Source organism: Oryx dammah, unplaced genomic scaffold, assembly GCF_014754425.2.
Source record: "Oryx dammah isolate SB20612 unplaced genomic scaffold, SCBI_Odam_1.1 HiC_scaffold_29, whole genome shotgun sequence".
NCBI classification, from domain to species: Eukaryota; Metazoa; Chordata; class Mammalia; order Artiodactyla; family Bovidae; genus Oryx; species Oryx dammah.
Genome location: NW_024070213.1, coordinates 68,956,771 through 69,089,553, shown reverse-complemented (window position 1 = coordinate 69,089,553; position 132,783 = coordinate 68,956,771). Strand labels below are relative to the sequence as shown.

Below are 132,783 nucleotides of genomic sequence, written 5' to 3'. Positions count from 1 at the left end.
TTCCTAAGTGTAGAGAAAAGCTTGTTTCAAAGGATTGTAATAATTTTGTCTATATTTACAATATTTTAGTTGACCTTAAGCACAAAATTACATAAAATTACAAAGAATGCAGTATAACACTGCCTGTTACTATAAGTGGAAGTGAAGTGAAGTGGCTCAGTCGTGACCGACTCTTTGCGACCCCATGGACTGTAGCCTACCAGGCTCCTCTGTCCATGGGATTTTCCAGGCAATAGTCCTGGAATGGATTGCCATTTCGTTCTCCAGGGGATCTTCCCGACCCAGGGATCGAACCGGGGTCTCCCGCATTGTAGACAGATGCTTTACCGTCTGAGCCACCAGGGAAGTGGAGGGTTGATTAATTCTGTCAACTGCTGACTTGACAGTGATATTAGCAGCTGTTCTAAAAGCTTGAATAAATACATTGAAGAGGAAAGGAAAGAACAGAAGTTCCTGAGTACATAGTAAGTGCCTGTCACTGTGCTAGTTGTTTTACACACAGCATTTTGTTTAAATCTTCCAAATATCTTTGAGCTTTTAATTTTTTGTCCCTATTTTACAGATAAGGAGAGGCATAGATAAGTAAATTATGCTATCAGGAAGGGATAAAGTAGTATTGGAATTCAAATCTTATTCCAAAGGCTACATACACTCTTTTTACTCTTTTGATCTGCCCCATTTTCTCTACATTAGGAAAAAAATGAAAAATGGGGTTTTCAAAAACTGTATCCATTGAGTTCTTGAGGTTTTAAGTAACTGGTGTGCACTCAGATTACCTCAAGTGACAGCGGTAAAGAAATCATGTGGAAATAAGGCCAGAGACTTAACCGGCTTGTCAGGTCATCCTTTGTGAGCCTGGGGGTGGGGGCCTGTGCCTTTGATGGGTACCAGAAACAGGAAAGTTACCACCCTCTGACCCCATTCCAATGAGTTTTGCAGTTTAAATCATATATTTCCCAACATTTTCTCTGTTGTTATAATCTTAATGACAATCACATTAATATATTACCTTAAATTATGTTTGCTTTTGATATGTGCAGGGCCCTGTGGGGGGCTCCTGGGCACAAGGCCTTTGTGTCCAACATTTCTCTGATTATAGGAAACAGCTTTCATTCACCCTCCGTGACCTTCCCTGAGTTCCAATGGGCAGATCCAAGCAGTTTTTAACTAGGGAAGGGAGAGGATAGGAGACCAAGGAGAAACAAACTGTCAAGAGCAGCCTTGGGGCAGGGTCCTAGGTCCCCATCAATACACACAACAATATCTCTGAGCTGTTTTGCAGATACTGAAACCCCCTCCAGGTGGGAAAAGTTAAGGATCAACAGTGGTATACTGCCCACAAGCATGTAGACCCCAGACCAGTTGGACCTGAAGGTTGACAATGTGGACTCTACTTAACTCACCACCAACCCATCAGAAGAATGTCCCCGAGCTGATAACACCCTCTTGCACAATTACTATAAAAACTTACCACAGTCTTCCTCAAATTGGGACACTTGGTTTGAGGGCATGAGCCTGCTGTGTCCCCCTTCACCTGGCAAAGCAATCTGCTTAGTCACTCAGTTGTATCTGACTCTTTTGTGACCCCATGGACCATAACCCGCCAGGCTTCTCTGTCCATTGGACTTTCCAGACAAGTGTACTGGGGTGGGTTGCTCTTTCCTTCTCCAGATTTTCCCCACCCAAGGCTCAAACCTGCATCTCCTGCATGTGTCTCCTACACCGCAGGCAGATTCTTTACCACTGTGCACTCTAGACATTCTTTGCTACCCTCTCCCCAAACTCTGTTTTCGAGATTTGATTCCACACTGTGTACAGAGAAGCTGAGTTTTCGGCATCAATTTTAAGACAAAACTCTCAGAGGAGGTAACTACTTCTTCTGTTTATTATGTATATATTACAGGGATGCCTCACACACCCCAATGGTGTGCTAGTAAATATTTAACAACCAGATCTTGAGGAAGGAAGCCTAAATTGTGACAAAAGCCAATTTATGTGGATGTCAATACTCCCAGCAACCTGAGTCTCTGGAGTCAAAGCTGAGAAGAGATGTGCTCAACCAGCTCTTCGCCCGCATGAGCCAGCCCATCTCACCACTCCCCAATTCCTTGTTAATGTCTTCCAAACACAGCATAATTCAAGTTGTACAACCACAGATCCTTCTGCTCCTGCTCCCACTGTTAGTCTCTCAGTCGTGTCAACTCTCCACCACCCCATGGACTGTAGCTGGCCAGGCTCCTCTGTCCGTGGCATTCTCCAGACAAGAATATTGGAGTGGGTTGCCATTCCCTTCTCCAGAGGATCTTCCCAACCCAGCGACTGAACCCAGGTCTCCCGAGTTGCTGGCAGATTCTTTACCATCTGAGCCACCAGGGAAACCCACTACCAGGTGCCAGTTCTCTAGAGCTCATAATCAAATGCTCTGGAGGGGAGAGTTTGATTCTATCACTACTGTTCCTCTTGGGGAAACTTCTTGTATGAGGTTATCTCATAAGCCACTGAGTGCCTCTGAGCCAGGTGTCCTCTCCTACTTCTTCAGCTATCGCTAAGATGGAAGGCTCAGAGGGGACATGGCATGGTCACCTGTACTAAAGAAACAGACTGGTGACTTCCCTGGTGATCCAGTGGCTAAGAACCCACCTTCCAACACAGGGAGTGCAGGTTTAGTCCTTGGTCAGAGAACTAAGATCCCAAATGCTGAGGGGCAACTAAGCCTGTGGGCTCTTGAGCCCACATGATATAACTAGAGAAAAGCCCAAGCCCCACAGCTGAGACCCAACCTGGCAAAAAGGAAGAAAGAAGCAGACTGTGTTGCTGCCTTTTTAGGGGGTTGAATCGGGGGCAGCCGCTTGAAAAGGAGTCTGCAAGCGTGACAGGCATTCAAACTACAGTCTCTCTGACGTACTATTCTCACCTCTTTAATGAAATTCCCTCAGCCATTATGTAAAGCTTTGAGACAGCCCCCATGTCATATACCCAAAAAAACATCTTGCTGCTGCTGCTGCTAAGTCGCTTCAGTCGTGTCCGACTCTGTGTGACCCCATAGACGGCAGCCCACCAGGCTCCCCCGTCCCTGGGATTCTCCAGGCAAGAACACTAGAGTGGGTTGCCATTTCCTTCTGCTGCTAAATCGCCTGGGTAGATGCAAACAGAAAATGGACACATCCAACCTAATATTATTAAAAAGTCCCAGGCAGGGTGAGAAACTAAGTTAGCTCAATTCAATGAGCATTTATCAAGTATATTATCCATATAGTCAAAGCTATGGTTTTTCCAGTAGTCACATACAGATGTCAGAGTTGGACCATAAAGAAAGGCTGAATGCTGAAGAATTGAAGCTTTCAAACTGTAGTGCTGGAGAAGACTCTTGAGAGTCCCTAGGAGTGCAAAGAGATCCAACCAGTCCATCCTAAAGGAAATCAACCCTGAATATTTATTGAAAGGACTGATGCTGAAGCTGAAGCTCCAGTACTTTGGCCACCTGATGGGAAGAACTGACTCTTTAGAAAAGACCTTGATGCTGGGAAAAATTGAGGGCAGGAGGAGAAGGGGCTGACAGAGGATGAGATGGTTGGCTGACATCACTGACTTGATTGACATGAATTTGAGCAAACTCTGGAAGATAGTGATGGACAGGGAAGCCTGGCGTGCTGCAGTCCATGGGGTCGCAGAGTCGGATACAACTTAGACTGAACAGCAACAGTTGTTCTAAACCACTAACGATCAATTGGAAAGTAAGGAAATTACTTCATAGGAGGGTGTAACAGACTCTCCAGAAGAAAGTTTTTCTAACTTCACTCAATCCAAACTTGCAAAAATTCTGCTATCTATGGCTCAGAGGTTAAAGCATCTGCCTCCATTGCGGGAAACCCGGGTTCGATCCCTGGGTCGGGAAGATCCCCTGGAGAAGGAAATAGCAACCCACTCCAGTATTCTTGCCTGGAGAATCCCATGGACAGAGGAGATGGTAGGCTACAGTCCACGGGGTCAGAAAGAGTCGGACACGACTGAGTGATTTCACTTTCACTTTATCTTGCTATCACTCTCACCCCTGCTGAGAACACTGCTTTACACTGATGGAAGTATACCCCCATGCCTCAAGGTGTTGGAGTGGGAAAAGAGTTGAGAACTCTTCTCAGCAACATGAAGGACACAGACTCAATGCTGACTGGCTAAGGGTGACACCAAACATTTTCTTAGATTCTGAGGAAGGATTCCCACTTCCGTGACACCCTCCCAGCCCCCAGTCATCAAAGGCACTAAAACGACAAGAACTCTTAAAGACAGAAGGCTGAGTTAAAGTGGGTATTTTCCTTCTTCTCTTGGTAAAATGGTTTGCCTGCATCTGAAATAGTATTTGTAAATTGTTCCCGTTGAGGCCATCCCTTTCGCTGATTAATTCTGAAGAGATCTGAAGAATGCATTCCCATGATTAATGTGCTGCCCAATTCTATCACCTTTGGCTGTGGATATGCTACAACAAGTAATAAATATTTAACAACAAGACTTTCAATATTGTAGAGAAATAAGCAATCCTCTCTAGACCAGCAAAGCTGCTTGGCTTTTGGCAAGATTGTATCACATAAAGCAGCATATGCAAAGTCAACTACACACACGGAATAAGGAGGCCGGAAGAGAGGGACAAACTTTTTATTTGGTACAGGAAACTTCTGACAGGAGCCTTGCCCCTGCTCTTTCATGTGGTCTATTCCTGAGTGCTTCTGATATCCAGAGCACCTCACCCCATGGTGTGTGTGTGTCCAGTGTTTAAAGGTGCGGTGTTTTCCACACAACTTACCCCTAACCAGCACTTTGATGTGTTGTTCATCCAAAGTGGCTTCAACAGAAAGTAGAGGAAACCCTGGCTGTGTTGGGCTTCCTGGGAAACCGTATTTTGCCCTCCAAAATGGTGCTATATTCCAGGGTTTTCTGCGGTAGTTTTACCTTTGCCCTTAAAGCTTCTGGGACAGTGGGTAAGTTACTTAATTACTCTAAGCCTTGATATTCTTTTTCCTCTGTGTAATGGAAAAATAAAGATATCTTCCACATGATGTTTAGCCCTTAGCCTCATGCTAGCAAATGGTAAACCCTTAATAAATATCAATGCAGTACTAATGTTATTAACGTGTATAGTTGCTCACTAACTTTCAGTTACCACAAAGCCACTCTTTGCCTTTAAGCCTTATCTAATATGATTTCCTCTGAAATGACTCATAGTTTCTCTTCACAGCTGAGAGTCCTACGTCTGTATCTATAATCACTTCTTAAGGAAGTCTGTTCAGTTTAGTAATCCCATCAACACATATTTTCTTCAAATTTACATTTTATATTTATACCCAAGGTTACTAATAGTAACTATGTTTTCAAATATATTTTTAACTTTCTCAATAAGATTAGAAGGCTACACATGATTCCTCAAACTGTTTTGTTAAAGCCAGTTTTAGAATTGCCGTCAAAAAATATAATACATGTTTAAAAATAGCTTCAACATGGGAAAATCATCTTTGCATTCATTCATTCATTCAACAAACATTTATTGAATGCTTTTTATATGCTGGATAGACAATAAACAAGATAAACCAGTAAAATATTTAGTGTGTTAGTGATAAACTGTTAATAAGAGAAATAAGGCAGAAAATGCTGCTGAGAGTGTTGGCATCATCATATTAAAGACATGGAAGGAAAAGGAAGCCGTGTGTGTGGTGTCTGGGAGAGGGGAAATGACATGTGAGAAGGCCATGCCCACAGCAGAGTCAGGCCTGCCTCATAGGAGGATCATCCAGGAGAAAAGGCTGCAAAGGAGCATGGGGGAAAGTTAGAAAACGTGGCCTGAGAGGGAACTAGGTAGGATCTTCTGAGTCTTTGCAAGGACTTAGGCTTTTATTTTGAGTGAGAAGGGAAGCTACTGTAGGGTTTTGAGTTTTGAAATGATCTGATGTCCTTTGGCTGTTCTGCTAAGGAGTGCAGATACAGAAAAGGGGAGCAGTTAGGAGGGTCCTGAGCAGTTAGGAGGGTCCTGATCATAATCCAGGCGAGAGGTGATGGTGATTTGGGAGTAGGGAGGAAGCAGTGGAGGTGGTGAAGAGTGATCTAGTCTTGGAGAAATCTGGATACAGGGGGCCAGAAGATTTGCTGACAGGTCGAGTACAGATTGTGAAAGAAAGAGAAGTTGAGAATGCCTCTATACTTTGAGCATTGCAGAATTACCATTTCCTAAACTATGGATGACTTAGAAGGAGGTGGTGGGGTGGTATATTAGCTCAGTTTTGGGCATGTTAAGTTGGAAATGGCTGTTAGACACAGAAGACTATGTTCATCTAGAGCAATAAATATGAAAATTGCATTTATAGGAGAATGTCTGGGCTGCAGGTAGCATAGAGACCAACCATGAGAGATCATGAAAAGTCCCCAGATTGATTTTTTTTTTTTAAGTCAGCAGAACCACTAAGAAGGTGAGGCTTGGGACGTCCCTGGAGGTCCAGCAGTTAAGACTCCAACCTCCCTATTTAGGGGGACATGTGTTCGATCCTGGTCAGGGAACTATGATCCCACAAGCTGCACTCCTGACCAAAAGAGAGAAAAGAATAAAGAAAGTGAGGCTGCTAAAGAGGTAGCAGAAAAATAAATACCATAAGGAGACCTAGGAAGCAACAGAAGCTTTTATTTTTTTCACTTTCTTCAATTTATATGCTTAGAATATATTATTTGTGGAAAAGGAAAAAAATTTAGAACCAAAGTAGATGAATCACCATATAAAGTTATATCCTTTTTATGCTTGAGTAAACATAAAACATTAAAAATGATTTTATTTTGTGACTTATAAATCAACTCTGAAACCTACCCTAAAAATAGTCTCTAGATTTCTGAGGAATTGAAGCACTGGAATACAAGTACTGTTGTGACCACACTGAAAAGTTAATGCTATAGGCCAAATGGCCAAACCCCCCATCTTTGTGATGTGTGAAGGACAGCTAAATGATAAGCCTACCACACAGCTCGGGGAACAACATCTCTTTAGAGACGGAGAGGAAGTTTTATGAGGCTCAAATATATACAAAGTGGCTTTAAAACTGTTGTTTAAAATATTGTACAAGTGTTTTTATAGTTTTTAAAGCTGTACTACTATACTTAGTCGCTCAGTCGTGTACCATTCTGCGACCCTTTGGACTGTAGCCCATCAGAGTCCTCTGTCCACGGGCTTTTCCAGCCAAGAATACTGGAGTGGGTTGCCATTTTCCTCCTCCAGGGGATCTTCCTGTCCCAGGGATTCGAACCCTGTGTCGCCTGCACTGCAGGTGGATTCCTTACCCATTGAACCATCTTGGAGGCCATTTTAAAAGCTGGTGATTATAAAAGTGGAAAGAGAAACAAACTTGCAGTTTGCAGATTTCTCTTCAAACTCTGGCTGTGCCATGTGACAGCTGTGCATGACTTTACAGTTCACATCTCTGGGATTTCGTTACTTTATCTTTAAAATGAAATAATCCCTGCTCTGCCTATTCTGCAAAATGCTGGTGGAAGTCCAATGATTTAATAAGGGACCTTTCAAAATGCTGATGTCTAAAGCAAAAGTCATGACTGAGGCAAGGTGCATTTTTCTAAATTCATCTACTTTTGTTTCTTTGTATAAGCCACAGTTCTCTACATAGCTTGAAGATACCACATTGAGATCCCAATTGAAAAAATAAAAGATCCTCTAAGGAAAATTCATATACCCACAAATCCACATAGTTTGGTATGTGATTAATTGTACACTGATTGAAAATCAGGTGTTTTTTTAAAAATCTTTTTACTTTTTATTGGAGTTTAGCCAATGGCACCCCACTCCAGTACTCTTGCCTGGAAAATCCCATGGACAGAGGAGCCTGGTAGGCTGCAGTCCATGGGGTCGCTAAGAGTCAGACACGACTGAGCGACTTCCCTTTCACTTTTCACTTTCATGCATTGGAGAAGGAAATGGTAACCCACTCCAGTGTTCTTGCCTGGAGAATCTCAGAAACGGGAAGCCTGGTGGGCTGCCATCTATGGGGTCGCACAGAGTCGGACATGACTGAAGCGACTTAGCAGTAGCAGTAGCAGCCAATTAACAATTGTTGTGATAGTTTCAGGTGAACAGCAAAGGGATTCAGCCATACATATACACGTTTCCGTTCTCCCCCAACCCCAACTCCCCTTCATCCAGGCTGCCACATAACACTGGGCAGAGTTCTATGTGCTCAACAGTAGGTCCTTGTTGGTTATCCATTTTAAATATAGCAGTGTATACAAGTCCATCCCAAACTCCCTAACTATCCCTTCTGCTCATCCTTCTCCCTGGCAAACATAAATTCATTCTCTGTGAGTCTACTTTGTAAATAAATTCATTTGAATCATATCTTTTTAGAAAATCACTTTGGAAAGGAACAGGAGTCATTGTGATTTCTTATGTGGAAGAGAAACCTAATGAAAGTAGCATCTAAAAAACTTTTAGTGTGTAGCAGGCTATGGGATAGATCAGTAGAGGAGAGCAGTATTGGGAAGGCAACCCAGGCAGATGCAGAACCCAAGCCTGAGGTAATGAGAGCCCCTAGTCTAAGACGGTAGCTGTGAGACTAGAGATGAACAAGGAGATATGATAAGAAAAGAACTGCCAGATAAAAAAACCCAAGATGCCCAGATAAATTCGAATTCTAGATAAACACCAAATAATTGTTTAGTATATCCTAAATATTGCATAGCACATACTTACACCAAAACATTATTCATGGTTTATCTGAAAGTCCAGTTTAACTAGGCATCCTGTATTTTTATTTGCTATATCTAGCAATCCTGGAGAGAAACTGGTGAACTTGTTGCTACCCTCATCCCCGTGTTTCTGAGGCATATTCTGAAACAACAAAAACGTGGGCAACGTGACCACTATGAAATGAAGAGTCATATAGAGCTAGTTCCAGCTCCTCTATAGATCTTAAAGAGATCAAGAAATATATCAAACCATTCGTTACAGACCTATTTGTTTTCCAGACAGGAAAGTTACTACTATTGAGGCTATACTCTATTCTCAATATATGAGTTTTGTACTATGCAGTACAATCTATGTGAATGTGTATGCACATGTGTGTGTGTTTAAGGTATGGGCTAATTAGCAAAAGAGCCACAGGCTTACAGTTGCCCTGGAGAGAACATTGAATAAGAAATGTGAATTGGAGAACCCACAGTCCATCCATCATTTCCTACACACACACACACACACACACACACACCCCCTAAACACACACACACACACCCTACACACACACACACACACCCTACACACACACACACACACACACACCCATGTGCACATGAAACTATTTGAAGTGGTGTTACAAACCCAAAGCCAGGAGGACTTTCTCCATCTAAAAGCTTAAGACCTTTAAGGTTTTCTCTCCTGGGTAGTGCAGGTGAAAATCCAAAATAGAGCTCCAAACTTTAACCTTTGGCTCTCCTACTTTGTAATTTTGTCCTGAAATTATCTTTACTAGGCCCTAGTGTCTCACTCTGTGGAGGCTGAAAAGTCATGACAGCAAGGAGAAAGAGATCTGGTTTCAATCCACTTTTGCAGATATGGGGCAGACTAGGATTCACAACTGAACAACAGCACCCAAGAATAGCCCCCTGTGAAACTGGAGACCACAAAAAGCCCACAGCCCATACCTCTGCAGAGTGTTTTGGAGGAGACAGGTGGAGGAGAATAAGGCCAAACCTCATGATTGGTCCATGACTGCCCCTGAGCAAAAGTGAGTCTTGCAAATTTTGGAGTAATAGAGGTAGGACTTGGATACTGACTGAACTCTTATCAGTGATAGAGAACTTAGAAAAGGAGCCTAGATTCTTCTTTTGTGATTCCCCATGGTGTGATGAATGCTCAGTAAATGCTGTTGACTGATTCTTTTTAAACTGGGCCTGGGAGGAGGGGTTTGAGGTTTGAAGTGGAAGATTGGAAACAGTTAAGGAAGAATTCATGTATATTCAACTCCTATAGAAAAAACAAAAAGCAGCCTTCCCAGGTTGCTCAGTGGTAAAGAATCTGCCTGCCAATGCAGGAGATGTGGGTTCAATCTCTGGGTCAGGAATCCCCTGGAGTAGGAAATGGCAACCCAATCCAGTATTCTTGCCTGGATATCCCATGGACAGAGGAGCCTGGTGGGTCTATAGTGTTGCAAAGAGTGGGACACGACTGAACACAGCGCAGCAGCAATGGGAGGTGGGGGGTTGCGGGGAGGAAACGCAAGGTTTGAAGGGGAAGTTGGGAGATGATTAAGGAAGAATTATGTGTGTTCAACTCTCACAAAGAAAACAAATTGACCAAATGAAAACTATTAGCCACTTAACTTTACACAGTTGTGTAAAAAGAAAAATAAAAAAATTTAGTTCCTTCTGTATATGTATTTATGTATATATTGCTGCCTCATCTTAGTTGCGTTTGCAGTGTCTTTCATTGCAGTGGGCACAGGGACTCTCTAGTTGAGCCTTGAAGCTCTGGAGCCCGGGCTCAGGAGTTGTGGTGTGTGGGCTTAGTTGCTTTGTAGCATGTGGGATCTTAGTTCCCCAATCAGAGATTGTACCTATGTTCCTTGCATTGCAAGGCAGATACTTAACCACTGGATCACCAGGGAAGTCCCATAAAACCCATTTTATTCAGTTTCCACTGGTAACAATTATGACTGGGATTACAAGTAAAAATGGCTAGCATTAATGAAAACATGTATCACAACCACAGCTCTGAAAACTCAAGATATTTAGTGGAAAGAACTCCTAAAGATACATCTGAGTGTTTAAAGTAAAAGCAAAACACGAAAACAACAAAAACATTTTCCAAAGGAATCAAATGATGCTCAGCTAATTTCATGTCACTTAACATCAATAAGGAAAAATACATTGTAAAATCTATACATTTTGTAAGCAATGATGTTATTAGTATAACCAAAAATGAAATAGCTCTTAACTATTTCCAACTTTGCCTCTAAAATTCCTTTCGTCTGATGGCAGAACATATTATTTCCTGTTCTTATACTCTGTGGGAAGTAGCACACCCATTTTAATGTCACGTTTCCCCTGTATCAACATTTATGGGAGGAATTATTTTTGTGCTCTCAAGGTTGATATCTCAGATCCAGAAGTCATGTGGCAATGGATCTCAAACTTAAATATGAGAATACTTGGAGAACTTGTTTCTATCCTGGGAGCTCTCCTACATACAGTGATTCAGGTCTGGTGAGGGATTCAGAAATCTGCATTTCTAACAAGCGTCCCAAATGATTCTAAGACAGGTCTTCCACAGATCTTGCCCTGATTTAAGTAACCAGAGTAATTTTCATGTCTACTTTCCGACTGGAGAGGATAAGTTTTAAACTCTTATTTTCTATAATGCCCATAAGAGGTGGGAAAGATTACAGGAAAATACATGAGTATTAATAACACAGCTTTCATGACCTTTACAGGGAATTCAAATAACTGCAATTTTTGATTTACAATAAGTTTTGAAATGAGGCACTTCAAGATTCTGAGTTGCTTCATGAGTCATCAGTGACTAATCTTTCCATAGTTTTAACCCTGTGAATATTTTTTTTTTGAAAACTGGTTATTTTTCAGTCAGGTTCTAGCTCCTAGGTGAGTGGAATATTAAAATTTTCAAGGCATATCTTCAAAAATTACTTCAGGTAAATAGTAATTTTCTTACCAATTTCTCTAATATTAGAATATGATATACTTTATGATGTACAGTTCACCCGTGAATAACACAGGTTGTAGGTGGTGATCCTCTGTGCTGTCAAAAAATAGTATCAGCCCTACCTATATTTGATTCCTCAGTATCTGTGGTTCTGCACCCGCCAAGTTAACCTTTCATGAATCGTGTAGTACTGTAGTTTTTACTATTGAAAAAAATCTGAGCATAAGTGGACCCATGCAGTTCAAATCCATATTAAAGTTCAACTGAACTTTATTTTTTTCTAAATCTAATGAAAATAGCATACTTCTACAAACACTTAAATTTCATAGGGTAATATTTATTCCACCTATCTTCATATATAAGGCCCTGTTTTATAACCAAGTCATGTATTTTTAAATTACTTATTTCTGGGCATGCTGGGTCTGTGTTGCTGCTCGCAGAATGTCTCTAGTTGCAGTGCACAGGCTCCTCACTGTGGTGGTGTGTCTTGGTTCAGGGCACAGGCGCTGGGTGCGTGAACTTCAGTAGCTGCAGCATGTGGTCTCAGTTGTTGTGGCCCACGGACTTTGTTGCTCCACAGCATGTGGAATTCCCCTGGACCAGGGATAAAACCTGTGTTCCCTGCATTGGCAGGTAGATTCCCATCCACTGTGTCACCAGGGAAGTCCCTAAATAGTGTTTTAAGTATATTCAGCTGCCTTTGGGGAAAACCAAGGAAAGTGATTTTGATTTTTCCATGTTATTAAAGCATGGTGGGAGGCTTCCTAGGTGGCTCAGTGGTAAAGAATTCGCCTGTCAATGCAGGAGACACAGGTTCAATCCCTGGGTCAGGAAGATCCCTTGAAGGGGGAAATGGCATCCACTCCAGTATTCTTGCCTGGAGAATCCGACGGACAGAGGAACCTGGCAGACTACAGTCCATGGGGTTACAAGAGTCAGACATGACTTAGCAACTGAACAACAACCAGTGGTTAGAACTCCATGTATACACCGCTAAGGGCACAGGTTCAACCCCTGGTTGAGGAAATAAGGTCCTGCAAGCCGGACAGTGTAGCCAAAAAAAAGAGAAATCAACCCTTCCTCAAATATTTCCTGCTTCCTAGTACCTCCTGTGTTAATGTCTGTGTTTGCCACTGTCTCACGGATTGTCATTCAAAAATACAATGCAAGTGCAATGAAAATTGACTATGAAGTGAACTTATGGAAAACTATTCAAGCCATGAGCAGAGCCATAGACTGTGTTAATCAGTCCAACTAGCTATTAAAGTTGACAAGAACAAAAAGTCAAACATGCAAGATTTGACTAGAAGATACTCTTACAAAAATGGATGAGGTCTGGGATGTTTTGTAAAATGATTCAATTATGGAACAGCCAACATGAAGTGAAGATTATCATTCCATGTTTCAAATGATTTTGTCAAAAAACATTTCTAAGAGTTAAAATATACTATAAGTTAACTATAAGAAAGTAAGGTTTTTTTTGTAGTCTTAGCAAAAAATTTCAAAAGTTCTAGTGAAACTACTTATGAAAATTTGGTCCCCCTTAAATAGGATTTAAGGGACCTTCTGGTATCAGTTACTCACTGATAAGTATCTGTTTCAAAGCATTAGTTGTCTGACTATATATCTGTGTAACAATGTTAACACAGATTTAACATCTGATGCCAATCTCTCATTAATCATATTTTAATTTAATAATTTAATATCTTTATAATTCCTTCCAGCTGATTTTCTATAAATTCATTTAAAATCCCAAAACATTAATTTACTAGTAAAGCAATTGTGGTTTTGGACCATGAATTTTAAATCATTATAACTAGGCTGAAACACATCTTTATTAATCAAAATGGGAAGCATTACAATCAACACATTTTTGCCAATGAGAAATGTTTATTTCTGTAGTATAAAAATCTGCGCTTCAGGATTCAAGGAACTCTTGGAAAGCATTTTCTGCCTCCTGCTGGTTGTGGACGGAGAAGGCAATGGCATCCCTCTCCAGTACTCTTGCCTGGAAAATCCCATGGACAGAGGAGCCTCATAGGCTGCAGTCCATGGGGTTGCTAAGGGTCGTACATGAATGAGGGACTTCACTTTCACTTTTCACTTTCATGCATTGGAGAAGGAAATGGCAACCCACTCCAGTGTTCTTGCCTGGAGAATCCCAGGGACAGGGGAGCCTGGTGGGCTGCCGTCTATGGGGTTGCACAGAGTTGGACACGACTGAAGCAACTTAGCAACAGCAGCAGCACCAGCTGGTTGTGGAAACATTTTCCCTCCAAAAAGTTGTTGAGATGCTGGAAGAAGTGGTAGTCAGTGGGTGAGAGGTCAGGTCTACGGTGAATGAGGCAGAACTTCGTAGCCCAATTAGTTCAACTTTTGAAGCACTGGTTGTGTGATGTGTGGTAGGGTGCTGTTGCTGTTGTGGAGAAGAATTGGGTCCTTTTTGTTAACCAATGCTGGCTGCAGGTGTTGCAGTTTTGGTGTACCTCAGTGATTTGCTCAGCATATTTCTCAGAGGTGATGGTTTCGCCAGGATTCAGAAAGCTGTAGTGGATCAGACAGTCTGCAGACCACTAAACAGTGACCATAACCTTTTTATGGTGCAAGTTTGGCTTTGGGAAGTGCTTTGGAGCTTCTTCTTGGTCCAATCACTGAGTGGTTTGGCATTGGTTGTTGTATAACATCCACTTTCTGTCACATGTCACAATCAGATCAAGAAATGGTTCATTGTTGTTGCATAGAATGAGTAGATAACACTTCAAAACAACAATTTTTTTGATTTTTGGTCAGCTCACACAGCACCCATTTACTGAGCTTTTCCAACTTTCCAGTTTGCATCAAACACTGAATGACTGTCGAATAGTCGATGTTGAGTTCTTTGTTAACTTCTCTCTCTTAATTGGTCATTGTCAACTTCCGAAGGCCAGCCACTGTACTCCTCATCTTCAAGGCTCTGTCTCCTTTGCTAAACTTGAACCACACTACATTGTATGTTCGTTAGTAGTTCCTGGGCCAAATGCGAGTTGTTTCCAGTGCTTTATGACACATTTTGAACTCGAATAAGAAAACTGCTCAAATTTGCTTTTTTGTCTTTTGCTTTTAGACATCATTTCCCTAGTCTAAAATAAATATAAAATAAATAGCAATAAGTCATTAGCAAAAAAAAATGAAGCAAGAAATGTGCAATAAAATGATGTATAAAATAACCACATTTATTTAAGAATGTATCCTAATACATTCTTAAATGGCACTGTTGAACAGCAAAGTTCAACAATGCAAAACCACAATTACTTTTGCACCAACCCAATACATCTATGGAAACCTTTAGTGGAATTGCATTAAACCTCTTCACTACTTTAGGGAGAATTAGGGAGCCTATTTGCTACATTCATATTCAGTCTATCAAGGAAAGATGACTGTCTCCATTTATTTTCTTTGATCTGTTTTAGAAAAGTTTTCCTCATGTCTTATACATTATTTGTTAAATTAAACTGGAAAATTCTTAGAGATGGGAATACCAGAACACCGGACCTGCCTCCTGAGAAATCTGTATGCAGGTCAAGAAGCAACAGTTAGAACTGGACATAGAACAACAGACTGTGGGAAAGGAGTACGTCAAGGGCTGTATATTGTCACCCTGATTACTTAACTTCTATGCAGAGTACATCATGAGAAATGCTGAACTGGATGAAGCACAAACTGGAATCAAGATTGCCGGGAGAAATAACAATAACCTCAGATATGCAGATGACACCACACTTATACGAGAAAATGAAGAAGAACTAAAGAGCCTCTTGATAAAAGTGAGAGTGAAAAAGTTGGCTTAAAACTCCACACTCAGAAAATGAAGATCATGGCATCTGGTCCCATCACTTCATGGCAAATAGATGGGGAAACAATGCAAACAGTGACAGACTTTACTTTTTTGGGCTCCAAAATCACTGCAGATGATGATTGCAGCCATGAAATTAAGACGCTTGCTCCTTGGAAGAAAAGTTATGATCAACCTAGACAGCATATTAAAAAGTAGATATTACTTTGACAACAAAGGTCTGTCTAGTCAAAGCTATTGTTTTTCCAGTAGTCATGTGAGAGTGGGACTATAAAGAAAGCTGAGTGCTGAAGAATTGATGCTTTTCAACTGTGATGTTGGAGAAGACTCCTGAGATTCCCTTCAACAGCAAGGAGATCCAACCAGTCCATCCTAAGGGAAATCAGTCCTGAATATTCATTGGAAGGACTGATGCTGAAGCTGAAGCTCCAATACTTTGGCCACCTGATGCAAAGAACTGACTCACTGGAAAAGACCCTGATGCTGGGAAAGACTGAAGGCAGGAGAAGAGAATGACAGAGGATGAGATGGTTGGATGGCATCAGCGACTCAATGGACATGAGTTTGAGTAAACTCCAGGAGTTGGTGATGGACAGGAGGTGAAAGCTGGACATTACTGAGAGACTGAACTAAGTCACCTGAAGTGGTATCTGTTGCACTTAAATGCTCATTAACGTAAATGGCTGAACAAATCCATTTTAATGGATATTCAATCCACTAAAAAACTCAATATCCCACATAGGTAGTCACTTCAACACAGCCTCATGTCAACTCCCACACCAAAAGAGCACTTTATTTTGTGAATTTTGACCCATTGTCACTTCCATGTTATGGCCTTTTCAGCTGTCAACTGTGCAAGGTGAAGAAAAAATTTAATTATATGAGGGTTGTACCTGGAAAATAAATTTCTTAAACTCCATATATACATTTCAAAACTGCTGGGTTCCAAGCCCATCTATGAACTCCCAGGCTGCCAGTATCAGGTGCAGCATAGTAAAGCTACACTATCTCAATAGCTTATTGATTCTGTATAAATCAAGTCAATCAATACATCAACTTGTAACAGACTCCACACTTTTAACTGAACATGGCAAAATATTCACTGTCTTGAACTTTACATCATTTGACGTCAAACAATGAGGCAAATCCCAAAAGTACATACAAAAAACGGCTTTGCACTTACAAAAGATTGTTTCCCGTACTGATTAATTCAGGCAGCTAATTCATTGGTTTATGCAACTTTATTGAAGAAAAATAAATCAGTTACTAGCAGAGCTAGTAGTTGGTCACTCCTCCATTGACAACTTGCATCATTTATTCTCTGCTATATTAAACTGTATATTGGAAGATAGATTAACTAGTAAGTCCAAGCCTCCTAACAATTTAAACAAAAATTACAAAATGTTTTGAGACCCTATTTTGGAATACAAAGGGTGTTTGACTTCCAATTTCCATTCTCTGTAGAACCAGAATTTTCCTTTATTGACATGCACAAAATAATCACATTTTCTGTTCTGCTGATACTATAAATTCAATACCAATTATCCAGCCACATCAGTTATGAGCATAAAGTATATCATGTAACCTCAAATCTCCAACAGTGGAAGGCTTAAACAAGAATGGATGCTGCTAGAATAATGCTGCTTCCTTTGATGTGACATCTTCCTCCCTCTTAGATGATTCTTCAGCACATAAGAGCAATGAGGGATGGTTTTAGTCTCATAACCAAGTTAGAGTGAAGACATTGGCCACATAATACACATGCTCCATTTTTTTAAAAATTCTGAATCTTGGGCAATTGTTCTCTCGTAACTACTTTACAGTTTCTAAAAGCAGTTATTGTTCAAAGCTGGAAAAACTTAAGTCTTCTCAGATGAGCATGTGAATGAATGGAGGGAGGTAAATAAAAAATAAAATAAAAAAAGATGAGGTCTGATAGGGTAGCAGCCAGATAAGAAAATCAAAAAAGGAACAGTAAAGTTTACTCCAGTTATAATGCAGGTTATTCTGACTTTAAGGTAGCATCACACAGCATACTTCTGAGTCCATTCCTGAGATATTCTGTTGTACTTATCTCTGTCTGTTTTATAGATCCGTGCAATCGCTGGCACTAGGGAGTCATATGGGTTTGGATCCCATAGCAGTGAACAAATAGATAAAAGAACTTTAGAAATAGTTAAAGCAGGAGACCACTGTGATCTTAGAATATCAAGACAAATGTTGTCATTACTATTAATATTTGGATGATAAATTCTTGTTGTAAATGCAACCTTAGGTGGTTTGAAGGGGTAGTCTGAAGGAAAATGAATACACCACCTTGATATAGGCTGTCATTAGGTCCTGTAATTATGGCTTGCCTATGAACATATCATCCCCAACTGGACCTGCAGAACATTGTGCTGGAGGGTCACAGGCCAAATTACTAAGTTCCTTATTAATCTGTTTCAGCACCATAGTCTGTGCTTTTCGTCTAGCTCCTATCTCGGTGTGCGCTTGAAGGTCTGACCAAAACTCTTGATGATCCCAGTGGCTGGGAAGGATTGTCCCTTCATCTCACACTGGCTCTGCAAGACACAGGTGCAGAGGGGCTGGGGACTCCCTCACACTGCGGACTCAGCCTCCTCCCCATGGGGCAGCTGGTGCCTCCCTGGCCCTATGGGACTCAAAACACTCACTTTTACTGTCACCTAATTTTCAGCGAGTGACAAGATAATTCAAGAGGAGCAAAGAATAGTCTTTTCAACAAATGGTGCCAGGACATCCAAAACAGATATTCACATATATAACAATGAAGCTGGACCCCTACCTTCTCACTGTATATAAAACATAGCTCAAAATGGATCTATGACCTAAACATGACAGGAAAAATAATAAAACTCTTAGAAGAAAAAAACCATCATGATCTAGGATTATACAAAGGCTTAGGCAGCAAAACACAAGCAACAACAATGACAAAATAGTAAATTGGACTTCATCAAACATAAAGATCTAGGCCCAGGGGAACAGAATTCCAGACAGAACAAGTATGAAGGCCCGAAGGTAAGTTGTGTATCAGAGGAGTAGAAAGTAAGTTGCGGTATGATAGGAGAAATAGTTGAAGAGATGGGCATAGTCCAGTATATAGAGGGCCTTGAAGGCCATGATAAAATATATGGATTTTACTTGAAATGCAGTGGGAATCACTGCAAGATTTTGTTTTAGGGAATATCATGTTCTGATACGTTTCTGAAGACAACTTTGATTCCTGCATGTCACATTAATTGTTGCTGGGCAGGGAACAAGGAAACTAGCTTAGGAAGCTTTTATAGCCATCCAGGCAAGACATAAATGATGGCATCAAGAGAATGGATAGACTGGAGATTAGATAGATATGGAAGAGCTGAAAGGACTAACTGAATGTGGTAACTGAGGAAAAAAAGAGGAAATAAAGGATAACTCTTAGGTTTTCAGTTTAAGATATATGTAATTGATGGAGAAAGAAAAGACTAGAAGAGTAAGTTTGGAGGCAGTTAAGCATGGAAATCAGCGTTTTGTTTTGGTATGTAAAAGGTGAAAAACCTTTAGTCATCCAAATGGAGATATCAAGTATTGAGCTGAAAAAAACAAGTCTAGACCTAGGGGAGGAGTCAAGGCTGGAGATAAAAATTTGAGTCATTTATTAGGCTCAGGTAGGACTATCTTGGAGAAGGAAATGGCAACCCACTCCAATATTCTTGCCAGGAGAATCCCATGGACAGAGGAGCCTGGCAGGCTACAGTCAATGGGGTTGTAAGAGTTGGACACGTATTAGCAACTAAACCATAAAACAGGACTATTTAGAGCAAATATCCTGATAGAGAATAGCAGAGGAGCTTAGACTATGGCCCAGGGCACTGCAATATTAAAAGACTGAGTAAAGAGGATGAAGCTGGCAGAGGGGGACTGAAAAAGAGTAACCAGTTAAGTAGGAGGGAAAAAAAAACAGTAACAGAATTGTGGTGTGTGAAAGGATACTCAAAAATATTTAATTAGTTACTTGTATGCAGATTTAGTCACATGACATAGACAATCAAAAACTTATCAAAGCAAAAAAGACAAAAATAAAAAAGGGAGGGAACAAATTACAGTTTAGAAACAGTAAGTCTTGCTTATAGTTTTTTAATACACTAATTGGCAGCTAGACTGTCTTTGAGCAGGCTGACTTTATCATAAAAGAAAACTATTTCAGTTTATGGTTTTGCCAGAGCCTTGAGAGCGTTACTGTAGAATATACCTGACAGGCTTTCTTTGTGATTTTTCAGTCTAGTTCCTTAGTTGTAAATCATTTCCTCATCAGTTGTAAATCATTTCCTCGTCAGGAGTACTCAAGTGTCACGGAAAAAAAGAGGGGAAAAATATTAAACAGTACTTCAAAAAGAATATGGAAGCCAAAAAATCTTAATCAGAAGGTGCAAATTAATCTCACCTTTAGATCAATGGTTCTCAAAATTGAGTACGCCACCAGCATCATCTGGAGGATTTATTAAAACAGAGTGAATGAAAGTTGCTCAGTCGTGTTCAACTCTTTGTGACCCAAATTCTCCAGGCCAGAATACTGAAGTGGGTAGCCTTTCCCTTCTCCAGAGGATCTTCCTAAATCAGGGATTAAACCCAGATCTCCTTCATTGCAGGCAGATATCTTTAACACCTGAGCCACAAGGGAGCCCTTAGAGTACCAGGCCCCAGCTCAAAATTTCTGATTCAGTAGGTCTAGAGTGGGGCCCCAAATCTGCTTGGACTAATATGTTCCCAAGTAATGTTTATACTGCTAATTGAAGAACCATATTTCTTGAGTCTCAATGACCTAGGAAACTTGAATGCGTGCAGCTGGAAACATGTCCAAGAAGAAATGTTCGTAACTACCTTGCTTATAATAATAAAAAAAGCTAATCTAAATGTCCATAGTTGAATGGATAAATCATGGTATGAATTTTGTAATGGAATACTATATAGCCGTGACAATGAGTGATAGCTACATGCACCTATACAGATGAATCTCAAAAATGAAGTTGAGCAAAAACAGTCACTGAAGTATACATATAATTTGGTTCTATTCACAGAAAAGCCAAAAGCAGGAAATACTGTACTTATAGAGACATATAAACATGTGGTAAAATTATAATGAAAAATAAAGATTTATTGATACAAAATTCAGATAGTTGTCATCTGGAAGTTAGGAAAGAAAGAGAAGCATTAAAGACACTGCTGCTGCTCCTGCTGCTACTAAGTCGCTTCAGTCATGTCCGACTCTTCGTGACCCCATGCACTGCAGCCTACCAGGCTCCTCCGTCTATGGGATTTTCCAGGCAAGAGTATTGGAGTGGGTTGCCACTGCCTTCTCCTAAAGACACTGAGGCACTTCAAAGTTAATGTTCTATTTTTTAAATGATGTTGTACTTCAAAATGTAAGTAAAATATACACTTCCTAAGTGAAAGTCAAAGTGTTAAGTCGCTTGGAGCCTGTAGCTTGCCACGCTCCTCTGTCCATGAGGATTTCCCAGGCAAGAATACTAGAGTGGGTAGCCATTTCCTTCTCCAGGGGACCTTCCCAACCCAGGGATCGAATCCACATCTCCTGCATTGCAGGCAGATTCTTTACTATCTGAGCCACCAGGGAAGCCTTCATATATATTCTAGTATGTGTGAATTACTTCATAATAAAAATTTTTAAGTAAAATGGGAGGTAATGATCAGCTGTATTAGTTGGTGATGAGTTCAAGAAAGGTGAGGACATAGAAATTACTCTAGAATTTGGCAAAAGGAAGTTTGTGGTGATCCCTAAAGAGTGATTTCAGAGGGGGAATAAGGACAGAATCCAAACTAGTACAGATTAATGACTATTAGAATACAAGACAGAAACTGCCAAAATCATAAGACAGGTGAAATCAAATACTTCAGGAATGCACAGGATAGAAATTAGTTCCAGCCCAAGGGCAAAGAGTAACACTTCCTAGAAGAGGAGCAACATTTGGGTATATAAAAGAAGGAAATGAAGCATGTTTCAGGCAAAAAGAATAGCAACAATGCCAGAAAAGTCAGAATCAAGCAAAAGTTAAGTATGAAGAGGAAGCGCAACCAGTGCAGTTTAGTTGTAGCACAGTGGCTGGGTGAGTACTAGGATTTAGCTAGAAATGTAAAGGTTGTCTAAACTGGCACTGTCAACGTGGTAGTCACTGGCTACATGTAGCTACTGAGCACTTAGAATGTGGCTGGGACCACTGAAGAACTGAAGGGAGGAGCCTGGTAGGCTACAGTCCATGGGGTCGCAAAGGGTCGGACACGACTGAGCGACTTCACTACGCAACTATGCAACTAATGTAAATTTAACAATGGATACCTGATTTAGTTATAGGAATATTTTTAAGTCTATTTGGAAGAAACTGGGTATATTAATAAACTTCTCAAACTGCAGATTTTATGAAACCTAAATATAGATCAAACATTTTCAGTGAAAATGTAGCATCTGAAAGATGGGCTATAAATAAGGTGACCATCTGTACAAGTTTTAGTACTGTAAGTTATACAACACAGGGTCACCCTAGCTGTAAACGTAATCTATATTCTAGATGTCAACGCATGTAAAAAATCATTAATAAAATATTACATATTGAGATAATAATATCCTGGATATATAAGGTTAAATAAAATGTATTAAGATTAATCTCACCTGTTTTTTTACTTTCTACAATGTGGCCATCAGAAACTTTAAAATTATACATGGTTGACATTATATTAAGTATTATACAGCACTGGTCTAGAGAAAGACAGGCCAACTTGAGCTTTAGCTATTACTCAGTAGTAAATAAAATCACTGAAATCTCAAAATATCCACATTAATTTTTTTTTAAGTAAAAGGGAAGTACTGTACCACTTGGAACTATTAAACTAAAACTGCCCTCTAAAATTACATTTTTTAATTAACTCAATAAATCAAAGGAGAAATGAAGTCACCAAGGGAAAAAAAAATGGTTTTCAGGCCTATAAAACCTGACTAGCTTACAAAGGCTTTATAAGGGTATAATATACAGCAACAAACGAGTTCCTGGTCAGGAGTGCGTGGCAAACCATTTACAATCAATCCTATTTAAAAACCAACTTTTGTATTTATTCCTCCTTTCGACAGTCATAGGTTTCTCATTTTCTACAATCAGGAAAACGTTCAATCAATCTTAGACAATCACAGACAATGCTAGAACCTTGTGGAAGTTAGACTGTCCCTATCACCTTTCCTCCAACAGTGCCCTACACTAGAAAACTAAAAGTCAGAAGGACTATTTAGCCTAACTCTTGCAATTCTGGAAAGTCTTATCTAGTATCCTGACTACCATCTGGCTCCCCGCCCCCCATCCCCATCCAAAATTAGGGAATGTCAACACCATCTAACCTGTTGCCCAAGCTAGAAATGTGAGTCATACCAAATTTCTCTTTCAACACTACCCCATTCAAAGACCTTTTCAAATTCTACCCTCTTAATTTGTTTCAGAATTTTAATATCTCATCCCAACCCAAATTTCCACGGAAGAGTCAAATAGCTATATATGGCAGAATTGGGATTAAACGAAATTTCTGTCTCTATAGGGACTCCCTCTCTCTCTCTCTAGGTCATCTAATTCACCTCTGTGGTTTTAACCCCCAAACTGTATCTATCTCCAGCTCAGATTTTTCTCAGAATACCTCAGAATTGAAAATCTAATCACCTACTAGGCATATCCACCCGGATATTCCATAGGCATCCCAATCTCAACATACCCCAAAATTCAATTAATCTTTCCCATCCAATTTCTCACTTATCACCTATTCTCCAAATACTGGATTAGAATTCCTATATTAGAAAATTGGACACCAATTTCTCTCTCAAAATCCAATTAATTAAGTCCTTCCTATTTTATCTCTTGCATATTTTTCAAATCCTTTCTCCATTTTTCGGCCCAACAAATCCTCAGCTGATCTCCCTTTAACAACCTTCATCCAAATTCAGAATATAACCTACATGTTCCATGAGCTGATCATCACCTACCTTTCATGTCTCTGTATTGTCTTGTACTCAGTAATTCAACCATGACAAACTGTGTGTAGTTTATACATGCACTAGGTTTTTTCTCCTCATCTGTCTTTTTCATGTGTTCTCTATGCCTTGTTCAGTCGCTCAGTGTGTCCAACTCTGCGAGCCCATGGAATGCAGCATGCCAGGCTTCCCTGTCCTTCACCATCTCCCAGAGTTGGTTCAAATTCATGTCCATTGAGTCAGTGTTGCCATCCAACCATTTTATCCTCTGTTGCCCCCTTTTCCTCCTGCCTTCGTTCTTTCCCAGGGTCTTTTCCAATGAGTTGACTCTTTGCATCAGGTGGCCAAAGTATTGGAGCTTCAGCTTCAGCATCAGTCCTTCCAATGAATATTCAGGAATTATTTCCTTTAGGATTGACTGGTTTGTATAACTGAATCATTTTGCTGTACACCTGAAACACAATGACGTAAATCAACTATAATTTTAAAAATGAACAATTTTTGCCTCTTTCACTTGCTGCTTGCTTATCTCTGGGCCAGCTATCTTTTTAGTAAAATTCCTAAGCCAAATAGATTTTGAATTTGTCTGTTGTATAATGATGTATAATAAAGTTGCTGCATTGTTGCTGAATATTCAAGGCTGATTTCCTTTAAGATTGACTGATCTTCTTGCAGTCCAAGGGACTCTTAGAGAGTCTTCTCCAACACCACAATTCAAAAGCGTCAATTCTTCAGCACTCAGCTTTCTTTATGATCCAACTCTCACATCAATACATGACTACTGGAAAAACCATAGCTTTCACCATATGGATCTTTCTATACCTAGACAGCCTTCTTTCCAACTTTGGGGCATGTGCAGGTCTCCAGTGTCCACCCATGCAAGAAACAGTAAATCTAAAGTACTCAGGTTCTACTGGTTTTAAAGTCTAAGAATCAACAAAATGAGTCTATCCTGCTGCCCCAAGCAGAGATTCTTAGGTATAGAAATCTACAATCAGGGTGTATTTCTAGTCATAAAGTTTCTCCAGTGAGACTTAAAGGGAGTACCTAGTCATGCTCACTAGACCAGCACAATGAACATTATGGACAGTTTCTTTAGACCACAACTAATGGTTTCTAATTTTCAATTAAATACCTGTTCTTGAACCCCCTTTTCAAGAGTGGCTGCCAAAATTCTGCTTGATTTACATTCTTTGTTGAGTCATCTGAAGAAGTGACTTGATGAGATAAGTCTAGGGAAAAAGGGTGAAGCCACCATGTAGGTGACCTATAGTAACGTAATGTCACCAGGAGCAAGGAATGAAAATTGTAAGGTCGATATGATTAAAGGAAATGTTCTGGGCATATACTTGGAAATTACAACTTGTCATCCAAACAGCAAACAGCACACAAAATATAACAAAGTTCAATAAGAGGCTTCAATATTCACAGGATATTCAAGAATCTGCACACCAATGAGCATGAAAATGGATTTTGCAGTAACTCAGGTTCCACACATTAATTTTTATGAGCTCATCACAAGAACAGAAGCTTCCCTGAGAGCTCAGGGGAAAAGAGACGTATCACTGTATCTATACTAATTCAAAAGTGTCTAATGTTATTAATACTTCATCTGTCCTGGTATCTTTTCCAACTACTAAGATACACAAGGTACCTCTCTATACTCCCAGAATTTATTCTGCTTTCTTCACTCACTATATTTTCAACAGTACCTTTTAAGTAAGCTATCTATGTTCTTCCTCTAGATTATGGCCATCCTGAAGATTGTGTCATGTCTTTTTCATCTTTGCACTCCTAACAAATAACAGTGCCTGACATTTGTTAGCAATCAATAAAATTCTACCAACTAAGTCAAGTCTTCTTTTTACTTGATTAAATCATCTAAAAATCTAAACCAATGCTACTCAAAGTAGCAAGACCACAGACTGTTTGTTTATGATAAGGCGTTTGAGCCAGAATGTGTGAAAGAATGGCTTCCTTTTTTGAGCAAGTCTTGCTATGAAAAAATGTTTAGCTGAACTAAGCAGTGCTATCTGATCTATATTCTTGCCCCACTTTGAGCCAAACACTTTGAAAGTTAGACAAAGACATTTTCATAAAGAAAATTAACTTTATGGGTGAAAGTTAAAATTAACTTTCATCCACTTTTATAGTGTATGTATATTTACAAATACCCAAAATGTTTAAAAATAAAGGGATTTACTTTCACTGGTTAAAAAAATATAATAAAGACACAGAGCACTTAAAAAGTTTTTTTTTTTAAAGCCAAGACACATTAAAAAAAAACCTAATAAATTTTTAATTAGAATTTTTTTCCTTTTTTTAAACAGGACAAGTAACAGATTACATCAAACTTCAGAACTTCTCAAATATCTAGTTATTATACACATTCCCATCTGTCTTGCAGGGAGGGATCTTGGTCGGCTTAACAGTTTCAGGTAAAATAAGCTGCATAATAGTATATATTACAATAGTAAGTGTACAATGCTTACATGGAATATGTTTTAGAAGCAAGAAAAAGATGCATATGCATCAAAAGGCGACCTCTTAAAATGCCACAACTATTTTTTTACATTCACTCTTGTAACAGGTCACAAGATGGGGTCACTAAGCTCAGATAAATCACTGTGATGCACATAAAATACAGAAAGATTGGTTATTATATATATTATATATATTTATATTTTCACACGTTAGCATCTGAGACATAAACTGAGAATTTAAAATTTATTCTCTTCAGATAACAAATCATTTTTTATTCTTCATAAACATGGTGCCCACAAAAGCACATAGGTAAGGCACAATAAGGTTTTCTGTTACAGAACAGTGTGCATCATGTTTACTTAACCAGGAAACGTGCATTAACTGTGCAAGTTCATGCTGCAAACCTAACACATATACAATTTTAAATAAAAGGAAACTGAGCTTTAAACAAAATCAAAATTGGTACAATTTCAGCTTTTTCACATATTCATTTGGACTGACAATGATATATCAACAGGTTATTTTTAAAAAGCCAATTGCTACATTACAAGTAAACTTTACTCCGTAACTATTTTAATCTGAAATCATAAACCATAATAAAGTGATTTTACTGAAACAAAGTAAATACCCAGGCACAAGGTGACCATCACTCGTGCATTTAATATACTGTGAACTTTCATAACCCAAAATTGCAAACGGAATTTTTCAAATACACATTTTGCTGCGACAATGTGCCCTGTTTTTTAACTTGACATACAACAGGGAAGCTAACATTTCATTAAATTATAAATAGATTGGGAAAATGACTTAATCCCAGCGGTACTATGTCATGGCCCTAGTATTTATAATAAATACAGCTTTTCACAAAATATTTTCCCAGTATCTGCCAATTGCTTTTTTATTGCTCACATAAATTTGAATCTATTACAACTGATATTGGAACTTTCACACAAAATCATACTCAGACATTTTTATATAAAACCTATAAAAGTTATTTTAAACTTGTATCTAATACTTCCAGGTGTTTGGCTGTTTGATCTGTATGATAGTACAGCCATATGTATATATGTGTGTGTATATATACACATATACACATACACACATATATATATACATACACACATATATACACATACATATATATACACACATTAGATTATGAATAAAATAGGAAGCTTATTTTACTGCTTTAATGCAGACATCCTCACAAAACAGACTACTTTGGCCGTCACCAGCATTTATACATATATACAAAAGCCAGTTTAAGTACATGTACATCCACTTACACGTTTATGTAACCACTAAACCCAAACTGATTTTCCCATATTCCAGCTGTAGCAAATGAATCTCTTACAAGCAATAGAAACCTAAGGTTAAACTGGGAAATTAATAGTTTTACCACATTAGTCTGTAAGGAACTATTTAGGCGACTGTATACAAAAATTCACAATATCAGTTTACAGGAAATTATGGAAAAACAAGCCTTTTCCCCATGCTTTTGTGTGGTTATTCTAACACTTCTTGGTGCAAAAAATACAACCATCACATCTGAAAATGCTCAATAAGGTCAATGTTCCTCATGCAAAACTTTTAAGTGCATTGGCTTAACTGAACTCCAAAAACTGAACAAAACAATTACTCTATCTACTCAGCATTGCTGCCTCACTGCTAAGTCCCTTTGGAACCTTAAGATTTCTGGAACGTTCAAATAGAGCTGTATTCAATAAAAATATTACATACAAAAAGCATTTAAAAAGGGAGACAGGAAGCCAAACAGGAATTTTCCTACTGTAAAGAACAGTCTTAGGAGTGGAAGAAAGTCTTTTCAGGAACCTCCTTGAGAATTGGCTAGGCCAGTCCGAAGACGAAGATGAGACATAGAGTTCATATGTTTATTTGATGGCTTCAAGGGAGTGTTGCAAGTAAGAGCCTGGGGAAAGCGATGGTGATATCTATCTAGTCGTAAATATTTTACTGTAACCAATTTCCCTGTTGTAAGATAAAAATAATATTTTAGATCTGTGTGAATGTGCTTAATATTAATAGAAATCAAACTGTGGTAAAAGATAAATGAACACAAATAAAATAATCTAAAATTATTACTCTACAAATGATAACCTAAGATTCTTTAATTTAAAATCTGGTAGAATTTAACAGTAAGCCATAATTTATCTTTTCAAAATGTTTGTAGTATTCAAATTTCTTACCATCAAACCAAGAGCCATGCAATGCCTTAAAAGCTTTCCCAGCATATTCTGGAGACAGACATTTAACATATACACAACCCTGTAATATTTTAAAAAGAAAACAAAAAGGAAGAAAGAAATAGTCTTAGTTTAATAGCAACAATTCAAAATGTAGAATTCAATAGTAAAAGTTACTTTACCTCACGAGAGTTTTTGTCTACTGCAATGTGAACAATGCCATCATTATCACTGCATTTTTCTAAAATTGCTTCTTGAATTGCCAAATGCCACTGATCCCCTATTTCCCTAAAAAATTAATGAAAACAAAAATCAAGAGCCATATTCCTACTCAGAAAGAAGTTTTCTGTCTCTTCAATGAGTGCATACTAAGTTGCTTCAGTTGTGTCTGACTCTGCAACCCCATGGACCGTAGCCTGGCAGGCTCCTCTGTCCATGGGATTCTCCAGGCAAGAATACTGGAGTGGGTTGCCATGCCCTCCTCCAGGGAATCTTTCTGACCCAGGGATTGAACCTGTGTCTCTTATGTCTCCTGCACTGGCAGGTGGGTTCTTTACCACTAGCATCACCATATACCTAACTAGAATTAGGACAGCTTAAAAACCATATATTGTAAAAAACTAATAGTATATAAATGCTTGTTACTAGCAGTAGCCTACCATAGCAAGATAAATATGTTTTCAATTTTATGTTTAAAATCCTTTGCATTTACAGTCATTTCTCTTTTCTATCTAAACAAGTGTTAACAAACACTTCAATGAGTTGTGGTAAACTTATAAAAGTTAAGGATTATTTTTTAATGACATTTTCAAATCCCTAACTTAAGGAAAATTCTTAGTAAATATTATATTCTGAGCTGTTTTTCCCCCAAATATTAGAAACTTTATACAGGACAAACATTTTGCAAAAATAAGTCACTTTACTATTATGAGAGGTTCTGTTATAGTAACACACATTTGTCTTTCTTGTGAGATACAGATGGTGGGGCAGAGGAAAAGGCCATTCCACTTCAAATCATAAATCTTCATCTCAGGTAATAAAGTACTGGGCTGGCACAGACTTCCTAATCTCTAAGGTATGGGGTGAGACTCCCAGTAGAGGGATCACCACACTGTCATTTCTACCTCTGCAAAATGAAGGGGGTGCATGTGTGTGCGTGTATGCTGACAGTGCTTTGTCACATTAACAATTTCTCTGTTACTTAGTCTATCATATTAACTATTTCTTGAAATAAATGAGTTATCAGATGGGAATTATACATATTTTATATATAATACAATTTCCACTATCAGCTTTTAAAAAACCAGACAAACAGAATTTGATTTGTCCTATTATTGGACAGATAAGCAGTCACCTCTAGGAAGCAAATTCTAAAGATTATTACAGCTTATATGTAAAATATTATGGATTTTAAAGAAATAACTTTTGACTAGACTATTTTCTGGAATGCATGTGTCACTGTAATTGTATAGAAAAGTTTCTCAAATGGTAAATGGCCTAAAAGTTCCTCAAATGGCAAATGGACATAAAAGTTCCTCAAATATTGCAATGACAGGTAGACAAATCTTATAGAAAGGGGGGTATGTACATCTTTCGTAGAGAACTTTTTATAATAAGGGTTTGGAAATTTTAAGACAGCAGATATTTTTATCTATATTGCCTACAGAGGCAAAGAGTGGTGGCAAACGTGACATACATTTAATAAGGATACTGTTATTTATCATCATATTTGTCAGTCTGATTCAAGCCATCTGTCTTCTATAGATTCATAGTATATACAAAGATTTTTAAAAGCTTTTCAAATCATTATACACCTGTGTCTTCGGAAAACTTTGTTTCAAATTTAAAAAGAAAAATTGGGAAAACTAACATTTTGGTAGTTAAGATTCAGAAGTAAAAGAGATTTTTCAATTATAGACACAGCATTATAAGACTATCATGTATTTTTCATCCAGATATTTTAAAAATTGCATGTACCTTTTGTCATAATACTTACATAACTGGATCAAACATATTTCGAATCTTCAGACATGGTGTCAAACTATTTGGTGGTGAATTTCTTCTATCTAAATGAAATGCTATAAAAAAACAAATAAGTTTTACTATTTTCCACTGTTCCATTTTATTGAAAGGTATTCAGTCAGTTCATTCAAAAAATATTCACTGCATGCTTTTACTATGAGCTAGATCCCTGGATCAAGGTGAAAAAGACAGACACAGTCACAAGACAGATAGTCACTGATCTCACACTTTACAGTAGGGGAGACAGATGAAAAACAGTATCACCAAAGAAATTATAACTGTGGCAAATTCTAAGAAAGAAGGGTATAGAAAGCTGTCAATGTACTTAAGCCCATTTGTGAATATCAGATAACACTGAGGAGGGTGTACCTATGGCTGATACTTGTCGATGTATGACAGAAAACCACAAAACTCTGTAAAGTAATTATCTTTCAATTAAAAAAGAAAAAATTTATGCTGAAACCTAAAGAATAAATAAACATAGGCAGAATAAAGAGAGGTGTAAAGGACATCTAAAGCAAAGGTGACAGCTTATACAAAGCCCAAGGCAAGAAGGAACTTGATATATTCAAATAACTAAAAGACAGCCACTGTGATTAGAGATGGAACAACAGAAAGATAACCCTGAAGATGCTGGATTATGGAGGACTATGTAAGCTGCATTAAAGTACTTGGATATTACCATAGGAGCAATGGGAATCCACTCAAATGTTTTAAGGACAGGAACAGTAAGATGAGATCTCTTGAAATTTTTAAATAGACTGTTATGTGGAAAATAGATGGAAGTAAAAAGTGAATGCAAGGAGACTAGTTAGATGTTATGTTGTCCAAGAGGGAGATGATAGTAATGTGGATAAGACAGGTCAATGATGAAGATGGAAATAAGTGGACAGAATCAGGACATTATGGAATAGATTTGACATGACTTGTTTAATGACCACACATGTGGGGACTAAGGGAGAGATTAAGGATGACTCCCTGGTTTTTGACAGAACCGACTGAAGAGGGGACGGTATCATTAATTAAACAGGACACTGGAGGAGAAGTCAGTTTGGAGAGAGATGACATTATGTTCGTGCATGTGTTGAAAGTCTGGCACTTCTTAGTACAGAAGACAAGTATACACAGCTGGGTATAAAAATCTGAAAGTCAAAACAGAAGACTTAGTCCATGATATAAAATTCAAAGTTATCAACATATATATAGCAAATGAAATTGCAGCATAGGATCGTTTGAGAAGACCAGGAGAAGATAAAAGATGGCCTGGAAAAACCTCAATACTTAAGAGGTCCAGGAAAATCTGAAAAAGAAGAATTAAGAAATACTAAGAAGTAGGATGAAAATCAGAAGAAAGTGGCAACCACAAAACAAGAAAGTACCAAGGCAGGTTCAATTGTGAATACTGCTAAGTAAAATAAGGACAAGAAAGAAAAATGTCCATTGAAATTAGCAACATCAAAGTCTGAGAGCTACTTCCTTGAAATGATGGGGATGGATAACAGATTGAAGTCAGCTAAAGAATAAATGGGAGGTGAAAAAGTAAAGGCAGTGAGTAAACTGTTTAATGCTATTTGGCTATATGCAGGTAGAGACACAGGATGACAGCTAAAGGACAATGTATAGGGCAACAATGTGTTTTAAAGATGAGACTACAGTATGTTTAAGTGCTAATGAAAAGATCCAGGAGAGACAGGAATTTAAAACACAGTAAGGGAAGATATTTGAGAAGACTAGAGGGAATGAGATCCAGAGGGATCCTCTAAAGAGAAGGGTTGGGTCCTTGTTAAGTGAGATAGCTCCTTGATTGCAACAGGAGGTAAGGATGAGCATGTATGTGCGTTAGTTGCTCAGTCATGTCTGACTCTTTCCAACACCATGGACTCCTTTGTCCGTGGAATTCTCCAGGAAAGAATACTGGAGTGGGCTGCCAGTTCCTTCTCCAGGGAATCTTCCCAACCCAAGGATCAAACCCAGGTCTCCCACACTGCAGACAGATTCTTTACCATCTGAGCTACCAGGTTAGAACAAATTCTGGTAATTCTATGGATTTGGTGGTGGAAATTTGAGGCAGGTACAATCCGATTGCTTCTATTTGAGTCATCAACTGAGAATCAGAAGACAGAGAAGAGCAAAAGTTTGACAAGAGGGGACAAGATCTAAAACTGCTATTGAGTAGAATAGGAAACTAAAGTGACTAGCAAAAAATGGTAAGAACAAGAAAGGCAAGTAGTACTGACAACCTTCTTGGAGTTACTTATTTATAAAGGTGCCAGTCTGTCAAGTGGTTCTGACTTTCCTTGCTATGCTCAGTCATTAGCATATAGACAAGCAGAGATAAACAGTTCCATCCTTGGCTGGAATTTACCAGGGTAAGATTAAGGACAGGTGATGACAGAAGGGTACTAGCAAGAGAGTGACTGAAAAGATGGACCAAGGAAACTAAGATGGACAGGAAAAGAAGTAAAGATAGGAGAAAGGCTAAAGAACTGGAGAAAGAATGTACATTGAAGAATCAGAGATTCTGGAGTTCCCAAATACATGGAGCAGGAAGGCTGAAAGGATGAGTTCATGACAAAAACCAGAGTGTATCAATTAAAGATTTCAGAAGTGTCAGTAATAAGAAACATCTGGAGTATGAATATTCAAACAGTGTTTGACATGGGATGGAGGTATAGTCACTAGATATGAAAAATCTTTGCCAAATCTCACATCAAGAAGGTCTGTGAACCTCTAGTACCTTCCGAACTTCTCTAGCAGTATATAGATTCTGTTCTTAGATGACCTTTTAGCTCTAGACAGTCTGACTTCCTTGAAATTCTAATAATGACTTAGGTTAGCCGGGGTTCAACCAGAGAAAACAGAAACATTCATATCACCTTATTTTAGCCTACACCCAAGACTCCAGAAAATAAAAGACCTGGAAGAAACTATCCCTGGCCAATTCTAGTCAGAAAGTAGTCCAAAAGATCAAACTGATTGATCTAACTAAACTCTAATTCCCATGGCTTCTTTACTCTAATGTAAAGAAACAGCAGCTACTGAATGATACATTTTAAATACCTCAGGGGCTACCTTTGGGTCCTTCAAATGAATGCTATTTATTCCAAACATGACATTTGTCAGAAGCATAGATAATTCTTGTGCTTCCCAGGAGATAGTGTTTAATTTTTAACTGGTGCTTTAAAATACCTTTAGACATACTAATATTATCATCCATTTCTTATTTAAGTACTATTTAGAAACTGAACTGAAAATTCAGTAAGGTTGATTATTTAACAGTTACTTGGGGAAAGTACCATTAAATGACAATAGCCTGCAGTGGTAGTGAACTCAAAAGACTACTGTAACTATTATACCAACTCTTCAGACACGCACCATTTTGTTATTTAGCCACAACACTCAGTTGTGGGATATCTCACTTCACTGACCAGGGACTGATCCTGGACCATGGCAGTGAAAGCCATCAGGCCACTAGGGAACTCCCCAGCATGCACCCTTTAAAGCAAAGAGTTAATGGTTTAGTATCATCTTGGCAACAAAGCTTCATTTTTATGCCATGATTATAGATCCTATTACTCAAGGTCTTTGAAAGTGAAACTCAATTAGAGAAAAAAGGGAGAGACTGGATTTTATTTCAATTTCAAAACAATTAACCTACCTTTCCCATATAGTCTAAGTACAGCAAGCATTGATAAATATGCTTTCTATCCAAGAAGATTAAAAGAAACTCAACTCACTACTAGTTCTGAAATACAAATTAAACTAGCCATGAGATTTCTTTTTGCAATTAACCATTAACATACAAAAAATTCAAATGTGCTAACAGTTATTACTTGTAGAGGTTTGGGTACATAAGGCAACCAAACACCAAATCCTCCTATAAACTTATATCTGTTTTTGCAACTATACAAACATTAAGAAAAATACGGAAAGACACCCACAAAAGTGACTTGGCATGAGATATGCAAGTATCTCATTGGTGAGAGACTCTTAATGAAAAAGGCAAGCAAAAATAGAAAAAAAGAGAAGTTAAAAAGTTATGGTTTCACTTACATATGTTTTAAATATAAAATATATACTTGTACATACATAGATATGTATATATAAGTAAAACATATATACATTATATATTACAAATTATCTACACAAAAAATATCAGGGAAAAGAATGCAGTTAGATCTTTAATACTAGGTTGCTTTTAGTAAGTGAAAGAGAAAAAAAATCAAAGTAATGTATCTAGTACTATATCACTGTGAAGACAAACCATGTTATTTGTATTAGCACACAGAAAAGTGGGAGGACAGTAAGAAATAAACACTGATCCTTCTATTGGATGGGGCTGGAAGGGAGCTTTGCCATCACATATCTTTCAGTTGTACTATTTTAAACACATAAGAATTTTATATTTGAAAAAATTATCTATTTTTTTTGTTGTTTAAGCATACATACCTTGACCTTGCCACACTTTAGAAGGTATTACTAATATTTTGTCACAGGAGGCAGAAGGCTGGATCCACCGCCAAACTAGAAAGTCTGCACCACCTATTCTTCGTGTTTCTGTGCGAACTCTAGACTCATTAGCAGCAAGGAAGTCAACAGCTCTATCCCAGACTTTCTTCATTTTCTTCCTATCATTTGAAGGAAAATAACAAATTTACTATCAATCATCTTTGTCATCTTTTTCAAATATCAGTAACTGAAGGTAGCAGTTGTTATTCTTAATTAGGGCTGTTCTTATCAATGCTTATGCAGTTTTTTCCAAAAAGATTAAGGTGCCTGAAACTCCCCTCAGATTTACCATATTTGGATGTCCAGAGGTGGAACAATGCATTGGTATTTTCCCCTCTCAAAAGCTCTACTGATGATTCTGATGTGTTGCTACACATCTTACACAGGTAAGAATGCTGCTTTAGGATGTGACATCATCTTTTATTTTCAAGAAGCCGTTGTTGAATTCTTTTATTTAAAAAGCTTCATTAACAACGAAATAAAGTATTTTAAAACATTAGTAAAACATCACTGGCTACTGTCTGTCTCTATTTATCAGGATGTGATTGAAGGAAATAAGGTAGAGACTTTTAAAAAGTAAGAAAAGTATGCTTAGAAATCCAGTTGTCTATTATGCCACTTAAAATCAGGCTGATAATAGATGAAAGCTTAGAAAAGAGTTTAAAGTACAAAAAGACACCTGTATGGTAAAAAAGCTATTGTTGAGAAGGGTCATAACTCTCAATACAATTTTCATGACCACAGAAGGTAACATTCTGATTTACTTCAACTCACAATGCTTTGAACACACCTGTCATGAGGCTGTATTAAAGAATCTCGCACATGGGGAATAGGCATGTAAGGCTGTAAATCTTTATTTTCCTGGCAAGCTTCATTATGACTTCGTAAAACATCTGAAAGTAGATCAAACAAATTTATAAAGAAAGCAACTATTGGACACCATGTAATTTATCACATGATGACTATTCTAGAAATAGTTTAGATTTTTACAAATACTGTACCTATAATCTTTACCACCATATCATACATCTGCCTTGTTTCCTCTTCCTCTTTTGTCCAGCGATATTTCATGTAACGCAGAACGACACAAACCATCACTACACCTGTAATATTTACATATATTGTGTTTTAAAATTGTGTTCAGTGGCATTCAGTAATACTTGTTGCAACCTGAAAAAACTGTCAGCTGTTAAATCTGGTATAACAAAGTAGAGGGAAAAAAAGCCATTTTGACAGTTTCTACAGTGATTATTTAACTGCCATAATGGGATAGTGGAATAAGTCTTCAAGACAGTGGTTTGATTTAGCTACATAATAAAATTAAGTATAAAAATTTAATATTAAACATTTCCCAGTGTGTCACTTAATCTTTCCAGAAAAAAACATTTCTTCTTTAGGTTGACAACTGAACATTTATTTAAATTCCATTTTTTTAAAAATACAAAGTAACATGCTTCACAAACCTTTTTCTTTGCAGCATTAAGCTACTAGAAAAGTGAGTCTTATGAGACTGTAAACATTTAATTTTAAGTAAACTAAATTATTTTTAAAGGACTTGGGTAGAAAACAGAAGACATTTCTAATAGTCACATAAAATTAGGATGTCTGAATGAAAATTTTCATTTGGATAAATAATATTTTTTAAATGAAAAATAATTTTTAAAAAGTTAATTTCTAACCCAGTATTTTAAAAATAAGCTAATTTTTGTATCTTCCTGCTCTATTTCCTGAAGTGGATTTCTATCTATGCACTGTATTTGCTTTTTCTGTAACATACATATGACAAAGTCTGATTCCTACTTCTCACAGCACTGTTTCCTAAGCCCTTAAGAGATTGATACTGACATTGTGTGTGTGTTAATCCCTTCAGTTGTGCACGACTTCTCGCAACCCGATCGATTGTAGCCACCAGGCTCCTCTGTCTATGGGATTTCCCAGGCAAGAATACTGCAGTGGGTTGCCATTCCCTTTTCCAGGGGACTTTTCAACCCAGGGATCAAACCTGGGTCTCCTGCGCTGCAAGCAGATTCTTTACCAACAGAGCCACTGGGGAAGCCAACTGACATAAAAACCGTCAATATTACTTTATATTAGTGAAGACTTCTGGATGTGATTTATAATGACAACTATTACAGAAGTATATTCTCAAACCCAGCATTTGATGAAATACAGATACAAAAATCTAGACTACAATGTATCTTTCTCATTCTCACAACTTACCTAAGCATAACAACAATAACCTGTGGGTGACAGTAACAAAAGCACGTCGAAAACGACACCAGAAGGACATCTGTGGCCTTGTGGATTGTAAAAACTGAACATCAACTATATCTGTCAATTCTTCCTCAGGGCCATAACCAACACACCTATGCAAAAACAATTACGGGAGAATTGAGAGTCAAAATCACCGCTTAGACTACAAAACAGACAAAGTAGAAACCAAATCTTTTACCTTATTCCAACATCTTTCCCATTTTCAAAAATCCACTGTAATGAGATGTTAAATATATCTTCATATTCAGGACCTAAATCCTAATAAGAAAAATGAAAATAACCTTAATAATTCACATTCACTTGATTTTACATGTAAGCTGTCCTATAAATAACATACCTTATATAACACTTTAAACTATATAATAAAAATATATTATTCAATACAGAAAAATGAAAAGAAATAAAAGAAAAAAGTCACCATTTCCCCACCACCCTAAGATAACCACTGTTAACATTTTGCTATGCTTTTTCATTTTTTATTTAAAAAATAAACTTAGATTGTTTTTAAACACTGCTTTTCAAGTATCGTGCTAAGAATGAATTAGTCATTTTTTCTTTTTAATGGAACACTATTTGTAGATGAACAAAATGACAAATTACTTAGACTTGGTTTCACAGCCATTTTCTCAACAAGTGAATGAAATATGCCCATCAGTTTCAGAGAAACAACTGATTGTGTTATTCACGATAAAATTAAAGCTTTCAAATGAAGTGAAAAGCAGAATTCTAAATAACATACATCCATTATTATGAGCTTAACAATTTCACAGTGCTTAAAAAACTTTTGAAATGAAACTGTGCTGTGATATTCACAAATGTGACTTTAGAGTATAGCATATTAAAATGTGTCAACATTTGGAAGATCTGAGTAACTAGTGACCCAATATTTTCAAAATGACCAATCGTAAGCTATAAAATCTTGCATAGGTAAAAGATCCATTCTCACTGCAAAACAGATGAAAAGGCCTTAGTATGAAAAGTATGAGTATGAAAAGTTCGCTGTCATGGTTTTAAATTCTATACTACACTAATCTTTAAGAAACTATTACTTGTAGAGTTTTGATGCTGTATTAAAGAAGAGTATCTATCTGACTTGAGAATTAAAATACTTTTCCCTGTTTTGATACCTATCTGTGTGAGGCTAGATTTCCGTGATGTACTTCAACCAAAACAGTATCACAATGGATTGAATGTTGAAGCAGATATGAAAATTCAATTGTCCTTTATTAAGCTGGACATTTATTAAGCTGGACATTTGCAAAAATGTAAACTGACACCACTTCTCACTAAATGTTTTTACTTTGGAAAATAGTATTTTTCATAAAACACACTATTTATGCTAATGTAATAAAGTCATTATTCTTATTTTAAATGAATAAGTAAATTTTAAAATGCTTTAATTTCTAATACGGCAAATACATATCTAAATAAATAAAAACATACATATATATTCTACAAATAAATGCCATTTAGGATCATCAGTAATTTTAGGACTACAAAAGGATCCTGAAACCAGAAAGTTTAAGAAGTGCTATGCATAAGTGGATTATGTATTTTTAAATCAAAATATTAAAAATGAAAGTGGTGTTGTATTATACACACTGTTTTTCTACTTGCTTTTTTCACAGAATGAACTGGTGTTGTCAATGTATATCAGTATCAATATTCATGGGACAACTCCAATTTTTTCCAGCACAGTAGTATTCCATTGTGTGGTTATTTTACACCATCACCCTCTCACTAATGAACATGAAATTGTTTCAATTATTTGAGTATAACAAATAATACTGTAATAAACATCCTTAAATATTCTTTCATTCAAAATATTAATTGAGGGCCCACTATGTGCCAGGTACTGTTCTAGGACCTAGAACTGTAGCACTAAGCAAAAAGCCAAAATTCTCCACGCTCATGGAAACTTGTATTCTATTCAAAAGTATGTCTTTATATACTTTTGGAAATGCAAAAAAATGAATTTCTAGAAGTAGAAACAATAAGTCACTTTATAAAATTCTTTAAAAATATTTATATGTAATAGCTACTGCATTTTAACAACAGATTCTTCGACAGCACTGGAAATTACAATGTTCTCATTTGTTCAGTTTACTTTCTAATGTTATTTTAATATATCAAATTTGAAAGTATAATAAAGAATTTTATGAAGCAAAACTAATCTTGCTAGGCATCATTACTTATGTGTAACTACTGCCAGGATTTTCAGATGCTAAAGATAACCTATAGGCTATTTTTTTTAAGTGTAATAATTTCAGCATTATTTATAAATACCAAAAACTTTGTAGTCAATGTTAGCAATTAATTATTAAAAGATGATTTATATATGAGATCACTTCTGTTGGATATTATTAAATTAGAAATAATCATGATGAGAGCTCAATAGCTATATACTTTAAAAAGTAAAATACAGCATTCAACTATTACTAATTATGAAAGATATACTCATGTGAATAAGAACTAGAAAATAAGAAAAAGTAAATTTTGTTTAGTACTGCTTCAAAAAGTTATGCAATTATACAAGATAATTTCAGGCAATTTCTGCCATTTTTTTAAAATTTATTTTTTTATTGAAGGATAACTGCTTTACAGAATTTTATTGTCTCCTGTCAACCTCAATATGAATCAGCCACAGGTATACATATATCCCCTCCCTTTTGAACCTCCCTCCCAATAATTACTGTTTTAATTTTTGTAAGTAGACACCAGAAGTCACTTTGCATATAACTAAAAAATCAAACAGAACTCATATTCACTTACTCTAAATTAGAGAAGATTAAAGCTTTGATAAAGAAACATCAAGAGAACATTATTTCTGGTTACACTGCATTGATGAGGATTAGATAAAGCACAAGCAATACAAGATTTTGACAACTCCATACAACAATATTAATATGGGAAAGACTAGAGATCTCTTCAAGAAAATGAGAGATACCAAGGGAACATTTCATGCAAAGATGGGCACAATAAAGGACAGAAATGGTATGGATCTAACAGAAGCAGAAGATATAAAGAAGAGGTGGCAACAATACACAGAAGAACTATACAAAAAAATCTTCATGACACAGATAATCACGATGGTGTGATCACTCACCTACAGCCAGACATCCTGGAATGCAAAGTCAAGTGGGCTTTAGGAAGCATCCCTACGAACTAAGCTAGTGGAGGTGATGGAATTCCACTTGAGCTACTTCAAATCCTGAAAGATGATGCTGTAAAGGTGCTTCACTCAATATGCCAGCAAACTTGGAAATCTCAGCAGTGGCCACAGGACTGGAAAAGGTCCGTTTTCATTCCAATCCCAAAGAAAGGCAATGCCAAAGAATGCTCAAACTACCACACAACTGCACTCATCTCACACACTAGCAAAGTAATGCTCAAAAATCTCCAAGTCAGGTTTCAATAGCATGTGAACTGTGAATTTCCAGATCTTCAAGCCATATTTAGAAAAGGCAGAGGAACCAGAGATCAAATTGTCAGCATCCACTGGATCATCGAAAAAGCAAGAGCGTTCCAGAAAAACATCTGGAACTTTATTGACTATGCCAAAGCCTTTGTGTAGTTCAGAACAAACTGTGGAAAATTCTTCAAGAGATGGGAATACCAGACCACCTGACCTGCCTGCCTCTTGAGAAATCTGTATGCAGGTCAAGAAGCAACAGTTAGAACTGGCCATGGAATAACAAACCAGTTCCAAATTGGGAAAGGAGTATGTCAAGGCTGTATATTGTCACCCTGCTTATTTCACTTATATGCAGAGTACATCATGAGAAACGTTGTACTGGATGAAGAACAAGCTGGAATCAAGATTGCTGGGAGAAATATCAATAACCTCAGATATGCAAATGACACCACCCTTATAGCAAAAAGTGAAGAAGAACTAAAGAGCCTCTTGACAAAAGTGAAAGAGGAGAGTGAAAAAGTTGGCATAAAACTCAACATTCAGAAAACTAAGATCATGGCATCTGGTCCCATCACTTCAAGGTAAATAGATGGGGAAACAATGGAAACAATGACAGAGTTTGTTTTTTGGGCTCCAAAATCATTGAAGATGGTGACTACAGCCATGAAATTAAAAGACGCTTGCTCCTTGGAAGAAAAGTTATGACCAACCTAGACAGCATATTAAAAAGCAGAGATATTACTTTGCCAACAAAAGCCATTCTAGTCAAGGCTATGGTTTTTCCAGTAGTTATGTATGGATTTGAGAGTCAGACTATAAAGAAAAGTGAGAAGAATTGATGCTTTTGAACTGTGGTGCTGGAGAAGATTCTTTAGAGTCCCTTGGACTGCTAGGAGATCCAAGCAGTCCGGACTGCTAGGAGATCCAAGCAGTCCATCCTAAAGGATCAGTCCTGAACATTCATTGGAAGGAATGATGCTGAAACTCTAATACTTTGGCCACATGATGCGAAGAACTGACTCATTTGAAAAGATTCTGATGCTGGGAAAGATTGAAGGCAGGAGGAGCAAGGGACGAAAGAGGATGAGATGGTTGGATGGCATCACCGACTCAATGGACACGAGTTTGAGTAAACTCCAGGAGTTGGTGATGGGATAGGGAGGCCTGGTGTGCTGCAGTCCATGGAGTCACAAAGAGTCGGACACGACTGAGTGACTGAACTGAATTGACACAGAGCTGAAGACCTTGTGTTAATTCCTCTTTGTAATTTACTGGTTTTTGAAAAGGATTTCGTACTCATTTAGTTCCTTTCAAAGACTGTATCCTTCAAAGACACAAACAAGATACCACCCTTGAAAGATGTGGATATTTTAAAAATCAATGAAGTACACACATTGTATTTAACTTGTATTTACATACACATTTTCAGTTTCTATTCAATGCAGTATGCAGTATTTTATGACATTTTTTCATTACTATACAGAATGTAAAAAATTAGACTATAAACATATTTCAAGTAATGCAAAAATAAATGAATTTCCAAGTTTACTTGCTGTGTAATTTAAATATAAAAATGGAGGCTAAAGATTATAAATAGCATGAGTGCCCTCATTAATTATCATTAAAAACAAACATAATGGTTCAAATTACAAGGACAGCTACTCTAATAAGTTAAATATGTGGAAAAACAAAGAGCTTAACACTTCTAGTTATAAAACAGTAGAAGGATAGAAAAAGGTATCTGCTGTTATTTTTCCATTTTCTGTTCTCCTTTCCTATGTAAATACCCCTCGATATCCAATAGCTACTTGCTATACAACAGAATCATGGAATGTTCCTTTATGAATAAACATTTTAAAAAACAAATGATAATTTATTTAAAACTTTCATTAAAGATTTAACAGAGTTTGAGTTCTTAAATAAACCATTACTTCCACAAATATTCGACATAGTACATGGAGTTCTATAGTATCATAAAATGGAATTTTTGTAGAAGTAAAAGTTGAATTCTTTTCTGGCATATGCAAATTAAACAGTTCATGCTAACACTGCAGCATACAGCATCTACCTGATTTTAAGTCTGAAGTGCTTTATTCACTTTTTGGAGCCACCTGGAAAGCTGTAATGCAAGGGATGAGTCAATTTTTTCAGCAAAGGGCAGACAGTAAATATTTTAAGCTTTGCAACATATATACTTCTGATCTCTGTCACTTACATATTTTTAATGCAACCTTTAAAAATATTGTAAAACCTCAGCAGGCCATACAAAACCAGGCTCATGAGCTGCAGTTTGCCAATCCTTGAGGTAAGCCATTCCTGTATCATAAAACACCCATTTTCAAATAACTGATGACAAAACTCAGGAGGAAACCAAGTTTTTAATTTTTAAAGTAGGTCTATTATTAACGTAATTACTTGTTACTATTTATAGGCAACGGCTCAGCTAACACACTGCTGACAGCATCACAGAAATCTTTCTAAATTGAAAGGAAGTTTTCCCAAATCTTTAACAAATTAAATCTATTTAATATACTATAATTGATTCCCAATTACAAATTTACCTTATTTTCAAAATAACTAGCCAAAATGTGTAATTAAAAAACCCATATCAGATGCTTTGAACTTGGATTACAGTTTCAAAGCACAAAAACAATACTGCTTCATGTAAAAGATTCAGTTCATTAAAGAAAGCAAAAAAATGTATGGAGGGGAAAAGATAGTGGTACAGGGAAAAGTTAAGCCAACATTAAACATCTACCGGATAAAGTTCACAAATGGATAATTTGCATGACACTAATAGCTATGCGGCTTTAGTGAATATTCTGGTGGCTCAGTGGTAAAGAATCTGCCTGCAATGAAGGAGACGCAGCAGGAGCCACGGGTTCAATCTCTGCATCGGAAAGATAGCCTGGAGAAGGAAATGGCAACCCACTCCAGTATTCTTGCCTGGAAAATCCCATGGACAGAGGAGCCTACTGGGCTGTAGTTCATGGAGTCTCAAGAGAGTCAGGCGTGACTTAGGGGCTAAACAATACACACTAGATGCTACCTTTAAATTACATAAAATATGACACACAGAAATCAATAGTGAGTATGATTTAGTTCTTAATGTTTCAGTGGAAAGTTGATCTTTTACTTCCAGGAATAATGGAAAGAATATGGTCTTTAGAATCCAAGAGGCCTGGAATCAGATCATGACTCCACTACTGAATTGCTGTATGTATAACCACAAAAGGACGTTAAGAGAAAATAAGTCATGTAGGCAAATGCATATACTTTGTTCACTTCTTCAGATTCTCAACCCTATTCAGGGTCAGTCTCTTGACCACTCAATATGAGGGTATGGGTTATAAACTCAGCTCTTCCATCTAAGAGGCAGAATAGTATAGTGAAACGAGAAGATATTTTGATTCTATTCACAGTTCCATCACTTACTAGCTGGATGACCTACTTATTAAACCCCTCTGAGCTTTATTTTCTTTATAAAGGTGAGTCTGAAACCACCTACCTTGTTGCATCACTGTGAAATCAAAGGTAGCATACAGAAAGTACCAAGACAAATTATACTTGAAATACTATAACCATTATGAAAGATATTAATTCATTTCATTTTTTAGGATACTTATTTTCCCACAAAGACAATCTTCTTAACAGTGATTAACATTCCAAGTTAGTCCATAAAAATTTATTCAGCCCGTAATTTGGCATAATCTTCTTTCCTATTATAGTCTTCACAAATCTTAAAACATATTGTGTTTAAAATTAAACAGGTCTTAAAAGTGACCTAGGAAATGAACCACCATTCATTTCATCATTCTATTGCTAAGCTATCCTACAAAGCTCTGATCATTTAACTTTGCATCTTTGTCTTTTCATGAAAATATAGTGCCACATATTTCCTACATGTTCCACCAGAGGGACCTCTTTTCACAAATCCAAACTAGATTTCAACCTCAAAAATGAGGAATAAAAAGCCCAAGAAAAACACTGTAGGAGTAAGAAAAAAATGTTAAAGTTATTTAAATTAATTGTCACATTTATTTAAATTTTCTTTGAAGAAGAAAGTGGGAAAAATTAAAGAAAAAGGAATGTAAAGACTCAAAGTGAAAAAAGTTTTTACTGAGGCTTATTCACTCATTTCGGGCTTCCCTGGTGGCTCGGTGGTAAAGAATCTACCTGCCAGTGCAGGAGACCTAGGTTCAATCCCTGGGTCGGGAAGATCCCCTGGAGAAGGAAATGACAACCCACTCCAGCATTCTTAACTGGGAAATCCCATGGACAGAGAACCCTAGTGGGCTACAATCCATGGGATCACAAAAGAGTTGGAGACGACTTAGCAACTAAAAAATTCATTCCTTTTACTCCATCAAATATTTACTTAAAATGCACCAGAAGCTGAGGGAAAATTAGCTTACAACATAGGAGTTCTACACATTCTCTGGCTCATTTATTCCTGAATGCAAAAACTTAATTGTGTTGCAGGTGAAACCATGGTACAAGCACATAAAAGGTACAATAGCTCTTTCTCCATAAGCAGAAAGCCTACAATATACATATAGTTGTCATTGTTTGATACCAGAATTGTAGTGGGATTCTTCCATATTTATGTTAGAACTTGGGTAAAATAAAATAGGTTGTGCTAAAATTATCATTACAAATTAGAAAGTAATTTGGCAACATATTTCAAAAGTATTAACAAAAGTTCTTTGAACAAGTGATTTCCTTTCTAGGACTATTTCCTAAGGAAATATCACAAAATCAAATACTATAATGCAAAATTAGCATGCTTTCATAATACTGAAATCCCACAACCCAGGAGAATAAAAACATGTAAAGAAATATTATTCAATAATAAAAAGGAACAGTTTTTAAAAGCCTGAACAATGACATGGGAAAATGCTAACAACTTTAAGGAAAAAACATCAGTATTTATAACATTTATACTGATAACTAATTTCAGGGGGGAAATGCAAGACTAGAGAAACATGGACCAAAATGAGTGGCTAACTTTAGGTGGTGAATCTGAAATGCAGTTTTCCTTTTATTTTCTATATGAGTTAAATCATAAACATGGGGTAATGTTATATTGAAAAAAAAAGAAGCAGCAGCCTATTAAAAACAGCACCTAAACTTTTATCTAGACCATAAAACTATTTTTTGGGAAAAATTCCTGTTTTAAGGTTTTTCTTTTAGTAGCAGTCCAAACTGCATCTTTGGCACAAGTCGTATCAGATTTCACAGCAACTGAAAACCTGAAAATGAAACTCCAAGAAGAATACACACACACACACCCCTAAATGTATAACAAAAAGGATATTATCTACAGAAAGTAACATCATTTAACTAATTAAGAAATTAATCCAAAATCTTTTGTAAAAATACACATTATATGTTCTACTAAATTTCTTTTTTAAAAAGGCAAAACCTAATCTGAAACATAAAACAGTTCCAGAGAAAAGATATGAAGATCTTTGAAGACTGGAATTCACTATCATCATTTTCTAAATTAAAAAAAAAAAACCCTCAATACAGACAGTTCTCTACTCAGCTCATGAAGGGGTACTTCTAGTAACTTCTTTGCTGCCAGATTTTAATAGAACTAATCTTTTGTACCCACTGCTGCTTGGCTTAGATTTCAATTGTCCCAACTCTGGTTCTGTGTCCCTTCTTTTTTACCTTATCCAGTCAAATGGCTGGGGAGGGGAAAAAGATGCAGTTAATCACCTCACCAACCGCTGACTCCTCCAGCTCCAACCTAACTACCGATGAAGCCTTATCCTGTTCCCAAGCCCTATCCCATCCATTTAGTCCTTCCTTCGAACACAATTCAGTAGAGTTAAAGAATCTCAGGGTTCTTGTGAAAAGTAACTTAATCCTATCCCAGGAATTTATGACCGACGATAGCACATATCTGATATCTGTGCCACTCTGAGAGAGTCAAATGAAGTAAAAGTTGCTCAGCCATGTCCGACTCTTTGCAACCCCATGGACTATAGAGTCCATGGAATTCTCCAGGCCAGAATACTGGAGTGGGTAGCCTTTCCCTTCTCCAGGGGATCTTCCCAACCCAGGGACTGAACCCAGGTCTCCAGCACTACAGGCAGATTCTTTACCAGCTGAGCCACAAGGGAAGCCCAAGCCACAAGCCAAGACAAGAGAGAGTCAACTGGGGAGAAAAAAGGGGAAACCAAGAGGGACTCATTGGTTGGGATCAGTTCTTCCTACTGCTAAAAGTAAAAACACTTTCACTTGCTGACTTTGGATTCCCATATGTTCTGCCCTTTTCCTGGACTATTTGACTCTATGTTCCCTTTAGCCTACTCAATCCAATCCTATCTTTGCCTTCACCTGAATAATTCATCTAGCAATTCTTCTACTCTTTAAGACAGAGCCTTGTAATTATAAGCCCTCCTTATTTAGACCTTTTTGGATCCTGATCCTTCAGTTATCCAAACTATTAGCTACTACACTCTCTACAAGTTTACCTGCCATTAATGTTGTCATCTAGGCCACAATTGAAAATGAAGGAGAGAATGAGGCTGACAGACAAAATCTGCAGCATGTTAAAGAAAACTCTCCCCAGAATGACACTGGTTTAGTTAGGAAACACACAAAAAAAGAAATAAATTTTACTGGAAGTTAGTATAACCATCAGGAACTGAACTAGGTACTTTATACTTTCACTTAAGTTCTCCTAACAACGCTGATAGTCATGAATAACAACAGTCCCACTTGTACACTGAGACACAGGTACAGAGAAGTAAAGGGACTTTACCAAGACACAAAGCTTCTGCATGCCAGTGCTGCAATGTGAATCAATGTCTACTCCTCATCGTGTTATACTGTCTTAACATCTTTTGTGTATCTACATGGAAGTTATGAATTAAGTTAAAAACTGAGTCCATACTTCTCTTTTTTGACAAGCATATCATGGGAGATTGTCACCAAAACTTTGCTGAAAGCTTTAGAACAATACAATATTCTAAATCTAAAAACAAAAAAGAGGGGGTGAAATCAGCGAAACAGCTGAATAGGAAGGCCCTGATCCTCCTTCCCTGCTAGAGACACAAATTCAACAACACACAGATTAATTCCCTTTGTATGATAAGAAACCCAGAAACCAGTTAAGAGGTTCTTGCATCCCAAACAAGTACAAAACCAGCTGCATGAAAGTAGGAAAATTTGTAACACAGACTCACTGGAGCCCCTGCCCCTGGTACAGCATAATGTGATGGGGAGAAAATTCCCAATTCCTGGCTTCTCCTTGAGCAGGGAAGTAGATTGGAGTAACTGTCTAAATGTTCAGACTTTTGGGGGGCCACCAGAGGGATGGGCGGAGAAAACAATAGCACCCCACTTCAGTACTCTTGCCTGGAAAATCCCATGGACGGAGGAGCCTGGTAGGCTATGGTCCATGGGGTCGCTGAGGGACACAGAGCGACTTCACCTTCACTTTCACTTTTCACTTTCATGCACTGGAGAAGGAAACAGCAACCCACTCCAGTGTTCTTGCCTGGAGAATCCCAGGGACGGGGAAGCCTGGTAGGCAGCCGCCTATGGGGTCACACAGAGTCGGACACGACTGAAGTGACTTAGCAGTAGTAGAAGGACAGGGTTCTGTCATGCTTGAATCTAAGCACTAATAGGTCAAAGGGCACCAGGCTGGGGACCTCCAAGAACAAAGGCCATGAACTAGCACACACTCTCTTGCCACTGACTCTGCCTGCAGCTCAGTGCAAAATAAGTGTTAGAAAACCACTAACTCCTCATTTCTCCCTGAGGAGGGAAAGAGCTGGAACGTGTGTCCAATGTTTCAGTTTCTCAGGGAGCTATCCAAAGGACTGGTTTCTGTATTACCTGTTTCAAAATACCGAGAGCTGCCATAGGCTAGATGCCTGGGGGTTGCTGAAAATAAAAAGGAGCTGGACAGCTTGCTGTTGCTCCAGAGGACCCGCAGTACAGCAGACAGGCACTGGAGGGAGCAAGAGACTACAAGCTCCTATAAAAAAGATTTTGTTCAAATTCACAAAATTTTATATTAGTGCCCATTATTTGTTTTCATACTTCATTCAAGATCCCACGCTGTATTTAGCTGCACTGAGCAGCTTCAGCTGCATGCAACAAATTCTGATAAAATCTCTTTTCACTTTTATTCTGTCATGCATATTTTCTAATATCCTTGATGTGGGGCTTCCCTGTGGTTCAGATGGTAAAGAATCCGTCTGCAAGGTAGGAGGCCTGTGTTTGATCCCTGGGTCGGGAAGATCCCCTGAGAAGGAAATGGCTACCCACTCTAGTATTCCTGACTGGAGAATCCCGTGGACAGAGAAGCCTGGCGAGCTATAGTCCATGGGGGCTGCAAAGAGTCAGACACAACTCTTTTCTTGTTATGGCTCCTTAGATACATCCATCGTTTAAAAGTGGACATTACCAAATACATGGGATTTTTAAAGTATCTTTGGTATTAATTTCTTATTTCTTATTCTGATATTAACTTCTCATTTAAATGTTCTCTGCAATCGCCCTCTGCACTTTTTAAGTCTTCTAACTTTATCAAGGCTTTCAATGGCTAAGTCAAAGATTTCTCTTGGTATATGTCACATTGTACTTGAAAATACGTGCTGCTGCTGCTGCTATGTGGGTTATTTTCAAATATCTTTTGATAGATTTCTAACTTAATTCCACGGTGATAAGAGAACAGATTCTGTATTATATATACCTTCAGACCATGAATTTTTTATACTTTGTTTTACATTCCTGGATATGTTCCAGTGTCTCCTGATTTATAATCTCTGGGAACCTGAATAGAATTTGTATCCCATTGTTGTGTGAAAATTATATAAATCTTAATTATGTTGAATTGGTTCATAGTGCTTTCCAGATCTACTATACCCTTCTACTTTTCTGTCTACTCATTCTATTAACTTTTGAGAGTCTGATACTGAAACTCCAACTGAAAATTTATGTACTTAAAAAATAATTGTAATATATAGTGGAACTATTAAAAAAAAAAAAAGAAACCTGGAAAATCTCTCTAGTTGGGAATATACACCCACAAGTCCACAATAAAGATTTGAGGAGACCCCAGCATATCTGAGCTCACCGGTAAAGGTCTTCCCCTGCATGAAGGCAGTTCTTAAAGACTGGGAGATGTGGCTGTGTTTTCAAATGGAATATCCCAAAACAAAGTAGCAAGACACACAAAAAGAAACGAGGAAACACGGCCCAAGTAAAACAACAAAATAAATCTCCAGAAACCGACCCTAAAAAAACTGAGGTATATGAATTATCCAATAAAAATTTCATAGTAAACTGGCATAAAGATGCTCACTGAGCTCAGGAAAACAACATATAAGTAAAATGAGAATATCAAGAGAGAGAAAATACTAAAAAGAACCAACAGGAACTCTGGAGCTGAAGAATACAATAATTGAATTGAAAAATTCACAGCGTAGGTTCAACAGCAGTCTTAAATCCATCAGAACAAAGAATCAAGGAACTAAAAGATAAGTCTTTTAAAGTTATCCAGTCGGAGGAAGAAAAGAGAATGAAGAAGAGTGAAGAAAGCTTAAGGGACTTCTGGAACATCATCAACTGGACCAATACACACATTATGGAAGTCCCAGAAGGAGAAGAGTGAAAGGAGCAGAAAGTTTATTTGAAGAAATAATAACCCAAACTTTTCAATCTGTGGAAAGAAATGGACATTCAGATGTAAGAAACCCAATAGCTTCTTATGGGATACGGCAAAAGCAGTTCTAACAGAGAATTTCACAATGGTAAATGCCTACATTAAAAAAGAAAGATCTCAAATAAGCCATCTCTACACCTCAGAGAACTAGAAAAAGAATAAATTAAGCCCAAAGTTAGCAGAAGGAAACAATAGGAATTAGAGCAAAAACAAAATAGAAAACAGAAGGGAAAAAAAACCCAACAAAACAAAGATGTGGTTTTTTAAAAGATAAGTGAAATTGACAAACCCTTACTTAAGAGAAAGAAGACTCAAACAAAATCAGAAATGAAAGAGGAAGGGGCCTTACTGCTGGCTCAGTAGTAAAGAATGCATCTGCCAATGCAGGAGACACGCACAGGTTCAGTCTCTGAACCAGGAAGATCCTGTATCTGCAGAGGAACCAAGCCAGTGTACCACAACTACTGTGCCCTCGGGCTGCAACTACTGAAGCCCACTCTGCAACGAGAAGCCACTGCAATGAGAAGCCGTGTACACCAAAACTAGAGTGCAGGCCCTGCTCACTGCAGCTAGAGAAAAGCACGCAGAGCAACGAAGACCCAGCAAAGCACCCCCCCAAAAAAATTTTTTTAAAGAGAAATCAAAGAGATTTCAAACAAACAAAAAGAAGCTGCATTTCTATACATAAAAATGAACAACCAGAAAATTTAAAAATCTCATCTACAAAAAGCATCAAAAAGAATAAAATACTTAGGAATAAACATTATCTAAAAGGTAACAGACTTACACACTAAAAGCTACAAAGCACTGCTAAAAGAAATTTCAAGACACAAATAAATGAAAAGGCATCCTGGGTTCGTGAACTGTAAGGCTTAATTAAAATGTCCATACTACCAAAAGCAATCTACAGATTCAATGCAATTCCCATCAAAATTTCAGTAGCAGTTGTTGTTTTCTTTTTTTCAGAAATAGAAAGATCAATACTATAATTCATATGGACCTACAAAGAATCCCAAATAGCCAAAATAATATTAAGCAAGAACAACAAAAGTGGAGGCCCCATATTTCTGATTTCAAAGCATATCATAAAGTTACAGTAATCAAACAGTATGGTGCTGGTATCAAGACATATAGAGCAATGGAATAAAATGGAGACACACTCACATTGATGGTCAACTGATTTCAACAAGTGTGCTAAGAAAACACAATAGGAAAAGGATAGTTTCTTCAAAAAACAGTACTGAGAAAACTGATTTCAACATGTAAATGAATTAAAACTGAAACCTTACCATACACTACACAAAAATCAACCCAAAATGGAGTGAAGACTTAAACATAAGACATGAAACTATAAAACTTTTAGAAGAAAATTTAGGGAAATACTTCATGACATTGGTCTTAGTAATGATTTTTAAATTATGATTTGACAATGATTTTCTGGATATACCACCAAAAGCACAGGTAACCAAAGCAAAAAGAGACAAGTGGGACTACATCAAACTAAAATGCTTCTGCACAGCAAAGGAAACAATCAACAGGGTATAAACGCGATTTGTGGAATGGGAGAAAACATTTACAAACCATCTGATAAGGGTTAATATCCAAAAATAAATAAGGAACTTCAACAGGTATATGAAAAGATGCTTGACATCACTAATCAGAGAAATGCAAATCAAAACCACTGTGAGATATCACTTTACACCTGTTAGGATGGCCATTATTAAAAAAAAACAAACCAAAACCAAAAGAAAACAGAAGTATTCAAGGATATGGAGAAAAGGGAATCCTTGTAAACTGTGGGCTTCCAAGGTGGCGCTAGTGGCAAAGAATATCCACCTGTCAATGCAGAAGATGTAAGAGATGCAGGTTCAATCCCTGGGTTGGGAAGATCCCCTGGAGGAGGACATGGCACCCCACTCCAGTATTCTTGCTGAGAGAATCCCAGGGACAGAGGAGCCTGGCAGGCTACAGTCCATGGGGTTGTAAAGAGTCAGACACAACAGAGTGAGCACACACACACACTGTAAACAGTTGGTGGGAATGTAAAATGGTGCAGCCACTAAGAAAATCAGTATGGAAGTTAATAAAAAAATTAAAAATAAAACTATTACATGTTCCAGCAATCTCACTTTTGGGTATTTATCAGAAGAACTGAAAACACGATCTAAGAGATATTTGTACTCCAATGTTCACTGCAGTATTATTCACAATAGGCAAGAAGTGGAAACAGCTAAATGCCCACAAACACATCAATGGATACATAAAATGTGGGGTATATATATACGGTAGAATGTTATTCAACTTAAAAAAAAAAAAAGGAAATTCTGCCATCTATTACAACATGAATGGACCTTGAGGGCATTGTGTTAAACGACATTAGCCAGTTACAGACAGACAAATACTGCATGATTCCACTTACATGAGGTATCTACCACGGTCAAGCTCATAGAAGCAGAAAGTGGTACGGTGGTGGCTAGGGACTAGGAGAAGGAAGAGGGGAGTTGCTGTGCAATGGGTACACAGATTCAATAATGCAAGATGAGAAAGTCTGAGAGATCTGCTGCAGAACGACATGCACATAGTCAACAATACTGTGCACTTTATGGTAGACTTCATATTATGTGTTTTTTTACCACAATTACAGTGAAGTCTGTATGACATGACCTGTTCTCAATGAATGGATGCCAACTTTTAGGGATTAGTATTTCCATCTGCAAGTATTCACATCTTTACAGAACTGGACTAACATCAAGCTCCCTAGTATGATTTTCAAAATCCACTCTCCCCTCTTTAGCAATCAGAGTGACACTTCTCCATCTTAACCTTCTAGTACTTTTTCTTTCATTTAAGATTTCCTAAACATTATTCACAGTCATATAGAAAAATGTATCTGCAAGTTCTCTTAGAACCATGAAATGGAATTATCGCAGGGAAGAAGGACTGAAATAAATGACAATGGTTAGATGTTTACCTGCTTTCTTATGTACTACTTACCTATTTCAATTTCTTTCTCACCAATGGTGTTTGTACCCTTTCCAAACTACTGTGCATTCTCTCATAACAGAGTACTTTAAAACAGCTGAGTAATTCTGCTTTCTCTATCTGGTCACATTACACCAAACAGCAGGCCCAAACTTTTAACAGTAAAAGTAATCAAATGCATCAGATGGTAAATATAAATTGTAATAGTTTATATTAACTTTAAGAATAGAGCTATTAAAATTCTAATTTCACTGCTTACTTTCAAATATGCAGCTGCCTCTTGGACAGAAAGTGTTCTCTGACTAGAACTGCCACATTCATGATCTCCTGAAAAGATTAGCATATTAATTTTGAATCAGTACTATGTTAAACAAAAGAAAACAAATATAATTAATCAAAAGTTTTATAAAATACACAATTATAGATTGTATTATTATAATCGGTAAAGAAAGAAGACACTCTTATATTGTCTAGAAAAAACTTCCAATAGGCAATGTAAACAAGTATTTTTACATAAACCACAACCTTTATATGCATTTCAATCTACATAGAAACATACCTTCCTTTTATATTCCTAATGAAATTGTTAGCCAGGGGTAAGAACCAAGTACTGCTCACTGATGCCTATTCATAGGTCTTGGTGCAAAGAAAGCCCTCTATAGATATATTTTTCAAGGGGGAAAATTCATTGTGCTAACTTGTACATCTACTACTAAAGCTAATAATTCAAGACTCAAGTAAATCTGAATTAAAATGTCCATTTTGGAGTATTACTAAGCCTACTTTTAGCAAGGCGTGTGCAAAACTTAAAATATTATAACACAGATCAACAGGGAAATTAGATAGAAGCTTCTAGCTATAATCAGGTGTACTAAAAAATTTGGAAAACTACATTTTCCTTTTCTCATAGCTATTTATAAGAGAATCCAAACCTTTATTCACCCCACCAGGCTCTCTATGGTTGTGAGATATCAATTATCCTTACAGTGAACTTCAATTTTGTTTCTCCTATTTCTTTCAAGTACTTAAAAAAAACTTTTTTAACATAAAAGTATAATAAAGTAAAATTTTTGGCAAATTTTTATCATAAAAGCAACCATATTCCAACTTTATAATTTTGTTCCAGATTTTAATGGTCATAGTTGTAAAATGAGAATACCTCTTAGATGAACCCAAAAAAGTCTTCAAACTTTATAATCTATCTTCAGAGATCCGATTCTACAGATCTATAGCAAGGGCTGGCAAACCCAAAGACCTACTGTGGCCTACCACCAGCTTTTATAAGTGAAGTTTTATTGGAACACAGCCACACTCATTTATTTATGTATTATCTATGCCTGCTTTCATGCTCTAACAGCAGAACTGAGTAGCTGTGACAGAGACAGTCTAGCCCACAAAGCCTAAAAATTTACTATCTGGCCCCTTCACAGATAAAAAGTTTGCAGACCCCTGCTCTACAGGAAGGAATCTGTATCTTTAAAAGCACTCCAGATTATGGTGATCTAACACACTTCATAAAAAACTGCTATAGAGACAACTGTAGAAGCTTGTATTATAGGAGCAATATCAGGAATTCCATGTAGATTATATACTCTCTTTCTGGGTGCTACAGCTACCAAATTAATGTCATTAGTTTGTAGCATATGTATGTTAACAGTCCATCAGTCGATGCAAAAAAAGCTTTTAGTGATATACACAGAATTATTAGCCAAAAACACTGACCAGAATTAAAGAACTAACTTCCTCCACCCAAAAAAAACCTTGGTGAGAGGATGGGGAACTATCTGGATTCTAAATCCATCTACTGGACTAGAGAAGTTCCACATTTACCTACTGCTGCTATTGCTAAGTCACTTCAGTCGTGTCCAACTGTGCGACCCCATAGACGGCAGCTCACCAGGCTCCCCCGTCCCTGGGATTCTCCAGGCAAGAACACTGGAGTGGGTTGCCATTTCCTTCTCCAATGCATGAAAGTGAAAAGTGAAAGTGAAGTCGCTCAGTCCTGTCTGGCTCTTAGCGACCCCATGGACTGCAGCCTACCAGGCTCCTCCGTCCATAGGATTTTCCAGGCAAGAGTACTGGAGTGGGGTGCCATTGCCTTCTCCACATTTACCTACTAAGCTTGTACAAATGATCTGGTTTCTACAAAAGGACTTACTACATACAAAAGTTTGTAAAATTACATTTTTCTTTCCTTGTAACTGTTTATAGGAAGAGAATCTAAAGTCTCTTCTTTCAGATTATGTGTAAAATAAGTGAAACTTAAAAGATAATAAATGACAAGGTGGCTACTATAGCTTACAGATGCTAAACTTGATGCCAATTCACTTCTCTTGTTCTAATTGCAGATATGCTGCATACCTGAGAATTTTCAGACTTACTTAGAGCAGAATATGAGGAAAATGCAACATGTCAGGAGAAAGAAATTCTGTAATCTATTTACTTTATCCAAAGAAACGACACCTATACCTTCACCAAAAGAAAATCTGTTCTTTTATATTAGATCTATGATTTTAGTTAATTTGTTGCTTACTCAATTCAATTGATATACAAGCTTTGAGAATTCTGTTACTATCAGTGCAATAAAAAAGTGATAACATATAATACAGTATATATCTATATTTCATCCTACACATATGTCAAGGCCTTGATTAACATATCTATACAAATAAAAACTCATTCCCTACAGGGAATAAAAACTTCTAAACAGAAAATATCCACATGTACGTAACATAACACCACTGAACTTAGGAAAAACCATTTCTATTGATATCACATGCTACATATATGAATTAATTTTCAAAACATTTTTACATACTATGAATGTTGAGACAATTACCTGCAAGCTGTGCCAATCGATCATGAAGCTTGTATAAAGTGTTCATCATAAGATTTTTCTCACTTTCCTAAATTTAAAAGAAAAACATTATAAAACATCTGATCTTAAGGGAAAATGCACCAAATAATAATCTTTAAAAAGAAAAATAGTAAATAAATTCAACAATCACAGAAGCTACATAATATAAAAGGCAAATTCATATTTAACCAATGGCTACCATATTTTAAAGAAACCTTAATCTAAGAATCTAAACTATCTAAATATTCTACTTTCTTGAGGATGATTGCGATATTGTACTAACCTTGGTGCCAGAAAAGGTCTCCTGTATAGCAAACTCCCCCCACCATCAAAGCAATGCTCCCAATTCCCCTCTATACAATGCATACTTACACATATTGACTGTTTTCTTCATGTTTTGTTTTAACCTGATAACCACATAATGTCAACCAACCTGACATTTTTGATTAATCCTCAAACCACTCCGAGGCTCCCAAAGTGGCTGTGCATATGTTTATGAACCATTAAAGTGAAAGAAACATTTAATAAGTATCTACAACCCTGAATATTCACTGGAAGGACTTGATGCTGAAGCTGAATCTCCAATACTTTGGCCACCTAACATAAAGAGCCAATTCACTGGAAAAGACCCTGATGCTGAGGAAGACTGGAGGCAGGAGAAGAGGGAGACAAGAGGACGAGATGGCTGGATGGATCACCGACTCAACGGACGTGAGTTTGAGCAAGCTCCAGGAGATGCCTGGCATGCTGCAGTCTATGGGGTAGCCAAGAGTTGGACACAACTGAGTGACTGAACAACCACAACTGGGAGTTAAGAACTGTTCTCAGAAAAGCGAGGAATCCACACCAACAAGATGATTCAGGACTCCTGGAAAAGTAGTTTGGAATCAATAGCTAGAGAGCCCTAGATACCAAGACAAAGAGTTTGACTTCATCCTGAATATTTAGGAGAAGAAAAGTTAAACAGAAATGTGTGTCAGGAATATTATTCTGACCATATGAAAGGAAACCAGAGTGTAGACTCCTGCAACACCTAAGCACCCTCTCAAGAAGGCTAAAGCAATGAGACCTCAATTTAAGAGTAATCACAATTAACAAAGATAGATATAAACAATGGAGGAGGGTAAGAATAGCTTATCAAACTATTTGAAATAAATGCATGATTCATGAGGGGTTATGTCTTTATGATTTCCTTTCTCCTGAAGTTTCTGACAAAATAGGATTATTGGGTAAATGTGACCAGGAACAAATTCATACAGGATATAAAAAGCTAGGAAAGTAAAGTTCATATGCCCAATGACATGCAATCACATCCATTTATTTTCATGCTGTATGTTCAAGGACAGAAGAGACAAGTTTGCACACTAATGCATGGCATACTTTTGTCAATGAAGCTTTAATGAGTGACAGGAGGAAGAAGAAAATTCATCAGAGGTGCCACAATTCTACTAGCAGAGTCCCTGGTTTTATGTGAGACAGTTGATAGAGACAGAGATAGGTGACAATCCTTCAGCATTACTTGCTTTCCAAGTAGCAAGTAGCAAACTACTTGCTTTTCCCATTTGCTTTTTCACCCCCTCAACTCTATCTCAATCAGATTCTGAATCAAGTCAGTCCTTATCAAATAAGATCAAACATCCAAACTGTACAAATCAGACATCAAAAAGTAACTGCAGGGACTGAAATACACAATTCTGAAAGCTATGCATCTGTGATAGATTAAACCACTATTAAAATCACTTAATAAATATGTTCAATATAATAAGATGAGATGTCCCACTGATTGTGTAAATTACAGACTTGATATATAAAACCAAGGGAAATCTGACTAAGCTTTGGTACTAAAATAGCTGAGCATTTTGTCTCTTTCCTCCCTTATCTGGGAAAGAGACTGATTTCCTTTCTGTTTTACATGTCTTGATCATGCCCCTCCCCACACCTCTTTCAAAATCAAAACTAAAGCCAAATATTTGACACTGTCCTCTGTATATCTTTAATGAACATCAGAGGCCTGGGAATAAATGTCATCTTTTTATTCACATCTGTTAATGCTGGACTAGACAAGTAGAAAAAATAACAAAACTTAATCATACGTAACTGGATCTCATACTGGATAACATATATGCTATTATAGTGTCATTACAAAGAATTTAAACACCCCAAAATCTCGACTGTAATTTTTTCAAGAATTATTTTTCCAGTGGCAACTCATTCAAAATGACCATCTATATTTCTACAAGGGTGTCAAGTGCCATCCAAATGATCAACTAAATTATGATCTAAATAGTTTTTATGGAATATTTTATTAATGGAAACAAATCAACTTCGAAGAGTAGAAAGGCTTTGGTTCAATAATCTTTAGCACCATTATGCTAAACTATAGGTAAACCTGAAAGGTCTGTATATTAAATTCCAAAGTTACTTTCTTAGAGAAACTTATATTGGCTTATAGTTTCATTATAAACTTCTTCCATTCTGCTTTTCAAACTCTCTTCTAATTCTTGGCTTGAAATGTGTCTACTGATCACCCTGAAAACAAGTTAAAGATCTACAAACAAATCCATATTTAAAGTAAGCTTTCAAAAGTAACCTTTCATTAGCAAAAATAATTTTAAATTTGAAATATTAATAGCTACCTTCTAATTGTGTATTTTGGTAAGCTCCACATTTTTTTTTAGTCATATAAATCATTCTCTGAAGCAAATCTCATTCTCTGAATCATTCTGATTCGTAGGAGGAAAAGTCAAACTATAGGGTGATGCCACCAAATTTTCTCATATAGTGTCACCTTTAAATATTCCCCTATCTCAGCCAACTGTCTCAAGGATATTTCCTGTATTTATATCAAGTCCTTAATTAAATGATAAAAATGGATTTTAATTACTTAGCACAGTGCCTCGCACAGAATAAACACTTAATATAAGTGACTAGCCATTATATTCATTATAATTATTACTATTATTCAGAGGTTAGGAACTTCAGGTTCCTCCAAGTGGAAAATTATACAGAAGAAAATAAAGCCTTGCATTTTCAATGTTCAGTGAGTATATACTGCAGATTTAAACTACGATGCCAGAGCAGTGTTAATATCATAACTGATCAAGTCAACTTAAAAAAAAAATTAAGTATTGTCACAATAAAATACTACTGAAAATAATCAATACTAACAATCTAAAAAAGTTACAATCTATGGATCTGACTTCACATTATCACATATCTTTTAGCAAAACACTGTTTTCCATATAGGTCTATCTATATTACTGTCAGTTCCTATAACAATAAAACAATAAAAAAATAACTAATTGTGTATTATGATATAAACTTAAATATCACAACCTTTGTATTGCCTATAATGATGATGGGCAAGTGAAAAATATTTCCACATAACACTTAGGTTAAAATTAATATTATAAATCTTTTAAAAAGAAAAGGAATCATAAATAGGTTGCATAACACTCTAACTAAATCCTTTGCTTCCTGACAGTTGAAAAGGCCTGCCAATGAGCAAAAAATCCAAAGAGAACAAAAGAAGAGCAAAATCTGCTAGAGTATCCAACAACGAAGAAAACACACACACACCTTAAAGGCTAAGATCAGATGCCCAGATGACATGCCACTGCCATTTTACTTTGCGATTGGCTTTTATCTTTAAATGATAAACAGTTCTGCTCTTCGGAGAAAATCTGTGTCAGATTTAATTATATTATAGAAAAGGAATACTCAAAAATAAGAAAATTTATTGCCTCAGCATAAAAGAACCTTTAAAATTCCTATTGTCAGTTGATATTCATCCTAATACTTTTATCATAAAAAACATAACATAAAGTATCAGTATTAAGATTTTTTACTTACTTGTATGTTTGCAAATGTTTCATCAAAGGGGTTTTTTACTATCAAGGAAAGAAAAAGAGAGAAATGTTAGTATCATTTAAGAATAAGAATCCCCCTAACCAAGCCCTCAGAAATGCTAAAACGTACTCTGCTAAAACTGAATATAAATATGCAAAGAAAATATAAACAAATTGATGATAACAAAGGTTAGAGAACTAATTTTTCAGACTTACTATATTTACCATTCTCACTATGATTTTGTAGTTTGCTCTATAATAATTAAGAGTAGGTGCTCTGGTCTCAGACTTGGTTCCAGTCCTAGTTCCATTGCTTGCTAGCAACGTGACCTTGAACTACTATCTACTTAGCCACTCTTAAGTTGTAGTTTCCTCTTCTATAAGGGAAGGATGTAATGACACCTACTTTATACAGTTGTTAGGATTAAATGAGATAAATCATATAAAATGCTTGATACAGTGTCAAACACTTAATACATGTTACCTATGATCATTACTATTAGTGACTTCATTTTGGCTCAACTTGGTTTCTCTTCAAAATATAAAAGTCAGTTACTACTAGAGGAAATATGCAAGATGCTTTAAAACTGAGTAATTCATTTAGAATTCTTACTTGCAATGATTAAAAGATAAACCTGCCTAGTCCTTGCTAACATCTGGAAAAGTGTCAAGAAACATACACACACATCAAAATAGCTAAGAATTAGGTATCAATATTAAACAACTTTTTTCTAATAAATATTATAAAGAAAGGATTTACCATTTTCCATCCAACCTCCCTACATCCATCCTTCCCCAAAAGATTCAAACAAGTTTATGGCTGAATATTATATAGCACTTTTCTAGTTATTATTTAGAATCTCCTCCTTACCCTCTACTTTAAAATTATATGCAAAAATATTCAAAGCTTTCAGACACCTGGATCTCTGTAAGTCAGGAAACAACTAAGACTAATTGAGCCTACAAAGTTGTTCACACTGACCAGGTTTCCTTTCTGAGGTGCTTTTCTATTTTTATTTGAGAAAACAGGAAGTCCCATAGGAACCAGGAACTACTTGATTCTAAGAAAGTTCATGTGTAAGACCAGTTTAAGTAAAAAAATACAATTAAAAAAAGGGGGAAAAACATATTCTGCTATCATCTTAAAGGATATGATAATGAATTTCAGACAGCATTCTTCTATAAAGCAATAGGGTTTTCACGCCAAGAAAAATTTTTTAAAAACAAAAAATCAAAAGTACTTAATAGGAAACAGGACGGAGAATAAAACTTAAAGATTAAATAAAATGTTAAGAAACAGAACATGCTTGGACTGAAAAGATCCTTTTTAATACACCAATTTTTATTAATGTAAAATTTGAATAATTTAAAATAAAGCCATATTTAGTTCAACATACTACTAAAAATGCTTTGTCAATCTACTTAAATTAGTCAAATGATTCTAAAAAAACAAGTATTTTATTTGCTCTTTATATGGGGTGTCAAAGAATCGGACACGACTGAGCGACTGAACTGAACTAAAAAGAAATTCTAAAAAAACATTAAAACATGCAATTCTAAAATATAGGTTTTAATATTTATGAAGAAAAGCCATGAGAGGACCACTTTTTGACTGTTCCTGCATTTGTTTTTGTCAAGATTACTAAATGGAAACTAGCTCTTCAAGTATCTCTATGAAAAGATTGTGGATGTTCTCCCACTAGATTGCTCTGCTGTGACTTTCTCACAACAAGGGATCATGGGTATTCAGGTTTGTATGCTCAGAGTCAACCATAGTACTCAGCAAACAGTTAGTGCTTGAAAAGTGCTGTTTGAGCCGTCTAGGCTAAATCTACCCTTCTTTATTCAATGCTGTGCGTTAACATAGAAGCAGAAGTGTTAAATTTTGCAGGAAGCTGGAAAAGGGTATGTCTGAGCAACTGGGAAGGGAGATGTATAGAATGACAATGAGAAAGCCAAAGAGCAGAACAATAATTCTGTTGAAAAACACTGCTCTGCCATTTGTTTCTTTCTAGGTTTCGGCCTCTTATCTAGCACACTTAGCTAGCTGAGAGTATAACATATCTAAAAGGCCAACAATATACACACCTACTGCTAAAAAAAATAAAAATGTTCCCTGACTTCCGTGAAAACTGTCACATACTAAGTTAACAGATAGACCTACTAAGTTAACAAACAAAAGTAAACCAGTCTTGAGGTTAAGATTCGAAAGGAAACTCCATTTAAAAATAGCAGTTTTAACAAAGCAAAAGCATTTCTATGCATCTAAGTTTTATTCCCCCAAATCATTTCAGTATTTCTGAAACTACATCAGTACTTTTTCTCTCACCCACATTACCTATGATCATAGATGGATAAAAAACATACTGCTATCCCTAGTGAAAACATTCCTCCCTCCCCTGCTAATTAGGCCATTATAGAGAAGAAACCATATTCCAAAAGCAATTTACAGCTCCCCCTCCCCCAAAAATTGTCACCTCACTTTCTAGCCTCTTTTCTAAGGATGGAAACTGAGAGTAAATTTAGTTACTGCATTGTTGGTGTTGTTTACTTACTTAGTCCTGTCCGACTCTTTATGACTCTATGGACTGTGAGGCCCTCCAGGCTCCTCTGTCCATGGGATTTTCCAAGCAAGAATACTGGAGTGAGTTGCTATTTCCTTCTCTAGGGGATCTTCCTGACCCAGGGACCGAACCCGCATCACCCGCATCGTCAGGTGGATTCTTTACCACTCAGCCACTAGGGAAGCCCTCTTATCGCTTATCCTAAAGCAATGATAATAACAAGTTGGTATTTCAAACACTGTCCTCCTCTATTCCCTACATCCCAAACAGCGTCTCATTTCTGCTTTTTCTCAAATTCTCCTATTGTAGCCATTTTCCCTTCATTTTTCTTGTTCATTTTATTTCAAACCTCAAATACATCAAACTTTTCTTTATAAATGTCCTTAAAATTTTGACTTCTCTTCTTCTGACTGTCCTAGCAAAAATAAAAGTCCTAAAAATATATCTTTAATTATACTACTAGACTCTTCAAAACCGTTCAATCATTTCCCATCACATTTTGCTTCAAGGAACTAATTCAAATCTTGTGATACTTTCCTACTTACAAGACATACTGTTGATGCCCCTTCTCTAAACCTCTTTCTCTCACATAAATTTCAAAAATGTTACTAGTTTTACTGACCCTTTCTAACCAAGTGTAAACCTTTTCCATTCTCTTAGGGTGAGATCAAATTTGTCAATCATTATGAATTCTCAGATAAAAAAGGGGAAAAAATGAAGTACATTACAAATGTAGGGGTTTTTTTTAGACATAATGCTATTACACCTTTTTTAGACAGTATAATGTAAGCGTAACTCTTATAGGCACTGGGAGACAAAAATTTCCTGTGACTCCCCTTATTGCAATATTCACTTTATTACAGTAAGTCTGGAACCAAACCCACAGTATCTCTGAGGCATGTCTATATTTGCAAAGTACATGTTTAATGTTAACCAAATGAACTGATGCTTTCCTCAGGAAGGCCCTGTTTTGGTCATTCAATGGCACTAAAGGAAAGAAAAGTCTACGGTGACCAAAGTTCTTTTACAACTCAAAAAGAAAGAAAAAGTTTATTTATTTAATAAGTATTTCTTGTCTAGTTTGTGCTAGGCACTGGTAGTGTGGCCATGAATAAAAAAAAAAATGTATCTGCCCTCAAGGAGTCTATATTTTAGAAGGATTAGAAGAGACAATGAGCAAATGCACTTTTTACAATACATGTCAAATGGTTCTAAGTGCTTTGGAAATAAAACAGTAACAATGCCACTTGACATGTGAGGGAACTTCTATACTGTTTTCCCTAATGCCTGTACCAATTTTTACATTCCCACCAACAGGGTACAAGAGTTCCCTTTTCTCCTCTTTCCTCAGATTGCACTGGAGTAGAAACCTGAGAGAGCTGAGGGAACAAGCCACATGGATACCTGGAGGAAGAGGTTTACAGACAGAAAGAAGTCCGCAGGCTGTGGAGTGGCAGCATGTCAGTCATATTACTCCTGGAAACAGAGCTGTGTGGATGAGAGAGCAAACAGCAAGAAATGAAGTCAAAGGTTATTTAAGGGAATTAATAGGTAAGATAATATAGGATTTTGAAGATTTTTTATCTATTAATCTGAGCAAGAAATCTCAGAGAATAGGAAGCATGCTACCTGGCTTACGCTTTAAAAGAAAGACACAAGTAATAAGTGACAGGTCACTCTCTTGAAATAATACATTCAGGGTACCTTCCTCTACATCAGCACAGTTTCAGTCAGCCCCAACATTTTTCTGTTCTAAATATTTGAAACTACTATTACCAGCCATATAAAAATATTCTGCCAGGAAAAACTGAACAGACATTTTTCTAAAGACAACATACAAATGGCCAAGAGGTATATGAAAAGGTGTTCAAAATCACTAACCATCAGGGAATTGGAAATCAAAACCACAGTGAGATATCACCTCATACCTGTTAAAATGGCTATCCTTAAAACGACGAGGTAAATTTGGTGAGAATGGGGAGAAAAGGGAAGCTTTATACACTGTTGGTGGGAATGTTGATTGGTACAGTCACTGTGGGAAACAGTATAGTTCAGTTCAGTCACTCAGTCGTGTCCGACTCTTTGCGACCCCATGAGTCGCAGCACGCCAGGCCTCCCTGTCCATCACCAACTCCTGGAGTTCACTCAGAGGAAAACAGTATGGAAGCTCCTCAAAAAATTAAAAACAGAACTACCATATGATCCAGCAAATCCCACTATGAGGTATACATCCAAAAGAAATGAAAACATAATCTCAAAGAGAGATTTGCACCCCTACATTCATCACAGCATCATCTGTAATAGGCAAGATACGGGGACAGCCTGTCACTGGGCGAATGGATAAAGAGGATGCAGTACGTGTGTACAAATGGAGCATTACTCAGTCACGAGAAAGAAGGAATCCTGCCATTTGCAATAGCATAGATGGACCTTAAGGGCATTGTGCTAAGTGAAATAATTCAGACGGAGAAAGACAAATACAGTATGTTATCACTTATCTGTGGAATCTAAAAAAGCCAAACTCAGAGAAACAGAGCAGAGTGGTGGTTACCAGGGGATGGGCAGTGGGGGTAATGAGGGAAATACGGATCTAAGGGTAAACTTCTAGTTGCAAGATTGGCAAATTCTGGGAATTTAATGTTCAGCACAGTGATTACAGCTAACAATACTGTTAAAAACTTGCAGGCTGCTAAGAGCGATAGATATTAAATGTTCTCACCACAAAAAAGAAATGATACTATTCTGTGACAGGTTGGAAGTGGTGGCTAATGCTAAGGTGGTAATAATTTTGCAATATATAAATTTACCAAATTTACATACTTGCACACCTTAAACTTACACAATGTTGTATGTCAATTATATCTGAGTAAAGGTGGAAAAAAATTTCTGCCAGAAAGGCTCTGCACTTTTTATCCTTCTGATCCTCTTAATGATTTTCCTTCTCCTTCATTCTGTCTTTAAGGTCCAGTTTGCAGCTCTCCTACAGTCATGAAGGATGCCTAATAACTGCAGTTTATCAGGACCTTACTCTTCTCAGAACCTCTATGTATTTACTCTCAGTATCCCTATCTTACATTATAATTTAACTATCAGTTTTTTGTTTCCTCCACCAACAAGACTGCAAAATCTCTACCTGCCTTGCAGATATTGTGTACTAATATATGTCAAAAGAACACAAGCCTGAAGGCATAGTGCAGCCTCCTACAACAGCTTCCCTAATGCTAGAGAAGTACTACAATCCTGCTCACTCCATAAGATTCTCCTTTGAATAAAAAGGAAGTATATTTCTTAAATTCTTGATATGTTCCAGGAATACTGATGCCACGCTTTTAGGAAGTAGCTTATTTCTCCTAATACCACTATTTTACAGCAGGTATTACCCCTATTTTATGGACAGAGAAACTGATGCATGATTAGGTTAAATTGCTTCCTTCAGGTAAATGCTGTTTAAAGAGCTAGGATTCAAACCTAAGTCTGACTCCAAAGCCTACTTTCTTTTCAGAAAAGAAAAGGCAGCTACAGAAAAGAAAATATTTGTTCTAGTCAGTTTACGGAAAACATTCTTCTCTAGAACTTTCAGATTTGGAATCATTAAACTTTAATCTCCTTACATAATGCATAAAAATTGGCTAAAATGGGGATAAGGAGGAAAAGACACTGCTTTAGGGAAAATACACTGATGTCTCTTAAGATGATAAAAACTCTACAAAACCAAGTTCTCTAAACTGTAGTCTAGGAAAAAGATTTTCCACGATATATCAAAACATGGAGTATTTGACAACCACCATGGGCAGCACTGACCATTCCCCTTCTCTCTGCTGCCACAGCACTTTGTTCTCAAGGCTGCTATAAAACTTACCATGAGGCATTTGCTTAAAAAAAAAAACAAACATAATTTTCTGATTTAGAAACATAACACATCTAAATAATATTTTGGCTTCATCTGCTAATCTAAGACTCTCACAAACATATATCAAGTGCCTACTAGGTGCCAGGTATCATGCTTGTTGCAACAGGTTAAGAAATGAAAATATATATATAAGCTCTGTTTTCAAGAAGTTCAGTCTGGAGGTCAGTAACTCTGCAGACATGCTCTTTCAAAGGTAAAGGCAGTCTCTTGTAATTCTAAAACTCTGACCTTAAGGCTAGGTTTTTAGTTTTTGGAAACTTCAAGTCATCTAGACAATTAAATCCAGCTGCTTAAATGACCAATTATCTCTCTGAGTTATACCTAGTTATAAACAGACATTCAAACTCTCAAATCCCATCTTCTAGCATTAGCAGTTTAAACAGAGCATAATTATATGTGAAGAAGTGGGGGGTGGGGTGGGGAATGGGGGGTGGGTGGAGGGCAAATGTTTCCAACAGCTGCAGAACACTGCACCTGTGTGGCAAGCACTTCTGCATTTCACTGCCAGCCAGACTGATCTAAAAACGGACATGGTGAACAAGGCAGTCCATTCTTTCGCAACAGCACTGCGGCCCATTTGTTCTCTGAGAGCTCACCTATTGTTCCATGGTCATTTTAAAGCTCAGGAACAGCTCACTTCAAATGTACTTAGTAAATTACTGTGAATATTGAGATTAAATCTACAATCAAAATAGGCAGAATTTTATGGACAAGAACTGTCTACTATAAAACTTGCCTAAGGCAAACTTGTATCATCATGTTCTACTCATAAATAACCTTTCCATATGAAGCCTACCTATCTATGTGGATTTACAGAGGTACAGATCTAGACTGGGATAATCAGTGAAAGAGATGAGAAGGGCAAAAACACAGATGCTTCTCCACTTTTCATATCCTATAAGACTCCCAACTTTTCACTTGCCCTATTCTGAGAGGCAACGATCCCGTGCTACTTCCAAATAAGTTTTCTTAAAGAATAAAAAATGTACATGGTGACTCTATAAAATAAAAAGGACTTTAAATGTGATTATCAAAGTACCAAGAATATAATGAAAACTGAAATAATGTATTCAGAGAAATAAAAGATCAAAGTCAAAATTAAATTGGCAATAGTCTTATTATTTGATTGATTTCCACTCTTCACCCCTATATGCTAAGAATCATTATGGTTTCTTCCAAATTTATGGTTATTTGAAAGTCTCACATTTGCTCACCTTAAAAATGAAGACTCCCTTGGAAAAAATTGACAACAGACTATAATTAAAATTTTTATTAAAATTTTATTTAATCTTCATCCAAACACTAGTGTTAGTCCTGCAGTCGTCTCTTGACTCTTTGTGACCCCATGGACTGGAGCCCACCAGGCTCCTCTGTCCATGCGATTCTCCAGACAAGAATAATGGAGTGGGTGGCCATTTCCTTCTCCAGTCATCTAAGCACTGATTTTACATTATAATTGTAACTCAAGTTTGGGATCTCTGTAACAAAAGCTGTAAGAAAGACTTTTAACTATAGACCGTTCAACAAGTATTAGTGGGGCCTATTTTATACACCATGCTATGAAAACATGTTGCTTACGTAGTAGTGAAGATAAATGAGTATCTATGATACAACAAATACCTTAGAATTTAGTATAGAGTGCTTTAAGAATTCAGGAAGGGACAAATAATTTCTGTGTAAAGTACACCCGAGGTTTCAAAATAAACCAAAAGTAATAAAAATGGGATGAACTACTAGAAAATGCAACATTAATGTACCTCAAAAAGACCATACTGAGTGAAAAAGCCTCACAAAAGAGTATTCTATGAATCCACTTATACGAAGTTTTAGAATAAGCAAAATAAATCTATGGTAAAAACAACAGAACAGTGACAGTGTATTGACTGGGCAGGAGGAAAAAGAGGTGAAGGTAATGTTCTGTATCTGCAGGGGTTTACGTTACATGGCTAGATGTGTTCCTTGAAACTCATCTGATGGTACATTAAAGATTTATGCATTTGACTACATGCAAATTTTACCTAAAAAGAAAAAGAACCTCACGCTTAATTACTAACATTCATGAAGTATGTAAGGGTGGAATATTCTAATATCTTCAATTTACTTAGACATATTTTTTAAAAAGAATGGTGGATGGATAGAATGATGAATAAGATACATAGTAAAGCAATTACAGAAAATGTAAACTGTACAATCTACAGTGCTCACAGCACAATCTTTCAATTTCTTGTTTGAAATGTTTCATAATAAAATACTAGGGGAGGAAAAGTATAAAAAGCAAAACAGTAAGTATTTGTTAATGGTGGTGGTTGTTTAGTCGCTAGGTCATGTCCAGCTCTGTCAAAGTCCTGTGGACTGTAGCCCACCAGGATCCTCTGTCCATGGGATTCTCCAGGCAAGAATACTGGAGTGGGTAGGCATTTCCTTCTCCAGGAGATCTTCCTGACCTGAAGATCCAACTCCCATTTTCTGCACTGGCAGGCAGATTCTTTACTACTGAGCCACGAGGGAAGCCCCATTCATTAAGGGTGCTAAAATCCTACCAGAGAACTGGTAAAAGACCACTTCAATCCCTAGATACATTAGGTTAAAACCCCAATTATAATAGCTGCAGCTTATTGTACAAAAAAATTCTTTTTTCTTCCAAGTTAGTCTAAATTCTTAACAAATTGAAAACTGAAAAGTTCCTCTTATGCAAAAAGCTAGAAGAGTTACTGGAATGTAAGTTTTTTTGTTTTGTTTTAGAAAGACCTGGCTAATATAGTCTTATTTTTAAAAATTCACATAATTTACATTTACAGATAAGATTTTATCCTATTATACTAAAATAGTGTGAGAAACTTGGCATATAGGGAAGTAGCAAAATGTAGGAGTTTGTGTCTAGTAACTTTTAAAAAGTAAATGTTTACAAATATTCAAAACTATTTTCTAATACATTTAATCTCCTGAGCTGGAGGTAGTTCATCTACCAATGATTTTACAAAACTGGCTTCATTTACCTAAAATAATTACAAATTAGAAAATTAGATCACTAGCACATCAAAATATTACACATTCCTTCTAAAAATTAATTCTGATATTTTAATAGAGTATCCATAACTTAAAGAAGAATATCTGAGTTACTGATTACTGAATCTGACTAGCAAATAAAATTGAAGTTCCCACTCAAAAATTGTTTAATATAAAAAAGACTCAGACTTACAGAAAATACCAAAGCTTACTCTAAAATAAAATACAAACATATGAATTTTTTCCCACCCCCAACACCTGGTCTCAGAGGTTCAAAACCAAAGAGAAACGATCAAGTTACTGCCACCATCTAGTTTTGTCAGATAAAGACACTTCTGCAGTCTACCCAATGTTGGGAAGAAAGGACATATAAGAACACATCCAAATAAAGACAATATATCTATTTAAATTATGGAACTTTATCGTACTATACTGCTTAAGGTCCAAAAGTTTTGAGTGATCTGCTTTTTCAGTACTTTCAAAGTCTCTTCCTGAAAACTATTTTGCATATATGCCAGTTAAAGAATTATGCTACTGCATGGTGACAAATGAACAGAAAAATAAAAGTCAACCTACAAAGGTTAGAAACAAACCTATAAATAACAGCAAGCATCTGTGCAACAGATATCTTGGCACCCAAAGGAATTTATGTTAATGCAATACTGTAATTTATTAAACATGGTGACAGCTCACTGTATTAAGAGATTTTAAACATTAACTGTTATACACTAGAGACTGGTTATAACACTTCCTCAAGGTTTACGTTGCCAAGAATACAAAAGAAACTGTATTATGAAGAGGCTGTTCTAAAAGAATATTGCTAAAAGAGAATTTAGAAACCTGAAAGGAATCTGTGATACACTGTACAACCAATCTCTAGCACAATGCAATAAAACAACATGCATTTCCCATACAATTAAATTCATGAGATTTTCTTTCTACTTAGGGTTTCCCTCGTGACTCAGTACAGAATCTGCCTGCAATGTGGGAGACCCAAGTTTGATCCCTGGGTTGGGAAGATCCCCCGGAAAAGGAAATGGCAATCCATGCCAGTATTCTTGCCTGGAGAATCCTATGGACAGAGGAGCCTGCTGGTCTACAGTCCATGGTGTTGCAGAGTCGGACACTGAGCGACTAACACCTTCCTTCTACTTAGTAACATTCTCAGTCACAATGCATGGTTAGTTTTGAGCAGTAAGGAGACATTATTCAAATAAGAAAACTGGAGAGAGAAAAGCTGCAGTGCAATGAGAAAGTGAATAAAACTGGAAAAAAAATAGTTCTTATTCTATGCATTAAACAGAGACAAGGGAAAGGGGCATTATATGCAAAGACAAAGCACAGAGATTAAAGCATGACCAAAACTAACATATAAACTGAAGTTGGAGCTAACAGGAAAAAAAAAAAAACCAAAACCCCTCAACACTGACTTTATGAGCAATGTGCTCAAAAGTTACATCTTGCCTTTTAGCTCTGGAAGAAAGCAGATGAAATTGAAGTCATCTGGCAAATAGAGCAATTTAAATATGTCATCTCATTAGGTCCAAAAAAAAGAGAAAAACATTCAATAAAACAAAATGTAAGCAGTTTTGACATGGTAAAACAGTCTAAGTAAGAAACTTTTTTGTTGGTAAAAATATATGAAACCTTGAGAGTAAAACTCATGCTTGAACACAATGAACAGAAAGTACAACATTTGCTGGAATCATCAGATTTTCACCTAATGTCTACTTTTAACTCCTACTTGTAGGAGAGAGAGAATACAAATAAATCTGTGAACATGAACAATCACTTAGAAAAAAAAATAAAGCATGCAATTCCCAACAACCAATCTACCCTGATACAGTCAAAACACATGTGCTCTAGACAAAGCCTGAGACGGGAGATATGACACTGCCATTCCCTCAGCTGCTCTCAGTTTCCATGTGGCTCTCATAACTAGGAATACTTTAAGCACTGAGTATGATTTTAATGTTTAAAGATGTGCTATGGACCTTAGAGCTCCACCAAGTACTAAAACTGGATGAAAAAAAGCAAAAAACACAAACAAAACTGGCCTTTTAGAGAAACCACATAGCAGCCTCTTGATCTAGAGGACTTTTCAATGGCATTTCTGAACACACTTAAATTTTGCTAATTTATGCTCTGACTTCAAAAAACCTAACTTCATAGGGCTACTATATACTAGAGCTGAAAATTCAAACTTGTCAGAAACAAAACAATTTTCTGAACCAAGTAAATAAAACTAATGTTCTCATACTCATTTAGTAAACATTTCAAGGTATCTTAAAATTCCCAAATTATGACCTATTCTAAGCTTACTTCCCCACATACTATCTCTTATTTGTTAAAATTCTCTTCAATGAATATTTTTGAGCAATCAAAAAACCAGATGCTAAGGAATACAAAGATGAAAACTCATAGTACCTTCCTCAGAGCGGCTTACAGTACAGTGATTCTCACTACTTTGGAGGGTCAGAGACCCTTGAGAAATTGCCAAAATCTATGGACCCTATCCCAAGAAAAATGAATACACATTCAAAATTTGCATCTAATTTCAAGGAGTTTACCTGGAATCCACTTACGGCTTCTTTAAGGTTCAGAGACCAGAGGGGGTTAAGAACTCCTGGCCCAGTAGAATATAAAACTTTTGGGGGAGGGGGAGCTGGTGAAGATAGTGTCAAATGAAATCCAGGTAGACAGTACTGTACAAGGACAAAGATCCCATGCCAGAAGTTAGATTCTCTGTACTGAAATCCTGGTTCTGCTACTTACTAACTTTAGACAAGTTTCTTAACTTCCCTAAGCCTCAGTTTCTTAATCTAAAGGGAATGATAACACCACCTGGCTCTCAGGATTGTTTTAAGAAGTGAAATAACTGCATGCAGTACAGACCCAGAGTACCCTGATCTGAATTAATTCCTAAAGTCTTTACAGTCCAAGTCCACAGACACCCTGAGTAAACCTCCAGTTTAAGACTCGAGAGAGAGGAACTAAAACATCTTCTCCCAAATCCCACTGCCAAAGCAGCCAGTGACTTCTAAAAGTCCTTTAAACTCTAAGGTGATTGTATAAGACAAAAATGTTGACTTTTTTCATCTACTTTTATTCATTCAATGGAAACTTCCTTCCCTTAGGATCAAAATTTATTAACGAAAATAGGCCCCCTCCCCAAAAAAGTATGGCAACAAATCTGTAATAAACTGGTAGAAAAAAAGTCTTATAAATTAAAGCACAAGATTACATATATATTTACATTCATGTTATGTCTGTTCTAGTTAGCAAACTGATTTGCCAGAATTTTGATTTACTATTTTAAGCTGTTTCTCACCCCCTGCAAATGTATACTCTACAAGCTTTAATCTTGCTTTAAAACATCAAAATCCATATCACCATGTATTTACAAAATCCATTACAAAATTACCAAAAAAGAATTTCAAAGAAAGGAGGTATTTGCTTAAAATAAATAAAATTAAATAAGCAATCTAAACTAACCCCCTCCCCCACAAAAAAAGAGAGACATTACTTTGCCAACAAAGGTCCATCTAGTCAAAGCTACGGTTTTTCCAGTAGTCATGAATGGATGGGAGAGCTGAACCATAAAGAAAGCTGAGCGCTGAAGAATTGATGCTTTTGAACTGTGGTGTTGGAGAAGGCTGTTGAGAGTCCCTTGGACTACAAAGGGATTAAACTAGTCAATCCTAAAAGAAATCAATCCTGACTGAATATTCATTGGAAGGACTGATGCTGAAGCTGAAGCTCCAGCTCCAACACTTTGGCCACCTGAAGTGAAGAACTGACCCATTGGAAAAGACCATGCTGCTGGGATAGACTGAAGGCAGGAAGAGAAGAGGACAACAGAGAATGATATGGTTGGATAGCATCACCAACTCGTTGGAGATGAGTTTGAGCAAGGTCTGGGAGTTATTGATGGACAGGGAAGCCTGGTGTGCTGCAGTCCACGGGGTCGCAAAGAGTCAGACATGACTGAGTGACTGAACTGATTGAAACAAACCCAACAGAATGCTCTACCACTATTTTTTAAAATGTATGTGGACTGATATTCTGCCTACAATAAAATTTAGGCAATGACCCTAAATCATTCTATTTGTCTCATTTTCTAACTCAAATATTACAGAATTTTCTTATAAAGGCACTAAATATTTTCAAAGTAATTGGGTGGTATCTTTATTCTTTTTCCTTCTTGGGTGACACAATATTAATATAATTTATAACTTTAATATATTAAATTCAACCTATTAAAATTTTTAAATTCAAATTACAGGACTTCTTTGGTGGCACAGTGGATGACAGTCCACCTGCCAGTGCAGGGGGACACAGGGGTTTGATCCCTGGTCTGGAAGGATTCCACATGCCGAGGAGCAGCTAAGCCCATGCACAACTATGGAGCCTGTGCTCCAGAGCCTGGGAGGTGCCAACTACGGAGCGTGTGCGCCGCAGCTCCTGGAGCCTGCGTGCTCTCAGGCCAGTGCTCTGCAACAAGAGAAGGCACTGCAATGAGAGGCCCGTGAGCCGCCATTAAGACCGATCCCCACCTGCTGCAACTAGAGAAAACCCACAAAAGCAGTCCAGTGCAGCCAAAAATAATTTTTTAATCTAAAATTACAAATTAAATGTTTATAATTTAAATAAGAATTTCCTCAAGTAATGCTTACTTCTGATATCATGTCATTTAGATGAATGAAAAATAGCTCTTCATACTGAAAGGCAGTGAGGTATAATGAAAAGGAAAAATCTCTGGAGCAAGGAATACTCGCTCCAAAAATCTATGACTTGGGACCTTCGGCAGGTCACCCTCTTTGAGACTCTATCTAGCAAACTAACATAAAATGGGATGGTTTGTGATTATGCTTAGCAATGTGGGGAGAAAAGAGATTAATAAATCTTAGCTTTTTCATTTTTTTCCCAGTCCTAGTATGAAATTAAAAAAAAAAAATAGACGGCACTCAGTTCACAAAATAACACAATACGCCACTACTCCATTCCTCACTTGTCTCTGCCCTGGAGCTACTGGGAAGAAATGACAGTCCTCAGAAACTCTTAAGTTAGAAAGAGAAAAAATAGAAGACCCCCAAGGCAAGGCTTTCTGCCCAAAACCCCCTTACCTGAATTTTATACTAAATACCCAAAATTTCCCTAATCAGAGAGAGAATTTGGGTTAATAAAGATCTTGTATTTAAAGCAGAATCACCTCTGAGAAGATAAAAGGGATTTTACCAGTTGAAGGTTGGCAAGCTAGTCATTCATTCAAATATTACAACTGATTTCCCATTATTCACTATGGTTGCCTTGAAAACAAATTCTAAAATATAACCAGTGTATGCAACTTCCTTATAGTATGTTTTAAGCAGTATTTCTTTACAAGTAAAAGGATTTCGTTTACATCAAGATGTTCAGATCCCCAAGGTAGTATTTTTAGTATTCACACACTAAGAAAATATGACAAAATTCTATCATGAATACATAATTTTTTATATTCTAATCAAGGTAGTATTGATACACAGTTAAAAATAACAGCACACTATGAGAAGGGCAAATTATCTGTTAGGTCATCAGACAATACCTTGTAATAGGTGGTGTTCCCAAATGTTCTTGGCCCATTACATTGAGAACTACTGACCTAACTTCTTAACTGAAAAATGGAGGCAACCCAACTACAACACATATAAGAATGAAAGATGATTTAGAGAAATAGGATTAAGTTCTGATTCCATACTGGCTCAATTCTCACTAAAGATCATCACACTATCGAGTTTTATCAAAATCATATTTTTATTATCAGAATTCTATAATATTGTGAATTAATTCAATCAAATGAATTTCTCTTATCATTTAGCTGAAAGCAACCTAACTCAGGGAGAAGGCAATGGCACCCCACTCTAGTACTCTTGCCTGGAAAATCCCATGGATGGAGGAGCCTGGTAGGCTGCAGTCCATGGGGTTGCTAAGAGTCGGACACGACTGAGCAACTTCCCTTTCACTTTTCACTTTCACGCATTAGAGAAGGAAATGGCAACCCACTCCAGTGTTCTTGTCTGGAGAATCCCAGGGACGGGGGAGCCTGGTGGGCTTCTGTCTCTGAGGTCGCACAGAGTCGGACATGACTGAAGCGACTTAGCAGCAGAAGCAGCAGCTGAACTCAGAAAATCAGAGTTACAAGTTGTTAAAAGGGAAAGAGGGAATGTGAGAGAAATGCAATACAGTAAAATAGTTAGGGGGTGAGCTTTCAATTCATACTGCCACAGTTCAACCAACAACCTAACTCCGTAACTCCTCTCTCTGACCTGCAATCTTGGACTAAGTGATTAGCCTAGCCCTCCATTACAAATTCTTCATTTGTCAAAATATGTAAACAAACTGCTTAAGATTTAAATGCTTAAGTATAAACATTTATGTTTATACTTGCCAAACACCCAATAGCTGGACCTACTATTTATTACAAGGCATTATGCTACATGAAATCAATCAAACAAAGACAAATTCTGTATGCTCTCACTGTATGTGGAATCTAAACAAACAAACAAAACGTATAGACACTGAACAGACTGGTGGCAGCCAGAGGCGGGGGTAGGGCAGTGGGGGAAATGGGTGAAGGTGGTCAAAACGTACAAATTTCCAGCTGTAAGTCCTGGGGATGTCATGGACAGTGTGGGGACTATAGTTAATAATACTGCACTGTATACTGAAAGCTGCTAAGACAGTAACTCCTAAAAGTTCTCATCATAAGAAAAAGATTGTAACTATATATAGTGATGGATGTTAACCAAACTTAGTGATTATCACTTCACAAAACATACATACATCAAATCATTATGTATTAATAGCATACCTTAAACTAACACACTGTCAATTAAATCTCAATTAAAAAAAAAATCTGAAGTACTGAGCACTTAGATGTTTAACCAAGATTATAGCAGAATAGCAAGAAGCTTAGGCCAGCATAAGAACAGGAATTAAGAGACAGAAAAGAAAACACAAAAAGCCAAAAATAAACTTGCTGTCTCCTAATGCAACTCCCACGCAACATGCCCATATTCTAAGGACCTAAAACTTATACCAATACTGAAGGTAAGTTATGACCAACCTACATAATATATTAAAAAGCAGAGACATTACTTTGCCAACAAAGGTCTGTCTAGTCAAGCCTATGGCTTTTCCAGTAGTCATGTATGGATGTGAGAGTTGGACTATAAAGAAAGCTGAGCACCGAAGAATTGATGCTTTTGAACTGTGGTGTTGGAGAAGACTCTTGAGAGTCCCTTGGACTGCAAGGAGATCCAACCAGGCCATTCTAAAGGAGATCAGTCCTGGGTGTTCATTGGAAGAACTGATGTCGAAGCTTAAGCTCCAATACTTTGGCCACCTAATGCAAAGAGCTGACTCATTTGAAAAGACCCTGATGCTGGAAAAGATTGAAGGCAGGAGGAGAAGGGGAGGACAAAGGATGAAATAGTTGGATGGCATCACCGACTCAATGGACATGGGTTTGGGTAGATTCCGGCAGTTGGTCAGATAGGCAGGCCTGGTGTGCTGCAGTTCATGAGGTAGCAAAGAGTCGGACATGACTAAGCAACTGAACTGAACTGATACACGTGCTAAAACAGGATATATACTTTTTATGTACAATATTATATAGTTGATTCACAATATTATGTAAGTTATAGGTATACAATATAGTAATTCACCATTTTTAAAGGTTATACTCCATTTATAGTTATTATAAAACACTGGCTATATTCCCTGTGTGGTACAATATAGCCTTGTAGCTTATTTTATACATAACAGTTTGTACCTCTTAATCTCTTACCTCTAAGTTGCTCCTCTTCCCTTTCCCCTCTCTACCTCTCCCAAGGTAACCATTAGCTTGCTCACTGTATTTGTGAGACTGTTTCTTTTTCTTATATTCACTAGTTTGTTGTATTTTTTTTTAGATTCCACATACAAATGATGTCATAAAATTGCCTTTCTCTGACTTATTTCACTTAGCATAATACCCTCCAAGTCCATTCATGTTGTTGCAAAAAGCAAAACTTTGTTCCTTTTTATGCCTGAGTAGTATTCCATTGTGTGTGTGTGCACATCTGTGTATACACACATCTTTATCCACTCATCTGTCATGGACACTTAGGCTGCATATTCTGGCAACTGTAAATAAAGCTGCTATGAACCCTGGAGTGCATGTATCTTTTTGAATTAGTTTCATAAAATGATATGGTTTTAAATAACTTTCTATGGGCTAGCCTGGGAACTTAGTACAGTTAGACATGTTTCAAGTTTAAACAACTATTTTACACATGATCTGGAAGACAACCATTCATAAACCATAGACTGTTGATTTTCCTTTTAGAAGCAAACAACTTGCCTTTATGAGCAAACATTAGGTATTCAAATTCATTAAATGTTAAATGTAAATTCACCATAAAATAACACCATGCAAAAGAACTGAGATGTTTTATAAATCAAAGAGCATGATGAATAAGACCACCCCTAATCTTTCTCAGTTTAGTTTAAGGTCAAGTTCAGTTTACTCTAAGGTCAAGAAGCAACAGTTAGAACAGATATGGAACAGCAGACTGTTTCCAAAGTGGGAAAGGAGCACATCACGGTTGTATTCTGTCACCCTGTTTATTTAACTTCTATGCAGAGTGTATCATGCGAAATGCCAGGCTGGATGAAGCACAAGCTGGAATCAGCATTACTGGGAGAAATATCAATAACCTCGGATATGCAGATGACACCACCCTTATGGCAGAAAGCAAAGAAGAACTAAAGAGGCTCTTGATGAAAGTGAAAGAGGAGTGTGGAAAAAGCTGGCTTAAAACTCAATATTCAAAAAACTAAGATCATGGCATCTGGTCCCATCACTTCATGGCAAGTAGGTGGGGAAACAATGGAAACTGTGACAAACTTTATTTTCTTGGGCTCCAAAATCACTGAAGATGGTGACTGCAGCCATGAAATTAAAAGATGCTTCCTCCCTGGAAGAAAAGTTATGAAAAACCTAGACAGCATACTAAAAAGCAGAGACATTACTTTGCCAATAAAGGTCCATCTAGTCAAAGCTATGGTTTTTCCAGTAGTTATGTACAGATATGAGAGTTGGACCATAAAGAAAGCTGAGTGCTGAAGAACTGGTGCTTTTGAACTGTGGTGTTGGAGAAGACTGTTGAGAGTCCCTTGGACTGCACGGATATCCAACCAGTCCACTCTAAAGGAGATCAGTCCTGGGTGTTCATTGGAAGGACTGACGGTGAAGCTGAAACTCCAATACTTTGGCCATCTGATGTGAAGAACTGACTCATTGGAAAAGACTGATGGATTGAAGGCGGTAGGAGAAGGGACAACACAGGACGAGATGGCTGGATGGCATCACCGACTTGATGGACATGAGTTAGAGCAAGCTTCGGGAGTTGTTGATGGGCAGGAAAGCCTGGCGTGCTGCAGTCCATGGGATCGCAAAGAGTTGGACACAACTGAATGACTGAACTGACTGACTGAAATCTTTCTCAAAGTACTAAAACCTATAAATTTTTTTACCACAACAAAAGTTTTATTAGTTGTATCTATTTTCATTTTTCTCAACAGTAGCTGACTTTTTCCTTATCTCCCAAAACAGTCATGTGCCAGAATCAAAATGTCATTTTTCCCTCCTACATGTCTAGTTTGAAGAGCTACACAAAGCAGCTTACAACAGGAAATGGTGAAAAGAATATAAAGAATATTCCCCATAAGAAATATAAGGAAGAATTTAGGGGATACCTCTTCCATTTTAGGTTAAACTAAAATGATCTGTATTTATACTTTAAAATAAGGATTAATTAAATCAAGTCACTGCAGTGAATCAAAAATGACTAAGCAGTGGAAGAACTGAATCTCATTCACCAACCTGCCTTAGGCAAGTGACTATGCTTTACAACAGTGCAATACAGTGAAAAGGACAAGGATTTCAGGGTCAGACTTGGTTTTAAATCCCTGCTGTCCTACTTGTTTGACCTTAGACTTTAAATTAATATCTTATACCTCACTGTATTTACAAAATGAGACAGCAAAAGCTACATCATGAAGTTATTATAAAGATTAAGTGAAAATATTACAGAGAACACAATGCCAGGCACACTGTAAGATTCAAAAATCAGCAGTTGTTAGATCTTATTAAACCAACAATATAACTCTGTACCTCAGGGTGGTCTAGACCTGTGCTATTCTACAGAGTAGCCACTAGCCACCTGTGCCACTGAAATTTAGCTAGTCTGAACTGAGACAGTCTGTGAGTATAAAATCGGCTATTAGCACCATACATTCTTATACAGAAAGAAGGCAAAATATCTCAATAATTTTTAAACTGATTATATTGAAATGATAATATTCTAGATTACCAGATTAAGTAAACCTGTCTTACATCTTAATGTTGCTACTAGAAAAACTAAAATTACATATGGCTTAAAATTACATAATGGCTTATACTACATTTCTGTGAGAGAGTTCTGGTCTAAAACCATATCTCTGATACAATTTCAAATGCAAAATGGGATGAAAATTTCATTATGTTCTATATATGAACTAACTAGGAGACTAAAGATCCTAATGCACTTTAAATTCCTTATTAAATCAGCATGATATTATCAAATTCATTTTATTATTTTATACCCCCCCATCTCTTGATTACTCCCTGTTCAATCTACTGCCTATTCATAGGGGCACACCTCATCTTCCCACTTTAGCAGTAACAGTACTCACGGTATCCTATCTTACAAACTAGATGAAGAACAGCATGTGACAGGCCATTCTTCTCTACCAGCTGCAAGTACTGTCTGTTCTTCAGATAATGTTAACAGAAGCTTACTCTAAGACCCATCTATATTTCTAAGAGATGTTTTTCTGTTTCAAATTCACTACTATGTTTTGGATTAAAGCAATGTACCCCATCTTTCCTATCAGCAAATCTAACTTCTAATGGTCAAGGAGGCTAAAATCTAGTTTCAAACCGTTTCATAACCTATTAAATTAATATAACTGTAAAGATAAGAAGAGGCTTCCCTGATGGTGGCAGAAAGCAAAGAGGAACTAAAGAACCTCTTGATGAGGATGAAAAAGGAGGGTGAAAAAGCTAGCTTAAAACTCAACATTCAAAAAGCAAGATCATGGCATCCAGTCCAATCACTTCATGGCAAATAGATGGGGAAAAAGTGGAAACAGTGACAGATTTAATTTTCTTGGGCTCCAAAATCACTGCAGACACTTGACAGAGGCCACAAAAGATGCTTGTTCCTTGGAAGAAAATCTATGACCAACCTAGATGGCATATTAAAAAGCAGAGAAGTCGCTTTGCCAAAAAAGGTACATATATTCAAAGCTATGGTTTTTCCAGTAGTCATTTATGGTTTGGAGAGTTGATGCTTTCGAACTGCAGTGTTGGAGAAGGCTCATGAGAGTCCCTTGTACAGCAAGCAGATCAAATGGAAAAGACCCTGATGTTTGGAAAGACTGAAGGCAAAAGGAGAGGAAGGCAACAGAATGAGATGGTTGGATGGCATCAATGACTCAATGGACATAAGTGTGAGCAAACTTTGGGATACAGTGAAGGACAGGGAAGCCTGGCGTGCTGCAGTTCATGGAGTTGAAGAGTCGGACATGACTTGGCGACCGAACAACAACAAAGATAAGAAAATTCTTTTTCAGCACCTAGAAATAAGGCACTAATTAGGTAATATAAAAAGATGACTCCTTTTATCTACTTGGACAGTTTGAGAGACAGCTTTAAAAAATTCTGATAGGAGCTATAAATTTAACCAACTCTTACTTATTAACATCATAATGGGAGAAGGCAATGGCACCCCACTCCAGTACTCTTGCCTGGAAAATCCCATGGATGGAGGAGCCTAGTGGGTTGCAGTCCATGGGGTCGTTAAGAGTTGGACACAAGTGAGCGACTTCACTTTCACTTTTCACTTTCATGCATTGGAGAAGGAAATGGCAACCCCCTCCAGTGTTCTTGCCTGGAGAATCCCAGGGATGGCGGAGCCTGGTGGGCTGCCGTCTATGGGGTCACAGAGTCGGACACACTGAAGCGACTTAGCAGTAGCAGGACATGTCATAGTGCTGAACACATGCTGCTCAAAATACTATTGTTGGGAAATTCTAACTTATGACATTAAAAATAACAGGAGAGGGTGGGGCAGATTAAGAAAGTAGGGTTGACATATATAGACTGCCAGGTGTAAAATCGATGGCTAGCAGGAAGCTGCTATATAACACAGGAAGCCCAGCCTGGCACTCTGTGATGATCTCGAGGGGTGGGATGAGGGCTCAAAATCTCTCTTGAGATACACACATACACACACAGAGTTATGACTGATTCACGTTGTTATATAGAGGAAACCAATACAACACCGTAAAGCAATTATCCTCCAATTAAAAAAATAAAAGATAACATAGCTATACATTACTTCTAATTTCTAGAAAGCATTTCCACAAACATCACGTTGGTGCCCTACAGAAGTCATGGCTGCAAGTAAAGTTGATTTTACTATCCCCTCATTTGACAGATGCAAAAATCAAGTCTCAGAGGTTACGAGTGACCTACCTGCCCCAATAAAGTTATTAGGTGAGAAAAGATACATTAAGAAAATCTACTGCTTCCCAGTGGCTAAGACTGTGGACTCTTAAGTCAGATCATGGGTTCAAATGCTGGCCTGAAAACTCAGTTAGTGGTGGGATCTTAACACAAGGCAAACCTAGCCATTTTCCCTCTGTATTTCAGTTTCCCCATGGAGATAAATATTAATAGCTCCCTTCATGTAAATTAAGATAAACTGCTCGAATACAGAAAGTTCTTAGTAAACGCTTTTATCATTTAAGGCTTTACAATCCAAAAGAAGGGAGATTTAAAGATGACATTAAAAAAAAAAACAAGACTTTTGTTGTAAGAATACTTCTAGAACATCTTGAACCACAATCATAAACGTTTCAAGTTGATAACATTTTCATTTTGAATAAATTCATTCTTATCTCTTTTTTACTTTTAACATTTTTAAATTTTTAATTGGAAGATAATCACTTTACGACATTGTTTCCACTGCACAAAAAAACATGAACCAGCCCTAACTATACACACATCCCCTCCTTCTTGATCCTCCCTCCCACTCCCCCATCCCACCCCTCCAGGTCATCACAGAGCACCAGGCCTAGCTCCCTGTGCTATTCAGCAACTTCTTACCAGCTATACACTTTATTACTTCTGAAGTCCTGTAAGAAATCAAACTATTTCTTTTGTGGTAAACTTTATCACAGGGAGTATTCAAATCTGCAGAAATTAACTTTAAAAGTCACCTTTCCCAAGTTACAATATACAAATCTGAAACAATGATGCACAGTAACGAAATTTTAATTCTGAAGGCTAGCTAGTACATAAATTTAGGAAAAGGAAGAGAATGCAAGGGGAGAGGAGGAAGGTGGTGTGTTGGGAAAATGTATCACTCCTACAGTTCTAGAAAGTATATACTCATCTTCTAGAATCACATCTGTTCAGTTCAGTTCAGTCGCTCAGTCCTGTCTGACTCTTTGCAACTCCATGAATGGAGTTCACTCAGACTCACGTCCATCAAGTCAGTGATGCCATCTCATCCTCGGTCGTCCCCTTCTCCTCCTGCCCCCAATCCCTCCCAGCATCAGAGTCTTTTCCAATGAGTCAACTCTTCACATGAGGTGGCCAAAGTACTGGAGTTTCAGCGTTAGCATCATTCCTTCCAAAGAAATCCCAGGGCTGATCTCCTTCAGAATGGACTGGTTGGAGGTGCCCAAAGTACTGGAGTTTCAGCATTAGCATCATTCCTTCCAAAGAAATCCCAGGGCTGATCTCCTTCAGAATGGACTGGTTGGAGGTGCCCAATAAATAATTTATGAGTGAGTAAATGGATGAATGACTAGGAGAAACAATGTTTCTTCAAGTGAACTAATTCAAGAAAGCAAGCATTTCTGATACCTTAATAGGTATGGCTCAGCCGGTAAAGCATCTGTCTACCATGTGGGAGACTCAGGCTCGATCCCTGGGTTGGGAAGATCCCCTGGAGGAGGAAATGGCAGTCCACTCCAGTACTATTGCCTGGAAAACCCCATGGACAGAGGAGCTTGGTAGGCTACAGTCCATGTCACAAAGGGTCGGACACGACTGAGCGACTGCACTTCCACTTTAATAGGTATCCTTAATCTAGGAAGTCATTAGTAAGGCTGAACAAGATTCTAAGCCACACCCCAGGGCCTAGAAGAAACACACAGTCTATAGATTTCCCTCTGCCAATTAATTTCAATTACTCTCTTTATATGTAAATTTAAAAAATTATACGTAGGTGAATTCCTACAGAGCAAAAGTTTCCTTTGTAAGTACAAAGTACTTTTAGGAATTAGCCACAATTAGCAAATTCCTTTTGTACATATATACATGTAAAAGAGGTCTCAAATTGCAAAATAAAATTGATGTTCCATGTGTTAAAATGCCCATTGCCCCTAAAGGATTTTTTCCCCATTCATGCATATTCAAGGCAGGGGAGCAATTTTGTTGGTACATTCTTCATCACTTATCACTAACCTGCAGAGTTTTGCACCCAAGCCTTATTTCTAAATATTAACTTGCCATTTGATAGCAATACAGCTATAAAAATGAATGCATAAGCCATTGTGCAAAAACATTTTAAGCAAAAAACTATGGACACAGAGCAGTAACTCTGCTACCAAGACAAAACAAATGGCGTAGCTTTAAACTGTATGTGTGTGCTCAGTCACTCAGTCATGTCCAACTCCTTGAGACCCCATGGATTGTGGCCCACCAGGCTCCTCTGTCCGTGGGCTCTTCCAGGCAAGAACGCTGGAGTGGGTGCCATTTCCTCTATCTGAAACCAGAGATGGAACTTGCCTTCCTGCATCCCCTGTTTTAGCAGGGTGATTCTTGACCACTGAGCCACCTGGGAAGCCTCCCGAAAATCTATACCTCTAGAATAAAGAAAAACAATTAAGACCTTGTAAAAGCAATAATGATGGTTTCTATATGATAGACTTGTTACTTTATTTTCAGATATTATTACCTGTTAGTACAAATTTTTATAATCCTTTTAAAAAGGTAATTCCTTAGAAATGTATTTTCAAAAGAATAAGATAAAACATGTAAAACCTAACCTAAAAATGTTCGATAAAAACTAAAACCTAAACACTTCCCTCTTAAAAATTATTTTTCAGTGTGATGTTAATGAAGAATATTAATTAGATCAAATTTTGTTTTTTAAACTACCACTTGTGAGATTCAGGTTAAAACATACATTATTAAAACAGCAAAATCCAAATACACTGCTACCGGTTCACTTTAACATCTGTTAAAAATAAATTCTGAGTATGAAAGTCAAAATCTAAAGCTATGAGACAATAACTGTTATAATAATTTATACAATTAGTATTTAATTTGGTTCCCAAATTAAATAGTAGCAATTCTGCATGTATACTAAATTAACACAGGATAAGAATAAAGATATACCATTAGTAATATACTTTTCATAAAGAAGCTACTATTGCTTGCTTACCATATATTTTAAAGATTACTTCAGTTTTAAACTCTTATGAACTAGATAAATATCTCTTTGCACTGATGTTATAACCTCTTTGGTCAGAGGTTCCTTTCACTTAAATAAAATACTTCTCAGCAAGGAGAAGTTATTTTAAGACTTCATAACTCTACTGAGAAATAATGAAAATATCTAATTTTAAAAAAATCCCGGAAATTTTAGAATGCTTCATTCCCACTGAAATAAATTATAAGCATAGGAAAATACATACAAAGCTCTTTTAAAAGGTGCAAAAATGGGAGAACAAAAGATTTTTACATCTTGAAAATGAACAATGGAAAGCATAAGTTTTAAAGTGGTAATATAAATCAGAGGACGACTTTCCCTACCCCTTTTGAGACTAGGCCAATCTTTCAAGAATTAGAAATAGTATCATATACCTTATGGTTTTACATATTATGTAACTTGTATTATATTGCAGCAGACTGCCTTCCTCATAAATCAGTGAACTGATTAATCTAAAATCTAAGTAAGGATAAATGGTTCCACACCATTCCTAAATGTCAAGTGAGTAAAAATTTGTAATTTGTTGTCCTAAGAAAGTTGTTTCACAGATTACCCTTGGCACTCTAGGATTTCATGTATTAAGCTGCTTCACCTATCCACATCTTTGATAATTGTCTGCTGCTAAGTCACTTCAGTCATGTCCGACTCTGTGTGACCCCACAGATGGCAGCCCACCAGGCTTCCCCCGTCCCTGGGATTCTCCAGGCAAGAACACTGGAGTGGGTTGCCATTTCCTTCTTCAATGCATGAAAGTGAAAAGTGAAAGGGAAGTCGCTCAGTTGCTTCCGACCCTCAGCGACCCCATGGACTGCAGCCTTCCAGGCTCCTCTGTCCATGGGATTTTCCAGGCAAGAGTACTGGAGTGGGGTGCCATTGCCTTCTCCAGATAACTGTCTAGATAATAATAATAGTAGAGGACATATACAGAGGCTTTATGTACTTACACACATTAAAGGGCAATCTAGCAGAGTGGTTAAGGGCCACTATCTGGGTCTAAACACTGCCTCTGCACTCATGACCCCAGGCAAATTATGTAACTTCTGTGTCTCAGTTTCCCTATCTACAAAATTGGATAAATACCTGCCTCATAAAGATTACATAACAATTATAATTGTCTGGCAGAAAGTGCTACATAAGGATTAGAAGTGAAGTGAGGTGAAGTCACTCAGTCGTGCCCAACTCTTTGCGACTCCATGGACTGTAGCCCACCAGGCTCCTCCATCCATGAGAGTCTCCAAGAATACTGGAGTGGGTTGCCATTTTCTTCTCCAGGGGATCTTCCCGACCCAGGGATCAAACCTGGGTCTCCTGCACTGTAGGCAGATGCTTTACCATCTGAGCTACCAGGGAAGCCCATACATAAGGATTAGCTGCTATTATTAGTAGTAGTAGTATTACTCTGTGTCATGTACTGAGCCAAGTACTTTATAGGCATTATTTCATTTAATTCTCACAACTCTATTTTACAGGTGAGAAAACTGAGGTTTAAAGTGGTTCAGCAACTTGCCTTCAATAAAAAAGCTAACAAGAGGAAAGGCCCAAATTCAAACCCAGGTTTCTTTTTTAATGACCCAAGCCCTAATATTTATGCCAGTGTTTCAAACTAGACTCCATGAATATATTCATAGGGAATTTACAAGTTTTCTGATGATTTTTATTTTAAATTATGCTAGAGATAATTTTCAGATAAAAGATATTTTATACAGTAGATTTTAATTTCTCAAATCATCAAACTGAGGTATACAAACCCCTGCTTTTCCCATGAGTGTTCTTGGAAGTTTAAGAATTTTTTTCTTACAAAGTGGTCAACTTTAAAAACTTCAAGCTCACTCAGCTTTCATTCTTCAAGAATGAGAGCAACAAATAATTTTCAAAATTCTTTATACCTATTTTATTACAGATACAAAGTTTTAGATATTTCAGCTAGTCAAACTGCTTGAAAAAGTAAAAATATAATTTAAAAAAACTACAGTACCCTTTGTAGCACTTGATTTTGTCTTGAAAAAGAAAAACCCACATTAAAAAAAGAAACAAATATTAAAAAGCTATCTATTCCTTTAATAAACAGCACTTTACTTTCACATTATGTACGACTCTCTCACTTTTATTCCAATTGTGTAACTACAATAGCATACAGGTTATTTTCACTTGAATAACTCAAAAAATAAGCTTCAAATAAACTAATTTTCTCTATGCCACCTTTCCCTCCTCAAGTCCCTCAGCATCTCTAATCCCCATCAAGACTGTATATTGTCACCCTGCTTATTTCACTTATATACAGACTACATCATGAGAAACGCTGGGCTGGAAGATGCACAAGCTGGAATCAAGATTGCTGGGAGAAATATCAATAACCTCAGATATGCAGATGACACCACTCTTATGGCAGAAAGTGAAGAGGAACTAAAAAGCCTCTTGGTGAAAGTGAAAGTGGAGAGTGAAAAAGTTGGCTTAAAGCTCAACATTCAGAAAACGAAGATCATGGCATCTGGCCCCATCACTTCATGGGAAATAGATGGGGAAACAGTGGCTGACTTTATTTTTGGGGGCTCCAAAATCACTACAGATGGTGAGTGTAGCCATGAAATTAAAAGACGCTTACTTCTTGGAAGGAAAGTTATGACCAACCTAGATAGCATATTCAAAAGCAGAGACATTACTTTGCCAACAAAGGTCCACATAGTCAAGGCTATGGTTTTTCCAGTAGTCGTGTATGGATGGGAGAGTTGGACTGGAAAGAAAGCTGAGCGCCGAATAATTGATGCTTTTGAACTGTGGTGTTGGAGAAGACTCTTGAGAGTCCCTTGGACTGCAAGGAGGTCCAACCAGGCCATTCTGAAGGAGATCAGTCCTGGGTGTTCATTGGAAGGACTGATGCTAAAGCTAAAACTCCAATGCTTGGCCACCTCACGCGAAGAGTTGACTCATTGGAAAAGACTCTGATGCTGGGAGGGATTGGAGGCAGGAGGAGAAGGGGCCGACAGAGGATGAGATGGCTGGATGGCATCACCAACTCGATGGACATTGAGTTTGAGTGAACTCTGGGAGTTGGTGATGGACAGGGAGGCCTGGTGTGCTGCAATTCATGGGGTCGCAAAGAGACACAACTGAGCGACTGAACTGAACTGAATCCCCATCAATGGTATTACTGTTCTCTCAGTCATCCAGGCTCATGACCCTGTGGTCAAGCAAGAGAGGAGGGATTCAAACACAGAATGAGTGAAAAGCCTGTGCTCTTTACCAGTGTACTCAATTCCTCCTGTAGGAACATTACCTCAAGGAGCTGTAAGTGGGCATACACAATTATAAACGCTGAAATAAATGATATGAAGAATGCGAAAGATGTTATTTGAGCAGCAAATGATGAGCAAAATTCCAGGGTGAAGAGGATAGGGAGTCAAGAGTAGACAGAAGTGAGACTTTTAAGAATGAAGAGCAGTTACTAAGAAGAAACAACCTTCTCAAAGAAGGGAGTAACATGCACAAAGGCACAAAAACCTTATGACAGTCAGTGAACACCAAGTAGTGTCCCAGAAAGTTCCAGTTTTCCAGAAAGTAAAGTGTGATAAGAGGGACTATTAGGAAATGAAGTAAGAAAAAGCAGGAATACTTAGATCATGAACAGTTTAGCCAAGGAGTTTAGATTTGATCTAATGAGTAAGGGAAAGCCATTGAGTAATTTTAAGCATGAATGAAATATTACTTTTTTTTTTTTTTAGAAATAATCCTCTGGCACTGAAAAATTAACTGGAAAAGCTACACTCCAGAAGCATAGACAACCATTAGGAAATTGCTAGAACAGTTAGGCAAGACAGTGGGGAATGAGGAGAAAGAGACTGATTCAAAAGATAGGTAGGAGGTAGAACTTCAGGATTTGGTAACAAGTTAGACTGCTCTGAGTTTGGAAGCAAGATGGAGGAAAGGAAGGAATCGAGGCACATTTAAGATTTTTAGCTTAAGTTCTGGGTGGATGGAAATGCACCATGTTATTAAATGCAAATGTTAACTAAAACAGGGAACAAAGCAGGAGAAACAAAGTAAAAGAATGAAAGCTGATAAGGACAGATGGTGTTGTTACTTCTGGTACATCCAGAAGAAACTGTCTAATAAATGATTACGTCAAGAACTCAGGAGAGAGAAATCTAAGGCAAAAAATATAAAATTGGCAGGTATTAGCCAGGAGAAGGGAGAAGGCAATGGTGTCCCACTCCAGCACTCTTGCCTGGAAAATCTCGTGGGTGGAGGAGCCTGGTAGGCTGCAGTCCATGGGGTCGCTAAGAGAGTGACTTCTCTTTCACTTTTCACTTTCCTGCATTGGAGAAGGAAATGGCACCCCGCTCCAGTATTCTTGCCTGGAGAATCCCAGGGACAGGGGAGCCTGGTGGGCTACAGTTCATGGGGTCACACAGAGTCGGACACGACTGAAGCGAGTTAGCAGCAGCAGCAGCAGCAGCAGCAGCAGCAGCCAGGAGAAACTAGCTAGACAAACTGCAAAAGAATAAGACCACCAATATTTAAAATACAGGCAGACAAATAAATGAAAAGTAGGAAAAAGTGGTGATACAGAAGTTTGGGAAGGAGAGAGTTTCATGAAAAGTGAATTGTCGATGTACTGAATGTATCAAAGAGATGAACTTTAAACCTCTTGGATTTGACAACTGAGTAACTGAGGACAAACTGAGGTTACAGAGGTAATGGATGGTAAAGAAAGCTAAACTAGGACTTCTTTGTGGCACAGAGAATGAGAATCAGTCTGCGGACGCAGGGGACACAGGTTCCATCTTTGGTCTGGGAGGATTCCACAAACAGAGCAATTAAGCCCACGAGATGCAATTACTGAGCCTGTGCGCTGCAACCACTGAGGCCCGTGCGCTGCAACCACTGAGGCCCATACACCCTAGAAACAGTGCTCCAAAGAGAAGCCAGTGCAATGAGTAACCCCTGATCGCTGCAACTAGAAGAAGATGCCATAACAACAAAGACCTAGCACAGTCAAAAATACATAATTTTTTTTTAAGTTTACAAATAATAAATGCTGAAGAGGGTGTGAAGCAAAAAAAAAAAAAAAAAGAAGAAGCTAAACTAGATGGGGGCTAAGTGAATGTGAAAGAGGAAAGGGGAGGAAAGAGACATTAATTTTGGCTGAGAAGGAGTAAGAGCTAGAGAACAGAGTTAAAGAGCATTTTCAGGATGGCAGAGATTTTAGCATTTTTATATGATTAGATGGAAAAGGAAACGGCAACCTACTCAGTCTTCTTGCCTGAGAAATCCCAAGGACAGAAAAGCCTAGCGGGCTACAGTTCATGGGGTGACAAGAGATGGACACAATTTGGTGACCAAGCGGCAGCAAAGGATTAGGAAGGGACCAGTGAAGTGTGAGATTTTTAAATTATGGCTTTGTACTTAAGCTTAATATAAGGAAAGTTAACCATGATACAATATTAAGTGAAAAAATAAGCTGAAGAACATGTATAGTCTGATGTCACTTCTATGGCCTTTGAGTTACTATCATTACTCTCATGTTAGCAACCATCACTAACTGAAACTATCATTTGTTTATGTGCCCATCTCCCCAGCTCCCCTAGAATGTAAACTCTATGAGAGGAGAGATTTCATCTGCCTTGTTCTCCACATATCCTTGCAGCTTAAAATATTGCTTGGCACATAATAGGCACTCTACTGTTCAATGAAAATGTCTGTGTGCACACACTCATGTACATATGTATGCATACATTGATATTTACATGCAAAGCATTAAGAAAGTTCTAATTTATTATTTGAACTTATGCCAGGGTTGAGTGTGAGACTAGGGGATGAGGCATACAATACTGATTCATTTTTTGCTTCATAGATCTCAGTTCAAATTTTCTAAGAAAATCATGTCTCTTGTAACTGAAAAACAACTTTTAAATAATGATTGTATGAGCCTAAGAAAGTTAATCTATTCTGCCTTTCTATTTTCTTTTGGTGGGTTGTCATGATCTAATGTGACTTCAGGGCTGATCCTTGAGTTGTTTTGGTAAGGCAGTTCAAACTCAGAATCTTAAAGCTTAGAGCTGGAAAGAACATAGACATTATCTAAGGCAACCCCCGAATTTTACAGATGAGAAAGCAGAGACTCATAGTACCTTAACTACTAAAACTAGGGTACTAATAAGAAGTTTTTAAAGATCAAATGATTAGAAACTATTTAAAGGGCTAATCTACTATGTGTTACACATATAAAAGATAACTAATAAAAGCTCGCTAAAGCTTACTCTCACATTTAACTTACAATCTTCTGGTGAAATTATTACTCAAAGTAAACTATTTTCATAAGCACACTGGTTGACTAACGAAACCTACAGTTAAGAAATGACTAATCATTATACTGTGACAAAGGATTCAGAATACATAAATATAGGGAGTGAAGTTATTCACCTTAAGTGTGCACACTAACAGGCACACTGAACTAACTAACAGGCACTTTCTTTCTACCAGGATATACAGTAGGTCAAGTAATGGCACCCCACTCCAGTACTCTTGCCTGGAAAATCCCATGGATGGAGGAGCCTGGTAGGCTGCGGTCCATGGGGTCGCTAAGAGAGTGACTTCACTTTCACTTTTCACTTTCATGCATTGGAGAAGGAAATGGCAACCCACTCCAGTATTCTTGCCTGGAGAATCTCAGAGGTGGGGGAGTCTGGTGGGCTGACGCCTATGGGGTCGCACAGAGTCGGACACGACTGAAGTGACTTAGCAGCAGCAAGTATATAATACACTTAAGGATTCATCACATTTTGACTCAAATTTCTATATCAATATCTACAATATGTATTTAACAGAATTCAATAAAAATTAAATATTGAATAGGCAAGAAATACTCTAGTAAATATAAAAAAATGACAACCATTTCTCTTCCCACATATACGGTAGTTTACCAGGAATACAACTGCTGTCCAAACTTTTGAATATCACTTTACATTTGTTTACAAACTATGTCATTTGATCCTCAGAACTGTGACAGACACCAGAAACTGTTTCTCCCATTTAATATATAAGAAAACGAGGCTCAGAAGTTAACTTAAGGTCATTTTGACAAGTCCTAAGACCTGGATTCTCTGTCTCTTAAACACTGTTCTTTCCATCCCCCAGGCTACCTTACATTTACCATTTATTAAAGTGCAAACTACTTTATAATTTCCTTCCTTCCACACTGGTGAAAGTGATTGGCGGTTACCTAAGCCCTAGCAATCCTATCCCTTTCTAGTCCATTTAAAATTTTCGTGCCTAAGAAAATATTAGTCATTCATCTTAACAGTGACAAGAAAGATGTGTAAGTCACCTTAGTTGAGCATTGTGCACCTTTCATACAGTAATTCTGTATGAAATCCTACCAAGTATTCAATTATTTTAATTCTAATAAAAGTATCCTCTAATTTAGAAAGCTCTCTACAAATAATACCCAAAGTAGGATGGGCATAATAGTTGAAAAAAAATCTGAAACCAAATCTTAGTCCTGTCACTCACTAGCCATTTAACTGCGGGTACATTTCTTAGCTTCTGTAAGTCTCACTGTCCTCACCTATAAAGTGAGGATGACACCGTCTGCCTCTGTGAGTTTGCTGGGCAGATTCAGCAATAATACTTGCAAACCCTTTATTTCTTAAAAAAGGGCCAGTTCACAGAACAGAGCAGTTCCATTGGAGAAACAAGCATACAGATAGGTACTGCTCATAGGTAATGTCACTTATGTGAATTTTACTAGTGTAACTTCTAGATAATAGACTTTATTTCTTGTCTCTCTCTGTAATATCTGGGGTAGGACACTATATATACACTATATATATATCTCACTCTTGCTCCCAGGGCACCATAACATGAGTGCTGGATTTCAGTCCTCCTTCTAATCCCGCTATAGTTAAGGACTATCATAACCTATTATTTGACTATCTTAAAATTGGCTATATCCAAACAGAGGCTTACACTATTTTCAGTACACTCTTTAAGTCTGCTAACTGTATCTTTTGACTATTTTGAAGTCAATTTTATAAATACAAACCATGACAGTGAATTCATGTTGAGTGAAAAGGGTAGAAAGTTTCAGGGTACAGGGGAGAAGGACCTAACATTGAGAATCTACCTATTCAGCAGTACATCTTTCTAAATATTATAAATGTTACATTTTGTAGTATTAAGTATATGTGTAGATATCTCTAATTTCTTTAAAGTACATCTAAAATACATCTTACTAAATTTACTTTCTTTTAATCTTCCCAGGCATCATTCTAATCAAGATTAGCATCATTTTACAGGTTATGTCAGGGAAGCTCACACTCTAGCTCACTCCCCCTTGCTCAACTCAAGGCCTTTCCTCCTCCTCTTATAACCTCTGCCCAGAATGCTCTCCTGTCTAATACAAGGCTGTCGTCTTGTCCTGCTTCAGGTCTCATTTCACAAAGTTCCCACCATCACCATGTCTACAGTGGTGGTGGTGTAGTCGCTAAGTCGTGTCCGACCCTTGCGATCCCCGCAGACTGTAGCCTGTCAGGCTCCTCTGTCCATGGGATTCTCCAGGCAAGAATATTGGAGTCGGTTGCCGTTTGTTTCTCCAGGGGTCTTCCCGACCCAGGAATCGAACCTGGGTCTTCTGCATTGCAGGCAGATGATTTACCAACTGAGCCATGAGGGAAGCCCTCTATACTAGAGCCCTGTCTATAGTAGAGTACACCAATTACACCATCCTTATATCCTTCATAGAACATAAAGTGATCAGTATTCATCATCTTCCTGTGTTGAAGGGCAGGGACACCTTGACTTACCACTGCTGTATCCTGAGTGCTCAATACAGATGATGCTGGCTTAATGAATGAGTGAATGAGACTGCCCACAGCCATTCAGCAAAGCAAAAGGCAGGGCCTGGAGACCAATCCAAATTAAGGTGACTGCAAACCCCTGCACTGCCATTCCACTACTGTTTTCCACTGGTGGAAGTGGAGCTGCTCTGGGCTGGGAAATCAATGTTTAGAAGCATGACTTCTGACTTTCTGCATTCATTCACTTTAAAGAAATCAGAGATATCTACACGTATACTTAATACTACAAAATATAACACTGCAATATTACAAAATATTTAACTACAGTTTCAAGAGATCTTACACTGTCTTTTAGAACAACAACTCAATTTAAAAAAAACCCACTGCCTTTATGATGCCTGAACAATCAAAATAACTTCAAATTTTGAGTAATTGGACTGGCATCTCCACATATGGTTACTACTTAAGGCCCAAAGAAAATTTAAGTCACACATTTTAAATGCTCTCTACTAACAGGCTTGCTTATAATATTTTGTTCTTTTAGAAGATGTTTTGAATTCCTCAACACATCATACAGAAAAATCTTAAAACCAGCCACGGGGTTATCATTCTTATCACGATAACCATATTCTTTCTTAAAGAAAGATGACACGAATGCCCTCAATGTGTTGTGTTGCACTATTAAACCATGTGCTTGCAGGTTGCACTATTAAACCATGTGCTTGTAGGTTGAAGTCACCTCGGGTAAAATGCCCAGTGCGGCTAGAGCCGGCCACTAACAGCATTCCCTTTGTTGCCTTCACCACGGGGTTGAATACTTACTGCCGAGTCCTCCATCCTCGGATACTCCTGTCCCTCTCATGCCTAGGTAAGTCAGTCCCAAAATGAGGAAAAATAGGCAGGCAGCAGTTAAGAGAAACATGGACAAATAGTGGGCACTGAAACCCCCCGTTGGGGACACCTCCTCCCGTTTAAATTGTTGGAGAAGTTCCTCCTCGGGTTCGGAAAGCTTCGGTTTGTTGTATGTGTTCTTCAGGTAGGTATGATTGGAGCCTGTATGATTGGAGTGATTGATCCTGAGTGAACTCGAGGCGGCCACCGCCGCGCTGGGAGGGAGGCTGTTGGGAAAAATCCTGGGGGAGTCCACGCCGAAGGCCCCGCCGCCGATATGATTATTGGTTTTAAGAAGGGAGCCTGTGGACGAATCCAGGGTTGAGTCCATGTCCGCGAGTGGCGGCGGCAGGAGAGGGGTTAGTTTCTTAGCGTTAACGCGGTATCTAGGAATGGGGCTGGAGTCCAGCGGATCACACCCTCCTCCCTGCTCCGCCGCCGCCGACTCCTCGAGGTTTCGGCTCCTGTCTAGACTCCCGGCGGCCGCCGCCCTGTCATTCATCGCGATTCCTCCCCCTCCCTGAACTGAGGTCTCCAGCCGGCCGCCGGCCGATTTCGCAGGCAGCGGCGAGAGAGGCTTACTGTGGCCCCGCCTGGGCCGATGCCGAGAAAGGGTGTCGTCCTTCAATACCTGTCTGCTGGAGGCCACGTCGTCGTCCTCCTCTTCCTCCGAGTCCGAATAGTTTTCCCGGCAGCTGTAGGGCAGAAGCCGGCTGCCATTCACAGTCCGGCCGGACCACAGCGGCTCCTCGGCCTCCGGGTCCCTGTCCTCGCCGTCTTCCCCCTCCTGCTCCTCGTCGTCCGCCGCCCCATCTCTCCCCGACGGGCTCTGCAGCTCGGGGGCCGCCGGCCTTCTGGCCCCCCACCACGAGTGGGGCTTCCTCCGCTCGGCCGAGTTGCTGTTAGTCACCTCGCTGGCGGCCAGGGGCGCCGCCGGCGGTTTGAGCCCGCGATACTGGAGCGGAGCCCGGTCTTTCCTCCCGCCGCCGCCGCCGCCGGCCTGGTCCCGGGGACTGGCCTCCACGTCCGACTCGTCCGAGCTGAAGCCCAGCAGTACTTTGCTGCCAGCCGTGAGGGTGGCCGAGGCGCCCCCAGGCCCTCCCAAGGGGGTCTCCGGACCCGAAGCCGAAACCCGGCCCAGGCCCCCAGGAGTCCGTAAGTAGGAGAGGTCGCCGGAGACCGGCCGGACCCCCATCCCCACGGCCGCCGCCGCTGGTCCGGCGGCGGCGACCGTGGCGGCTGCCGTGTTATTGTTATTACTGTTCCGCGTCTTGCTGCCGCGGCCCCCGGACCGGTGCTGCTGCTGCTCTTCCTCTCGAAGCTTCTTCAGCTTCTTGAGGTAGACCGGGCGGGTGCTCTCCGTCACTGGGCCAGGAGATAGGCCGTAACGGCGGAGCTGAGAGAAAAGCTCCTCATCCGAGAGCTGCTGAGGCGCCGAAGCCGCTGCCGCCGCCATTTTCTCTCCAGGGTGTTTTACAAGCTCCGCGCTACCGGAAGTGACGCGCCGCCCTAGACCCTGAACTAGACCGGGCTGCGTCGCCCTCCCAGCGCCACGGGCGGCTTGGCCAATGGGAGGCACGGGAGGAGCTCACCTGAGCGGGAAAGGGCCACCTGAGCCGTGCGCGGCTTCAGCGGCCGAAAGTTTTTCTGCGCTTTCATCTCGGGGTGTCTCCTTCTCTGTCTGTTCTCCGCCCTGCCCTTCTCAGCGCCTTTCCCGGGAGTTGCCTCTTGCCAAGCCACACCTTGACCTTTTCTTTCCAGGTTCCTGCCACCGGGCAGTAATAATTGAAATCTGCCTTGAAGTTTTTGGCATTAATTTTCTTTTCATCCAGATTGCCGCTGCCAAGGGGAACCTAGAGACTTAAAGAAATCTTGATGGCCAGGTGATTGGCAAATTTTCCTGAGCCCTGGTTCTCTCTTTTCACTTTGTCTTTCCGCTTGACTCACCAAAAAAAAAAAAAAAAAAGTTTGTCTCGCGGCTCATTTTGAGAAGCCGCTCCTCTAATGTTTAAAGGAAGAGATACAGAGTAAACCAGCCCCAATACAATTTTCTTCAAGAGTAATGCTTATTGATTCCCGAGTTAGTTGTAGGGTATCATCATTTTTTCCCCTTTAAAATCTGATAACCTTGATAGGTCCTCATTTGGGGAATTGAAAGAGCCAATCATATGACTGCAGAAACAAAAACGTGCCATCTAGCTTATTTTCCTCCTGGAACCTTTCCAACCTATAGTTATTTGTTTATTATTAATGATTATTTTTATGCACTTGTCTTCCTATTTATTTATTGTCTTATGCTTTTGAACTGTAGGCTTTATGAGCGGAGGAACCTTGCTTCATTCACCCCGTTAGTGCCTGACAGTAGAAATTCAGTAGACATTTGTCAAACTAATTTAATGCATTGCAAAGCTAAGACAGTGTGAGAATATTTTCACATGAGAGTAGTGGCAGAGGAGAAGAAACCATACACAGTCAAAAAACAGAATCAGTTAAGACCTGGAGATCCAACCCCCTTATTTACAGAATAGGAAATGATTCTCAGAGAGATGAGATTTGCCCTGTTTGGTAAAGAACATTTCCCTTTTCCTCTAACCCTGGCAGATTGACACTTCTTGAATACTCAAACCCTAGCAGCTGTGTGGCAGCATCTACCACACTATCTGACACACCACGATGCCTTCATCAAATGAATTATTTTGCCCTCTTACATTATACACATCTGAACAGGAAAATATGTTAGTCAAAACCATACACACTAGTTTTTTGACATCCTGAATCCAGCAGCAGAATAATACTCAGTAATCTGAATTTTTTACTTTTGCCATCTCCTCAAAAATACTCTCACATGGACAAGCATTTCCTAGTCATTCATCAGAGGACTTTAAAATCCATAAATGTTCCTGAATTCTATGACTGTTAAGTACTTTAAAGAGGATTTGACATAGAAAAGTTTAGCCACTTATGATAATAATGACCCAAAATTTATTAATATAATTGTCTGGGTGGGGAATCAAATGATTACAAACATACTAGACCTGTGTCTCAGAATAGCAGAGTGGTTAAGCTGTGAGTCTGAAATTAAGCAAAACTGGATATAGACCCAGTCCTGTCACGAACTTTCCATATTTGTTCCACACCCTACTAGCTCTTCAGGTAGGAATCACAGAAGTTAGCCTCGGATTTTCAGGAATCTTTAATATTCTCCTACAATGATTGTCAGACTATTTATATATATTTCTGCCTTGGCTTTGGTCAAATTATTTAATCTTTCTGAGTTGTAATTTCTATATTATCCAAAGAGAGATGATAAACCTTCCTCAGAACGCTATTCTCAGGATTAAATGAAAGTATGTCTGTGTAATTCTTAGCACCACACCTAACACAAGGTACACTCATGTTAGCCAGTACTGTACAGCAAGCACTGTGTGTGTATTTGGTAAGCATGGATTCTGAGAGAGAACTCCGTGCAACAGCAACTAAAGAAAATACCATCACCAGATGGTCAGTATCAAAATCAGGTTGATTATATTCTTTGCAGCCAAAGACGGAGAAGTTCTTTACAGTCAGCCAAAACAAGACCGGGAGCTGACTGTAGCTCATATAATGAACTCCTTGTTGCCAAATTCAGACTTAAACTGAAGAAAGTGGGGAAAACCACTAGACCACTCAGGTATGACCTAAATCAAATCCCTTACAATTATACAGTGGAAGTGACACATAGTTTTAAGGGATTAGATCTGATAGAGTGCCTAAAGAACTAGGGACAGAGGTTCATGACATTGTACAGGAGGCAGGGATCAAGACCATCCTCAAGGAAAAGAAATGCCAAAAGGCAAAATGGTTGTCTGAGGAGGCTTTACAAATAGCTGTAAATATAAGAGAAGCAAAAGGCAAAGGAGAAAAGGAAAGATATACCCATCTGCATGCGGAGTTCCAAGGAATAGCAAGGAGAGATAAGAAAGGCTTCCTTAGCAATCAAAGCAAAGAAATAGAGGAAAACAATAAAATGGGAAAGATCTCTTCAAGAAAATCAGAGACACCAAGGGAACATTTCAACCAAAGACAGGCACAATAAAGGACAGAAATGGCATGGACCTAACAGAAACAGAAAATATTAAGAAGAGGTGGCAAGCATACACAGAAGAACTAATCAAAAAAGATCTTCATAACCCAGATAATCATGATGGTGTGATCACCAACCCAGAGCCAGGCATCCTGGAATGCAAAGTCAAGTGGGCCTTAGGAAGCATCTCTATGAACAAAGCTAGTGCAGGTGATGGAATTCTGGTTGAGCTATTTCAAATCCTAAAAGATGATGCTATGAAAGCGCTGCACTCAATTTGCCAGCAAATTTGGAAAACTCAGTGGCCACAGGACTAGATAAGGTCAGTTTTCATTCCAATTCCAAAGAAAGACAATGCCAAAGAATGCTCAAACTACCGCCCAGTTGCACTCATCTCACACGCTAGTAAAGTAATGCTCAAAATTCTCTAAGCCAGCCTTCAACAGTACATGAACCATGAACTTCCAGGTGTTCAAGCTGGATTTAGAAAAGGCAGAGGAACCAGAGATCAAATTGCCAGCATCCACTGGATCATGGAAAAAGCAAGAGAGTTCCAGAAAAATATCTATTTCTGCTTTATTGACTATGCCAAAGCCTTTGACTGTGTGTATCACAATAAACTATGGAAAATTGCGAAAGAGATGGGAATACCAGACCACCTAACCTGCCTCTTGAGAAATCTGTATGCAGGTCAGGAAGCAACAGTTAGAACTGGACATGGAACAACAGACTGGTTCCAAATAGAAAAAGGAGTACATCAAGCCTATATATTGTCACCCTGCTTATTTAACTTATATGCAGAGTACATCATGAGAAAAGCTAGGGTGGATGAAGCACAAGCTGGAATCAGGATTGCTGGGAGAAATATCAATAACCTCAGATATGCACATGATACCACACTTATGACAGAAAGCAAAGAAGAACTAAAGAGCCTCTTGATGAAAGTGAAAGAGAAGAGTGAAAAATCTGGCTTAAAACTCAACATTCTGAAAACTAAGATCATAGCATCTGGTCTCATCACTTCATGGCAAATAGATGGGGAAACAGTGAAAACAGTGACAGACTTTATTTTGGGGGGCTCCAAAATCACTGCAGGTGGTGACTGCAGCCATGAAATTAAAAGATGCTTACTCCTTGGAAGAAAAGTTATGACCAACCTAGACAGCATATTGAATAGCAGAGACATTACTTTGCCAACAAAGGTCTGTCTAGCCAAAGCTATGGTTTTTCCAGTTGTCATGTATGGATGTGAGAGTTGGACCATTAAGAAAGCTGAGGGCCAAAGAACTGATGCTTTTCAACTGTTGTGTTGGAGAAGACTGTTGATAGTCCCTTGGACTGCAAGGAGATCCAACCAGTCCATCCTAAAGGAAATTAGTCCTGAATATTCATTGGAAGGACTGCTACTGAAGCTGAACCCCCAATACTTTGGCCACCTGATGTGAAGAACTGACTCATTTGAAAAGACCCTGATGCTGGGAAAGACTGAAGCCACAAGGAGAAGGGGATGACAGAGGATGAGATGGCTGGATGGCATCACCGACTCAATGGACATGAATTTGAGTGAACTCTGGGAGTTGTCAATGGACAGGTAGGCCTGGCATGCTGCAGTCCATGGGGTTGCAAAGGATCGGACAGCACTGAGCGACTGAACTGAACTGAACCGAACCACTGCACAGACAGAAATAGAAATGATGAATCTTTGCCCAGGGTGTTAAATAATCACATTTAGCGCTTAAGGAAGACGGAGGAATTTGGCAACCATAGTCCTTAGTCATTTCAGCCCTTGGGGCATAAAGTTTGGAATGATCTAGGAACCAAAGGTCTGGAGTCTCCAAGTTGTGTGACTTAAGGAAATCTCAGATTCTCAGAACCTCAGTTATTTTCTAAAATGTTGATAATATAGTCTATCCTTCTAGGGTACACAAATAATATTCGATAAGTACTTGTTAAGACCAATTAATGAATATTGTATATGAAAATGCTATTCAAATATGTTGTTTGTTTGTTAGGTATTATAGCCAGATATTCATAAGAATGAAAACTATGATTGGTATAAACTTTATACTTTACAAAGAGTTTTTACATACATAGTCCCATGGCCTCTATTAGAAACCTTTCCTCCTTCAAGATATTGAGGGCATGATTTATTACATGGAACTACTGTGGGGTTATAATTACCCTTTGTTTGAGCAGATCTAACATTTCTCAGGAGAACCTTCGCTGGCTCAGCACTGTGGCTACTCACTTCCAACATTCTCCTCATTTACCAATGGTTCTTACTCTTGCTTCCAGATTGGCTAACTAAGCACAGGCTCTAAATTAGCAAACCACACCCACATACTCTACAGGGAGTGCAGTCTCAAACTCACTCCTGCTCTACAGCTTCCAAAATTTTGACTAAAGGAAAATTTGTGAAGTATTACAGAAGAATAGATAATCTATCTCCTCCTTTATATATTTTTAGTATTTTAATAGTGTAGCTTGAGCCACATTACTAACACCATACTCTCCCTGGTTCCCAGGAATATACGTTTTGCTGTATTTCCTTTAATAATCATGACATTAGCCTATATTGAAGGACCTTCCGAAGAATGATGACACATTATGTTCAGTGATATTGCAAAGGGTTTATTTCCTTAGTGTCCTTTCTGACCTTAATATTATCAGTAGTTGCAATTTTCCAGACAACTCATTTGTTTCAGTTTTGGATTTTGCTTTATTTATTTATTATTATTATTTTATTGAAGTGAAACTCATGTAACATAAAATTGACCATGTAAAAGTATACAATTGGTGGCATTTCATACATTTACAAAGTTGTGCAGTCATCACCTCTATCTAGTTCCAAAAAATTTTCAACACTCCCAAAGGAGACTCCATACCCATTATGCAGGCATTCCCTATTTCGTCCCCTCTTCAGCTCCCTCACAACCTAATCTTCTTCCTGTATCTATGGATTTAACTCCTCTGGATATTTCATATAAATGGACTCATACAATAATGTGACATTTTGCATCTGACTCTTTTCATTTAGCCTTTTGAGATTCACCAAGATGTTACATGTATCCAACACTTCATTTCCTTTTATGGCTGAATAGTATTTCCTATTATGGATATACCACATTTTGTTTATCTGTCATTGATTGATAGAAATTTTGGTTGTTTCTACTTGTTGGTTATTGTGACTACTACTGCCATCAATATTAAGTATCTGCTTGAATACCTCTTTTCAGTTATTTTGGGTATGTACCTAAGAATTTCATTTCATGTGGTAATTATGTGTTTCACTTTTTGAGGAATTGGAAAACTATGAATTTCTTTTTCACTTTGTGTATGGACACTATTTGTCTGCTGTTGTTGTTGCTGTTGTTTAGTCACTGAGTCATGTCTGACTCTTTTGCAACTCCGTGGACTGTTGCCTGCCAGGCTCCTCTGTCCCTTGGATTTCCCAGGCAAAAATACTGGATTAGATTGCCATTTCCTTCTCCAGGGAATCTTCCTGACCCAGAGATCAAAGCCACTTTCCTGAATTGTCAGGCAGATTATTTACCACTGACCCAGCAGGGAAGCCTGTTGGTTTGCTGACTTGCCATTGTTTCCTTCTTTGAGATGACAGCTAAGAAGTTCAGACTCAAATTTATGTCCCAGCCATAGCAAGTGTTTGACACTGTTTCCACTGTTTCCCCATCTATTTCCCATGAAGTGATGGGACCAGATGCCGTGGTCTTAGTTTTCTGAATGTTGAGCTTTAAGCCAACTTTTTCATTCTCCTTTTTCAGTTTCATCAAGAGGCTTTTGAGTTCCTCCTCACTTTGTGCCATAAGGGTGGTGTCATCCGCATATCTGAGGTTATTGATATTTCTCCCGGCAATCTTGATACCAGCTTGTGTTTCTTCCAGCCCAGCATTTCTCATGATGTACTCTGCATAGAAGTTAAATAAGCAGAGTGACAATATACAGCCTTGACGTACTCCTTTTCCTATTTGGAACCAGTCTGTTGTTCCACGGCCAGTTCTAACTGTTGCTTCCTGACCTGCATACAGATTTCTCAAGAGGCAGGTCAAGTGGTCTGGTATTCCCATCTCTTTCAGAATTTTCCACAGTTTATTGTGCTCCACACAGTCAAAGGCTTTGGCATAGTCAATAAAGCAGAAATAGATGTTTTTCTGGAACTCTCTTGCTTTTTCCATGATCCAGTGGATGTTGGCGATTTGATCTCTGGTTCCTCTGCCTTTTCTAAAACCAGCTTGAACATCTGGGAGTTCTTTTTGGGCTCCAAAATCACTGCAGATGGTTATTGCAGCCATGAAATTAAAAGACGCTTACTTCTTGGAAGGAAAGTTATGACCAACCTAGATAGCATATTCAAAAGCAGAGACATACTTTGCCAACAAAGGTCCATCTAGTCAAGGCTATGGTTTTTCTAGTGGTCATGTATGGATGTGAGAGTTGGACTGTGAAGAATACTGAGCGCCGAATAATTGATGCTTTTGAATTGTGGTGTTGGAGAAGATTCTTGAGAGTCCCTTGGACTGCAAGGAAATCCAACCAGTCCATCCTAAAGGAGATCAGTCCTGGGTGTTCATTGGAAGGACTGATGCTGAAGCTGAAACTCCAATACTTTGGCCATATGCGAAGAGTTGACTCATTGGAAAAGACCCTGATGCTGGGAGGGATTGGGGGCAGGAGGAGAAGGGGACGACAGAGGATGAGATGGCTGGATGGCATCACCAACTTGATGGACATGAGTTTGGGTAAACTCCGGGAGCTGGTGATGGACAGGGAGGCCTGGCGTGCTGCGATTCATGGGGTCGCAAAGAGTCGGACATGACTGAGTGTCTGAACTGAACTGATAGCAAGTGTTTAGAGCTGTATGGAGTATATTGATAAATCAATTGCATTGCTAACACCGTCTACATTTTCTAACTTTATATTCATGCGCCTCATTTTTAAAATGATTTTTTATGGAGGAGACGGAAAGAGGGGCTTTATTACTTTGCCAGGCAAAGGGAGAACACAGTAGGCTAGTGCTTTAAGAACTGTGCCCTGCTTCTTACTGAGGAGGGAAGGTTTATATAGTCAAGCTGCAACATGTGATCAAGGCAGTAACAGTCTTATTATACTCTTTCTTCTGCTAATTGCAATAAAATGATTTTAATTTTACTTTCTCTTCCAAAGATGATGTACATCTTTTTAGCTGTCTTTTAATTTTGGGCGGGGTATCATACAATTCCCTGGACAATCCAAAGGGTAGATTCTATTAGTTTTCATCTTTTACAAATAAGAAAACTGACATTAGAAAAGTTTCTTGACTCAAGTCTAAAGGGCCAGACAGAGAACTGAAACCCATGGCCTCAGAATCCAAATTTCATGTTCTTTCTAGTACAGCACACAACCTCTTGAATACTTTTCTTAAATCATACAGTAATATGTGTGAAAATAAACTTATATCTCACTTTTCTCACCCATCCTAAAGAGAAAGGAGTCTGTAATGAGGTGAATAAGAGGGCAAAAGCTTTTACAGTTAACCTATTCCTTAGTTTAATTGCTTCCTGCAACAATAGGAAAGAAAACTCAGAAATAAAAAAGCTTATTATTTTGTTTTAAGTTCTTAGCAGATCAAAGAAGTAACACAATATTATAATGATGTTATCACTTAACTTCTCTAAAGTGCCTCAAGGATGTCTTTGACCTACAAAGTTCCTGATGTTTTTCTTTTTAATTGCTCAACTTTTATTCAACACTAACAGTGCTTCTAAGGAAGAAGCCAGAATAAACAGGCTGAAAATACAACACGGTATTGAGAAATGTTAGATAAAATTCTTATCCTATGTTATTGTGAGAATTAGCCAAGAAAGTTTCATAGAAAGAGCATCTGTTTTAATTTGCTGTATATAACTCAAACAGGTGATGAATGCTCATACAACTCAAGTAAACAACATACATATGATTGATAATTATAATCTACCCTGTGCAAGAAGGTGAATTGCTAAATCATGTACAAGGGGTCATGGAGAGTGTTTCATATTAATATGCGATAGACATAGGTCTCAACGTGAGGAGATTTGAGGTCTATTCCCGTTCTGCAGTTAATTAATTGTAGCAATATTCTTGTATATTATCTCATAATCAAGAAAGCCTTTTCATGATCTCATTTGATCTTTTTGACAACCCTAACAGACAAGCATTATTATCCTGTTTCTATGGATGCGAAAACTAAGGCTCAAGAAAGTTTGATAATTTGTGCTTAATGAGAGTTTACTGGCTGATATCCAAAATCATTCCTAGATTGTCTCACCCTAAGTTCACTGTTTTTTCCAGGGCACCACAATGCCTCACACGAGAAGACTGTACTTCACAGAGGAAATCATTTAACCTTTTTTCATTTACTTTCTTCATCTGTAAAATTAAGTAAGAATGCTTGACCATTAAGATCTCTTACAAGTTCCGAACTTTCTGAAAGTACTTTCATATAGTACTTCTTATTGTGCATTTACGTTAGACTTATTTATATACTTGGTTTGTTTCTCTGTGTTCTTTGAGATAAGGATCTGTGTCTAAATGAAATTTCCATCCTTCCAAGGGCCTGGCTTATTAAGTGATACCACATGTCACAAAATAGTATTAGAAAGACTGTGAGGTGGCACACAAAGAAGAAATACATCAGAGATAAGACTCCTATAGGATTAGCTAGAAATAGGAGAAAAGTGTGAATCTACAAATTCATCATGAAGTTTAAGAAATATACCTGCAAAGAGGCTCATGACCCAGGCTACTCTAGAGATTTGGTTTCCTTAAGCAGCAAAAAGCATCTTAACACCAAAGTTTTCTGCCTCATATCTTATAAACAATGGTGTAAAGAGATCTGAATAGCTCAGTTTATGATTATCCAATTTTTCTACTGAATCGTTACTTTGTGTTATATTGATTGTGATACGAGAATTTGATAGGAGACAGGCACAGAAAATTATCAAGTCTGTATTTTATAATACTTTCAAACTTTTGGTTATGTATCCTTTGATATTTCTTATCCATTCTTCCCAGAAGTTTAAGCCTGGACAGAGTGGGTAGCAGAGGGAGAAGACCACTTTTGATTTTTGTCTATGGGATGGAAAGCTTTGTCTCCCATCACTCATGACAGAAACTTGCTCCTGGCTTCTGCTTGCCTCTAAAGAACATTAGTGCCCACCCAAACAAGAGGAACATTTCTGAATGGTGTGTGTTCTTTCATTGTGCATTTGGCCCCTGAAGAACAGATTCACAGCGATGTCCACTGGGTTCCCCTCTGATGTCAGGCTTGAAACTTCTGTCCAGATAAAGTTGGGGCATCAGGCTCACCTCATTCTTCCCTCCTTTCTCAGTGATCAGTGTCCTCCATTGCCTGATATACAATGTCTTGAAACTGTTTCAGTTTATTTTCAGTTGTTTCAGGTCAGAGGATAAATCTAATCTCTGTTACTCCATTTTGAAGAGAAGGAGAACTCCTTGTACATGGGGGTTTAACATACTAATCTCTCTACATTTTTTACATGTTTGAAATTCTCCAAAATAAAAAGAATATTTTAAAAAGGTAAAGACCTCATGCCTGGTAGTAAGAAGGTTTTTGAAGGAAAACAGTGTTGCATAATGGGAATTTTATTTAATTGTATTATCCATAAAGATGGAAAGATTATCTCCATTAACTGCCCAAGAATTTTTCATTAAAGTATGCTGCTGCTGCTAAGTCACTTCAGTCGTGTCCAGCTCTGTGCGACCCCATAGACGGCAGCCCACCAGGCTCCCCCGTCCCTGGGATTCTCCAGGCAAGAACACTGGAGCGGGTTGCCATTTAAAGTATACATAACTAATTTTTTGTTTTCATATACAAAAGGAATTATATTGTGAACATCTATGCCCATATTACCTCCTTCAAATATCCATTTTGTTGTCTGAATTTGGTATTTAGCATTCTCATGCATCTTCTGTTTCTTCTTGCTCTCTCTCTCTGTTTCTCTGTCTCTGTCTTTCTCTATATGCATATAGTATATATACAATATATATATCATAATATCTATAAAGTATGTTTAAGCTATTTTAAAATTTTATATATGTATAAAATATGTTTTCTTCTGAACTTACATTTTTATTGATTTACAAATTTATGTTAATTTCTTCTGTACAGAAAAGTGATTCAGTTATATATATTGTTTTTCATTATGATTTATCACAGGGTATTGAATATAGTTCCCTGTGCTATGCAGTAGGGCCTTGCTGTTTATCCATTCTGCATATAAAAGTTGCATCTGCTAACCCCAAATCCCCTTCTGTCCCTCCCCGCCTCTCCTTCCCCCCCGGCAACCACAAGTCCGCTCTCCATGTCTATGAGTGTTTCTGTTGCGTAGATAGGTGCATTTTTGTCATATTTTAAATTCCACATAGAAGTGATATCATCTGGTATTTGGCTTTCTCTTTCTGACTTACTTCACGTAGTATGATAATTTCCAAGTCCATCTATGTGGCTGCAAATGGCATTTGATTCTTTTTTATGACTAAGTAGTACTCCATTCCACACATGTACCACAGCTTCTCTGTCTATTCATCTGTCCGTGAACATTTAGGTTGCTTCCATGTCTTAGCTATTGTCAACCATGCTGCTATGAACATAGGGGTACGTGTGTCTTTTTGAATTATAGTTTTGTCCAGACACATGCCCAGGAGTGGGATTGCAGGATCATATGTCAACTCTAGTTTCAGTTTTTTGAGGAATCTCCATGCTGTTTGCCATAGTGGCTGCATCAACTTATATTCCCGCCAACAGTGTTCGAGGGTTCCCTTTTCTCCACACTCTCTCCAGCATTTGCTATTTCTAGGCTTTTTAACCATGGCCATTTGAGATGGTGTGAGGTGTTACCTCATTGCTGTTTTAATTTGCATTTATCTAATAATTATCAGAGAATTATTATTTCTCAAATTACTTCTCTAATAATTAACAAAGTTAAGTATCTTTTCATGTGCCTGTTGGCCATATGTGGATCTTCTTTGGAGAAATGTCTGTTTAGGTCTTCTGCTCATTTTTTGATTGGGGTTTTTATTGTGTTTTATGAACTCTTTGTATATTTTTGGAAATTAAGCCCTTGTTGGTTGCATCATTTGCAGATAGTTTCCCCCAGACTCATAGGTATCTTTTCGATTGTTTATAGTTTCCTTTGCTGTATAAAAGCTTGTAAGTTTTGTTACGTTTGTTTATTTTTGCTTTTGTTTCTATTGCCTTGGGAGACTGAACTAAGAAAATATTGCTACACTTTATGTCAGAGAATTTTTGCCTATGCTCTCTTCTAGGAGTTTTATGGTGTCATATCTTATAAAGTCTTTAAGCCACTTTGAGTTTACTTTTGTGTATGGTATGAGGATGTGTTCTAACTTCATTGATTTACATGTAGCTGTGCCACTTTCCCATCATCTCTCTTTTTTTTTTTTTTTTGCATAAATACGTAAGTTTCTTTATTCTCATTTCCAAGGAATTTCGCATGATGTCTTGAAACAGAAGGTGGGGCAGGGGGAGGGGAACAACTCTCTGGTTGGTTATGAGACTTGGCAAACACAGTTCTTCTCTGTGCCATGATGCGAACCCACGTTCACACCTCAATCGTGATTCTCGCAAACCGATACTGCAGGGAGGCAGGCAGCCTCAGCAACACAAGGCCCCTGACTAGCCCTGGCTGCCTGGACAGCATGTCCAGCAAGCCCATCAGGCTAACAAACCCCAGGGCTTCCCCACAGCCAATGGCCATGGAAAAATCTCCCTGTGTGACAAAGCCAAAGAGAACTCTGGAGCAGTGAGAAGTTACAACAGGGAGGGGGCCTGACCACAAGCCCGGGGTCAGGGGCTGGGGCCCGGCTGCAGGGCCATCCTGTGCCAGGCCCTCGGACACGGCACGCCCTCGGTTCAGCCTCTTCTCTAGCTTCTTCTTCTTCTGCTCCCGGATCTGGCTCTTGAATGGGTCACCGTGCTTGGGCTCCTGGGGCCCATGGTACAGCCGATCGCGGCCGAGCTGCAGGAGATCCTCCTCGGCCGGGACACAGATCAGGGTGTGTGGGCCAGGGCTGCCCTTCCCCAGCAGGGCCAGCCTGACCCACACCAGGGCCCTGCGGAAGCCGTCCAGCACGGCCAGGCAGGCCTCTCTGGTTAGTCCTTGCTGCCCTCTGCCGGCTCGCTGGGTCGCCTGACGGCCCCCAGGCCTGGGCCCGCACCAGGCTGACAGCTGCCTCAGTAATCTACTCCTCAGAACACAAAGGGGCCTGCTGGCGGCACTCTGGCTGGCCACCTCCTCGGTCCCCACCCCAGCTGGACAATCTGTGTCCATGACTCCCTCAGGCTCACTGGAGTCACACAGGGGTGTGCCCTGGTCGTCAGACAGCTGAGCAGTCCTCCCAGGCTCGGGAACATGAGGCACCCCATCTCTGCTCAAGCCACTCTCCCCAAAACTTGGAGAGAAAGCTGCAGGCGATTCCTCTGGAGCCTGGACTCTTGACTCCCAGTCTCGAGTTAACTGCTCCCAGGGACAGTAAAAAGGTGCCAGGGTGCCAAGCTTAATGTAGTTGGGCCGTTTTGCAGGAGGACGTCTCTTGTACTTCTCAAGAAGATGTTTCGCTTGCTCTTCAGCAAAGAGAACCCCAGGAGGGCAGTCTGCGAAATCGTCTGGGACATTAGGCGACCTTTTATACTGAGAATGCACTAAGGTTTCTTTTAACCCTCCGACTCTTGCACCTCGATAGATAAATGGAATCCAGAACGCCATGACCCAGCCCTTTGGGAGCAGGACATCCCAGCCGCTTCCCCAGCCTCGTTGGTCATCACCCATCACTTTTCCTGGTTGTTGAATCAAAAGGATAGGAACCTTGGATTCATGGGGACCTAAAAAAAGTTGTGACCCAGGCACCAGCAATTCACTCCTCTTCCAGTTTAAATCCTGATCTGAGATTTTATTCTCTGTGACACTCTTACAGATATCTTGGTTCCAGAGAAAGCTATGTGAACACTCCACGGGCACACCCTCCAGAAGCAGCTGTCTAACTTTGTCATTATCTTGCCATTTTTCTGGATTGGGCAAAACTTTGGACCTCTTTTGAGGCAGATTTACTCGTGGGTCACCAACCGTCAGTCCCAGAATAGTTTCTGCTGGAATTTCTGCTGGTGATGTTATTCCTCCCAACAATTCAAAAATGGCTTCTTGTCTGTGATGAAGGGAAACACTATCAGGATTCTTGCAGGTTTCAATCCACCAACGGTCAGGTGTCTTCTCTGTGTTCTCTCCCTCGGGGTGGACGGAAGCAGCTTTGAGCGCCTCAGTTAAGATGGAGTGAGAAAGAGGACCGATCAGCCGGAATCTGTTCATCTCCATAGTCAAATCACGGATCACGATGCCTGTGGTTGGAGAGAGCCAAGAAAATGGTTGAAGTGGATCTCTAGTTCCATCACCGATGACTTTTTTAACTGGTTGAGCATTTTCCCCATCATCTTTCCGTTTTCTTTTCTTGCCGACTTTTTCTTAAGGCAGGTCAACCTGGCTTTTCTCTTGAGACGGTGTCAGAAGGGGATCTGGGGTCTGGACAGTTGCCTTGGTAGGTTCCATACACTGGCACACTGCTTTTATCTCCTCTAAGATATCCTGTTTAAGAGCTGGATGAAGCCAGATCCACAACTGCCTGCTCTCAGAAGTGTCACCAGGGGTCTCCTGGGCCTTCCACATAAATGTCACAGGACCCAGCATTTCTAGGGGATACTTATTTGCCCGGTAAAGCATGACACTCCCTTGGCACTTTCCAGACAAACAGTGGACTGCGGCAAAAGTCAATCCTGTGTCTATGCTACACATTGAAGAAAGTGCTTTGAGTATTTCTTCCTCTTCGCCCTCCAACTCCAAACAACAGTAGTAGGATAAATCCTGGAGGAGGCAGCGGCTCGTCATGGCCCACTAGCAGGCTCTGTGGCTCTTGACTGTCGGCCTCTCCCCCAGGCAGTAGCCCCACCTCTTGACCATGTGAAACCGCTTCGCGTGCCAGATGTGAGTTTCCAGCCATTTGTTCTTCTTTTGTCTCCAGTTAACTCCAGTATGCGGTTTATGTGACATCGTCAAGCTTTATGGCACTTATTTTTTGAGTGTTCTTTTTTCTGATGAACTGCTTTCTCTGCCTCTTTCTGGGCAATCTCCCGTAACTGCCGAGGAAGGCGTTTGACATTGTGGCTCATGGCTCTTCATCGCATGTGCCGTGGCAGAGTCTGGAAAATCAGCGAATTAGAAGACTTCTGGGTCACTGCTTTCAACATGGCACTGATTTCAGCAGCTCGGGCTTGAGCAAAAGTAGAAGCGGTTATATACTTGGGAATCTCCTGAGAAGTGCCCTCGGGACCTGCTTTCCATCCTCCCTTTTTTCTAAAGGTTACCCTGGAGGAAGGCTGTTCCTTTGCATCAGACTTGGGCAGCGGATGGTGAGTCGTTCTGGTCTGCCACTGTCGGGAAGTTCCAGGATGAGACTTTTTGAGACTGGAAAGGTTTTCCACCTCCATTATGGTGCTTTAGACCACTGTCAGCCACAAAGCCAGAGGATAAAGTCACATTGGTGGGCTGGTTTCTCATTTTCTTTGCATGTTTTCTTTCTTTTGCATTAGACATTTCTGCCAGACGCCCGGTGGGAAGAAACCAGGACTCCCCACCCAAGTCCAGATGACAAGGTTCTGCCACAGTCACCGACGTGCCGGCTCCCATCATCTCTTGCTGAAGAGACTGTCTTTTTTCCCTTGTATATTCTCTGCAACTTATATTTTTGATCAATACCTTATTTATGCAGTTCAGATATATATAGCTCCAATTCAGTCATTTTCACTATATCAATTCAATGAATGGCATGCCTACTTTTTAGGTGCTAAAAGTAAATATTTTGTCATCTCTAGTTAAGACTGCAGGATTTGTTCATTGACTTGTTCAACAAATATTTATTGAGTGCTTATTGTAGGCCAAACATTGTTCAAGGGGATGGAGATACTACAATGAACAAAATAATATCATGGACCTTACATTTTAGCTCAAGAAGATAGCCATTAACAAATAACATGTAATGTATCAGTTAATGAACGGTGCTAAGAAGAAAAACAAAGCAAGGGAAATGAGATAGGGACTACAGGTCATAGGTGGGTGACGCTATGTGGGTGGTTAGGAAGACCTTTCCAATAAAGGGCCATTTGTGTAGGCATCTGAAGAGAATGGCAAGGGCAAAAACAAGAGTGGGAATACGCAAGGTGGGATCCTGCTTTCACAGAAAGACTAATGAACAGAGGGGAGGTTTTGAGGAATGGTGCAACATGATCTAATTTACATTTAAGACCTGTTATGTTTGGAATAGATTTTAGGAGGGGAAAAAGAAAGAAAAAGAGATAAGTTAGGAGGCTACAGCAAAAATTCAGGTGAAAAAGGTTATGGTTTGGAACAGAGCGGTAGTGTGAGGAAGTAAGAAGCATTTGGATTCTGAATATATTTTAAGGGTAGAGCTAAGCAGGATTTACTTACAAGTTGGATGTTGGATCTGAGAGAAAGGAATCAAGAGTGACTCCAACTTTTGGGGATGGAGTATCCAGAAGAAAGGAGTTGCTATTTACTGAGATGTAGCTACCTGGAGATATAATAAGTTTCGGTGAGAGTCAAGAGATTCATTTGGATATGTTATGTTTCAGTTCAGTTCAGAAGCTCTGTTGTGTTCGACTCTTTCTGACACCATGGACTGCCATACACCAGGATTCCCTGTCCATCACCAACTCTGAGAGCTTGCTCAAACTCATGTCCATCGAGTCGTGATGCTATCTCATCCTCTATCATCCCCTTCTCCTCCTGCTTTCAGTCTTTGCCAGCATCAGGGTCTTTTCCAGTGAGTCAGTTCTTACCATCAGGTGGCCAGAGTATTGGAGTTTCAGCTTCAGCATCAGTCCTTCCAGTGAATACTCAGGATTGATTTCCTTTAGGATTGAGTGGTTTGATCTTGCAGTCCAAGGGACTCTCAAGAGTCTTCTCCAGCACCACAGTTCAAAAGCATCAATTCTTTGGTGCTCAGCTTTCTTAACTCTCACAACCATACATGACTACTGGAAAAACCATAGCTTTGACTAGATGGACCTTTATTGGCAAAGTAATGTCTCTGCTTTTTAATATGCTGTCTAGGTGTGTTGTAGCTTTTCTTCCAAGGAGCAAGCGTCTTTTAATTTCATGGCTGCAGTCACCATCTTCAGTGATTTTGGAGCCCAAGAAAATGAAGTCTGTCATTGTTTCCATTGTTTTCCCACCTATTTGCCCATGAAGTAATGGGAACGGATGCCATGATCTTAGTTTTCTGAATGTTGAGTTTTAAGCCAGCTTTTTCACTCTCCTCTTTCACTTGCATCAAGAGGCTCTTCAGTTCCTCTTTGCTTTCTGACAGAAGGGTGGTGTCATGTGCATATCTGAGGTTATTGATATTTCTCCCGGCAATCTTGATTCCAGCTTGTGCTTCATCTAGCCCGGTGTTTCTCATGATGTACTCTGCTGCTGCTGCTAAGTCGCTTCAGTCGTGTCCGACTCTGTGCGATCCCATAGACGGCAGCTCACCAGGCTCCTCTGTCCCTGGGATTCTCCAGGCAAGAACACTGGAGAGGGTTGCCATTTCCTTCTCCAATGCATGAAAGTGAAAAGTGAAAGTGAAGTCGCTCAGTCGTGTCCGACCCTCAGTGACCCGGTAGACTGCAGCCTTCCAGGCTCCTCCGTCCACGGGATTTTCCAGGCAAGAGTACTGGAATGGGATGCCATTGCTTTCTCCAGAGGTACTCTGCATAGAAGTTAAATAAGCATGATGACAATATACAGCCTTGACAGACTCCTTTCTTAATTTGGAACCAGTCTGTTGTTCCATATCCAGTTCTAACCGTGGCTTCTTGACCTGCATATAGATTTCTCAGGAGTCAAGTAACATGGTCTGGTATTTCCATCTCTTTAAGAAAATTTCCCACAGTTTGTTGTGATCAACACAGTCAAAGGCTTTAGCATAGTCAATGGAACAGAAGTAGATATTTTTCTGGAATTCCTCTGCTTTTTCTATGATCCAGTGGATGTTGGCAATTTGATTCCTGATTCCTTGGCCTTGGCCTTTTCTAAATTCATCTTGAACATCTGGAAGTTCTCAGTTCGTGTACTGTTGATGCCTAGCTTGGAGAATTTTGAGTATTATTTTGCTAGTGTGTGAGATGAGTGCAATTGTGCGGTAGTGTGAACATTTTTTGGCATTGTCTTTCTTTGGATTGAAATAAAAACTGACCTTTTCCAGTCCTGTGGCCTCTGCTGAGTTTTCCAGATTTGCTGGCATATTGAGTGCAGCACTATCACAGCATCATCTTTCAGGATTTGAAATAGCTCAACTGGAATTCCATCACCTCCACTAGCTTTGTTCATAGTGATAGTTCCTAAGGCCCACTTGACTTCACATTCCAGGATGTCTGACTCTAGGTGAGTGATCACACCATCATGATTATCCAGGTTATTAAGATCTTTTTTATATGGTAGTTCTATGTATTCTTGCTTCCTCTTCTTAATATTGTCTGCTTCTGTTAGATCCATACCATTTCTGTCCTTTATTGAGCCCATCTTTGCATGAAATGTTCCCTTGGTATCTCTAATTTTCTTGAAGAGATCTCTAGTCTTTCCCATTCTATTGTTTTTCTCTAGTTCTTTGCTTGATCACTGAGGAAGGCTTTCTTATCTCTCCTTGCTATTCTTTGGAACTCTGCATTCAGATGGGTGTATCTTTCCTTTTCCTTTTGCGTTTAGCTTCTCTTCTTTTCTCAGCTGTTTGTAAGGCCTCCTCAGACAGCCATGTTGCCTTTTTGCTTTTCTTTTTCTTGGGGATGTTTTTGATTACTGCCTCCTGGACAGTGTCATGAACCTCTGTAACATATTATGTTTGGGACTTCCAAACAGAAGAGTCTACTAAGCAGATGTATTACAGGAGTCTGGGCTAAAGTTATAAATATAAGTATCAGCAACATATGGATGGAATTCACAGCCACGGAAAATAAGTACACAGAAACAAGAGAAGATAAGAGAACTGAGCCCTGAAGTATTCCAACATTTAGGGGAAAAGAAGGTAACATGAAACCAACAGAGAGGAGACTGAAAGAGGCTCGTGGTATATGAGATGGAGAAAAACTTAAGAAAGTGATGTCTGGGAAGGCGCTAAGCCACATTTCTGAAGATTTTCCTCATCTACTGTCCCTGTGGATAACAGGCTCTTCCAATGCAGGCCTAAAGTTGATTATTCCCTAGAAGTTAAGGAACTCAATATATGCCTGTAAATGAAAAACTAAGAAGTGTTTATAAAGTTTCATACAGTAGTGGGATTATGAATAATATAATATTAATTTTGCTTTACTCACTTTAAATGCTCAATTGGGTCTTTAACAAAAATAAACTTCATAAAAGAATCTGAGGTAATGTCCCAAGTCATCTTTCTCTTCTTCGTTCATGTTAATGTTCCCTTCTTAGCATTTTGACTTTCTTGTGTAAAAGTCCAAGTGGTGCATTTTTTCTAAAGGAAAGAAGTAATTGATGGCTAATGTCTGAAACATTTAAACTTCATATAAAAGGTTAACTGTTTTTATTTAAATAAGATGTATTATTGTTATTAAAGTCTGTAGTACCCATGGGTTTTAGGTGGGGTCTGAGCTACAAAACTCACATTCAGTAACTGGAAAATTCTTTCCTCAAGTGGTTCTTTAATTACTTACCTAAACTTTTTGGTTTCAGTTTGGTGTTTTAGAACTCTTTTAAAAAGCCTTTAGCTCTTACAGGCACTGCACCTCTACTCCTATTTGAAATGCAGCATAAGTATCTCAATCATTATAAAAGCCACCAGACATGTACCTTAATGAAGACAAATGTGCAGATAAGATTTGTGTTATTCTTGAATGTGGGCCATCATGACAGATTTTCAAAAATTTAAAAGCTGAGAGGGATCTTAGAAAGTATGTAGGCAAATCCTATTGTTTTTAAGTTAAGAAAATAAAGCTTAGAAGGTTATATTATTTGTCCAAGGTGCCTTAGCTAGTTAGTGAGAAAATGAAGGTTAGAACCCAGGCATCCTAACTTCAGACCAGGTCTCCGTACAATATAGCTATATTTTAAGGGGGAGAAAATAACAAGATAAGAGAAGCTTATTTAGTTGTACCTGGTTAAGGATCTTTGGCCATTTTTCTTATTTTATATCAGTACTGCTTTGGCACTTCCATGATCTCAATGAACAACCCTATTGAATAGCAAAACCGAGTTATCATCATTCTGATTTTACATAGGTGATGAAATTGAGGCATAGAGTTTCATTTACTTCTCCAAGATCACAAAGCTAGAAAATGTGATAGTACCTAGGTCTTCTGAATTTATTTACTTTTTCTTTCTATATTATAATTAATAATATCAGAAGAATCATTTAAATGATCTCAGAATATAATCTCAGCAAAAAAAGAAAAAAGAAAAAGCAACCCTTTTGTGTCGTATACCAGTTGGAAGACAAGGGGGACAGGGTGATGATGGAAAATGTAATGGCTGAAAAAATAGTAACAACTAACAGTGTTGCCATAGTAGCAAAACTGAGCAATTAGAAGCATTGATGCAAATGTCTTTGAACAAAAAGAATCAAATTCTGTGAAGGAAGTAATTTTTGGTCAGTCCTTACATTGTTTCAAAATACCTACTGCACAGAGGCAAAGATGAGTAGATTTGAATTAACTTCAATTTCTAGGTGAACAAAAATAGGAATTTTTGTTCATTAAAAACAGAATGTGATTCAATGTTATGACATGACTTCCAAAAAAGCTATTGTAATCCTATGTAACAGTGATAAAAGGATGTATGGAGTAAGATTGGATCACCATATTAATCATAGTGCCAGATTTTAGAAAGGACACTAAACACCTAAAATTTGTGTGAGAGGATGACCAGAATGAAAGTCTGGAAATGATTTGAGCCGTTGAGGAACTTTTCAGGAACTAGAGCATTAATCTGAAAATAAGAATTAAGGGTTCCTTAAATTTATTCATTCATTCAACAAAAACTTAGTGAATACCTACTATATGTCAGGATAGGGCCTTTTAGTGAAGTCACTCAGTCATGTCCAATTTTTTGACCCCATGGACTGTAGCCTGCCAGGATCCTCTGTCCATAGGATTTTCCAGGCAAGAATACTGGAGTGGATTGCTATTTCCTTCTCCAGGCGATCTTCCCAACCCAGGGATTGAACCCTGGTCTCCCTCATTGTAGGCAGAGGCTTTACAACCTGAGCCACCAGGACTTCAAGACTTTGGCCAGTTTCTGCATGAGTTGGGGAGCCATGTGGAGGATTTTTTTAAATTGGAGTATAAGTGCTTTACAGTGTTACTTTCTGCTGTACACCATCATGAATCAGCTATATGTATACACATATCCCCTTCCTCTTCAACCTCCCTCTCACCCTTCCATTCCGCCACTCTAGGTCATCACAGAGCAGAGAACTGAGCTTAGATAGAAGAGTGACTATATCTCATGTGTTTTTGAGGCATATTTCTGGGAGTTCTATTGTGAGTAGGCTGTTGCAGGTGGGGCCAGGGTGGAGGCATGGAGGCAAATCAGGTTATTGAAATAATCAGGCAAGAGTTGATGTTTGGACCAGGGTGGTGGCAGTGCAGGAAAAGAGCAGTGATTGGATTTGGGGTATGTTTTGAATTGGAGGTATATTTCATATACATGAAGGTTTTTTTTTTAGGTTAAACTTCATTTAAACCCCTCTGTCTCCAGAAGATAGCACCAGGATCTTTGGATGGTGTTGGAAGGGGAAATGGGAACAGGAGGAGGGAACATGCCAGTTGGCAGACGTTTCAGTGGCAGGAGAGGAAGTGAGTGGGGGGTGGGCTGAGCTGGAACATGTGTCTCTTCCTCTCCCTCTAATGCCATAGCATTTTGACACAGTGTCACAGGGGGAGACAACATTCATAACTGTCAGAAATCTTACAGAGTTTCTAAAAGTTCATGAAATTAGCAATAAAAATTGCAAAGCATAAAACTGCTGTTATATTTGTTCTGCAATAGTGCAAAAACAATACATTTTTACAAAAATAAAAGGAGATCAAAGAAAGACTATGACCCACCACTTTCTTAAAGAGTCACTTGGGATTACTACTAGCAAGTTAACCTACATGACCATCACCACCCCACATGCCCATTCATCCCACAGGCATTTTATGCACTCAACAACTATGAAACACAAGAAGTAACTGATAGAGAAATTCCCTGGATCTCCAATGGTTAGGACTTGGTGCTGTTACGGTCCTGGCCCAGGTTCAGGCCCTGGTGGGGAGCTAATATCCCATAAGTCTCAAAGAATCTGACCCCCCAAAAAGGTAACTAATAGAAAATGAACAGCAAGGATAATATAGACAATTATTTCTACCTTGAAATGGTCTGATGTAAAATTAATTGAAATTGGACTCACAGGACATGAATACCCTACCTATGCCACTGGGAGAAGAAGAATTGAAATGTGAGCTGGAGGCTAGTCTAACATAAAAACAAAGGAGGATTCTAGTAAAAGTATCATAAAAATTGACTGGTTTTTCAAAAATTTTTTTGAAGTGTAGTTGATTTACAGTGTTGTGTTAGTTTCTGGTATAAGCAAAGTGATTGTTCTATATTTAACTATATATGTACTCCTTGTGCTATATGGTAGGACCTTGTTGTTTATCTATTTCATTTATAATAGTTTGTATCTGCTAATCCTCTTTTGGCCATCTGTATGTATTCTTTCTGGAGAAGGCAATGGCAACCCACTCCAGTACTCTTGCTTGGAAAATCCCAGGGATGGAGGAGCCTGGTGGGCTGCTTTCTATGAGGTCACACAGACTTGGACACGACTGAAGTGACTTAGCAGCAGCAGCAGCACGTATTCTTTGGAGAAATATCTGTTTAGGTCTTCTGCACATTTTTATTCCTGGGTTGTTTGTTCTTTGTGTGTATGAGCTGTTTTTATATTTTGGAAATTAACCCCTTATCAGTTGTATCATTTGCAAATATTTTTTTGCAGTCTGTAACTCGTCTTTTGTTTATTTATGGTTTCCTTTGCAAAAGCTAATAAATTTGTTTAGGTCCCATTCATTTATTTTTGCTTTTATTTCTATTGCCTTGGGAAACTGACTTAAAAAAACATTGCTACAGTTTTATGTCAGAGAATATTTTGCCTATGTTTTCCCTTGGAATTTTATGGTGTCATTCTTATGTTTAAATTTTTAAGCCATTTTGAGTTTATTTTTGTATATGGTGTGAGGGAGTGTTCTAACTGATTTACTGTTATCCAACTTTTCCAACACTATTGCTGAATAAACTGTCATTTCTCCACTGTATATTCTTGCCTCCTTTGTCAAAGATTAATTGACTATAGATGTGTGGGTTTATTTTTGGGTTCTCTATTCTGTGCCATTGATCCATATGTCTATTTTTGTGCCAATACCATGCTGTTTTGACTGCTGTAGCTTTGTAGTAGTATCTGAAGTCTGGGAGGGTTATGCCTCCAGTTTTGTTGTTTTTCCTTAGGATTCCTTTGGCAATTCTGGGTCTTTTATAGTCCTATATAAATATTAGGATTATTTGTTCTAGTTCTGTGAAAATAGAGATCACCTACTTTGCGTAGTATAACCATTTTAACAATATTAATTCTTCCAATCTAAGTGCATAGGATAGCTATCCATTTAAATCATCTTAAGTTTCCCTTATCAATGTTTTATAGTTCTCAGCATATAATCCTTTCCCTTCCTTGGTCAGGTTTTTTCCTAAGTATTTTTTTAATGCAATTTTAAAAGGGATTGCTTTTGTATAAATGAACCTATTTACAAAACAGAAATAAAGTCACAGCCATAGAAAACAAACCTATGGTTACTAAGGGAAAAAGGGAAGTGAGAGGGATAAATTGGGAGATTGGGATTGACATATGCACACTACTATATATATAATAGGATTACTAATAAGAACCTACGATATATCACAGGGAACTCTACTCAATACTCTATAGTAACCTATATGGGAGTAGAGTATAAAAAGAGTAGATATATGTATAACTGATTCACTTTGCCGTATAGAAGAAACTAACATAACATTGTAAATTACCTATACTCCCAAAAAATTAATTTTTAAAAATAAAAAGGATTGTTTTTCTTTTACTTTTCCTTTCTGATATTTCATTGTTATATAAAGAAATGCAAATAATTTCTATTTGTTAAACTTGTATCCTGCCTTGCTGTATGATACAACAAGTAGTTTTTGTATGGAGTCTTTAGGATTTTCTGTATGTAGTATCACATCATCTGCATATAATGACAATTTTACCTCTTTCCTTTCAATTTGGATACTTTTTATTTCTGTTTCTTGTTTGGTTACTGTGGCTAGGGTTTCAAACCCTATGACAAGTAGAAGCAGTGAGAGTGGGCCTTCTTGTCTTGTTCCAGGTTTAGTGGGAAGGTTTTCAGCTTTTTACCATTGAGTATTATATTGGCTATGGGTTTGTCATAAATGGCTTTTATCATGTTGAGGTATGGTCCCTCTGTACTTACTTTGGGAAGAAATTTTATTATGAATAGATATTCAATTTTATCAAATGCTTTCTCTGCATGTACTGAGATTAGCGTGTGGTTTTTGTCTTTTGTTGATGTGGTGCATTCCATTGATTGATTTATATAACTTGAACAATCCTTGTGATGCTGGGATGAATTCTACTTGATGTATGATCATTTTTATGTGTTGTTGGAGTTCAGTTACTAATATTTTGTTGAGAATTTTTGCATCTATATTCATCAAAGATATTGGCCTGTCATGTTCTTTTTGACAGTGTCTTTGGCTAGTTTTGGTATCAGGATCATGGTGGCTTCATAAAATGGCTTTGGGAATATTCCCTCCTCTTCAACCTTTTGGAAGAATTTGAGAAGGTTTGGTATAAGTTCTTCTTTGTATATTTGGTAGAATTCTCCAGTAAAGCCATCTGGTCCTGGACTTTTGTTTGCAAGGAGTTTTTTTGTTTTTTTTTTAATAATTGGTGGATGTTTGACACCTTACAAGTATTCTTAGTAATAGATAGAAATAATTTGGTATTGTAATATAATCGAGTTTATGATTCAATCAGTAATTTTAAGTTAAGCCTTATCGCCAATACATGTTTCTATATAATCAGAATTATGTTGTTAATGTAAGAGAGAGTTTATTGATTCTCTATGTGTCTTCTATGTGCCAGGCAATGTATAAGAGGTTTAATGCTGAATAAGACTAACTGTACCCTATCCTCAAGTAATTTATATTTTTGTCCAGTGGTTCTTAAATGTTAATGTACTTGAAAATCACCTAGAGAATTTATTTAAAATGCAGATAGATGGGCAGCTTCTTCCAATCCTGCCACTGCAGAAATGCTGATTTGGTAGTTTGCAGTGAATCCCAAGAATCCATCTCCATTTTAAACAAGTTTCCCCGTTTATTCTAATGCAGGAGGTCTTTAGACACCCTGGAATGTGACAGGGAATGAGGAGAAACAGGATGGGTCTCTGTCAGCCTCTCGGGGGCAACAACTGGTCAGTATGACTACTTACAAACAAGCTGGTGTCCTTTGGTGAGAAAGATTATTCTTAGTGAATAGGAAATGTGGCCTTCCCTAGTGGCTCAGAGGTAAAGAATTTGCCTGCCAATGCAGGAGACACAGAAATTGTGGGTTCACTCCCTGGCAGTATTCTTGCCTGGAAATTTCCATGGACAGAGGAGCCTGGCAGGCTGCAGTCCAGAGGGGTTGCAGAGAGTCAGACATGACTGAGCAGACACACACGTACACATACATGCATATACACAGGAAATCTTGGATGAGTCTTAAAAAAGGATAACTTCCAATTCCCAGACTACAATTTTTCAAAATGTCTGATCATGTGGGGAGCACTTGCCATCAAACGCACATTGGACCAATCAGTCAGTTTGCCAGTCACTCCCAGCTGCACCTTCTACGTTGACATGCCACATCCACTGCCTGCAGAGGGATATACAATTGACCTGCCCCCACCTCTTTCCTAGCTAATTTGACTCAGGATGAATACCTAATTCAAAGTCAGCCAATCTACTGGCAGGTCAGAGAGCACGTTTTTGTTTCCTTGGATAATCTGACATAGATTTGTAGTCACTTGATTGTAGGTTAAGCTAAAAGGTCACGAGCAGTCAGTGTGAGATGATTGAACAGAAACCTAGGAGGAATAGACACCAGAATATATGTGTAGAAAATGGCAGTGAAGCCACAAGAGAGACACAAATATGAAAGAAAACACTTGACCCCTGAGAGATGCAAAGAATAACCACAGTTCCTGACTTCCCATTTCCCTGCTCCAATTCTCCTGGACCCAGATCTAATTCATGCTCTTAGTGTCTTGAAGTTTCTTTGTGCTCTTTCAATAAAACTAATTTTTTTGAGTCAGCCACAGTGGGTTCTATCTATTGCAACCAAATTGTCCCTATGTATGGATGTGAGAGTTGGACTGTGAAGAAAGCTGAGCGCCGAAGAATTGATGCTTTTGAACTGTGGTGTTGGAGGAGACTTTTGAGAGTCCTTTGGACTGCAAGGAGATCCAACCAGTCCATTCTGAAGGAGATCAGCCCTGGGTGTTCTTTGGAAGGAATGATGCTAAAGCTGAAACTCCAGTACTTTGGCCACCTCATGCAAAGAGTTGACTCATTGGAAAAGAGATGCTGGGAGGGATTGGGAGCAGGAGGAGAAGGGGCCGACAGAGGATGAGATGGCTGGATGGCATCACTGACTCGATGGACATGAGTCTGAGTGAACTCCGGGAGTTGGTGATGGACAGGGAGGCCTGGCGTGCTGCAATTCATGGGGTCACGAAGAGTCAGACACAACTGAGCGACTGAACTGAACTGAATTGAAGCAGAGACTAAACACTTCAGGGGAAAAAACTATCCACTCATTCATATATATTGTTTTGGTTAGAGATTTGAATCATAAGCAACAGAAACAAACACTAAAAGATAATTAAACCATTGAGAGGCTATTGCAGCACTTAGCCTTGAGATTAGAGAACCAGTTTCTGAAATGAACAATAACCAAGGTAACGCAAATTGATGTGGAAGCTGAAATGCAGCCTCTGTCTCATAACTGCAAACTGCAGTTGGCTCACTGCCTCTCCTCTATGTTAAATGATGTCTATTTTTTTTATTCATTCCACATTCTAAGATTAAAAAACTGAAGAGAAAGTGTGTAGTACCAAACCTAGGACGCATCCATATACTAATTTTATGAGGGCAAAGAAAGGAAGGATTTGCCCTTTGTTTCCAAAGTGGGAGGCAAGCAGACAGGTTTTTTCTTCTGAAAACCATACACCATGGAAGAAATAAGATTTCCGAAAAGGGAATTGAGGCTTTCTGTGAGTGGGAATGGCTATCAGAGATACTTTGAAATAGAGATAAGTAGCAAGAGACCATGTGCCTGCCCTCAGACAGAAAACTTACAGAGAAATTATGTGGTATTTGACATTAAAAACAGAATTCCATTGATAGTTCTGATGGTTAGGGAAGTGGAATAGCCAGGCTTGTGAAATAGTGAACTATCACTCTATTCAAGCAAGGGTTGTATAATCATTAGTCAGTAACATGGAGGGGATTTCTAAATTGGATGACAAATGGGCTCAATGACGTGTTTGACTACTTACAGTTCTTAATGGTCTGTGAGGAAAAATGCATTTAAAGCTATATATGTGTTTCATATCTTGAGGGTAGTGAGTACCACACATATACTAAATACCTTATGAAGTAGCTTTGCCTTTTATTCACCTTGAAATTATTCTTTTAAGCTTTAAACGGCTCTGCTTATTGCCCTGTCCCTGCATCTCTCTATTGTCATCACTGAGATGTCTTCACCTTGAGATAAAGGTGTCATCTTGCCCAGCAAATTGGGGTCCAACTTCTTCCTAGGCATAGGGAATGGCAGGATCCGCAAAAGCCCCAGGATAGAGGTTTACTGACTGAACACATAGGCTGTCCTGAAGTTGATTCTGATTGCCCGATAACTAGGGTAGTGTGTTGTTTTCTTGTGGTGGAGACTGTGTCTGCCACACCTGTCTCTTTCAGGAACTTAATTTCTGTCTCTGAACTGGCTGTTTATTTTCATATCTGGTTGCTTAAACTTTTGTTCAATGTCTCCTAACTGTGTGTATCACAGTGCTAGAAAGAGATGCCATCTGAAGTATTTTAAGCAGAAAGGGATTTGTGATAGAGAAGTAGATCATTTTAAAAAATGATCTTTTCCAGTGAGTCGGCTCTTTGCATCAAGTGGCCAAAGTATTGGAGCTTCAGCTTCAACATCAGTCCTTCCAGTGAATGTTCAGTGTTGATTTCCTTTAGGATTGACTGGTTTGATCTCCTTGCTGTCCAAGGAACTTTCAAGAGTCTTCTCCAGCACCACAGTTCGACAGCATCAATTCTTCAGTGCTCAACCTTCTTTATGGTCCAACTCTCACATCCATACATGACTACTGGAAACATCATAGCTTGGACTGTACGGACTTTTTTCAGCAAAGTGATGTATCTGCTTTTTAATACACTGTCTAGGCTTGTCAGACACCAGTCACAAGTCCAGGTTGTTACCTGTACTTCTGGCCAACTGGCTATAGATCAGAGGTTTCTGGGACCCCTCCCTGTGTTTGATTAATTTACTAGAGCAGCTCATGGAACTCAAAGAAATATTTTACTTACTAGATTACCAGTTTATTGTGGTAGGATATAACTCAGACCAGCTGGATGGAAGAGATGCACTGGGCAGGGCACAGAGCTTCCATGCCCTGTCCAGCTGCTCAGTCCTCCCAGTGCCTCCATGTTCACCAAACCAGAAGCTCCCAAACCCTGTACTTTGGGTTTTATGAAGGCTTCATTAGTTGATTAAATCACTGACGATTGATTCAACCTCCAGTCCTTCTGCCTGCTCCTGATGTGGACCGAAAGTTCCAATCCATTAATCACTTCACTGATTCCTCTGGTGACTAGTCCTGACTTTTAGGTAATTTAGGAGTATTCCAAAGATCACCTCATCAAAATAATAAAAGACACCTTTATCACTCTCCACACTTAAGTACTTTGAAGGGTTATAGGAGTGCTGTGCCAGAATTATGTATTTTTTATTATAAATCACAATATCACAAAGATATAAAGTTACAGTAAGCAATGCAGTGTGGTATCCATATAAGAGAATCAAATCAGTGGAACAGAACAGTGGTTCCAGAAATGGACCCACACAAACTGCCAGTTGATTCTCCAGAAAGGTGTCAAGGTAATTCAGCGAGGGAAAGGAGACGCTTTTCAAAATGATGATGGAGCAACTTCAATTCATAGGAGGAATGAATTCCAACCTTTCCTCACACTGTATATAAAAATGAACCTAAATGGATCACAAGCATAAAAACTAAAAGCATAGTATTTCTAGAAGAAAACATAGGAAAATATCTTCATAACTTTTACATATACAAAAATTTCCTAGACAAGATACTGCATAGTGTTTAAGATTCAAAGGGATTTGGAGTCAGGTAGACTCTAGTTCTGCCAGTGATAGTATTTAAGCCTTTACTTTTTTTATTACTCAAATAAGTTTCCTCTTCACTAAGGCTTTTTGTAATGATTAAATGAAATATATGGAGTATTTATTATACTGCTTACTGTGTACAGAGCTTCCCTGATGGCTCAGATGGTAAAGAATCTGCCTGCAATGCGGGAGACCCAGGTTGGATCCCTTCGATGGGAAGATCCCCTGGATAAAGAAATGGTGTACACTATACCCACAAAATGATACCTAATAATATAAACAAAGGTGGAAGTCACATTCAGGGACTTTTGTACAGTTTATCTAGATTCTAACCTAATTCTGCAATTTGCAAGCAAACTGATAACAATTTGCAATTTGTAGCAAGTTAATGCTGAGGCTTATATTTTCTTAAACTAGAGTTCCTAAAGTAATGGTCATTAAGAAAAAATGGTAAATTGTCATTAAAACTAAAATATTCTGCTCTTTGAAGACTGCATTTAATAAAATGAAAGGCAAACCACATACTGGGAGAAAATATTCACAATACATATATCTGATAAAGAACATGTATCTCAAATACTTATAATTCAGTAAGAAGACAAGCAACACAGTTTAAACATGGGCAGAGTATTTAAGTAGACACTTCTCAAAAGAAGACATAAAAATGGCCAATAAACACATGGCAGTATGTGCATCATCACTAGTTATTTGAGTTATTTGCTTATTAAAGCAAATTAAAACACAGTGAAATACAACAACATACCTACTAGAATGGCTAAAATTTAAAAAGGTGACAACACCAAGTGTTGACAAGGATGTGGAGCAACCAATGTTTTCACACATTGCTGGTGAGAATATAAAATGGTACACCCACTTTGGATAACAATCTGGCAGTTTCTCATAAGGTCAAACATAAACTCACCATGTAATCTAGCAATTCCACTCCTGGATATTTGCCGAATTAAAAAGGAAACGTATCCACTCAAAGATTTACATATGAATCTTAATACCTAACAATACACTTAAATGAGTGTATTTTACTATATGTACATCTCAATAAAATTGATTTAAACTGTAGAAACCCAAACCATATACATATCTCTAAATGGAAAATCTAATTCCCAGTTTATATTCTCCCTGCCCCCGGAGCACGTAACCATAATCTATTTTCCCACACTGATAAGCTGAAACTGCAGGTGATAAATCCTTTAGAATTATGTTCCATTTGCTACTCAAAAAGAGATATCTAACTGGCTTGCATGACCCAGATATTAATGACGTGTCTGAAATGCTAACTTTTAAAGGGCAAACAAATGAAGAGTAACCAATATAAAAGATGGGGAAGGAAGAGGAAAACCTGTTTTCAGAGGAAGGAAGTGTTAGTCACTTAGTCATGTCTGACTCTTTGTGACCCCATGGACTGTAGCCACCAGCCTCCTCCATGGGATTCTCAGGCGAGAAGACTGGAGTGGATAATTATTCCCTTCTCCAGGGGATCTTCCTGACTCAGGGATTGAACCCCGGTCTCCTGCATTTCAGGAAGATTCTTTACCTTCTGAACCACCAGAGGATTAAAGGAAATAACATTTCCAGCTCCTCTAGGGCCTCTCTCTCTCTTTCTCCTCCCTGTCCCAGCCCCCACTGGATGGTACTGTCTCCACCTTCTGAGTCAGAATGTTGAGAGCAATTTCTGATTTCTCCCTACCCTGACCACCATAATCGTTTACAGGTCACTTGGTAAGTCCTTTGCAATAGTTCCTTCATCAGCATCCTTTCCCTCCTGTCCATTACTTATGCCATTTTAGTCCAATTGACCTTTTACTACTCTAAGTAGATGAGTTAGGTCCTTACCTCTAGGTTCTCCTTCCAATCCAACCTACTTGCTGCTCTGCAGTTAATTTTCCTGAAGCACGTGTCTATGATAGTGCTGACAACATCAAGCACAAACAGTAAGAAAAAAACAGAAACAAAAATTCATGATTTGCTTACTAAATAAAATTTCAATACTAGCATTCAAGGTCCTCCAGAATTGAGTTGCAATCTGCTTTCTTAGACCTGTATTCCATTATTTTCTTACATCTACTCAGGCTGTGCAGTGTAATGTATGAAAGCTGTTATTATCTCCATGTTAACAAAAATAACAGAGAGTCAAATATTTCTAAATAAACTGTGTATAAGGGTTAACTTCTGGCACTTCATCAAATATTCAGAAAGACCTCTATTCACATGTGTTTCTGTTGCCTGGTTTTCTTGCAGAGTACATGCTTCATTCAGGTCTACCACCATAAAAAATGATGGGTGTCTTCTCATGTGTTGTGCAAAGACATACTTAACTAGTTCATTCTCTAAGCAAAGATTTACATATAGTAAATAGCCTTTTATATTTGAACAAGTCTTTGTTTTACATAGTCTGCTCAAGAAACATTGGTCATGCTTTCAGAATAATTTTTTCTGTCTTAAAGAATACAATCTTTATTAAATTTAATAAATATTCATTGAACTCTGTGAAATATGCTGTACTAAAAAGGGCCTTCATAAAATTAAAAGATAAGAGATAAGTGGGACAAAAACCCTTAAACACTTAAAACCCAGTAAGAGGTCAAGATAACAAATTCTGAATATCTTTGAAAAAAAATATTTTCATCACTAACATACAGAATGCGATAGTGGCTTAAAGAAAGAACAAGTTATAGCTGGTGCACAAGGCCTTTTTTGGCAAGGGTGATATTTGACAAAGTCCTGGAAGGATAGCTGGGATTTGATAGGCAGAGATGATTCAAGAATACTTTCTAGGCAGAAGAAATATCAAGGATAAATATCAGAGAATTCAGAAAGTGTTTGGGTTATTGGGTAGGAACCAGTGTGCCAGGTCGACTGATCCATAGTGTCCATAAACGGGGCAGTTGGTGATGTAGGTTAGACTCATGTCAGTAGAAAGTCTGGTGTGTTGGGCTGAGGGGTTTAGACTTATGTTCAAAGCAAAGAAGAGTCTTTGTTTAGTCGCTAAGTTGTGTCCAACTCTTTGTGACCCCATGGCTGTAGCCCACCAGGCTCCTCTGTCCATGGGATTTCCCAGGCAAGAATACTGAAGTGGGTTGCCATTTCCTTCTCCATGGGATTTTCCTGATCCAGGGATCAAACCCACATCTTCTACGTTATAGGTGGATTCTTTACCACTGAGTTACCTGGGAAGCCCCAAGGAATCTGGTGTGTGTGCTAGTTGCTTAGTTGTGTCCGACTCTCTGCAACACCATGGACTATAGCCCGCCAGGCTCCTCTATCCATGGGATTCTTCAGGCAAGAATACTGGAGTGAGTTACCCTTCCCTTCTCCAGGGGATCTTCCCAACCCAAGGATCAAACCTGGGTCTCCTGCATTGTAGGCAGATTCTTTACCGTCTGAGCTACCAGGGAACCTGTTAGGTAACACATAAGAAATGGATGAATGGCATGTTTGAGGACGATAATCTATCAGGACAGCAGAAGAGAGAAGAAACAGGAAAATTAGGAGGAAAGCTAGGAGTCTAATTCAATTCTGGTAAAAGGTAATACATTGGAAGGAGGGAGTCATGAAGAGAAAGGTAAGCACAAGTGGCATTTTAAAAAGTTTTTACAGGACTTGGCAGTGCATTGAAATTAAAGGAGGACAAGGAGGAAGACTAACGTGGACTAAGAAGCTGCATGATCTTGGCATTGGGCTCAACTGTCTTGTTGAAGGATTCAGGCAAGAGGATTAACAAAGCTTTCCAGATTAGGGAATGAGGAGAATGCTTGTTCCATTAGCTGGAATTAGGAAATTAGGAGGTAGTTTAATTTGGATATGTTGAGCTTGAGGTTCTGATGAAATATTTAAGTGATGATTTGTATGAGAAATTGAAAATAAGACAAGGGAGCCCAAGAGCGGTGACCAGGTAGGTGACATCGGTTTGGAAATCATCCAGGTAGTTGAGACAGTGAAAGCTGAGGATTCAGTTCAGTCAGTTCAGTTCTGTCCGACTCTATGCGACCCCATGGACTGCAGCATGCCAGGTCTCCCTATCCATCACCAACTCCCCCAGTGCTCAAACTCATGTCTGTCGAGTCGGTGGTACCATCCAACCATCTCATCCTCTGTTGTCCCCTTCTCCTCCTGCCTTCAATCTTTCCCAGCATCAGGGTCTTTTCCAATGAATTGGTTCTTCACATCAGGTGGCCAAAGTATTGGTGCTTCAGCTTCAACATCGGTCCTTCCAATTAATATTCAGGACTGATTTCCTTTAGGATTGACTGGTTTGATCTCCTTGCAGTTCAAGGGACTCTCAAGAGTCTTCTCTAGGACCACAGTTCAAAAGCATTAATTCTTCTGCTCTCAGCTTTATGGTTCAATTCTCACAGGAAAGACTATAGCTTTGACTAGATGGACCTTTGTCGGCAAAGTAATGTCTCTGCTTTTTAATATGCTGTCTAGGTTGGTCATAACTTTCCTTCCAAGGAGTAAGCGTCTTTTAATTTCATGGCTGCAGTCACCATCTGCCTTGATTTTGGAGCCAAGAAAATAAAATCTGTCAGTGTTTCCATTGTTTTCCCATCTATTTGCCATGAAGTGATGGGACCGGATGCCATGATCTTCATTTTTTGAATGTTGAGTTTTAAACGAGTTTTTTCACTCTCCTCTTTCACTTTCATCAGGAGGCCCTTTAGTTCCTCTTCACTTTCTGCCATAAGGGTAGTATCATCTGCATATCTGAGGTTATTGATATTTCTCCTGGCAATCTTGATTCCAGCTTGTGCTTCATCCAGCCTGACATTTCTCATAATGTACTCTGCATAGAAGTTAAATAAGCAGAGTAACAATTTACAGCCTTGATGTACTCTTTTCCCAATTCAGAACCAGTCTGTTGTTCCATGTCCAGTTCTAACTGTTGCTTCTTGACCTACATAAAGGTTTCTCAGGAGGCAGGTAAGCTTGTCTGGTATTCCCATCTCTTTCAGAATTTTCCACAGTTTGTTGTGATCCACACAGCCAAAGGCTTTGGCATAGTCAATAAAGCATATGTTTTTCTGGAATTCTCTTGCTTTTTCTGTGATCTAATAGATGTTGGCAGTTTGATCTTTGGTTCCTCTGCCTTTTCTAAATCCAGCTTGAACATCTGGAAGTTCTTGGTTCATGTACTGTTGAAGCCTAGCTTTGAGAATTTTGAGCATTACTTTGCTAGCATCTGAGATGAGTGCAGAGAGAAAGGGGCTCTGTGTGGAGTGTTGATGAAACCTCTTCATCACTGCAAATACTGTTGAATGATTAGTGTATCCCAAGCATCACTTTTCATGCATTAGTTCATTTATCACAATAAAGGAATCTGTGAACTTTATCACAGATTAATTATAATTAATTCATTATTAATACACAAAGTAAAAAATTAATTTTCCAGAAGTAAAATCTCAGATGATTTCAAGATGTCAGGTACTGTAGAGGGGGCCATAAAACTGGATTTATTTTCTACTGGAATCTGAGTCTTTGACTTTTTACTAAGAGAATTAAATTCATTTGCATTTCTAATCATAAATCTTACATGTATGTTTGTTTCAAGATTTAGAAATTCATCTTGAATTAACTTAGGCAAAATGGAAATGCATTGGCTCCTGTAACCAGAAAGGGCAAGAGTGCAGCTAGAGACGCCCTGAATCAGAGACTTGAGGCCCCAAGATCCTCTTGCTTTGCTTTCCTTCTTTGCCTCTCTTACTATACTGTCCACACATACCTCTCCACCCATCTTCCCAGCTTTATCTTCAAAGTTAAAAAAAAAAACCCTTTTGCACAACTCCTGAACAAACCCTGGAAAAGGAGTATGATGTTCAGGGCTGGGTGGTGAGTGGATGGGAATGGTGAGGTTCTAGGACTGAGTTAGCTTAAGTCAGATATTCACGTCTACATAATTAGGCCAGGTACATAACATCATGTAAAACAGTATTATTTCCATCTGTAGTCTATGGATAGAGTGAGGATGGAGGATGAGGTTCTTTGCTCAGAAAAATGCAGGGGTTCTGGGCAGAAAAAGAGGTAAATGACCATCTTAATTGTTACAAAAAGCAAAAGGTCTTATTTTGTAGTTCCTAGGTTTTAATCCCTTTCCTCTTTTAGACATGGATTGTTAGTTTGTTCTTACAGTCTGAGATAATTAAGAAGGAAGGCATCCTGTTTCAATTAAACCATTCTTAGACTTTTGCCATCTAATTATTAAAATCAAGAGCAACATAAGAACTGTACTCCCCACTATTAAGGATGCAAAACCCAGGGCTTTGATTTCCTTTGGTGAAGCTTCTCCTTTCTCTCCTGTGGTTTTTTTTTTTTTCCTGTGGGGGGAGGGTTATTTTCAATTGTAGTCAAAAATTACATCATCTTTATGTTAAATAGTATAAATCACCTGTTTCAAGTAACTAACTTTCTTTCAAATTTATACACTATTTGTAAAAATTCAACTTCTCTCTAGATATTTAATTTAGCTCATTGATTACCCTAATTCCTTTAGCCATCACTTTTATTTTCTTGCATCTAAATTTTTATTATATGTTGGGATTCTGAAGCAAGCCTTTAGGGCATTTGTTTGGAAAGACAATATGACTTCTGTGTTCTTGGATACCTAAAAGTCATTCTATGCCTTTCCTATCTGATAATAAATGGTGTAGCTCAGAGTGGATGGAAAGTCAGTGCCTTTAGCTACTGAGCCATGGGCACTGTGGCAACAAGTAATGAGCAAGAACAAGCTTATTTCATATTTCAATCTTGCTTCACAGACAGGCAGGACTATTTTGTTTCTTAACAAAAGCTGACTATATCTTTTATTTTACCATATGTTCATAGACAAGTTTTCTCATATAAGTTTTTTTCCTGGTTAACTAGGAGGCAATTTGGGAGAGATTCTTCGCTGTGCCTTTTCTCACAATTTTAGGCAGAAGGTAAGGTTAGTACTGTGGTTCTGCAGCTGGGTTTGGCAGCTTCAGAGTCTGAGCAAAGAAAAGACATTAGGGATTCCTAAAGTTGAGGTCTGGCCAAACAGACTATGGCATAAATTTATGTAGTAATGAAAGGGTCCAGTCTAGTGGACAGGGAGATAAATGAAGTTGCAGCCGGCAGATATTATGAAAGAGCAGGGAAAGTAAAACTTGAATTTATTATTTGGACAAATAGGTTTGTGTGCATGTATAGTTGCTCCGTTGTGTCTGACTGTTTGTAACCCCATGGACTATAGCCTGCCAGGCTCCTTTGTCCATGGAATTTTCCAGGCAGGAACACTGGAATGGGTTGCCATTTCCTTCTCCAGGGGATCCTTCTGACCCAGGGATCGAACCTGCGTCTCTTGCACGTCCGGCATTGGCAGGCAAATTCTTTACTCTGCACCCCTTGGGAAGCCCAGGAGGTTCAATAAGAGTGAAAGAAACAGATGATTAGAATGTTGTGAGCAGAACTGAAATGGCAGAATTGAAAATCTCA

General features: G+C 38.4%; 2 protein-coding genes and 1 pseudogene across 2 annotated transcripts; all 3 read right to left on the bottom strand.

Annotated features, from left to right (window-relative positions):
- Positions 1-17,218: 17,218 nt before the first annotated feature.
- Positions 17,219-19,251, bottom strand: LOC120857696 (annotated as a pseudogene).
- Positions 19,252-26,902: 7,651 nt separating this feature from the next.
- LEMD3 (LEM domain containing 3) lies at positions 26,903-97,261 on the bottom strand. Its single transcript, XM_040233385.1, has 13 exons — positions 94,566-97,261; positions 59,838-59,875; positions 55,968-56,034; positions 53,388-53,455; positions 37,219-37,298; positions 36,987-37,132; positions 35,768-35,869; positions 35,557-35,659; positions 34,707-34,885; positions 30,232-30,313; positions 28,418-28,523; positions 28,239-28,317; positions 26,903-28,020 (listed from the first exon to the last, which is right to left on the bottom strand). Exons 1-13 carry the CDS (start codon positions 96,088-96,090, stop codon positions 27,857-27,859), a joined length of 2,739 nt encoding a protein of 912 aa, XP_040089319.1. The 5' UTR covers positions 96,091-97,261; the 3' UTR covers positions 26,903-27,856.
- Positions 97,262-108,184: 10,923 nt separating this feature from the next.
- On the bottom strand, positions 108,185-111,433 carry LOC120857694 (ribonucleases P/MRP protein subunit POP1-like). The gene is given in 3 exon segments (XM_040233384.1): positions 108,185-110,785; positions 110,788-111,215; positions 111,217-111,433. Coding segments are annotated over 3 exon segments (3,036 nt in total). The 5' UTR covers positions 111,354-111,433; the 3' UTR covers positions 108,185-108,314.
- Positions 111,434-132,783: the final 21,350 nt, after the last annotated feature.

Excerpts from the sequence above, each read along its gene's own strand:
- LEMD3 (XM_040233385.1), bottom strand. The coding sequence starts at position 96,090 with ATGGCGGCGGCAGCGGCTTCGGCGCCTCAGCAGCTCTCGGATGAGGAG. Across the intron at positions 37,299-53,387 it reads AGGCAGCTGCATATTTGAAA|GATTTAGGTCCTGAATATGA; the intron begins GTAAGCAGTGAA and ends TTTTCTTATTAG. Across the intron at positions 28,524-30,231 it reads AATATGTTTGATCCAGTTAT|GGAAATAGGGGATCAGTGGC; the intron begins GTAAGTATTATG and ends TTAATTTTTTAG.